We start from the raw sequence: 144,179 nt of genomic DNA, 5'->3' as shown, positions 1-144,179 counted from the left end.
AAGGATTTGCAACTGACACAATGGAGCTGAAGCCAGGGGCGGTTGGAGAAGAGAGTTGGAGAGGCTTCCGTGAAGGCCGATGGAGATCTCGTGGCTCTGGAAGAGGGGTGGATGCAATAAAAGCAAGATGAAGAGTCTGAAGGCAGCCTGCAGTCTGGTTATGCAGGAAATAAAAGCTCAGCCTGGCGAGCAATTTTTGAATGCTGGCTTTGTTGTGTCTTTAAGCTTTCTTTGCTTTGGAGTAATAGAGCTACCTGTTGGTGGAGTAGCATAGTTAGAAGAGTCACCTCAAGAGCTCTCAGAAGAGGCTAGGAAAGATGCGTTGATGGGGCAACAAAGGTTACATGAGCAGCTGGTTGCCCGCCTCAGTGAAGATGCCACAAGAGTAAAAGCAGTTGTGGGAAGTCGCCAAAGGAGTTGGCATTGATTGGTGTCTCTCCTCAGAGATCATGATGATGGGCTCATTGGGGAGACCATCAAGTCAGAGCTTGTTGTAGTAGGGCCCTTGATGTTTTGTAGTCACTCTTTGCTATGTTGTGTAGCCGCTCTTTGATGGTGCTTATGCTGTCGTCGTGTGCTTGTTTATTGCTTGCTCTGTAGTCGGCTACCTTAGCGTCAGGCTTATAGTTGCTTGCTTGAGGCTGAGTCAGCTACTATAGAGGCACCAAGAATAGCAGCTACTACTATTTAGTTAAGTGTCATATGTTGTGCAGAAGGATGCAGTGCAAGAAAGAATCATCAAGGAGTTGCATGATTGCATAGATAGAGCTAAGATGAAGGCCAGGAATCTACTGAAGCACCTTCGAAATGCTTGGGCCAACAAAGCATTACTCTCTTGCAACTCTATTCTCTCTTTCCAACACAAAATAAAGAAGAGTAGATGGAAATGAGACTAACGAAAATTTCTAATGGATGACATAAATTTCTCTAGGTAGAAGAGAACTCTCAATCAAAAATCTACATCTAATCTAGGAGAGCTAGGACCTAAGCTCTGATACCATGTGAAAGCACACAGACCGAGCTCTCCTATGGACCCTAATCTACTCTAATGACAATACTTATTTAAGGTGGATGAATCCTAAGAGTGATCATGATCTATAACTCAAGTCAATTAGGTTCCAAGATAGATTAGCTTGGACTCATAAAGAGAATCTTGAGATAGTGCAAAGTGCTTGATTGATATTACTTCAAATAAACCTCCCTTTTATAGGAGTGGGTACTTACATCCATATGCATGCTCACATGTGGGATATCTCCTCCATGCCATGTGGCAGCTTGCCCATTACTCATACGTATGCTCTACATGTGCTCATGGCACCACAACTCTCAGCAAAGGGGTATCTACTTTACCAAATCGAACAACAACATGATGAACATAAGCTGTGGCAAGTTGTGCTCAAGAAGAAGTCCAAGCACCATCAAAGAGAAGAACCCTGTAGATACTTTGAGAGTGCCTCTTGTAGTGTAAGCCTTTAAAAAAGGCTTTGGATGAACATCCTTTATCTAGAAAAGCCTTCTGTCTGGCCCATGTCTCCCATTTTGAAAGTTTTCTATTATCATTGCATTCCAAACAAAGTTCTTCACATCATTTTGAAAGTTTTCTATTCCATGTAGTGAGTGTACAACTTTATATCAATATATGTTCACACATATAAAAGAGCATTTATTCATGCAAAGGTTTGTGTATTGAAATTCTAACAAAGCTTCGGAGATGCTACTACATAGTCATAACATCATCAATAGTTCATAGTCATAACATCATCATCATACGAAATCATATCCGAGATATCCACTCTACTTAGGTGCCCATAGCCCCAATTGGTATTGGATACTAGATGATCATCTATTTCTCAACAATCTTCCTTGATCTAGCATCCATACTGTGCAGGGTGTGCTTTGACCATGGAGTCAATAAGAAGAAACTGCCCACTAGCTAAAGAGGTCAATTACACCACATGTTATATATTGCAAATTATGCTATGTCTTTGAAGTAAGCCTCAAAGCATTTATGCCAAGCTGATGTATATGCATCGAGTTAGATTCACACCTAGAACCATGCAGAGCACACACATGTACCCATGCCTTCACAAAGTTATTGATGACAAAAGTAATTCTATCTCACATGGAATATGTAAGGTCACCATAATATTTCTATGTCTGTGACCTTTTGTCAAAGTATTTTCTTCCAAGAGCCATTGAACCTTCACCAAGATGATGCTTGCTTCAAGTAAAAGAAATAGAGTTCAATACTCAATGAGTTCAACCACTAAGGTTAAACTTTAAACTTAGAACATAATCATCACCAATAGAAAATGTCCTTTGCCTCTTTAATTTTTCTTCACATAGAGACATACAATTGCTACAAATAAAATAGTCAAGAATCTCAAGGCATACCAGCTCCTTTCAAGTGAAGATAAAACCAAGCATTTGGCCAAATAATAAAGTCAATGCTCTAGTTTCTCAACTTTTTACAAATGTAAAAGTGCTAGAAAATCAAAGTAACACATGTCACTTAAAGAGGCCTTTTCTCTCACTTTGGAAAAACTTCCAAAGAACCTTCATTGAGATCTCTTCACGTCGCGATAGCTTTGGAAAATCTCCACATGTACTTTTCTCATAGAGACCAGGATTGCAAGTAGGAAGAAAGTGTTTTGGAACCTTATGAATCTAAAAGACCCACAAAAGCTAGCTCAGAGTGGAAAATACATCATGCAAGGCATGAACAATCACCCAAAATGGTTCAACAAAAAACCTCAGTACAAAATGGAAAGAGACCAGGGAAAAGGTCAAAAGTGCCACCTGAGCCTTGATATAGACTCTGAGAAGAATGGAGATCCCCTTTGTTCTCTAAGAAAAACATCCCTCCAAACCAAACATGAATTATGCAACCTTCCATCAGGAAAGAAGGCAATTGCAAACAAATGGGTTTACAAAGTGAAGTACAATCTAGATGAAGGCATTCAAAGATACAAATCTAGAGTAGTTGCAAAAGGTTTCACACAGTAGTATGGTCAAGACTATAATGAGACTCATGCTCAAGAAGCAAAGATGGACTCCATAGGATTTTTTATATCACTAGTAGTGACACTTAGTAGTAGATGGAATGTGTACAAAAAAAAATGACTTTTTCAATGGTTACATAGATGACAAAGTCTACATGTAGAATCTAGTAGGCTATATTGAACCAGGGGAACAACATCAGGTTTTCCATCTCAAGAAAATCTCTACTACTTAAAGGAAACACACAAAAGTTGGTATAGTAGAATTGATAGTGGAAGTGAGAGATGGAGAGAGAGAGACGAGTCCACACGATATAGCTACATGTACACTAAGTTGTATTGAACATGAACATGAAGATATACATGTGAACCCCTTAGGGTTAGGGTTAGGGTTTGCCCCTAATTCCCTAGAGGTATGGTGCAATTTGCACCATCTCATTTGGTGCATATGCTAGCATCCAAAACTAAAAAGAATTCAGACTAGTGTGTGCATATGTTAGCACAGTGACTATGTAGCAGAAGCATGTACAATGAGTACAACTTATGATCATGTACATGACGTGGATTTACTCCTCTTAAGTTATGGGTCATTCTTTGCCTTTGGGAATAAAACCCAAAAAATAGGCCAAAGGGACGAGGAAGGAAATCCAAAAAGTAAGATGCCCACCTAGATCGAAGACTGGTTGATCAAAAGATGACCGCATGTTCTCTGGAACAAGGCTAGTTTTTCTTTCAGCCTTTTTCTTGTTTTTCTCCATACTCAGCACCTTTGGGGCTGCTATTTTGTATGAAGTTTTTCAAGCATTAATAGAAGATTCCTTTCTTTGAAAAAAAATAATAAAGATGACCGCATGAACAATGGTGTGTATGGCTGCATGTTGAACATGTCAAAGTTGAACATATCATGAGGTGCCATGGACTGTGCAGCTACTCTAAAGAAGAGGCTTCCGGATGTGAAGCTAGTTAATGTAGCTACTGTGAAGACGTGAACTGATAGTTGTGACATTTGAGGGTGTCACCAACCCAGAAGAACTAACAACAATGGAGGAGGCATGCTACAATAGAGTAATCTCTGTCGTATGATGCAGGGTCAAAGAAGACCACATAGTCAATGTGGACAGAGTGATCTAGGGGCTAAAAATATGGGGCCAAAGGTGCAGGTATAATATGATACTCTACTAAAGAAGAGGCCCATAAAATTGACAAGGTACGGGGACATATCAAAGCTGTATGCTCAATTGTCATGAGCTAAAGGTCATCTGATATGTGCACAGCTAAACATCCATCGTCATGGGATGTAGCATCTATCCTAGGCTCATCAAGAAGGAGCTAACAGTGTAAAGGCCTAGAATCCTAAAATACAATTGTGAAAACATAAGATGTCCTTGAGGCATATGAGTGTCAAATGATGATGTAGGGGTCAATCTATAGTCATGGATCCAACCATTGACTTGCATCAAGTATGGACAATAAACGATAGCCATAAGTGCATGATGAAATACTAAGTCTCCCCAAGTTACACTATGGCTGAACTTGATGATGTCGACTGCACTACTGGGACAAGACTGCACTGATTCATAAGTATCCTCATGTTGAGGAATGATCTGCTAATCGAAAGAGGTGGTAGTGATTACTAGATCCAAGGGTAGTGCAATGCGGCATAACTGAGCCGATGCTAGAATGTCTTGTGGACTGATTTGTTGATCTGTACTACTGAAGGGAACTATGTCTAAGCTATACTCCATGCCAGAGGTGAATGCATAGGTGATAGATACTAGAATGGAATCACCCGAGAAGTTGAATGCATTGTGGCATATATCTATGCATGTGGTAGAATATGTGAGTGCCTGAGGACTTACCTGTTGAATAACTGCATGATCATAATTGAACTCCTACTAAGTATCTGCATTTGAAGTGATAGTAAATGGAGTTGGATCCATGCATGAATGTGATGGTTGCACATCACAAAATTAGACTGTGTTGATGTAGATGGGACTGCCTCATGCTGAGGACTTACCGTCAACGAGTATGCCTCATGCTAAGGGCTTATCAAGAAGTGTGCATTATGAGAAACTATGGGCTGATCCATGCTAACATCTGAAGCATGTGCGTCCAATCGCTCAAGACCAATGAGGCTTGAGTTTGACTGGTACATACCCTATGGCAATAAATGGTCGAAGTAGGTTCTCTTTCCACTCACGGATCTTGTCTGGAGTCATGAGACTAGTGTATCATCAGCTGTATGATGTGGATAACTCCATGCTGGAGGCAGTCTGGTGCTCTGTCCAAGAGGCCTACCCATGTACCAGTGAGAGTGTCTACCCATGAGAACACTATGTGTGAGCTACCACTGGGGGGCTTACGCTAAACTATCCAAACCAAGTCATGTGAGAACAACTGTATGCCAAGGATCAAGCTTGTAACATAATGATGAAAACTGTGTATCAAGAGTGCTAAGAGGTTGTACAAGGTTGATGTATGTGTTTGAGAACCAATGCCAAAAATAGTCAATAAATATGACTATACATGGTTGGCATATCTGCATGCAAGATGTGTACAAAAATTTTGAATCCCAAGAAGATCATTCTGCCAAGTGTCACATTGAGGTGTTGAACTGCCAAATGCTAAGAGAACTGAACTGGTGTTAGGTGTGTGAGTGTGTATGCCAATGATATATCTGATGGGACTGACGATGACGACGGTGGGAGCTAATCAGGTAATGTAGCAATGGCTGGTTTGTCTTGGTGCAGTTGGGATCTCCTCTATAGTGGTGCTAGTAGTCTATCACTAGACGACACATTGATGCTTAAAATGCAGCAAATGAGTTTTATCTTGATTCATTTTATGTACAGGGTACGCTGTAGTGGATCAGGAGGTGGTTCTGATGATGAGGATTTGATGATGCTATCCTGTGGATATATTAGATGTGAGATCTAATGTAATAGTTACATAGAGCGTGATATGGTGAGCAATTTTGTTTGTCGGCAAATTCCCTCTGGATCAAAAGATATGGCTCCTAGAAGGATAGGCCAAACTTTGATCCCAAGAAGGCCAAAAAATGATGATGTGGCCTGTAGGGTGATGTCGCACTGTGGATCACATGCTGTGTGAAAAGGTATGCTTGTATGGCACTTTGTGCTTAGTAGGCACTATGCTTAGGTGGCATTCTACCACATTGGAAGTGTTGATTGGGCATGCTGATTGTGATCATGCTGACTGTGATGTTGACTGGGTAGTTGAGGTGTCATTGCTTAGGTAGTAAGGGACACATGGCCAATGACATGGCACTAGAGTATGCTGATGATGTGTCTTCCAACTATATAGATGATGTGGCAAGATATCATGATGACATGGCACATAGACTTATTGTGATGTGGCAGTCCACATGGCTTGCTGATGTGTACATTGACATAGCAGATGATGCGCTTGATGGCATGGCATAGCTAGATTGGTGCTAACATGGCATTAAGGCCTACGTGGCATTGTGGTGTCAGCTGAAATGGCATGTAAATAAGGTGATGTGGCCAGCTCCCATCTGACAGATAAGAGGGCCACATGGCACATCCTTTACCACACCTTCGTGTGTGGTACCGGAGGAGACAGAATCTCAATAGATTTCGAACAAAGATTCCATTACATTTAATAGTTGTGTAGATAGAATGGATCGAGCTTTTTGTTGGCGACATCGATTGGTGATCAAAGTCTGTGGAGTTGATGCTCCCATGTGGGAGGTTGGAGATGGAGATCAAGCCACGCTGGAGTCAAGGCATCCTCAAGCTGTTGTGGTGGCCATGTGCATTGGAGGAGGCCTTGTCGATTGGTTCATGTTAGAGTCACGGAGCTTGGCATTGTGGCTATACGTGAAGAAGTGGCTAGGTGGAACTTTGAAGATTGGAGGCTCACTGGTCCACTATAGCCATTGGGAGGTGGAGAGCGTGCATGGGTGCTTGGGAGGCACTCGTCTTTGGCACTATTAGTCCCAGTGGGGAGTCGTGGAGATAGCCAAGTGGAGTCATGTTTCTAGGAGATGGCGGAGAAGCATGTTGAAGATGTGCACTACTGCTTGCTATCTATCCAGGGCATAGAAGGTCTAAGTTACATGGTCTAGGAGCCGTTTGCTTCACTGCTAGTGAGGAAGCTTGCTAGGAAGGCATGCCTCAGCATAGAGGCTGGAGATGCAACAAAGGACGTAAGGCTGGTGGAGTAGTTTGGTCCTAGTTTGGTGGTAGCTCATTGAAGGAGAGGCATGGAGACTGTGAGTTGGGGAGTCATCGGTGATCCACTTGCTAGCTACTAATGGCATTGCCTAGCTATTGATCCTATTGAAAAAGTTGTGCATGAGCATTGTTTGAAAGTAGTCGTTGAAGGCACAAGTAGTGGCTCAGTTGCTCGTTGGCTGAATGCATCCTAGCTCCAAGCTATGTACTTGAATGGCTTGCTTGCACTTAGGGTCCTTGTGGAGAAGCTTGCTAGTTAGAGCTTTGTTGAAGAGTTTGCTAGTTGTTGCTATGCCAAAGTCCTCGCCCGAAAGGAAAGGGCACTCCGTCTTTCTCTAAATCCCAATTAGACTTTCTTTCTGACAGACTGAAATCTCTTACAAACTATATTGAAATCTCTCTTAAGAACTCAGAAATGAACAACAACACTCAAACAAACATATCTCACTCTCAATAGCTCAAAATGGCAAGCTTTTTGATGCAAATCAAAGAGGTGAATGAGCTCTACAAGATAAGATTGAGAAGATGATGAAGGTGCCTCAAGGAGAGGGTTGTGCCTTGATGAAGAAAGGGCTTGCACCTTGATGAAGCAAGGTCATTCACTCTCTCTGATGGAAATCTCTATCAATGGAAGATGCCTCACGGAAGGAGGGATTGACACTCATGAAAGGAGTGAGAGCACATCGGCCCTAATACCATGATAGCAGAAGTGAGAGAGGAGAGAGAGAGAGAGAGAGAGAGAGAGAGAGAGAGAGAGAGAGAGAGAGAGAGAGAGAGGAGTGCACATGGTATTACTACTTGTACACTAAGTTGTATTGAACATGAACATGAAGATATATATGTGAACCCCTTAGGGTTAGGGTTTGCCCCTAATGCCCTAGAGGTATGGTGCAATTTACACCATCCTCAACAAGAATCAACAAGGTTTTTGCTAATCTAGGATACATAAAGTCTAGTGCAAATCATACTCCCTGCTACAAAGTTCAAGAGGAAGACATTACTATTGCACGTTTGTATGTAGATGATGTGATTGTGGCAGGAAGCAATGACAACTTCATCAACAAGCCAAAACAAGACTTATCTGCAAAATTCAACATGAAAGATCTTGGACTTATGCACTATTGTCTTGGAATTGAGTTCTAGAGAGACTTAGATAGAATCTTCATGAGCCAACATAACTATATGGATAGACTCATGAAGAAGTTTGATATGGCAGATTGCAAGATTGTAGCTAGCAAAGCTTGAAACTTACAAAGATCCCAAAAAATCCTATATTCGATTATAAGTACCATCGGCAGCTCATCAGATCTTTAATATGTTTAACTATCACAAGGCTAGATATTTGTTTTGCCCTAAGTTCACTTGCACAATTTATGGCAAATCCAAAATAGCCTCACTTGAATGCAGCTAAAAGAGATATAGTTTGAAATAGAATATAGAGAAATTCATCCAAGGTTGCATGGATATTGTGGCAATACTATGCAGGAGATCATGAGACCAAGAGATCTACAAAAGGATATGCACTTTTCCTTTGTAAAGGTGCTATATCACATGGTTGTCAAAGAAGTGGCCAACTAATTCTTTGTCTTCAACAAAAGCAAAATATAGGGCACTTACAACAGGTGCATGTGAGGCTATATGGCTGAGAAGACTATTGTCAGAAACAAATCACTTTAATGAGACAAAGCCAATACCCTTTCCGATCCTCTTATTTCTGTAGATGAGCCCAACATCTACAATCAAGAGCCCATAGATGAAGAAGTTGAGGAGCAGGAAGCTGCATTGGCCCTAGAAGTGCTCCCGCGACCTCCTAAACCCCATTCTACTTCTCACATTCCATCTACCTTGGGCACCACCTCTGTTGACCCTGCAACAATGATATGGTTTCTTGCTCCCCTTCTTGTTGATGGAGAACCACACCTCTTTCTCCATGACATAGAGGTTATGTTTGGTCTCCGGGAGGATGAAGCTCTTGGTATCCTGTGTGGATACGGGGTGGACACAACTATGCAAGAACTTGGGTTTTTGGGAGCAGATGATTTAATAGAAGAGGTTCTTGCTTTAACACTGGCCCAAATCAAAGATGCAGAGACATCAATCTACTCTGACCTACCTGATGTTCCAGAAGAAGCCTCCACATCTCACTCCAGACAGCAGGAGGCCTCTGGATCCATCCTCATTGACAAAGAGGAAGGGATTGAGCATGATGACTCCATAGTGGTAAGAAACTATGAGCTTTTAATTTCTTCTCTCTTGGTATACTTTTGCTTTAATGGAATTCTAGTGTAATCTTGGATTGTTGCAGGAGGCATTTGAGATCAACCTATTCTCATCTCGGCAATTCCTTGTTCGCAGTAGCTTCGGGCCAAGATCACTCACTGGCACATTACCTTGGCCGAGCAAAATGGCACTTTATGGTTATCCACAAAAAGTTTTCTCCACATAGCACTGATGACCTCCTGAAGTGCAAGGCCTTATCAAGAGTGATTGGTCATGCTGACAAGGTTCACCTTGGGGCATCTTCGCATATTTGGTTGCATAGCATATGCCCACATACATGATGATCATTGCAGGAAATTGGATGCGAAGTCACACAAATGCATCATGGTTGGCTGCAGTGAAGAAAGTAAAGCATACAAGTTGTATGATCTCGTTAGCCAAAAGTTTTATTATCTCCACGGACCACAAAAAAATCAAACTCATCTTGGAATTACCACCCCCCACCAATGCCAAGGGAGTACAACGATTTACTGGCCACATGGGCTACTATCAAAGGTTCATCTCATTTTATGTGAACATAGCCCGCCCATTATACAAACTGTTAGTATTATTTGAGTGGGACCAAGGAATGCCAGAAGTCCTTCAAAACCCTCAAACTAGCCCTGGCCACCGCACCGGTATTGAGAGCCCTGGATTGGAATCTAATATTCCACGTTCACATAGATGCCTCCAATTTTGCTATTAGGTGTGTGTTAGCCCAACCAGAGGAGCATAACTTGGACTACACAGGGTACTTTCTGAGTTGGCAAAACTGAATGAGGTCGAGGTCAACTACACAACAACAGAGAGGGAGGCAATATACCGTGATAATAAATTGGCTCAAGCATTAGGCAAGAATCTAGTCTATCACTCCAGGACACATTGATGTCACAAAGCACTTCTTTAGAGAAAGAGTGTTACTTGGTGATATCACATTGCAACATTATGATGGCAAAGAGAATGTTGAAGATATATTTACCAAACCACTTGGGAAAGATCTTTTCAAGAAGCACTGATAAGCTCTTGGTTTGACATAGAGGAAGGACATTCCCATTAAAGGGGTGTGATGGAATGTAGTGCTCATTGCTTCTTCCATTCCCCATAATCATCATCTTGAGGGAAGGCCTACTTCATGATGTTGACCTTGAGGTGAGGGAAGGTGTTGAGGATTCATCTCAGCATCATGTGTTATCATATTTGCATAGCACTAACACATACAATGCTAAAAAGCACAAGGGTTGGAAACCCTAACCCTAACCATAACCCTAAAGGGGTTTGTATATATTCTTTATTTTCAAACTAAATATAATGTACAATTAGTCATTTGTGGAGTGCTCTCTAGCAATGCCCTCTCTCCTCCACTCTTCTCCTCTCCTCTCTTCATATTTGTTCACGTGTAGCTTCTAATCATGTTCTCAATGGTGTCATAAAATTTGAGAGTCATGTCTTTGTAGAAAACTAGCAAATACACTATTCCATCAATTAAAATGCATCATGGGATGATGTAAAGAATTCAATGCCATTAGAGAAAGTCTAATATACACACTTGAAGTGGCAAATGTGGGACTTCTCAATGTACAAATTTTTAAGGACTAGAGAAAGAAAAGAGTAAAAGAGAAAAGATTTATCTCATAAATAGGTGGAAATAGGTAAGTTATGGACTATGGCAAAGAAAAACACAATAGAATTCATCACCCATGATTTATTTACAAATGACAAGTAGCTAATTCAAGGAGTGTTTGACAAATTTCCCACAAGATGTCATAGTGTTAGTCATTGAGTTTGTTGTAACTTACTCCTTCAAAGGGTAGAATGAGATCCAGTCAATGAATTGGCCTTGGTACATATCACCTATTACGGCAACCAAGTTGGCAACTTAGTGATAAAGGAGATGCACTTCCACATTTTTGATGATAAGAATCATGATACACTCTTTGTGCAACATTGTTTTCCAACTAATTTAAAATGGTTGGAACAAAGCCTTAAAGCACATAAAAGCAAAACAAAAAGCACATAAAAGTGCAAAGGCAAGCACATGAAATCACAAAAAAGCATAGAAGAAAGCACATAAAGGCACATAAAACAAAGCCTACAAAAGCACATAAAGCATATAAAAGCATATAAGAAAGCACAAAACAAAGCACTTAAAAGCACATACCAAAGCACTTAAAGGCATAGAAGAAAGCACATAAAGAATAGAATAAAGCACATAAAAGCATAGAAGGACATAAAGGCACATAAAAGCACATAAAGCACATAAAATCACAAAAGAAAGCACGTAAAAGCACAACAAAATGAAAATATATGCACATGAGGACTTATTGAGCACATGAAAGCCCAAGTGGAATAAGAAGGCACATGATCATACGAGAAATCCAAACTCATAGCGTATATAAGCCTATAAAGACACTTTGAGGCACATAATATCCTATAAGCACATACAAAACACAATAGAAAGTACATTAAAGCACATGAGGACTACTATCAAAGCACAATAGCAAGAATATATAAGCCTATATGAACTACTTCAAAGCACAATAGGGGGACATAAAAGCACATGTTGTACAAAGCACATAGGAATTATTTTAAAGTACAACAAAAAAGCATACGGAAACATATGACAAAGCACAATAAAGAGCTACATGTTGTACAAGAAAGCATGTTATAAACCATTAAAGCACATGTAAGCATAGGAAATATTTGACCAACCTCGAGATCAGCTTTCGAGTGTAGTGCACCGACTTTCCTCAGTAGCTCATTGTAGGCTATCGCACCTGATTTCTATATTTCTAGGATTGCTACTTCAATTACAGAGATATCATGTGCTTTGGAAGATAGAACCTTGCCTCAGTGTAGTTCCAATGAGCTCTTCTCTCATAAATTTTGTCCATCAAAAAGCAAGGTTTTGCTTTCTTCCATTCATTTTTGTACAACCTCAACCATCTAAATGAGCTCATGTAGCTCATCATCCCCTATAGGAGCATGTACAAAACCCATCCTTTAGATGGTAGTCATGGAGGAGAATCGATGGTTTGGATGCATTGGAATGGAGGTGATTGATTTCATAGCTGAGTCATCTCATGGTCCACCTTTCAATATCAATTCTTTGTCCTCCCATCTAGCAATCTTAGCATCCTAATCGCCCTGTTTCTCCACAAACTCCATAGCTTGCTTTGCAAAGTGTGTCCAATCGACTTTCACTAGGAAAGACTCATGATTTTAAATTGCAAACACTTTTTTTAAAAACTATGCGGCCTCTTTATTCTTTGGAGCATCTTGGTGTACTTTAAAATGAAGCAACATGAAATCTTCTAAAAAATGTAGTTTGACATCTATGGACTTCACCTTCTTACAAGGTGCTAGTTGCAAACACCTAAATACATGCCACCAATCATCTTTTGACAAATCTATTGAACCCAATTGCATATTGCAAGGGTCCAATCCCTTCATGCTCAGTTCATTCATAAAGTTGAATTTAACTAGAGTTTGTAGCCAGTATACAAAGATGTGGCACATGGTGTATACTATATAACACACTATTTTAGCTCTGTAACCCACTAAATCTTCTATATAGCACACGCTTTGAGTATACATAGATGGGGCACACTATGCATTCTATCCATATAACAAGTTATGCTTCTCATGTAGCATATTTAAGATTGCTATAGAACACATAGCCATAACTCATAGCAAAACAATACAAATAGAAATTGATCCTACCTAGGAGTCATCAAGGAAATGTATTGGGTGCTTTGCTTTTTGTTTTTTGCAATTCATCTTTGATAAATGTCCTTGTTTGGTGTCACCCTTGTTTATCCTCTCCAAAATTTGACAAGTTTCCTTACTTTAGAAGTCAATGTTGAGTATAAATTCCTAGGGTGTATGTTCAACACCCTCGAAGCTCTTGGAATAGAAATTTTGTCCTCATGTAATGATGCTACTACCATGGTTTGTATATGCTTCACTTCACAAGGATTTGTGTGTTTGATATGGGACTCTTTAGTTCTTGTAAGGAACTCTTTACTGCTGATAGAACTAAGACATTATCACGTGTTGGTTGCTAATAAATTTTAGAATACATTCATCATTTATCACTAATTGAATGGTCTTTGACCTATCTCTCCTATTAAAAGCACGTGATAACAATTGAAAAATACTATGCACTATAGGCAAGGATGGAAAATGCAAGTGGCATCGCGAGGCAGGGAGCGTAGGTTTTTTAATGTGTGAAACCATTAGTATTCGCATCAATAAGTAAAAGCCAAAGGCATCGCTATTACCATCAATATGGGTGTCGGCAAATATCAACACAACAGGGGATTTTGGGGTTTGGGGGTTCTATGGGTTTAGGGGTTGGGTGGGGGGGGGGAGGAGGGTTGAGGGATTTTTGGGTGGTTTAGGGGGTTTGGGGGGGTTTAAGGGTGTTTGAGGATGTCCTTGCACCCATTGTAGGTGCGAGATTCATCATTAGCACTGTATTTTCATGCACCATTTGCAAGTATATGGAGAGGTGCCATCAATAGAGGATATTGGTCATCATGCTAATGGATCATCGGTAATCCAATACTACTTGAGTAATTCATGAATATTTATATTGTGTGCATATTACACACACTAACCTTGTGCCATTATACAAGACGAGGAGAGCAGCAAGGGAGCACATGCACCACCACCACACTTTGAGATAGATGATTCTCAAGATGCTCCCCTGATGATCCTCTAGATGAGGACAAGGATATGGCAAACATGGTGGATTCTATTTTTGAAGGCATGATGGGAGATGGGGGCGAGATGTCTAAGTCAAAGAGTGATCTAAGATTTGGCATCAACACGCTTGTATGATGGTGCTAGGATGAGAAAACTACGAGCTTGCCTCTCGATCTTAAATTTGCAGGCAAAGTATGGTTGGTCAGACACGAGTGTCTCAGCCTTGATGAGGTTAGTGCAAATCATGTTTTGATATTAATTGTTCTAAATTTCCTCGCTCTTATTATCTCGTTCCTAATTGTTCTAATTAGTATCTCATTCTTAAGGATTATTGGATATGCAAGTTGTAATAGGTTGCTTCAGAATATGTTGCTTGCTCCAAATACCATGCCCAATTCCAAAGACAAAGCAAAGAAGATATTGACAATGATTGGTATGGATTATGACACTATCCACGCTTGCCCTAACGATTGAATATTTTTTCATCACATGAATATGGAGATTTGGTTAATTGTCTAGAGTATGGGGCACAACACTAGAGATAGTACTTGGTGGGTGAGAATATCCTAGTAAAGGCCTTGATACATTTTCCCATCATCACCAAGATACAGTATATGTTCAGATGCAAGTCCATTACATAGTTGACAACATGGCATGCTACACACCAGTTTACCGATGATGCTTTAAGGATCCCTGTAAATTGTGCTACTTGAAAGCACATACACAACATGTGGCCGGACTTTGTGAGGGACCAACATAATTTACATCTCGAGCTCACAGCGGATGGCATGAACTCTTTCGGTTTATGCTCATTATCTTGGTCAACCTGGCCCATAGATTTGGTGAGCTACAATATCCCTCCATGGCTAACAATAAAGAAGGGACACCTCATGCTTGCCCTACTTATGCTAGGATAGTACAAGGCCAAGAATATGGATGTGTACGTCACCCTTGATAAAGGAGCTCTATACCCTATGGAGGGGCGTACATGTCTTTGATGTTTCTAGAGCTCTGAGGTAGACTAAGAACATTTTCATAAGGGGAATTTAATGTGGACCATGCATGACTATCCAAGATATGGGGAGTGCATCGTTACAGCTTGTGCATACCTTTTGATAGTTTTATGCTTTGTGGTGTTATCTATGCATGTCGAATGCATCAATTTTATGAGCAAAAACGTATGAGCAGGTTTATCTAAGCTTGTTTTTCAAGAGATTTAAAAAAGTGTATTTCTTGAGGAAACATGGTTTTTATACTTTTTTTTTCACTAGAAGTAGATCCCTTTATCATAAAAATATACAGAATTGTCGCTCATTCAATTTTACATAACATAAAATTTCTTCTTCATAGACATCCTTTATAACCCTGTTATTACCTTAAAAAAGTGTTGAAAAATAATTCCTTTAAGAAACACCCCTCATAATCACTCTCAATGTAATAATATTTTACATATATAATTACTTATTAAACAAATTTATATCAATATGACAAGATCTTCTAGTGTTTTAATAGCATAAATAACAAGATATTTATGGATATGTTTCTAAAAAAGTTTAAATTACTATAAACAAGTATTAACTTGGGCTTATATATCACTCTCATTAAATATATGTAATATTTAATACTATATATGCAAGATTTTCCAAAATATAACCCCATAGATGTGCTCAAATGGGGTTTTCCAATCCATTTGAGTGGTTGAATGACTATATTTGGACATTGGATGTGAAAGTTATGCCACATTTAAAAGGGATGTGCACAGTTTCCGAGCAAAAACCTACGAGCAGAAAAGTTCGAGCGATAATTTTTGCCACCAACCATGCTTGTATATTTCTCAAAGGAATATACAATTCTTTCTTAATTTCTCATTTATGGAACCATATACTTACTTATTTTTTATTATAACCCTCATTTTAGAGAACATCATCTATATATGAACAAACAGTGAACACTTTAGAAACTCCTATAAATACCTCCCTACCATACTCTCTTTTGAGTATTATGGTAATTCAATCAATTTAAAAGAGTTTCCCTAATCTCTAGCAATCCCATATTTGAAGCTCTCATATAACAATGTATACCATATTCCTTGTTTGAGTAGGAAAAAGATATTGGAAACCTCGTACTTGAAGCCATTATAATTGATCATAAATTAATCTCTAATACATTATCCAATATGGGAAGGCAAGGGAGGGATTTTCAAAATATTCCCAATTCTCCAAACCTAAGTACTTTTAAGGAAATGTGGTCTCTATTGAACTCCTTCTTACCATAATATGAATTAGGGAGAAGTTGTAACTCTCATATACATCTTGAAATTTTTAATTTTTCTCTTTTATAACTATAAAAAGTGTAATTTTAAGCCTACCATTGCATAGATATGAGATTCTGAACATTTTTCTCTTTTATAGCTCCTCAATTTGAGCTAAGGAGCAAAAGTTATGACCCCTTCTACATAGGCTCTCCAAGGGTATTCCGCCGGTGTAATAGGGTTGGGGCAAGCTCTTCAAACCATATTTCTTTGGCAAAATACACTTAGAGGGTCTATTAAAAAGGTATTATATATTTTTCTTAGGTCATCCTGAGGAACTATAAAGAGGATATTTGCTTAAAATTTCATGATCCAACCAATGGTGAAAGAAAAAGAAAGGATTTTTTAAAGTCGTATATAAGTCACCACTTAGACATTATATATGTATATTATATAAAGGTATATTTATATCTATATCTATTTATCAATATTTCATATTTACTTACATATTCCTTGAAATAATTTGGATTTTTTTGCTCCCCAAAAATGACTTGATCCTATATATTTGGACCCTCCCACCTTTTGTCCGCTCGTCGCTCGAGGATTTTTGCTCGGAAAATGGAAACCCCCCATTTAAAAGTGTTGTCCATAGTAGTTTCACCAACGAAACTACCTTGGAAGACCTACTTCAAGGGGGTTTCGCTAGCAAAACCACCTTGACAGCTTACTTCAATGAGGTTTCTTTGGATAAACCCTCTCATGAGGATAGGAGAGGGTTTTCAATGTCACCCCCTATTAAGTAAAAGTTGTACAAAGAATCATAAGGGGATTTTCATAGAGAAGTCTACTCTACATGTGGGTTTCTTCAAAAGCCATCCCATTATGTTACTCACCATTCTCAAGATTCATGTAAAGATTTGTGTATAAAATAGGCATTGCTATAATACTTTGCATATTTTTAAGTGAAACTATGTTTTGTTCTAATCTATTTTTTCCATATTTTTACATAGTTGGAAGCTTTTTTTTCCATTCACTTGAACGCTCAGAAGATTTCGCTCGGAGAATGCTCATCCCCATGCATGTCTAATGACCATTTTGTGCATGCATGTAGGAATGTAAACACAAGGGTACCATGCTTGTCCTATTTGTGGTCCTAGTTTGAATGCATGACACCCCAAACATATGAGGAAGATGGTTTATGAAGGTCATGCTTAATACTTTCCACTTGACCATCTTGCACATGGAGGTCAACTTGATCTCTGTAGGAAGGCAAGTGACTAGATTTGGGCTTGGAGAGCTAATACTGAGCTGCCTCCTCCTGGTATGGAATGGCTATTGATCTTTCATGAGCTTCCATATTGGGGTGAGTTACAAATCAATCATCTCTTGGACATATCTTTAAGAATGTGGGGGCCTCTATTTAGGCACCCTTGGTTGGTGACAAAGACACAAGGGGATTGCAAGAAGACTTGCACGAGATGGATAGTGTGCCTCACATTTGGCCCCAAGAGCATGCTCGTAAAACCAAGAGCATGGTTCTATAACCCAAGAGGGTGGTTTAGGAAACCAAGAGCATCCTCCTAGAATTGTTCTCTCAAAGGCACCATGGATCCTTTCCAAGAGAGAGGAGGAAAGGGTCAAGGAGGACATTGCACTTTTTCAGACACCCATAGGACACATGCATTGCTTGAGGGGAGCATTTACAAAGGACAACAAGCTTAGTGGCCTCAAGTCCCATGATTAGCACAAGGTCTTATAGTTATTCTACATGCTAGCTTGAATGCTTACTAGAATTGAGATTGTGATGATTTCGTGTAACTATGATTAGGATACATTGTTATAACTCCTTTATTGCTTGGGTATTTTATCCTCCCAATTATAGTGAGAGGATACTTATCAGAAGATGTTAGAAAAGCTTTCTACAAATCAGTGGCATTGTCAGATATGTTTACAATCATATCATCTTGATTATCTTTCATATAATTTTAAATGATCAGATGAAAATATTGAATCTTATATGTGCACATGGAATAGGTGGATCTCGCAAAAAGAGACCCTTGTATTAAGCATCGAGAGGGCTAAAGTGGACTCCATCAAAGTTGTGTGCTTCCTTGAGAAGCACTTTCCGTTAATGATTATGACGACTCAGGTGCACTTCCTTGTACACATAGTTTATGAGGTCACCATTGTAGAACCATTCATAGTCATTGGATGTTTTTCCTTGAATGGTTTATGAAAACTTTGAAGGAATTAGTAAGGCAAAGAGCTAGACCCAAAGCAAGCATGGCATAGGGATGGCTTGTGAAGGAGTCATTAGTATACATCACAAAGTTTCTTGCATTAATGGATCCTGATATGCCACCTCGGGGGGGTCACTATGTATAAACCCTCTATATCACGTGCGTGCAAGGCCTATATTTAAAATCCCTTATCTGTAAATTTTTTCATCAATAAAATGTACCCCTTTTCTATACAAATCTATAAAAATTTTCGAAAACTATTTTAAATAGTCCCTTATGTATATTTATTTCTGTAAATTTTAAAAATAGAAAATATCCTTCTGTTGAACTCATGTGATAGGGTTACATATGATGAGTAACCCCCCCGAGTATGCCACATCCTTGGAACATCAAAGATGATGATCATGTCATTGCCAAGGTTCCCTAAGGTAAAGGGATTGAAAGAAAGATGGGCAAAGAGAAAAGGAAGAAATTCAACAAGTTGTGTATCCTCAATAGTCCCAAGTTGCAAAAATGGATGGAGAGATATGAAGAGGCCAAAGTAGAAATAATAAATGAGAGGGCAAGATTTAGAGTCATGCACAAGGAAAGGGTGTTAAATTACACGACGCAACGGAACAGAAATTGAACAAAGAATATAGAGTACACAGCAAACGAGAGAGGAATAAACTTTTCCTTCAATACTGATGTAGTACAGATGACAGCTCCATCCACCCGTGCGCTCCCACAATGGAGCTTAGATGGCAATCTAGACAGATACTACGTGAAGAGTGCTAGCTAGAAGATCTGATCTGATCTGAACTGATCTGATATAATGGACTGGAGAGGTCACCTCTTTATAGCTATGAGGGTGGTAGTCAGATCAACATAGTCGATGGAGTTGACCAGTCGACCTAGTCAGTGGAACCGACTAGTCATCCATGGAATATTCAAGGAATATTCCCTATACCATCGCCTCGGGGGCTCCCGCCCCCGAACCCCCACTAAGGGAGCCACTAGCCCCCTTGGGACCCTCTAGCTAGCCCCTAGGCCCAAGCAAGAATAAGGGGCTCCCACACAATCAACCTTTCTACCATCAACAATCTCATTGATAGACCTCATCTGACATGCAAGTCAAGATCCATCTAGTATCCTGAGCTCACACATGGCTTCTCGTCATATGGGGGCCTTACAACTTGAGCACCTTGGACCACTGGTGGTTACTAGGAGGGTGGAGCATTGAGCATATCTAACAAAGGGAACCATATCTAGCAGACCTTGCTCTTCTCCCCAAACACATGTCATGTGATTGGCTACAAGAAGCTCTTCTCGTAAAGCCGAAGATGATGGAGAGAATGTAACCAATCCAAAGTAGGAGCTTGTAGTCAACTGTATGCCACATGTAAGTTTCTTACCTTTCTACTTAATTTGGGTATTTATGGTTACAATTTCTGCAAAAAGCATCCTCATTGTTTTAATCATGTTATTTTGTAGTACAAAAAGTACATTGCATTATGGTCACATGGACGGCATTTTCATGTGTAACACGTCAATTCAAGGAGAGTCACCTATGATTGTGAATTCATGGCTAACTTCATATAAGATAGCCAAGCAAGTGCTTCTGATACCAATCTTCTCTCCTTGAAGTTAGATTATTGTGGGACCATACATGACATCTATGAAGTTGACTTGAGACGATTTATTATTTTCATTCTTGATGTCAAATGGTTTAGAACTATCTACAATGGTCCCAATGCTATAGTCAAGAGAGATAGGAGTGGTTTCTTTACCATTGACTCCACCAGACTGTGGACTGATGAAAGTGATACTTTTGTTCTTCCATAGCATTGTGAATAGGTACATACTAATGAATTGATTAAAAGCTAATATCTTCATTTTTAAACAATTATTAGTAGGTGTGCATATATATTTATATATTTATATTTATATACTTAATCATAAATCAATATAATTGATGGAATTTAATTTGCATCTTCAACATAGGTGGTCTTTTATCTGGATTGTTTCGATCCAAATTGTGGTAAAGTTGGTCCTTGAAGCAAAAATATTTTTAAAGATGGGGATGTGGATATGGAGATGCTTCCAATAGATCCAACTAATGATGCAAATGGATCTGAGGATGAGGATATGGGCCAAGAAGAAGGTGACAATAATGACACTGTAATGGAGGAAGGTGGAGATCATGACATTGGGGAAGAAGAGGGAGAATTAGAGGGTGAACTACAGGATCAAATCTTAGGTAGACACAATAGAGGATGATGATATAGGTGATCAATTGTATATAAAGCTAGAGATAGACTTATTTGCAAGACTTGGCCTAAGACAAAGTTGTTGATGTAAATACTACTTATTGATTGTTTTGACATCAATGACGCTTTCTATCTTTGGCCCTCTCATTTTTATTTTGCATTTGATACATCTATATGTTAAGTTGACCATCTGAAATATAAGAGTGTTTTAATCTCAATTTTGGTGTACATACTCTTATGTTTTTTATCTTTCAAATGACCAAACTTTGGTCAAAAATTATTTTGGGTCCCTTGGAAACAACATTATGTAGAAATGTCAATATGAAAAATTTAACACAAAGGCGATATCAATGATGGCAATAGATAAGTGCAGCCATCAGTATAGTAGTCGATATAGGCGTTGGTATATACCAACTACTATACCAATGCCTAAAATAACTAACATACCATCATTGCTACTGACACCTCCCCTCGCCTGCCATGAGCTGTATTGATGATTTTTATGCCCGTGCCCATGCCCATGAAGCATCGGTAAGCCCCCTACGTGTTGTAGTGTCCTTTGCTCCCTTCTCCTATCAGCTTCATACTTTTGTATAATCTATAATTCTAGCAAGATTTCTTCGACAAATCCCTGATTGTAATAAATTGTAAAGATCGTTGCCAAGTTCCATAAACCACGTTCAATGGTAGACATGAAGATGCACAAGCAAGAAAATTAGTAACTACACATCTCCTACACATATCTACATTTCTAGAGAGCTTTCATCAGCAAGTCCATTGTTTCAAGGAAGAATAGGTTAGAGGTTCCATATTGTGCTTGAGCATAGAGGAGGAAGAAGAGTTCATAGAATATTGATAGAGAGGTTCAGAGTGACAACAATAAAGATGGAACAAAAGATTGCTACAATTTCAAATCATCAAAAATAGAGTGGGAGAATGAGAGAAAAGTGGATGGTTCCCATTGAGCTTGATAAAGTTACAGTAGGAGACGCCCCCGTGCCCACGTTCTCATTTCTCAAAAAAATCTTCTACTTTGGTGCTTTCATAACCCATATCCAAGGCATAGTGACTTAGGACACCTTAGAAGGCTTCCACCCATCTCCATATTTATTGTAAGCCATAATCAAGTTGTTATAATCACAAATTTTGTTTATAAACTTGCAAAATAGTCAATTCATTGATTTGTATATTGGAAGCTAAGGCTATTGTGGCTTAGGAAAGATCATCATCTAGGCTATAACTGGGTTCTTCTATGTTGATTAAGCTTGTAGAACCTATGGTTTATAATAGGCTAGAATTAACATGTTTGGGGTTGCATGAGTGCTTAGTCACAAGTGACGGTTGTTGTTGATTTGAGAATCTTGAAGAGTCTCCAAAGATGGGAAAAGTTCCATTGTGTGGGAGATTCTTGTTGAGTGCTCCTCTCCCAAAATTGTATGCTGTAGGAAGGTCTCTCCATATTCTCCTATGTGGGTTTTGAGTGGTAGTATTCTTCAAAGAAAGAAGGATTTCCTTACCAAGAGTATTGGATCATCATCATGGATTGGGAGATAAATTCTTCCACAATGACATTTTCATCCATATGAGAAAAAGAATTGCTTTGTTCTTTTTATTTTGGACCATTCTCACATAGAGTACAGAAAAAATTTATGTCCCCTCAGAATATAATTGGTGTTTCATAAATTTAATGTCACCCTCTGGTGGAGCAATGGCATCACATGCCTCATATTATCATTTGGGAGCATTTGAGGTCAAAGGAGTCTTCCCCCTCATGAAATTATTTTTGAACAATATATTTGTAGAGCTAAGTGCTAAAGATTCATCATGATCTTCTTGGGTTGGTTCTCATCAAGAGATATGGCTTAAACTCCAATTAAATCAAGTATTGTGAATTGAGTTGAAACCTTGTGGTTTAGATCCCTCAAGATGTGACAATAATGGAAAATCCATGCTGTCCTTCCATTTATTAAGGAGACTTGAGATCCACTCATGATGGACATCATGTATCAACTCATTGGCCAAGAGACTAGGTTCAATCACGAAGCAAGAAGTGAGCCTTGATTTTCCCCTCCCTAGAAGGATCACCATTGTCAGATAAGCTACCCACCCCTAAGCAATGGAGCAACCTAGGGATAGGAAAACACTACATGTGACTATCTCTTTGAAGTTAATTGTTTTTTGATACCAAGAGATATTATGTAAGTTAGAGTGTTTGCTTGAATTTGGAGTAATTAAGTGTAATGAAAATTAAACATGCATTGTATGTTAATGTGGTATTGGTCGTGAAATATTACATTGCATTACATTCAAATATTCTATACCATTTCATGTAATTCTATCCAATTTGAATTGCCAATAATGCTAATAGACCAAGGAATAGTGAGTAAATGTGACAATAGTATTGTCCCATTTTTGTTTGCATTAGTCTCAAATGAAATGACATGCAAAGGGTGAAGTGTTAAGAGAACTCCCTCCATTTTCATGTAGGCCTTGTTGAAGGATTCATGGACTTTGTTTTTCACTCTAGAACCATTAATCCCATGATATCATTGCTAGTTCTTGGATGGTTTCTTATAATGGAGGCTCCCCAAGCTTGTTAGACCTTGAACTACTTATAATGGAGGTTTTCCATGCTTGTTAGGCCTTGAACTACATATAATTGAGGCTGCCCAAGTTGTTAGGTCTTGAACTACTTATAATGAAGGCTTCCCAAGCTTGTTAAGCCTTGCTCAAGGGTTGTTTATTCTTTTTTCTTATAGGTTTAGCCTTAGGTCTATTGGTTTCTAGGAGGGTTGCTTGGAATCTTATATGGAGGTTGCCCAAGCTTCTTAAGCCTAATTTAAGGGTTGTCTATTCTTTTTTCTTATAGGTTCAGCCTTAGGGCTAGATGTTGTTTTGGAGGATTTCTTGCTTTGGCTTATGTAACCTATGTTTGGTGCTAGATGAGTACGGTTTTTTGTGAGCCTCCATATGGATTTTAATTTCCTTTGAGATGATGTTGGTTATTGAAAAATTTAAGAGATTTAATTATACATACGATTGCCATTATATGTATATTGTTGCAAATTTCATGTGGTTCTTTGCCATTGGTACGAATTGTTGACTTTTATTGTGGTCATAGGGATGGGTAAGGAGAAGATTATTGCTCTAGGGTCAGTGCCAATTTGTTTTTGAAATGTTCTTAAGTCTCTTACAAGCCATTGATTATGTTGTTACATTCTTGTTGACATTGCCTGTGGGTTCATCAATATTGTGCTTGTAGACCTCCTTATACACCTTAAGGTGGCCTATGAAGCTATAGATTTCTTGCCTCATGGATGCTCTTGCCTCCCAAGTTGTTGGGGCTTGTGGATTGTGAGTGCACAACATCTCTCCATAGGAGAGGTGATTTCAAGCTACCTAGGATTATGCATCCTAAGGAGCCCTCATCTCTTCCTGGGAGGGATTTTCTCAAATTCTATGATGGTGGGGCTACCTGTGGGTTGTTAGCCCATAGATTTAAAACTCTCCAAGGAAGTACTACCATGAATGAGGCCCATGGCCTTTCCTTGTCTAGATACATGGGTGGAAAAAATGAATCACCATCTTTTGAAAGGGTTCACAATGTTTGGAGAGATGAAATGTGAATCCTAAGATCATGGGCACTTATATTCTTAGCATGTGGCAATGCTACATATGCAAATCCCTTTGCCCTCTTTTGGATTAAGGCGCCATTTCTTTCAAAGTCCATAAATTTTTTTAAATGCCATAACTTGGATTATGCCATGGAGTAAATGGAGAAATGTCATATTTGATAAGCTCTTCATAGCACTTTCTTTGATTTGGTCATGTCTTGTCTCAAGTGTTCATGTCCATCTCATGTACCTTTTCTTTGATGGAGTTGAGAGAAGCAAGTGTGGTGTCAACATTGTCAAGCAAGGCCCATGTCAGCAGCAGCAAGGCTTTCAAGCATTTAAGCAATAGAAAGAAGGAGGGACCTCCTTGTTAGTACCTTTTTAACAAAAAAAGGATGCCATATGTTAGCTAGATGTCTCTTCCAAAATAAAATAGGAGACAAACACTCTAACTCAGCTATATGGGCTAACACAAGAAGCTAAAGGATTCAAATAACTAGCTTTTGAGAGAAAACTCAAAATAGAAAATTATCTTATGGAAACTAGTAGCTCTCCTTTCAACCTATACCTATATGATGGTCAATACTACAATTGAGGTAGATGCTAATAGAAGAGACCATGGGATTTGATACCATGTTGGAGAAGGTAGGAGAGAGTGACAGGAGAGGAGTGCACACACATACTAAGTATACACTTTTAATAACGAACAAGATAATGAACTTATATAAATTTATGCCTTAGAGTAGAGTTAGAGTTAGGTTCTATCCCTATGCCCTTTGTAGTCCTCTCTAGAATATCAAAATTTACACTATTTCCCTTTATAGTCCTCTCTAGAACTCCTCTAGAATAGGGATAGAGTTACGTTCTATCCATATGCCCTTTATAGTCCTCTCTAGAATATTGAAATTTACACTAGTGCTAACAACTAGCAACCAAAAAGTTATTAGGAATTTCTCCATTCCAAGGGATTTACAATTATACTTTTCTTTTCTTTAGAAATCTATCGCCCGTAGTTGTGTACGGGGTGTCTGTGCGCAGGTGTGCATGCACGCTACTAAAAAGACAACTTCAACACACACAATCATAACAAGTTACAATATACAAATATACATAATAATAATATCTCTAATTTCAATTGAACAAAACTCTTATGGTTTCTCTACCTCCCTTTTATTCAAGGCTCACAACTCTAAGTGAGCATGAGTCAAACAAGCCATTGTTCCCATTGAGAACTGTGTACTACTATGAAAAGAAGCATGAAGGAATCTTTTAACCTTAATACAATAGATAATTAAAAAATAAATTTGATCATAAGCATACATCATGAAATCCAAGTTTAACATATAGATATGCAAATTTATTCATTATGCCAATTCTCGTTCCTAGAAGTGGCTTAATGAAATTGACAAAGGATAACAATACATATGGAAAATAGCCAAGGAGAAAACAAGGCATGTGCAAAAAGGTAAGTAATCATTCTTGGAAATGACATGCCTACTACTTGTATGTACACTATGTATTTAAGTATTCATGGTTTTCTTTTCAAAGGGTTACCTTGTAGGCACGTCCCATGCACAACATAGAAAGAGAATCCTCTTATAATGTCTGACAAGTGATATTAAGGTTTTTCTTATAAGGAGGTTGTGTTAAGGAATCTATTAGAAGGATTGTTTAAACTTTTCACATAGTGTGTTAAACATTAGTGCAAGCAAAGGATACTAAGAGTGAAGAGCCCTTCTATAAATGTTAAAGGCACAACGTGTAAGGCACAACATGTAAACTTTAAAGCCACAACGTGTAAACTTTAGTCGTCTTACATACAACACAAAAGAAAAATAGAAGTGTAAATAAAGGGCATACACAATAAATTAGTATAATTCTTTTCATAGGAGTGAACATGAAGAGCAACTTGAACATTCAAAACCATTGTATCTTGAATAAGTGAAAGTTGCAAGTCTTGAAGCGCAAAAGTTAGGCCTCGCATACGAGTTTCTTTCATTGGGAATACCTTCCTCATTGAGAGGGATTGATTAGAGAGAGAAACCATGGCCGTTGTGATGGGAACTGAAAGCAGCATAGCTTCGGAAATGACTCCCAAGTTGCCAAGTGGGTGCACAGACAACGAGGGGAAGGCTACGTCTTTGGCGCTTAGAAATCTCTTCGTTATGAGAGCTTATTGCGACGCTTGAATTAATGTGCACTGTTGTGCAGGAATCACGACTTCGATAAGATTGTGGAGGAAGCAGAAGATTAGTAATTTACTACTGTTGATTGTAAGATTGATCATATTTCGAGGAAAGAAAAGAGGCCATGACGAAAGGAGGAGCGTGCGAAGTGAGCGATTGGAAGCGATGGACGCAGCCAGAGGCACATCGCAGTACTTTAATGATCGGGCTGTAAGGAGTTGGAGGGAGCAAGAGAAAGGATACTAGCTCGCTGCAGGTTAATAACGTACAGCATTCTCGCAAAATGCAGCTCGTTGTGGTGGCGTTTAAGCTACGGATCACCTATGCGGTACGCATGGCTGGATCAGGCATAGAGATTAGCGTGGAAGGATTGCTTGATACAAAGGATAGAAGTTGGGTTGTAAGGGGCTGTAGGGATGGGGTGGCGTGAACTTTATTTAGCGCAGTAACGGCGGGCAATAACCGACAGTTACTTGCTTTCAAGCAAGAGAGGGGTTGCTACTAAGCACGCCTCTCGCTACCCTCTTTCAATTCTCTGCAATCCTCTGTTTTCTCCCCGGCCCGCCTTCGGAGGCCATGGCTATGGCTCCCACATCCTCAAGAAAATAAAGCCCCGCCCCTGAACGCACACAGCAAGATGTCTGTAGCCTTACCTAAGATAGGACTCTTTGTTTGCTTTTTCGTTCTCCTGTGGCTTCCCTTTCTGCACCATCATTCGATTCTAGCGGCGTTCAGTGCCCTTCGATTGGCCTCCATCGAACAGTCATGGGATGCTCTTTGTTTGGCGATTGCAGCTGCAACGATCTGTCTGGGCTTACTCAGTGGAAAACGGGAAACTAGTGAGAATCAGCCTTCTTGCCCTTTGATATTTGATCTCATGAATCACATGCAAGCGGTAGCAGCTGACGATCAATATATCGGGGTGACACAGAATGCCCTCCAAGCATTGGACTACCGGCAAAGTCCTGTAACAGAGAGCAGCGATTCAATTGGTGGTGTCTTTACAATTGCACAGTCGGATAAGAAGTGTCCGCAACCGATCAATTGCGAATTGCTGTGCGATCCATCCTCGATTGACAAAGAGGGTGCATTACAACAAGCTGGGAATCGCATGCGCATCGGTACTTCGGTGCGACGTGGTGATCAGAAAACGCTTCGACCAGCGAGTCTCGATAAAGGATCGTGCGCTTACGAAACAGGCTCCGCAGATAAATGCAAATCGATTCGTGGGACAGTGCCCATCACCAGGAAGCCAAGCGAAGCTTGCAAGGAGTTAGGACTTGTGTCTATGGATGAAGCATGTGCTCCTATGAGTTCTCCAACCCGCATGCTTCTGGCAGTTGATGAGCGGCGCCTCCACACCGACGATGATCAACGTCTTCGCGAGAACGAGGATGAGGCATATCTTCTTAACAGCAACGACAAGGAATACGTGCAAGAAGCAGCAGATCAATTAGACTACGATGCCGAGATCAACAGGAAAGCTGACAAATTCATAGCAAGGTTCCGCGAGCAGATGAGGCGTGAACTGCAGTGCGAGATGGTATGGCGGTTTTACACTCGTAGAGAAGAACTTCATCCTCTTTAGGTTCGAACATAATCTCGATCCTCGCTAGAAATTCTATAATCTCGATTCTGGCTAGGAACTTGTGAGCAAGCTAGCTGCATGCAATTGTCTAAATGCTTGGTAAGTAATGCTTCATCCTCTTTCGTTTCGAACATCATCTCGATCCTCGATAATCTCTATTCTTGCTTGTAACTTGTAAGCAAGCCAAGTGCATGCAATTATGTCAATGCTAGGTAAGTAAGCTTGGCAAAGCCCAATGACTATGGAGATGGCACACTCCCCTCCTAACTTTTTACCCTCTTGGAATATTTTCCAATTGCAAGCTTCCAATTGCAAAGCAGATGTAAGGATAAGCAACCGTTCATTTATGTGAAAGCAAATCAATCGAAATAATTAAGAAGAGGCTAAGTGCTAGAGCCCACTGCAACCTTGCCTCTTTACTCAACCAAACTCACATGCTATTGGGACTTGGAACTTGAACTAATATATAGTTGTGCTTTCCTATTTGCCCTCTATTTGTTATGTTTATACCACATAAGAAGAAAATAATGTTACAAGTCATTTGCCAAGCTTGATTCAAGTTCGTTCACTAAGGCGTTAGTTATTGTTGTTTTTCTTTACCAAAGTAGTCTTGGACACTAGTTAAATTACTCTCATATGGCTTGCCAATACTTTTTCATGCTTCTTTGAAGAGAGTCTTAGTACTATCAATTTGAGCACATTTCCATTCTTTAAACTATACTTTTTCTTCCTCCTTTGAAGAGGAGTCTTAGTACTATCAGTTTGAGCACATTTCCATCCTTTAAACGATACACATCTAAGTTTCCTAAAGAGGAACCATAGGCTCATTCAACCTACAAGTATAAAATCTCAAAAGCCAAGATTTGCAGGGGATTTAAATCATGTAATTTAAATCAACAATTTAAATAGATTTAAACATACAAAGGAAACATCAGTTGGCCTAAATGTGATTTAAAGCAGGGGCCAATGACAATCGATTACCGTGAGGTACTATTATGCCGTATTATTGCACAATATTTCTAGATTACCATGCCATACATTTTGACTATGTATATGCTCATTGTCATAGTCCTTGCGTAACAGCACTATATATATGCATAATATTTCTAGATTACCGCATGGCATATTTTAAGTATATATGTGTTTATTCTTTAGTCTATCACTTTCTCCGAAATTTTAGTGCTCTTTGATCGAGCTTTCTAGAGTCTCAAAATCAAGAAAAAGGATTTCAAAAGGATTAACAATATTTCTTCAAATTGAATTTGTGAGTTTTATTATATCCTTTCTAAAAGTATCATGTGTCGGTTGTGTAGCTCACCTTTGCTAGCTTGTATCAACCCACATATAGATATTAGTAGCCTCATTTTAATGTTTCTGGTTAGTTAACTATATTGTTTTATTTTTATTTTGATAACTCCATATGATGTTTTAATCTAAATTTATTTCATGGATGAGGGTATATTAAGATAGCTTGAAGATATTGAACCTTGATCTTTTATGTTTGATTAATAGTTGATAGTATTTAAAATTTTATAAATATTGAATAGTTTATAATAATAGAAATCCACCTAAAATAATAATTTAATAGTTTTTTAAAAAATGTGTATTGCTTGGGAGATTCACATATGTGTTGCTTGTGAGATTCACCTATGCCAACCCCCGGGGGGTCCACTAGGGTTTATCGTATGGTACCACGTGAGCGTAAGGCCGGAGCGGGGTTATATAGGGGAAGGAATGTACATTTTATAAGGTAAGGTCTCGTAAATAGGGGGTAGATAAGGGGAATTTTCATATATTTATTACACGCAGGTGACGTCTCCTTATTACTACTAGTGAATCCCCTATGTGCCAACCCACACATGGATGTAACATATATTTTGGTAATATAAGATATATATATATATTTATTTATTTGTCTTTGTACCAGTTGTGAGGCTCTCTTATCATGGCCGTTGCAGTCTAGCTATTGTGTGGCTTGCATATGCTAGCCTATATCAACCCATAAGTTATACGTGTTAGAAAACTTAATAGATGTACTGTGTGAGCATATATTACTTTATGAAATAGATGAAATATTACAAAATATAAATTATTTAACACTTCCACATAGGTTAGAGTATAACGCTATATAGATTGCATATACTATAGATGGGCTATAGACATGAAAAAAATAAGAATGTGTTTAGCCGGTTTCTTTACGTTTTTCACACATGTTACAAAATTCAAAATAAAATAATCAAAACTATATTCTAGTGTTTTGAAGATGAGAAAAAGATAGAGAAATGAAAAGAAGTTTTAATATATATCTTATGTAGTTTTACACAAGATGAATGGATGGTTTAGGATTCTCAAGGTCAATAATGACTTACATAAAATGTTGCAAGTGAACACTAAAAAGTTGTATATAGGGTGTAGAGTTTTTTAAATATAATTACTTTTAGCTACTATACAAGTGTGTGTGAAATGCCAACATTTGTCAATTGACCATCATGTTGTAAATTATCATAGTGCAAATAGATTCTTACCCAAGAAAGAGTGGGACATGGAAAAAGATGACATGCCATCCCATGCCTATTTTGTAGGTAGATTATCACATCTAGAATCATCCAATTATGTTAAGAGGAGACAAGATAAATGGGTGGTTTCTCTATCTTGAGGCCTAGTTAACTTATGTGACATGTTACAAAAGGGCCACCTGAGCCTAATACCAAGACAAGGTAGGCTTGGTATTAGGCTTGGTGAGGTAGGATAGGAGTATCACCGACCCTAGTGGCAAGCCTTTGGAGTGTGCATGCTGCCCATGTGGAAGGATGAGTCATCTATTTTTGCCTTGCCACCATGCCACGTTGTTACACCGCATGGTGCCATGTCATCAAGGAGATGCGACATCACTCCTTGCCATGTCACCTTAGATTGCCACACATGTTGCCACATCAACCACATGTGCCACCTCATCATTCCACATCATACGAACTCTTGGAGCCATGTCATCACACCTTGCCACCTTGGCATACCTCGTCAGCATTGCCACATCACCAATTCCTCCACCTCAATTTGCCATGTCAATCTACCACCTCATGAATGCCAACTCATCATGCCACATCACATTTCCACGTCATGGAAGAGAGTCATATATTCCACACCATATTGCCACATCATCACCATGCATGGTGACACATCAGCCACATGTATACACATCATGATGATGGTGAGCCACATCATCAACATGCATGGTAAGTTATACATGCATGTGATTTGAGTGCATGAGGCATAGAATACCACGATCGAGGTTTATGACCACGATCTGCATGTAAGTTATACATGCATGTGATTTGAGTGCATGAGGCATAGAATACCAGATCGAGGTTTATGACCATGATCGAGGTATTTGGAAGTGGCAAAATAATCAAATTGTCATGGTTCATGACCATGATCGAGGTATTTGGAGGTATCCAAAAGTGGCAAAATAATCAAATTGTCATGGTTTATGACCACGATCAAGGTACCCCCCCCAAATCTCATTGACAAGGAGTGCAAGGAGAAGGCTCGCGAGCGTAAGAGAGCCTCTAGAGCTAGAGCTCGTGCTGCCACCACTTATCCACCTCCACCTCTACATCCCACCTCCACCTCCACCCCCACCCCCACCCCCACCCCCACCTCCATTGTCCCCCTCTCCACATCCTCATCCGCTCCCCTACCTCCAGCCTCCGCCCTTCCCCTAGCCACCTACATTTTGCCCTCCACCTCTACCTCTTCCCCCTCCACCCTCCCCCCTCCCCCTCCCCCTCCCCCCCTTCCCCTTGGTGCGTCCCTTCCCCCCTCCACCCTACCATCTCCCATTGATCCCCTTGCCCCACCTTGCAGCAGCAGTGTTGCTTCACGATGTGACTTGCCAAAGTCCACTATCCGTTGTCATACTAGCAAGATTGTGCAGTCTTTTTTTAGTGACCTTACGCCATCTTCGCAGTCTGCTCTTCTCACATCCCTGATTGATCACCTTGACTTGGTAGAGTGTAGGAGGCTTGCTGGTCTTGGTGCACATAGAGATAGGGTTGTATGTAACGAGGTCCTTAGCAATGTTCGACATTCCTATGCTTCTATTAAGCATAGGAACTCCAATGATGCCTTGGCAACATGTCGTGCTATTGTGGCTGCCATTAGTAGACCTCATATGATAGGCCATGTGCGTACCGCTTCACGTCTTCTTCAAATTGCACCGCGCACATTGCGAGCAGGCATGATTAGAAGGCAGAGTCTAGAGGATAGTGAGCCTGATGCTCTTTGGATTTCGAGTGGTCGTGCACCTCACAGTGATCGATTGTTGGATGATTACACTAGGTCCTTCATACAACAGTTTTGGGAGGAGCATTGCAGAGCATCCCCAGTGTTCAAGAAGTGTTCAAGAAGGCACTGTGGAAGAGGGTGTCACGCGGTGTGTACATTGAGCATGGTGCATGTTTTTTGGAGTGTACCCAGACTGAGTTGTACACTCAGTTTGTAGAGGTGCACCCAGAGTTTAGGATTGGGCAAAGGTCATTTGAGCGATGCAGGCCATGGTTTGTGCAATGCTCTCAGGAGCGTGACACGTGATGTTGTCACGACCATGTGGATTTTGGATTGATGTATGACGTATTCCATTCCCTTGATGGTCATAGGGGAGTGGTTTCTACTAGCCCTCATGACTTCATTCATTCCATATTGTGTACACGAGATGGCGATGCCTTTTCCACTTGATTGTGTGGAAGACAGGTGTACTTTGTGTGGTGACTTTGCTGAGTGCCATGAGTTGCACTAGATACTTATGACATGTAGATGGTTCGTTGGCAGTAGTATGAGTACAGTACCCTAACATTAGATGGTGGTGCACAGTCGAGGAGGTTGCAGCTTGTGGGGAAGGAGACACCATGTGTTGTATTCATTGATAGTTTTTGAGGGAAGCTGTACCACTACATACACCACTCGCACACTGCGAACTGGGAGGATCGTCAATTCCGTGCATGTTTGAGGACATTTCCTATAGGGGTGGTTGTCTCAGTGGTGGACTTTGCGGAGAATTATACCTTTGCACCACAGCATGAGATCTAATCAGAGTATTATTTCTCCGAACAGTTGACGTGTGATTGAGTTATTGGTTTTTTTATGGCCTTATTATATTGAATTATTTCAATAGTCATATTTTTTTTCAATGCCATATTCGAGGTTGCTATATTTGTGCACATTAGCTATCATCATGCACAGGCTCATGTGGATGGCATTGATAGCACCATGGACTCACGCGTCATTGTGCGAGAGTATCATTTCTACATTAGTGATGATCGATCGCATGATGTCCATTTTGTGCAGCATTGCTTCACTTTGCATGATAGTTTCTTGAGGGATCAGAGAGGGATCATGGTGTCACATGGCAGCGGTGCTGGATCTAGTCAGACGGCTGTGGTGGTCAGTTGAAATCTGCTGAACAGTTTTATTGGTTCTGCAGATGGCACCATGAGACAGGCATTCCGATCACATGGAGCTACTTTGAGACAGGGCACGGTAAGGGAGAGCACGATGGTGTAGGTGCTTGTGTGAAGCGTGCTTTGCATCGATACCAATTGCGTCACAATGCCGATCACTTCAAGGATGCACATGATGTGGTGCGGTGGTGTAGCCAGCACTTATCCACTAGTGCTATCTCCTCGTTTCAATCACATGACGATAGGGTGGTGAGCCGGTATATTTGGTGCATGGACATTGGGAGTCTTGATCGGTCGGTCTAGGCCTTTTGATTATCGTTCAGTGTCTGGCACTCTTGATTTCCATTCCATCAGGAGCATAGGTGAGTCTCACCCCGCGATCTTTTCTCGACGGTTTGCATGTATCTGCTCCACATGCATTGATGATGATTGGGGAGGGTGCTCCATGATACCATGGGCCGATCATGGGCATGGCGAGTGCTTTCTCCCTTCCAGCCTTGGGAGGAGGTACATGATGATCAGGATGCAGGATTTGGTTCCTCTAGAGATTATGACCAGCTTACAAATATGTTGCGTATTGGTGATATCTTCGTGGTCATTGCTTCGGAGGGCAATGAGAGGGTGTGGACTATTACTTGTTGCGATGCTCTATGGCGAAGAGTGTGTTGAATGAGGATATAGTGGATGGGCATTCGATGCTCATAGCATGATCATAGGTGGCCACTATTTTCACCTCCACTCCATGATGGCGCCTTGCAGTGGAGGATCACGAGAGCATACTTGCAATTATTGGCATGAGAGCTAATCTTGAGGAGTAGCACATTACATATCATAGTTTTGGGATCATTAGTTGATTAGATAGATTTTTATTGGGTATTACTAGTTGATTACATATTTTTGTATTCGATATGTATAAGCTCATTGTGTGACCGTACCATTGTAATTTTCATAGACTCATATTTTGTATTTCACTATGATGGTTTTATACACATTCATACACATCATTGTATTAGATTCTATTTTATACATGATGTCCATTGTCTTCTCAATGGGATTTGTTGTTTCTGTAAAACAAAAAATTGTTTATTAGTAGTAATGTTGTAATTGTGTTTTGTGCTTTAGGACATTTTAAAAATGTGACTAAGAAAATTCGTGCATGTACTAACCAAATACACATGTGGACTTATCTGTCGGGGATGAAACTCTGCACAGCTCTTAGGCTACCCTAGACCTACATCCATGCAAGATTTGGTCTCCAAATGATTTGGTATGTGCCATATGGAAGGTATAATGCGTACATTTTTGCAAGCACTCCCTACTAGTGACTACGTATGGAAAATGGCACACATACTAACCAAATACGCATGTGGACTTATCTATTGGGGATGAAACTTTGCATAGCTCTTAGGCTACCCTATACCTACATCCATGCAAGATTCGGTCTCCAACTGATTTGGTATATGCCACGTGGAAGGTATAATGCGTACATTTTTACAAGCACTCCCTACTAGTGACTACGTATGGAAAATCAAAAATGCTAAACCACTCTATTGGTAGTCAATCCTCCACTATAGAGAGCACTTGAGCCACATATTGTCTAGGAACATATCCAGCACTCAGATAGGAACTTGCAGGTTATCTTTGAGCTTTCATCGCCTACCTTGCTAATTAAATAACCTTGCAAGGACGAGTAACTATTGCCCTCAAAGTAGGCAACACATCTCTTTGCAGTCATGCACTTGGTAGGGTTGATGCGTTGCTTCAGCCTAAAGGCCTTCTTGAGTAGCTCAGAACTGATTTGGACATGTGTATCATTGATGATGAGGCTATGATCCTCCTCATCGTAAGAGTCTAGGATCTCCTCCGCCAACTTTCATCCCACATTTTCTTTCATGGCAAGATGGCAAACTTATCAGTGGATGTGCCTATAGGATCCCTATAAGAACATCGCTAGAGAAGTCTTCAATTAGCTATTGAGGTGACATACGAGAGCTTTTCTTCCTCTTTGGGCGATTGGTGTGCTCTACTCTCTTCATGACTATTAAGACAAGTAGACGCTTAGGGAGGAAGGAGATGACTGGAAAAAAGGCTGGGTAGCAAAGGGGATAAACGAGCACAGTAAAAACAGATGTAGTAAAAAGGTTAATGAAAAGCTTGAGGCTATTGTAAGCAAGAACAAAGAGGGAGCTGTTGTAGTCAATGAAAATGATGATGAGGAGGTAAGTATGTAAGTGATGATGATAGCTATAGTTCCTAATCAAATTTAGTCAAACCAAACCTACAACTAGGCATCCCGTCAGATCAATGGTTACATGAGCCTCCCTTTCTTTAGCACGATGATTTTTCATTAATGTGCCTTCACCGTTAATACTGCCACATGGTGCAGTTCCACCACCGTGACCAAATAGCTAACTAGGATTTTGTATTCTGTGAAATTCACTAAGGCATTGTCAATCGAGTATTCCATGTTTGTCCAAAGAACTTGCTGCTCGGTATGGCTTGACTTTGCTTTCATTGTACAACTCGGAGAACACATGCCCTATTAATCTCTGAGCTACACTGTCCCATTGTCAAAGACTTCCACTAGCCAATAGGGTCCATTCTAACCCTAGCTTAGCATTGTAGAGTAACATGAGCATACCCTTCTTCAAATGCTTAGACATAATGTGCCTATCATGCCAGGCCTTCCTTTGGCACTATATCACCAATTGTGACAAACTCAAAGACATGAATCATCTGAGTGGCTTAGCTGATGCAATCACCCTTGATTGCTTTTGACTCACCTAAGTGATGGTCAGTAGCAATTGGAAGACTCAAAACAATGAATTCTAAGGGGATAATTGTCTCCAAGCCGAAGGCCATACAAAAGGGTGTAAGATTAGTAGTCGCCTTGTAAGCAGTTCTATAGGCCCACAAAGCAAAGTGCAATTTTGTATCCCATTTTCCCTTTAGCTGATTGTACTGTCTTAGTTAGAATGAGCTTAAGGGTCTTATTAGTTAACTCGGCTTCATCCTTCCCACAAGGATAGTAGATAGTGAAGACTATATGCATTCCTTCTTGAGAGACTGAATCATGTCATTGAGAAAATGTGTCCCTTGATCATTGACAAGCTGCAAAGGGCATCCATACCTACATATGGTGTTTTCAAAGATGAACTTAGGAGTACTCTGAGCCGAGTTGTCTCGGAGTGCCTTAGCTTCTACCCACTTAGTTGTATATTCAATGGCAACATTGATGTATTTATTCTAAGTGAACCTGGCTGGTTTGAAAGGACCAACAAAGTCCAAACCATACTAAGCAATAGGTTCCTGAATAATACAAAGCTCAGACATAGATCAATTGGTTGAGAATGCCTTGGTTGATCTTTGTGTAGCAGTACATATGCCAATAAGTTTTTTAGTGAGGGCATTAATTTGGACTGATCATACCCATGAACAAGGTGTTTTACTGCATCATGCAACCACTCAAGTGACAAGACATCCATCTTTAGCCTTTCTGTCTACACTTCATTGAGGTTCTTCATCATCTTTGTCATTTGCATTATTTTGTTCTCTTGATTGGTACATTGTTTCCATCAGTCTTATTCTTATCTCCCTCTCAAATTTCCTTATCCTTGCTTCCATCCCTTAGTGTACACCATTTGGGTGATCATCGAGGAGTGCAGAGAGCATGCCGTGTCTGATCGAAAAGACACATGACACCTTTGTGGGTCGTGCCCCCCCATCCCATTGCAAACCTCACAAATGACACCGTCAAAGGAATTCTCAGGTGCAACAAGATTTTGAAGCTTCTGTCTAAAGAATTCAAGAATGAGACCCTTGTAGAGGAAATCCTGGATTCCTGTGACAAGGAGGACCATAGTTTTACAGTCCGAGATGTACATGTGCATCTGTCTACATACATGTTGGATGAGGTCTTTCATATGAACATTTTGATAGCACCGGACCGTTGGTAGAAACTAAATGTTACGATGAATATTTTGATGAAGACAACTACTCCTCCTTCTAGGGATATTTAATCAACAAGGCACTGAATGAAGGTATTCGAGTCCTCTATAGATTTTTGTCAAAATTCATTGGCCTTATGAAAAGTGTGGGTTATGTGCCCCAACAGTACGTTGCAAGAATCATCACTGCCTTGGAGGATAGCATGGAGGTGGACTGGCTATCCACTTTTGACAAACCTTAAGGCTATGAGCAAGGGCTAGGCACATTGTAAACTCGTCCCTCATTTGTGCATGCTCTATTTTTTGCTCACATCTGGACAAGTGCCATGGCCAAATACCATTCTGGCACTTGGTAGTGGAACATGGCCATCCGGCACCAACAATGCTAAGGAGAGCGATGGCCAAGGGCCAGAGGATAAAGGCAGTGACAAAGCCTTTGAGGAACATAGTGAGTAGTAGCAGCAAGATAAAGTCCCAAGTGGGGATGACAAGGAGGAAGGGTCCTCTCACATTGAAAATTCACAGTCCAAAGAGAATGTCAATTCTAACTTGGGATGAATGGTCTGGAGGTGGACAAGTCCATGTCTGAGCAGCAAGTGTAGAAAGCTTCTAGTGAGCCCAAACAGCAAGACCAGGGAGCAGGTTCATAATCAGAGCCAAAGTCAAATGAAGTGGCTACCACCGGTTCTATCACAATACTTGCCCTCTCGATATGCTTCGAACTCTGCCCCCACCTGGTCCGTTCTCCCTTGATCCCATGCTACCTATTGGCTCTTTCCCATGGCTTCCATAGGAAGAGCAAGGTATTCTTAGTATGCAGGGTTATGTGTCTTTTCATCACCTATAGATATATCAGTGTTGTCATTTGTAGTATGTGTAGCTTAGGACTTCGACTCGTATTTCGGTGAGAGGCATAGGATTAAGTGTGGCAAGCAAACATAGTGCATGCATGTGTGAAAGGGACATGCATCATCATGGTTGGGGTAATGAAGGCTTTTGCCTTCATTAGAGTTAAAAAGTTTAGGAGGAGTTTAAGGGTTAGAGGGAGGTTTAGGGTTTAGAAGGAGGTTCCAAGGTTCAAAGAGAGGTTCCAGAGTTTAGAAGAGGTTCAGAGGATCCAAGGTTCAAGGTAGAGTACATGGTGGAGAACTCATCTCCCTCGTAGATCATGGAGGTTAAGGGTTGAGGAACTAAGGGTTTAGGGGGAGCATAGGAGTGGGAGAGGAAGAAGATGTAAGAGCATGGGGAAAAGGAGAGAGAGAAGAGAGGAGGAGGAGGGAGGAGGGAGGAGGAGGAGGAGGAGGAGGAGGGGGGGAGGAGGAGAGGGAGAGGATAGGTTGCAAGGTTGGAGGAGAGGGGAGGAGGAGTTGTAAGGTCAGGACATGCTTTTGGACGTGGAGTGCAAGGAAGCATGGACACTTGAGACAATTGCTTGGAATACCAAAGTAGAACTGAACACAATGCCCCAAAGAGTGTGGGCTTCATTCCATTATGGGGTATTTATACAAGTTGGAGAGCTTCTCTCTCTGCATGTAGGAATTGTAAGACATTCTCTCTCTACATGTAGAAATAGAAGTTGCATGTAGGAGTTGCAAGTTGCATGTAGGAGTTGCATGTAGAACTTGCATATTGCATGTAGGAGTTGTGTGTTGAACTTACATTTAGGAATCGTGTGTGGAACATGGATGTAGGAGTTGCAAGTAGGACACTTGCATGTAGAACATGCATGTAGGAGTTGCAAGTAGGAGTTGCATGTAGGAGTTACAAGTAGAACTTGCATGTTGAGGATTCCTAAGAGAGATTATTCCTAGCCTTATGCAAGTACAAGCAGAGCTTTGCCGCTACTCTACACACACATTCTGTACTACCTAAGTCCATGTTGACATAGAGACAACATACTCCTGGATCCATTGTATTACCCATCCTTGGGTTATGGCTTATTGTGACCATGGAGTTGGGATGCCATGCATGTAATCCAGTGGTTGTGGAGCTTGTGTCAGGCCAATCGATCCTACTGTAAAGCCTGGCACCATACAATTTTTGCTTAGTTTCCAGGTAGCTTGTATCCACCATTTGTTCAAACAGAGATACGTGCCGTGCTTCTAAGAAGATGACTCTTTGATAGAGTTGGCTTGTAATCTAAGCATCGATCAATTCATTGGGATTGAAATTGAGTGGAGGCAAATGGCGGTCGAGGTGGCTGGGGACCTCCAAAATGTATTCCAATGTTTTGTAGAAGATAGCACTTTGGCAAAGGAAGTGGTCAATGTTGCCGCGCATTATTTGCTCATGCTATTAAAGTACTCATATCATTGTGCCTTGGATATTCCATTCTACACCATAGTATGGTTCGATCATTGGCCAATTAATGGTATGATCTTCACCCAAAGTGTGTATGTTGGCTTCCCATCTGTGACATCGTGGAACTGCATAGAACTTGGGATGGGTTTTGAGACATGGAGGTGCATACAGGTACTCTTTCAAGAAGCTTACATCAAGAGCTTGGGATGGCACCAATCAGGTTGGGGATCCAACTTGTTATCCAATCTTCACTAATTTGACACTGACGAAGGTTGGTAGGGAAGTTGTCAAGGGTCCATCCACCTCAAGTTTTCATATCAGGAGATTTGCTCCAAAATTCCTTGATGGGGTTACTGGGAAGTGGTATTTCATCAAAATCATACCCATCATTGGTATTTGGCATGGGAGTCTGAATCAGATTATTCAAATCCTGATATTCAATATCAAATACTATGTCATTTTCTACTAATGGCAGCACAAGTAGTGTCGAAGGTGATGACGGAGTAGGGAGAGAATTTGGGGACATGGGGGTGAAACATGGAAAAGTGTTAGTTCTCCATAATAGGCATTTCTTCTATGGTATCTGCATTTGCCAATGTGATAGTAGAGAAGTTGGTGACGGCTCCCATACTAGTGAGAAGAGAATGTCCAACTCCTTAATAGTTTTCAATGACTTGGGCAAAGTCATTATAGCTCTTCATTGATCATTATAGCCAATAAGTGTGGAATGGGCACAATGTTCGATAGGGACAGCATATTACTTCACACCATCATTAACCCTCACCTCAAGGAAGTAGCACAATTCCTATCTACAATCCTGGGGGTTAAGTGCAGCAAGAATCGATCCCTTCCACTCCGCACATTCATTTTGCTAAGTGGGAAACTAAAGCAAGACTGGATCCAACACTTAGTCATCTTCTTCACAAAAAAACTAGATGGTTCATTAGGCCAAAAATGTAAAAGCCATCCACCCACCATCCATTCACCACCAACAATCCTATTACATCGAGAAAGACTTGGAGAGTGTTAAGGTTCAGAAACAATGCCGCCACTAAAGAGGATGTGCAGAAAGAGCCCACTGCCTCAACCGCGAGACACCCTCCAGAGTTCACAGACATCTACCTCCTCAACCATAGTGACCACTAACTCACCATGTGAGGATGGGAGTAGGGTGGTGGTCGATGGACAGGGAGGAGTGTCTTGCATAGGGCTTGGAATGGGGAAGAGGATGGAGGCTAGATGTGAAAGAAGAAGAATGAGGAGGTGGAGTGGATTTTTTTAGGAATGGGTGTAGGGTTAGGGTCAAACCTTAAACTCTTTTCGGGCCATAACTTTTCATGGTTAGCTCAGATCGCTCCTCTAAAAAAAGGTGAAATGATCAAAATTGCAAGCTCTACATATTTGTGTCCATTACCTAGCCTGATTTGTTTTTCAAGTGGCTTCTTTTTAAGAAATAAAGAAAATTTATTATGAAAGTAACCCAAGGTTGATTCTTGGGGTTGATATGTTTGGCTAGAGTTGGAAAAAAATTGCCCTTGACTCTTATGTTCATGAAAGTTCATAGTAGTTTGTTTTTTACACATACCTGCGTATGTTTACTCATTACTTGAGATGCTAGTCTTCCTGACAGCAGCGCCAAATGTTGGCTCTTTCTCATGGCTTCCTTAGGAAGAGTAGGGTATTCTCAATATGCAAGGTTACGAGGCTTTTTGTCACCTACAGATATATCGGTGTTGTCGTTTGTAGTATAAGTGTGGCTTAGGACCTCGAGAGATGTAGGCTTAAGTGTGGCAAGCAAACATAGTGCATGCATGTGTGAAAGGGACATGCATCATCATGATTGGGTAAATGAAGGCTTTTGCCTTCATTAGGGGTTGAAGATTTTAGTAGTTTAAGGGTTAGAGGGAGGTTCAGGGGGTTTAGAAGGAGGTTCCAAGGTTCAAAGAGAGGTTCCAGAGTTTACAAGAGGTTCAAGGTTTAGAAGGAGGATCCAAGGTTCAGGGTAGAGTACATGGTGGAGAACTCATCTCCCTCATAGATCATGGAGGTTAAGGGTTTAGGGGGAGCATAGGAGTGGGAGAGGAAGAAGATGTAAGAGCATGGGGGAAAGGAGAGAGAGAAGAGGGGAGGAGGAGGGGGGGGGAGGAGGAGGAGGAGGAGGGGGAGGAGAGGGAGAGGATAGGTTGCAAGGTTGGAGGAGAGGGGAGGAAGAGTTGCAAGGTTAGGACATGCTTTTGAACGTGGAGTGCAAGGAAGCATGAACACTTGAGACAATTGCTTGGAATACTAAAGTAGAACTCAACATAATGCCCCAAAGAGTGTGGGCTTCATTCCATTATGGGGCATTTATACAAGTTGGAGAGCTTCTCTCTCTGCATGTAGGAATTGTAATACATTCTCTCTCTACATGTGGAACTTGCATATAGAAGTTGCATGTAGGAGTTGCAAGTTGCATGTTGCATGTAGTAGTTGCATGTAGAACTTGCATGTAGGAGTTGCATGTTGAATTCGCATGTAGGAATCGCATGTAGGACTTGCATGTAGAACATGCATGTAGGAGTTGCAAGTAGGATTTGCATGTAGAACATGCATGTAGAACATGCAAGTAGGAGTTCCAAATAGAACATGCATGTAGAACATGCATGTAGGAGTTCCAAGTAGAACTTGCATGTTGAGGATTCCTAAGAGAGATTATTCCTAGCCTTATGCAAGTACAAGCGGAGCTTTGCCGCTACTCTACACACACATTCTATACTACCTAAGTCCATGTTGGCACAGAGACAACACTACCCCACGACGACCATCAGGATAGGTAAGGCATTTAAATCCAATGGCATTGCCTAAGGGAGAACGTGATCATAGTATAGCCCAGGTGTTGGATTTCCTAGCAAATCACTGGCTTTCTCCCCAGGTACTTGACCACAATTTATATCTTCAGAAAATAATACTTGGAGAAAATGTTAAATTTTTTTTGGGGCAACACGACCACACCCAGGTAGCACAATAGAATGCCTTGACTGTAGAATATTAGGACAGCCTCCAAGAAAAGTTGGAGAGTAGAAAGAATGTGTATGATGAACTACTGCAAAACCATAGAGAGTTTCAATGCATTCACATGGAGCTATAGAGAGATCACAATAATGTGAAGTTGAGAAGCTGCACAATGCAAACTCCAGACTGTGGGCATCCCAGGTTGCAATGGTAGCCAAGGTGACATGACTATAAATAGCACTCGAGAAGGCACAAAAAGCCCGATCCGACCAACAAACCCTAGAGGATAAGGAGCCAAATGATGATGACTCAAGGGTGGATCAAACCAAACCTTCCCACCTCTCCCAAGCTATTACAAAGACCCATCCCATCGTTCAAAAGGCCACATCTAGTCGAAGAAGCATAGCAATTGGGTCAGGGAAACCCAAGGCAGTAGAGAATGACACAACATAGGCACTGCTACTGTTGGATCCCAATGGATAAGGCACAATCAATTCCTGAGTAGAAGTGGGGACTCATACTCCCACAACCATTTTTGCTAACACTAGTCTCCTTGTGTCTATTTTGACTGAAGCTTTCGAAGGGGCTATGCAAACACTTCCAGAGTGAAGCCGAGCCAATTTTGAAAAGACAAGATGTCATTCTTGTGGCTGTCACAGTGCCCAATGCTCTACGACATGTACTCAGACATGACCGCTTTCCTATTTGATATCGGGCCTGGCAGATTGACATAGTAGCTCCAAATCCTCCTGAGTATTGTGTCATATAGTAGCTAGGAGTAGGCCAGTCGATCCTTGAGGTATATGTTTACAATTGCGCCATCAAAAATTTTGACCTTTTTGTCTTGAACCAATAGCATGCTAGCACAACATCCACAAGGCTGAATGTCACCTCATTGCTGCTCGGATCAGCAAGTTACCCCTACCTACTATGCCTCAACTTCCGCACTACTATGCAAAGCTACTAAGGTAGCTTGAGAAGTTACATGGTAGTCATATTCTAGAGGCTACCTCCATGTGGAATGACATATGGGACTTATGTAAAGACCTACACACCAAGTGGCAGGAAGGAGTCACCCTAACTCCATGGTCCATGACCCATTTTGCCAATGTCCTTAGTATATCTAATCCCGCCAAGGATCCCCTATCTGAGATTTGGTCAGTGGATTGGAGGTGGATTGGTTGATGGCAAACTAGCCTCCAATTGATATTAGTAGTCTTTACAACTAGCCTACTCCCTGGATCAACAGTGAAGGTTTAATCCTTTTGATCCTCCACCACCCCGACCATCTTCCACCTAATTTCCTCCTAGTGACACCCCAGGATCCTACTCTACTATTGCTCTTCAACAAAGACATAATCTTACGCGATGCCCTTGAGGATTCGACCCTCACGCTTCGGCATTTGAACAACGCTTGGTTCCAACAATCCCTCAAGCATGAGGGCCCAGTCATTAGATAAAGCCGAGGCAAAATGTCGGCCCTCAGGTTAGGCCAACATGCAGACTTACTGACATAGGTGTAGGAGTGGGTGGGACCCATGATTGCCGAGCGATGCATCTCTCTTTGGTTAACTTTTGAATGGTGGGTCACAACAAAGCGGTGAGAATTCGTTAACTTCAAAATGGTGAGCACCAATGATTGGAAGCGATGACCCTACGTTTGAAGCAGGGGCACCCAAAAACTAAGTTCTGTAGACCAATGGCAAGTAACGATTCTGTGAATTGAGTGCAAAAGTTTTCGAAGTCAGTTTTACAATAGTCATAGAAAAACCATTGTAACATGAACTAGAGAGAAGAGAGTGACATGGTGTAGTTCACACACACACACTCTCTCTCTCCCACCTGGCTTGCTAGAATAGGAATTTGCTCCTGAGTGAATAGTTCCAGCTGAGGTGGCTTGGTTGTAATAGGCTTTCCTTTAATATAGGTGTGGCTTTTACCCACATTGTCTATTGTGCTTTGTTCTACATGTTAATTAATAAAAACTTGAGTCACTCATCATCACATGGTTTCTCCTTTAGGAACAACCCCAACCTTTAAGTTATTTTGTTGGCACTTGTGTTTGACACAACCAAGCACACATGTACATAGTTTCCTAAGGATTGCAAGAGCATGCATCTTCATCTGAGCATTGCGCAAGTGGGTTACTGTTCACAAGAAACATGCACCGAGCACTTGTGAGTTAACTATCATGAGTGAGAAAAACATAGGGTCAACAACTTCACCATTTATACTTTTTGAAGGAGGAGAAAGGGTGCCTAAAGGGATAAGTGTATAGGCAACCTTTGCCATGCATGGTAGTACTAGAGCATATAAATCATCAATGGACTCCCCCCATTTGAAAGATGCATTCCATTGCATATGGGGAGAAGAGCCATATGGTCTCTTGTCATTTCTTCTTCTAAGGGAATTTCCAAGTGATTCATTTTTACGAGGCACCATATCTTGAACATTTGGCTCTTCCATCTCAATGTCATATTTCTCTTAGAGTTGCACATGCAATGGAGTATGGCACTCTAAGTGGTAATTCCCTTTTTTATTGAAACCATGGCAAGCTATCCTTAACTTATCATGAAAAGATCTTGTTGTCTTAGTCTTCAAATCTATCATCTCTAGTTGAATCTCACTTATCTCTAGTCAAATCTCTCTGATCACCTTTTCAAGATCTTGGAGTAAAGTGTCAATGACAAGGGGGGATAGAAATGTGTTGCAAGGTAGGAATAGACTAGGGAAAAAGAGAATATACCATAGAATTAAACAACACTATGCTAGCTTCCAATACTAGACTACGAATAAACTAGGGAAAAAGAAAATATGCCATGATAGAATCAAACAACACTATGCTAGCTTCCAATACGTAAGGGGAAGGGAGAAGATGCTTGAATGCCAGACCTGCAACACTTGTTACTTGTTTCATGGTGTGGTGGGTGCCTTCCGCTCCAACTTAAGCTAGAACTCATCATTGGCTCCATTGATCATTTGACTCAGCACATACTGAGCCATCTTAGAGGCAAAACCTTTGTTAACAATCGCATTCCTTTGACGCTTTCCAAAATAATAGCCTCTCAATCCACATATCAACACACTATCTCTCTTTTCTCTTGCCTCAATTTAGGCTAGTTATAGATACACACACGTGAGGTCTTCCTTCCAACCAAAATGCTCCACAAATGTTATATTCGTTAATGACCAACTTTGTTTAACCTCCTCAGATTGCTTCTCAAACCAAATGTTGGCAAAACCCTCCAAAAACTACCCTTAATCCACTTATCCTCTGTCAAAAAATTCAAGGACTCACAAGAAATATTTGTTCAAGCTTCTCTAGTCTCCAAATTATTTCTTGCAATGGTGTTTACTCTAGCATTTGGCTTATACCAACACCAAGATACAAACATCCTAGGTCTCTCAGTAATCGAAATTTTAAAAAATCAAAGGATGGGGACAAGCTAGCATTTCTATCAATCCAACAAATCAAAATAGACTCACCATACTTTGTTGGTGATTTACTTTTCTTCCAAATATAATGATGAGATGCAACTCATAGTGCGGTACAAATGGTTGATTTTGAGGTAACGAAAGATGTGGATGTGGATACTTATGGATGAGACATAGAGTATAGAAGACAATTGCTTTAAAAGTTACCAATATTTGGATTCACGACATTGGAGATCCAAAACATCAATTTATTGACCTTTTTGTTGCATTAGCATCAGACATCCCAGCAAAAAGTTATGGCATCTTGAACAAATCACAATTATACTTTGAAATTTTAAAAGGGGAGCCTTAAAATGCCATGTGTTTCCACCAAGTTGGCTGCCATGTGGACCTTCTTGGGTAAATCTTCAATCTTGCAATGCAAGGGTGAATTTACTTGCAATGCAAGGGTGAATTTATTTTCCCTTCTTTGTTTTGATGCCATTGTTGTCACCATCATGGAGGCAGCATGCCTTCAAGGTCGCAAGGAATATTTAAATCACGAGGGAAGTATGGGACTCGAGGAACAAGGGGGGAGAGCCCTTGAGTGTGGGAACTAGGGGTGGGTGAGAGCCAGTGAGAGAAGTGTGTGTAAGAGAAAGGGGTTTTGAGGGTTTGAGACACAATGGGACAGGAGAGTGTGGAGTCAAGAGGAATCCTTCTAGATTTGCTATGTGGAATAAGGAGGATGTGGACATTTGGAAAAGAGAGGGTCCCTATGGGCTCCATAAAGGGAGACTGTTGAATTATTTTAAGAGTATTGAGTATCTTTTGATGAGACACATGTCAAGAGTGGCCACAAAGGACATGGATGGTGACATACGGTCTTGGGGAAAGGAATCGACAAGCATCAATTGTAAATGGGTGATGGAGGGTGACAAAATCTCTATAACAGGAGCTCTCCTCTCCCTTATTCAACATCTCTTCCACCATTGAGCCTCATGCTACTGTAGCTCTAGTCTCCTCAAGCCTCCATGAGTCCCTCTTGTAGATATCCTCTTATGTAGATTCTTGAGTCCATATCTCTCTAGTTCACATTCTCTTTCTATGAGTAGTGTTGGAGCTCTCACTCCCTCTTGTATGTATGAAACCTCTTCTTCTCCCTTGTGTTTGTAGTGTTTTGAGCTACATTTGAGTGGAGTCTCACTCTATTGGTAATGAAGGTCACTTCAGGTACTCTTTCTTGAGTTTCTCTCCCCTTTTTCCATTGCTCTCTCTTCCAAAGTCTTCAAAAGTGTTGTCTATTTGCCTGCTCATTGCGCATACATGGTTTATCCATTTCTCGAGCCATGAAGGTAGCTCTTCCTTCCCTCCTAGGCAACCTCTATGGGACTTAGATCGTTCATGAAGTTTGACCATGGAGGGTGTATTCTCCCAGGTCGGCATCAGTAGAAGGAGTACGTGTTTTTTAATGATTTTTTGACTCCCTGTCAGTATTTTGCTCATAACTTTCTATTCAATGCTCCAATTTTGACGAAACTTATATCACCACGAAGCTCTCTTCAAGACACATTACCCTATGTTTTCACTTTCTATAGCAGACGTGAAATCCAAAAGCTATGAGTCTTTGTGTGGGACTATTTATTTTTTAGATAGTTTTTACCCCCTTTCAGTAAAAGGTCCATAACTTTTCAACGGCTTCTCTATTTCTTACGAAAATTATATCATAGTGAAGCCCATTTCAAGGCTCATATCAAGATGTGTTTGAATATTTGATATCATGTATCTGCTACAAGTTATAGGCCTCTATATCTGATGATAGTTTGCAAAGTGTTTTAAGTTACTTGTAGAAGTATCGATGAAGAAGGTGCAATGTTTCCCCGGAACCTACCCATCCAAGCCAATCAGCCCCTTCAAACTCCTTGATATATATCAGTTCATGTCATATTAACCTTCTGTAAGATCTTCTTTCAACAAAGTATCACTCTTCTCTTTGTCGTGCAGCCCCTGGCTTGGGGAGATTATGGCCTCCACTGATCTTTTCCTTCTCCCTATGCTAGAGTACAGCATCACTTGCGATGTTACCATCTTCATTCTCATCTAAGGGAGGAAAGTATGGTATGGTCTCTTGGCACAAAAGCCTCTTTTTAATTTACCTTTGCTAGTGATAAAGATCTCTATCACTAAGTTTGGAAGCAGTGCAACTTCAGGTCACAATATCTTCCATGTGAGCATCTTTGCCTAATACCTCTCAAGGGGTTCTGACAACCCTAAGCCTCATTTTTCCACATAAGTCAAGATCCCATCCCCTAAGTTAAGAGTGGATAACTCACCTCTTGGAACCCTTAATATGCACACAAAGGACAAGTTCAAGGTTTGCAAAAATATTCTTGCCACCTATAATATTTTATATGCTTGGACTATGCACAACCACCCTATTTAATGCACACATGGGGCCGTCCACATGGAGAAATTGGTAAATTAGTAAGCTTGCCATCCACATGGAAGGGTTGGCACATGAGTAATCTTGCCACCTCAACCATGGGTCCCTAGCCCTCTTATTTTATATTATGCATATCACTTCATATTACACCCGTTGATAGTAAAATCAATCACATTGGTCTTTTTTTAACTTTCACATACAAAATCTAATTCTACAATGATCACAAATTTTGGTTTGGGCTACTCAAGTAAATTCTTAAAGCATATTTCAAAAAGGCCATGCACGAAATGTACCATGGATTTCATACAATAAAAGTGTCAATATAAGTCTACATAAGAAAGTTGAAAAATGATAAGGTACTTCATAGCAATGACTGCATATTCTAATGCTCTTCCTTGGGCATTACTATCTAGCTAAATCTCTTTATTAAGATTTTCCCATTTTTTAGGTTTGTTATTAGTATAAAGTATTATCATCAGGACACATTAATTCTTTTATTTAGTTCCATTCACAGTCATCGTTGTGAAGTTATCCTTCAGACATGTAGAGAAAAGACATGTAGAGAAAAGACTTCATTTCTTAGTCAAATAGTTAAGAATGTATTATTGGGAAAGACATGTAGAGAAAAGACTTCATTTCTTAGTCAAATAGTTAAGAATGTAAATAAAAAATAATTTGTACATAGTGATTGTATTGTGTGTATTAGATAACCATTTGCATCATGGTTACTTGCAATAGATAGAACATAGACCCACAATATGCTTCCTTGTTCAAATGAATTCTCAAATACATGATGGTGGTATCACACGTTCCAAGAAGTAAAGTCAAGGCCAAAATCTAGATCACAAACCCCACTTTCTTTGAATGGTGGGATACTTTGTTAGCAATAAAAAATATTTTCTTTTTTTGGGGGGGAAGGTATGTATATTATGAGCTATAAATAAATAAAAATTACTAATATGCTTCTTTCACCACTATCATGCATCTGTTTTTGTCACATCATGTGGATAAACATTGAAGTTATGTGAATTATGTTCGTGTAGTACTACATTGTGTATTGTCAAAAGGTAAAGGTGGATATATGCTTGTGACTTGAATAATGAACAAGATGGATAAGCATCATTCTTTTGATATTTTAGTTCTCCATGTTGCTACTATTAACTTGTCATTATCAATAATTTTTAATTAAAAAGACCGCAATAGACAAGGCAATGTCAAACTAGAGAGCCAAAAAGTATCCCTTTTATCATGGATGCTCATAGGACAATTGTGAAGCATAAAACTCAATCAAGCATTGAAGCACAATAACACATCAATGGACATGTTACATGATTTGCATGATAGTAATCAAACATTCAAGAACAATGACACATGAATGGACATGCTACACGTTTTGCATGATAATACAAAGTGAAAAGACTTTAAAATGTATGTAGTTTACTTTGAAAATGAACTTACAGTTTCCTTAAAGGAGTGCGTGCTTCAAGTGGACCATTAGTACACGAATAAAGTGATTTCGACTCTATGAAATACAATGCATGCTTCTTTTTCTCTCTCTTATGACGTGAGAACTTGTGGGATGGTTTCACAAGGGGTTCAGATGGGAAGGGAATGAAGCTTGTGGTGTTTTATCATAAACTTTTTAGAAAGGCATGTAGTGATGCCTACTTGCATTGATTCAATCAATATCATTGATCTCTTTTGTACTCTTAAGCCCAACTTACCACTACCCATACATTTACTTACTTACATGGGTATGGGCCCTTGAGTGCTCATTGATATACTTGAAGAAATAGAAATATGATACTCAAATAGGAGACTTTGGTAGCTAGCCTCTCTCCACACATTTTCCAAGATAAAGCCAACATGTTCTCAAAGCTCAATGATTTTATTTTCCCAAATATTTGGTGAAAAACTTCATGATGAAGGTGAGCACATGTGAAGCCATATGCGATATTAAGAACTTCATTATACTAAAACAAGGGGGTTGGGGGTTGGGTTATGCTTTTCTACACTCTCATGAAAGGTTTAGCTTCCCTTTCCATGATGTAAATGCATGCATTGGCAATGAAGTTCTCCAAATGGCATATGGCTTCACATTTGCTCACATACCTCACTAAGTTTTCACCAAATATTCAAGGAAATAAAATCATTCCGCTTTAAGAACATGTTGGATTCCCCTCTTGCTTTAATAACATGTTTTAGGTTCAAAATCACTTTATTCGCCTACTAATAGTCCACTTGAAGCATGCACACCTTTAAGGAAACCAGAAGTTGCCACATGCATTTTCAAATACTTTCATATTATCATGCAAATCCTATAGCATGTCGATTCGCATGTCGTTGTGCTTGAATGCTGGATTGAGTTTTATGCTAATAGTTTTCTCTTTTATGAACATCCATTGATAAAAGGGATGCCTTTTGTCTTTCTCAACTTTGATATTGCCTTGTCCAATGAGCCTTTTTAGTATAAAATCAATTATAACGACAAGTCAATAGCAATATGACAAACTAAAATCTTGAAACAAGGATGCTTGTCAAAATTGCTCATTATTCAAATCACAAGCATCTATCAACCTTTACTTTTTGAGAATCCATAATGTTCTACCCCAAAAAAAAAAGAATCCATAATGTAGTGCCACACAAAAATAATAAACTAAAGGCTGTAGGCATTCATAGTCTCTAACACAACCACAAGTACAAAAAAGATTTGGATGATCAAATTGGTATAAAGCTCTAAGGACATGCTGTTAGCTTTGTTAACTCTCGCATTGAAAGGAATACTTTTCGAGGGAAAAAGCATCATTGTACGCTATATTCTAGAGATGAAAATGCACCTTGTCTTTACAAGTGTGAGATATGATCTTTGAGCAATTTCTAGTGGAGATGCATAGTGCTAGATTAATATTATTGATCTAGCAAGGCATATTTCTCATGCAACCTACCCCCAATTGCACCTTGAAAGTTTTGTAATCCTTCATGGATTCTAGTGACCACGAAAATTTAGGTGCTTTTCAAGGTTTTATAGGTGACTATGTTGCTAACCAAATAAAAGCCTAAGAATTTAATTCATCACTTGAGAAAATTCATCTAAGTTGTACTCAATTGTGGGACTCTAATATTATCTTTAGAATAGCTAAAGCACCTTCACTATTAACAAGCGCTCTTACCAAATGATATTAAAGAAAAAAAGCCCTTGGAGTGGTCCAATGTTGAGTGTTTTTGCTCCTTAGAAGCTACAAGTCTATATCCTGAATGGTGATGAAGTGTCATGCCCTTACTAGAAAAGAGGTTTTTAAAAGAGTATTGGCCAGTTTTTTCATTTCTCCGGTTTTCAAAGTTTTATATGTCAAAACAAGAGGACATTTGGGGATGTTAGGTGACTTTTTGCAAGGATCACGATTGAATCTTTTTGGGAGACAACAATTCGAGATGGCAATTGTAATTGGCCCATGTTAAGGGTGTGTTAAAGTTGGAGCGGGTGTGAGATGGTCATCACTCTAAGACTTGGTAGTGATAATCATAGTTGAGCCTAACAATCCAATCATTATTGGGGGACCAAATGTCTAATTAGGTATTTGGCTCATCAAGGATGTCTAACATTTGATCAAGGTGGTCTCTTTTGGTAGTAATCATGCAAATTGGTCTAATTGCTTAGAATACCTAATTGGGTATTCAACCTGCCAAGTGAATAAGGTTACGTTACTAGTTAGACTTCAATGGATAGTTTGAACTATAGGTTAACGTAATTGGACTTGGTAGAGGTGATTGTTTTTGTTTGGGCCCTGTGAACCATTCAGTACAATAAGTAAACACGTTTTGTTACCATGGTTATGGGTTAGGACTTGTGGATATGCTCTCATGGGAATGGGGATCTCTAGTTCATTGCACGTTGTTCCTCATGAAAGGGTTGTTAGGCTCACACAACTAGGGGCTAATGTTACTCACCTTAACTTCTTGTCTCAAAAGCCTATATCATCGGGCCCCTTCATTTACTTAAGAGTATTGACTCAAATGGGTGGATATGCTTCGATTGGTGATGGCGGATGTTGCACAAAATTTCATCTAACAATATCCTAATATGCCATTATGATCTTAATGGTAACTTCATAAATTTTTTAGAGGGTTGAGATCTGAGTTACATTGACCCATGTGCATGAAGGCTAGGCTTGTTGAGTTTAGATGCCTCTAACAATATCCTAATAAGCCATTGTGATGTTAACAATAGCTTCATAAATTTCTTAGAGGGTTGAGATCTTAGTTACATCGACCCATGTGCATGAAGGTCAGGGTCCGCTAAAATAAAATCCTAACCCACACAAACATGGTCTTTCTTTTTCCTAATCAACTTCACTTTAACTTGCTTGTCACCATTGCTTGAGTTTAGATGCCTCTAACAATATCCTAATAAGCCATTGTGATCTTAATAGTAACTTCATAAATTTCTTAGAGGGTTGAGATCTTAGTTACATCGACCCATGTGCATGAAGGATAGGGTCCACTAAAATAAATCTTGACCCATACAAACATGGTCTTTCTTTTTCCAAATCAAATTCACTTCAACTTGCTTGTCACCATTGCATTTGCAAGCCTTGGCTATTGATGACAATTTTCCACAACCTAGCTGCATGCGTGGGATGTCAAAGTCATGCCCTCCTAATTGACCTCGACAATCATGAAAGGATATTGGTCAGATCTTCTCGTAAACCCATCATCACCTTAGGGGCTTATGTCATGGAGGAGAAAAAGAGAGGAAATCATGATGGCTATTTTGGAAAATTTTCAATTGGAAGAGCATAATTTGGACGTTTTCCCTTGGTGAATGAAATAACGATCCAAGGGAAACTGAGAGAGAGGGCTATAAAGAAATGTCACATCAACAGTAGAGAATTGTCACACCAATGGTTCCCAAGGGTGTGTGAAATAGCACTCTAATGTCTCCCATGGTCCCCCCCTTATTTCCCACCTATTTCCCATCTATTTCCCACCTATTTCCCGTCTATTTCCCATGGTGCATTTTGCACAACATAACAAAACAGTTATTTCCCCTTTTGTACCCTCCATGACATAAGACCCTATGGTTTAGCTTTTGATTTTTTCATTATGACCACCCGCCCGCTAGCTAGATGATTGTAAGCAAGGTCCATCCCTTAAGGAAGTTCATGAAGGGGAAGGACCTCCCAAGATCTTTTCCTTACAAGTGTCACGTGGATGGTGACAAGATTGAAAAAACCAAAGCTAAACACGGCTAAGGGTCCTGTGTCATGGAGGGGCAAAAGAGGAGAAATAAGGATGGATTTTTTGGATGTTTTTTCCTTGGAAGAGCATATTTTGGACGTTTTCCCTTGGTACATGACATAAAGGTCAAAGGAATGTCACATCAATAGTACAAGAAGTGTCATCTCAATGTCATCTCAATGGTTCTCCAAGGGTGTGAGCATAGAGTGCTATTTTTTGTCATCCTCCCTTCTTTCCATATTTCCCCTCTATTTCCTATGGTGCCTTTTGCATAGCATAATGGTACTTACTAGGAATACCTATTTCCCTCTTTTTCCCCTCCATGAAATAAGGCCTTATGTCACATGGAGGGGAAAAAGGGGAGAATAAGGATGTTTTTCCCTTGGAAGAGCATATTTTGGATGTTTTTCCTACGGTGCATCACATATGGATCCAATGGAAAATGAGTGAGGGCTATAAAGAAACATCACATCAATAGTAGAGAATTGTCACGTCTATGGTTCTCAAAGGTGTCACCTCTTTCCCATGATCCCCTATTTCGGACGTATTTCCCCTTTATTTCCCATGGTGAATTTTTGCATAGCATAACGAAATAGCTCTTTACCTTCTTTTCCCCCTCCATAACATGAGACCCATAGAATCATAAGGTGATGATGGCAATGTAGAAAGGAAGAAGGAATAAAAAGATGTGTGTGAAAGGTCGACTTCAAGCCTTTCACCGTTGTCAATGGTCGAGGGAGGACCATATTCACCTATTAGAAGTCGCCAAAGGGCCGACTTTGGGCATTTTCAGCATCGTCGGGCATCATCCCTTGAATAGAAAGAATTTGCACTTTAGTTGCTACCAATCTGTGCATACGGATCTGTAGATTCTTCTCTTGGTCCTTTCCCTAGCAATGTAGGGAAAGCAGGGGAGGACACGTATCCCCCTCATAAATATGGACAAATGTCTGCACATCCTTCGTACGTTGTAGCCTTGGGGCACTATTTGTTGCTGCACACAGTGTGGACATTGTGTAATGAGAGATAGGGTAAAGGTAATGGCCCACTTTTTCAGGTGTCTACGCCTTGGGCGGCCTGGATTGGGCAGACGATCGATCGAATTCTCTGGTGGACAACAAAAACTTTTTGGAAGGCCTATGAAAGACGGCATGCCACGTGGAAGGACGCTCCAATTGGAGAGCTCTCGTGTGAGAGTCGGGCTTGTCAAAGCACAAAACATTCCTATTAGAGATCCAAGGGTAGAGATGGGGTCCTTGCACATGGGGGGTTAGGGGGAGGACCCATTAAAATTTGCCAACTTTTAGAATTGCGGTGCCACATGGGATGAGGGCAGCCATTGACGGACTAAAGTGCCGGCAGAAGGTCCGTCAAGGATTCCGTCGAGTTCCGGCAGAGGGTGTAATCCCTAAGAAACTTCTGTCGTCTCTCTCGCAGCAGTTGCTCTCGCCACATTCTTGCGAAGCTCTGGCTATGGCGGAATTTGGAGCTTCACAGCCTCAGCCTCCTCCCTCTCCTTCTCCTCCTCCTCGTCATCCTGCTTCCGACCATGATTTTTCCACCACTTTCCACCCCGAAAACGGTGCCTCCAAAATGCCCCCCGAATTCTGTTGCCCTCGCGGTTTCAATTGTGCTGCTCTTATGGAAGACATCAAGCCCGGTTCCGGTCGCGCCAACATTTCCTCCGTCATCCCCGGATGGTTTTCCGAAATCAGTCCAATGTGGCCTGGTACTACCTCCTCTCCTTCTCCTCACAATCAATTCCTTCTTTTCTGTTCTTCATTCCCTGCTCCTTCTCCGTCGTCGACCGCGTTGTTGGATGTTGCAAACTCCAGCTTTGGCTTCCAACTTCGAATCACGTTTTGGCCCCTGTGCCGCAGTTCAAAATCGAATTTTTGCTCACAAATATTTGCTGCTTTGTCGTTGCCATTTCATATCGTAGCACTGCTGGGAGTTCTAACAAATCTCTAAGCTTCGATCACTGGAAGTTCCTTCTTTTGAAACGCGGTTGTTGCTACTCTGGCCAGCACAGGAGCTTGTTGCTTCATCTTGCAAGTTGTGTTTTCTGAACGTCTCAGTTCTAAGATTTCATTGCGGTATTGAACCTTGTAAGGGATACCCACCTGTCGCAGTGGTTAGCATTCCGTAGTTACGTACGTACTGCTTATCATTCCTGCTCTCATCGACGCGGGAATTTACTCCTGCTTGTTTCCGAACATGTCTATGAAGTATCTAGCGGTTGCCATTCCCTAGCAGTGATTTCTCAGCTGGAAATAGGACACGCCAATATGCACAGCTCTCTGTTTTCTACTGGTTAAGCGTGTCGAGGGTAGTGGAAGGCTAGAGAAGCAAGTACGGCAACTCAGAGTAGTGGAAGGCTAGATAAGCAGGGTAGTGGAAGGCTAGAGAAGCAAGTACGGCAACTTAGAGAAGAAGACGGAGTTCCGTCCTCCCAACATACTTTGGGGTGGTCTCCAATATTCGGACGTGCAAAGACAGACGCACTTCCACATCTTGGCGCTTGCTGTCAAGCGCCAGGAAGTATCATGGAGCTCCCATACAATGCCGGGGGTCTGCTTGGCTAGGAATGTTTGGACTGTATTTCCACAGTGGTGCTATAATCTTCGTCCAACTGATTCGGCTTACTTCTAGGATGTTCAAACGCCATTATGTTGTTTCTGATTGGCAAAAAGTGTCTAGGAATTGCCTCGACAGCCTCTCAGTGCTCTGAAGAGTCCAGTGTTTAGTTTATCCTCGACTGAGACATAGTCGCTGTGTCCACAAGAACTGACGGCCTTCATTTTTAGGTGATAAATCTCTGTTGCCGCTACAATTGGTTTTGGGAAACAGTTGAACATGTTGTATGTCGTGCTTTTTCTTAACCTATGCTTCACGTTCGTTTGCTTATATATATCAATGGGATATTTAGTAAATGCAACGAGGAGTGCAGAAGCTAGTGCCCGGAAAGCCAGGGAGTGAGAAGGCAAAACTGGAGCAAAAAGGGATTGTCGAGCTTCTTTCAAAACGATCGTTTTACTATGTGGATAGATATCTGTCCAGCACCCCAGAGTTAGAGCAGAGACTCAAGATTCCACGATTAGCCTAACTATAAATGGGTTTAACGAAGTTCTATTTGGTCAGTTGCCTCAACTGAACTGATGTGGCCAAGTAGGACTTAAACGAAAGTCTATAATGGGACCCTAGCTGACTATGCACTGCGTCTGTTCTATTGATGGGGATAGTGTATGAGCGACCTCATGCTTTATAATGCACCAAGGGGACTGTTCTCCTTTGCTTCCAAAGTTTGCTAAGAGTGCATTCCCGAGTGTGTGAGAGGTTTTGCTGAAAATCAGGCCTGCTTTACGCAGCTCTTGTTGGGTGTTATGTTCCCATGTGTGTCTGGTCTCCCTCCATCCGCGTTTTGGGTACTTTGTGTCAGGCAAATGATCAATCGGGAGCAATTGAAGACTTCCTACGATTCAGGTTCTGACACGACCCCGCAGGATCTGACCTATTACTGACCTAGAATCTCGTCCTCGATACAACCAGAATCATAGCGCAGGTGCCTCGATCCTCCCGACCACCCCCAAGCACGTGGGCTACAGCTCAACTCATCCAGAGGCCCGTATCTAACCCAGGCGTCCCATACCACCTGAGCCCGTCCAGAGGACCTTCGATACACCACCTATGATCCGCATGTAGATGGCGAGAGTCTCGGCCTGGGTCCAAGCCCCATCCATCAGTTGAGGAGCGCTCAACTGATCTACACAATAGCACTGGCCCTCCCTCTATATAGAAGGAAACCCGCTATAGATAGCATAATGCTATGAATAGCTCCCTCCATATAAAGCGAGCACTATATATGAGTCAATCTATATATATAGCAATCTCGGCTAAAAATAGCCATCCAGCCCAATGCTATCCCGTAACCCATGTTCACCTGATATCCAACCCTAGGTACACCATGCACATGACATACTCCCCTTCCTCTAAGAACTCACTCCTGAGTTCACCAGAAAGCCCGAAAACTCTCTGTGAAGATGAGTCCATGCCAATAACTATACTCTGACTATCAGTTTGAGTGTGCTATACTTTCCATGAGATTCAAATCAAAGAAAATCTAAGGCCAAAGCCACAATCTTTGATAACTAACCCAAGGAAAGTAAATCTCTCAATCTAAACAAGGTTACATATCGTCGAGTAATCTTCTCGAGAAATCAAGTAACGCCTGAATCCACAGAGTTAGTTCCGTTGACATCTCCGTACACTAGCATGGTAAAATCCGTACCTGAAGGTAAATGATTCTATCAACCTTATCTATTGAGTATCCTTGAACTCAAAATCTTAGGTTGAGATCGAGGAATCATTGTTCGAACAACCCCATCAATTGAACCCCTTGAGGCTAATTTTTGGGTTGCAATTTTCTATCAACCCTAATTCTTGAATTACTTAGTATTCAGAAAATCCCTCAACAGAATACTGTTGTAATTCAAATTCTTGGGTTGAAATACATGACAGACTTTGCATCGCAGGAACAATTAGGTATCCGTTCATAACTCATGATGGAAGAATCTTCATGGAAGTATCAATGGGCAAAATCTTGACCAAAGATATGGTCCCCCTGATCTATCCTCGAAATGCCCCTACATGAGAATAATCAATAAAATTCAGTTGGCTATATCTAGTCAATGGTACTGTTCTAGACATGAATATAGTCAACCATCATAGGAATAGCATCCTATGTGATCCAAAGACTACGGAAATATACAATCTGAAATCTCTAAAAATAAGATCCACTACCGAATATCCTGTATAAACTTGTGCACAATAAACCGCTCCGATCATAGGATCATCCAATTCTTAGGATCTCTTATCTAGGAACATCAAGTTCCAAACAAGGCACTGACATACCATCATCAGAAGATATGCGGTAACCCTCCCTGAGATTGAGTCTAGACTATATGCGGTAACCCTCCCTGAGATTGAGTCTAGACTATGGAGCTCCAGGGTTGAACCCAAAAAGTACATGGCTTCTCTTAGGGTAAAGAATCTTAGTCAGCCCTCGTAAAAAATCTAATCAGGTTGCCCCCACTTGTACTTCACCCTAGAGGTCCTTGGGTATTGTTTCACGCTGGATTATACCACCACATCAGAGAATCTTAAATGTAACATACCTTAGTGTCCCATACCACCAAAGTATACTGCAAATAAAAAAACTCAGTGGACAATATGAGTAAATCAGGTAGCCAATCCCTCTTCAACTCAGATGATCCCAGATTGAGTCAGGGTGGCAAATCCGTTCTCAATCCTTTTCTTAATGTGATTATATCACCCCCTTGTGTTACAATACCCCAACCAATACGTCAAAGAAGAAAACCAGTAGGTAGCATCCCTAACAACTCTTGAATCTGGACTATCCATGACCTCGGCTAAAAGAGTGAGAATCAGAATGACCCCGCCTTTGGACATGATTCAAAGAAGGTATCCAACAAGACTCATCCTGGTCTAATCAATAAGAGCCTTCATATGTCCAAACGGTAACTCGAAGAAACGTCATAACTCACAATCACACCGAGATCAAAACTTCAAATAGAAACCAAACATGAATCTACGCACCAAGATTTGAGAAAGGGAAATCCAATTGTCTTAGTTAAGTCCAGTTTAAGATGTAACAAAGTCTCAGGCATCCTCAATGTATCATATACCTTCAAGATATATGGAACAAAAGTACACGTTATATAATTTGAAAAAACCAATCAAATTATAAATGCCACTTAGTTGTAATCAAAACCAAATTAACCAAAACCTGGTCAATTTAACAACAAGACAGTTTATAATTCATACAAAATTGGGGAGCTTCTTGAACCAAGAGTGGTTCAAAAGATCCAGTCGAGCAAAAAATAATTAGGTGTCGGTCAAAACTGAGGATTTCAACTTCTTCATCGCTTCTCAATAACTCGGAAGCGGTATAAAGACTCTAAAACAAGCTGTCTACATTTAGAACATCATGAGCCTTCTTCAATATATTTTTGGTACTGAGGGGTTTTACAGTAGTGAAGAGCTGCCCAGAGTTCATCCATCAAGGAATCCATCTCTCGTAGCAGGTCATGAGGTCTACGAGGATTAATCTCCGATGTAGCCTCATCCTCCATCTCAATAAAACAGTAATCCAACGTAGGTGTCTCATTACTTTGATGTCCTTCCATGGCTGGAAAATATCTCGCACGGGAGAGCGAATAGAAGAAAAACAACTGCGTCCAAACGCGTGCTCTTCACACTAACAAAAAGAGAATCTGGGGCTGCGTGGAATCAAGGAAGAAGGCGAGTAGAGGACAGCAAGAAAGATGGTGGAATCTGATAGGCTGATCTCAGACGGAAAGAGGGTGGGAAATTCGCCTTCATGCGCTGAAGTGCTGAAGTGAGTAAGAGAGAGAAATCCCGGGTATATAAATAGCCAGGAAGGGCCAGCAAAAGCTAGGCGAATTTAGGGTGGGTGCTTGATTTAGAGCAAGTGCTTTCCTTGCTAGAGAAAAACAAAAAAGCAAACTGCTTTTTTAAAAAAACCAAAAAACAGTCTCGCTTTTAATAGATCTGGTCCCGCTTTTCTCCAGCCAGCCAAAAATAGCCAAAATGCGCTAGATTTAGAGCAAGTGCTTTCCTTGCTAGAGAAAAACAAAAAAGCAACCTGCTTTTCAACCAAAAAAACAGTCTCGCTTTTAATAGATCCTGTCCCACTTTTCTCCAGCCAGCCAAAAATAGCCAAAACGCGCTAAAATCAGGCCATACGCTCCTTCCCAAAGCCAAGCACCTGCCCCAATCATATCGCCCCTATCTCTGATGCCCGAATTTCCTAGACAAGCCGTTTTCTAGGCTTATGAACGCTCTCTCTTTCCTCCTACTTCTCGACTGCAGCAAATCTAGGTCTCTAGGGTAGGAATCCCATCCTTGAGAACCTAGAGCGAATTCATTCCCTAACCAGCCCACTCTCACGCGTCCCCACACAGCCAATCACATCAACAACCCAAGCGTGGGAAGTTATAGGTCAGAAACGATCCATCCTCATATCTCTTGCTGAAAGCATCAAGTCTTCTCATTGCCTACCCTTCTCAGGGAATCACAATTTCCAAACACGTAGCAACCGAGAGAGCACACAGCCTGTGGACTTCTATTTTTTCCACAACTCTCCCAATCATGAGCGCACATCATCAGCCAACGATTCAGCCCATACATGAGCGGAAATTCAGATTCGCAAGAGCAATCTTAAAAAGCGTACCTGGAAGACATCTTTTCTGCATACCTTGCGTTGAATTCGATCGTGATAGGACGGCTCTGATACCAGATGACACGACCCCGAAGGATCTGATCCTATCACTAACCTAGAATCTCATCCTCGATACAACCAGAATCATAGCGCAGGTGCCTCGATCCTCCCGACCACCCCCGAGCATGTGGGCTATAGCTCGACTCATCCATAGGCCCGTATCTAACACAGGTGTCCCATACCACCCGAGCCTGTCCAGAGGACCTTCGATACACCACCTATGATCTGCCATGTAGATGGCGAGAGTCTTGGCCTGGGTCCAAGCCCTATCCATCAGTTGAGGAGCGCTCAACTGATCTACACAATAGCACTGGCCCTCCCTCTATATAGAAGGAAACCCGCTATAGATAGCATAATGCTATGAATAGCTCCCTCCATATAAAGCGAGCACTATATATGAGTCAATCTATATATATAGCAATCTCGGCTAAAAATAGCCATCCAGCCCAATGCTATCCCGTAACCCATGTTCACCTGATATCCAACCCTAGGTACACCATGCACATGACAGGTTCCCTACAAATATGCTTAACGTCGAGGAAAATACCGACTTTAGTGGAGCTTCTCTTACCTCCGAATTCTCTGCCAAGATTCATGGCCAAGTGTGTGAGAACATTAGAGTTTTGTCCTCCTTGAGAAATAGCAGCGGACTTTGGGATGCGTGGGAATGCCCTCTCAACCTTAAGCCACCTACCCTATTGTAAAACCATAATTACAGTGGGCTGGCAGGCCCTTATATAGGGCTGGGCCTGGCCTGGGGCAGCTGACCAGCAGGTCAGCCAGGCCCTACAGCCTGGGTCGACCAGATACAGGCCCCCAGGTCGGTGGTCTAACTGCCCTATTTATAGGGCCAGCCTCCTCCCTTTTCTGGCATTACTGGAGTATTTCCTCACTTGTATCATTGGGTGTTTCCCTTGCTATATACACAGTTATCATTGCCTCTCTCTCTCTCTCTCTCTCTCTCTCTCTCTCTCCCCTGCATGCTTCCGCACATTTCATCTCTCATGGAGGTTGGGCTGAAGCTGAGTCCTCAGGGTACATATCAGCTGATAGATGCCAGCATGTATCAGAGGTTGGTAGGCAGCTTGCTTTATCTGACCAGTACTAGGCCAGACATTTCTTATTCTGTTGGTATGCTCTATCAGTTTTCTTTGAAACTTAGGGAGAATCACCGGAAGGCAAGATTCCCTGTGCTGTTGTACTTGAAGGGTCCAAGCATTTATGGTATCACTATAGCAGAGGTTTGGAGTTGGGTGGTTTCTGTGATTCAGATTGGGCAGGTGACTGGGATACTCGGCGTTGACTTTAGCCTATTGTTTCATTCTTGCTTTAGGGGTCATTTCATGGCTAAGCAAGAAACAGCCAACAGTTGCCCTTTCTTCTACAGAGATGGAGTACAAGGCTGCTTGTATTGCAGCATGTGAGATGCGGTCGTTGAGATGGATTCTGGAAGATATGGACGTGCTTCAGTAGGATACGAAGGTGAGCATGTGCAACAAGCAGAGTTGCGCATTCCCATTGCAAAGAACCAAGTGTTCCATGCACATACAAACTCTGAACACTGCTACCGCACCAGATTTGACATACCCAGTAAAATGACATGCAGCAAGTAATCCAGCTTACCGTGAAACTTTCAACCTCATTACATGTTTTCTGACAAAATAGAGTTTTGCCTTAGGTGAGAGAGTGACTAATTTCATCCAAATCTGCCGTAAAACCTGTCTCCCACAAAAAGTACAGATAAAGCCACAATGTGCTTATCAATCATGGTTCCATTCTCACATGGCTGTGAAACTGTTCATGTATATAGTTGTGAAGCTTTCTACCGTAACACTCATGGATTCTTTAGTGGTGAGTGGGAGTCGAATGGATTTTCCATGAGAATTATTGAGATCAAGATCGATTGCAGATCAATCGCGGGTTGTCCTATCAGTCCAGACTGTATTCCAGGATCCAGCTTTTAGGTTGGGGAGTGACTCTGACTGGGGAGGAGACTCCGACACTCGCCATTCCACCACTGGGTATTGTTTCACTCTCGGCTCGGCCGCCATCACTTGGAGCAGTAAGAGGCAACCGACAGTCGCTCTCTCTTCTACCGAGGCAGAGTATCTTGCTGCATGTTCCGCTACTTGTGAGGCAGTTTGGCTCTGACGCCTGCTTGGAGAGATTGGGTTCCCACAGACATCCCCGAGAGTCATCCACAGTGACAACCAGAGTTGTATTGCTCTTGCAAGGAATCCTGTGTTTCATGCTCGCGCCAAGCATATTGAGATCGAGTATCACTATGTCTGGGAGTAGGATCTTGATGATGTGATCGAGTTGATGTATTGCAAGACAGAGGACAACAAGGCGGACCTCTTCACCCAGCCCTTGGCGTAGCAGCTTCTTAGCGATAATTCCAGCTCCCTCCGGATGATTCATGATCTAGGAGCTGAGAGGGGGTGTTAGAGTTCATCTCCTGTCCCCTTGAGTGAGGGCCTTGGTTGTGGGTTTGCCTGCCCATGTAAGGGAGTGTCAGGGCCACCTAACCCCCCTCAGTCGGTTGTTTAAGGCAGGGGGTGACCCTATAAATAGGGCCGCCTCCGTCCCTTGTTTCTTATCTCAGCTGACACTTGGACAGCCACCAGTGGAGGGTTTTTCATTAAGTATGAATAAAAGCCGCAAGAGCAAGCTCAAATGCGGGAGTACATCATGTCATGCATGAAAGAAAAAACAGCTCAAAAAGAGCTAACAAAAATCCAAGGTGGAGGCTGAAAATTCCACCTCAATCCTTAAGCAAGCTCAGAGAAGAATGGAGATCCTCTACAAACTCTAGAAAGAATCTCTCCCCTGGCTGTAGCTGCTCTGGAGGATCCCTGCATGCTCGCCTAGATGGCTATCAATGTGTGTATAGTATCAGTCCATATACTGGCCATAGACTGGGAAGGGTGAATCTGTGAACCCTCCATCACCTCCGTACATCTAGCCCTCCAAATATACCAAGCTGCAATGCTAGCAAGAATCTCCCAAGCTGTGTCTACTGAGGCATGAGTAGCTCTTAAAGGAGTGAAATGAACATCTTGGAGAGAGCATGACTCCACCGACTGTCGTCGTCAAATGAAGGATGAGTCTGGACTCTGAGTCATGTCCCTCGAAAAACACCTGAGGGCTTGTAAGAGAGAACCATGCCACTGAACCCTAGGTCATGAAGAAGTGTGTTTTATGAAATATGCAAAGAATTTTGGCAACACCCTTCCAAATCGTCCTCGCCTGTCTGCACTCCCAAAGGCAATGCTGAATTGACTCAACTGCTGCATGGCATCGAGGACAAGTAGGGTCAGCCCCGAACTTGGATCTCCACAGGTTCACTACAATACCTCCATGAATAGAAAGCCAAAAGAAGAGAGTGATCTTTCTATTTCTGAGGGATTGCCAGAGCCTCCTCTAAAAGTTTTTTTGCACCTCTGCAGAAATATAAAAACTATCCCAATGAGGAGCTCTGGAGGGCCTCCAACCTCTACTGCTAAGCTGAAATCTCTTGGCATTTCTGATTGTGTAATGAAAGAAGGGGATGCTCTTCTCTCGGTGCTCTTCATCAATCCAGTCCCACTTCCCTGGGTCCCACTGCAAGAACCTGAAGGGAGAACCACCATATAACCAGAGTCTCCAAGACCCAATTTCCAGGAGAACAGGGTTAGGATCAAGATACCAGTGTGAGTCCGTGCCTCACTCCATGTAACCTTTAATCCTAATAGGCTGGAAGACAACCTCCAAAAAAATATCATCTGAAGATCTGAGAAGTTTGCCTCCCGACTGAACATCAAAGACAAGGGTCTCCTCATGTGCATTCCGCAAGGCAATGACCTGTAAGGGAACACCCATCCTCGTAAAAGCTCCCAACCAAGTGGACTATGAGATCGGCAAGTCATCTGTATCTATCCACTCTGCTGGTATGGCTGCATCTATCTGCTGCATCCTGATTGCACTCCCTTTGAGGTGGCCAACTGATAAGAGTCTCTGATCCTCTGGAAGTTTTCTAAAAGCCTTCCAGGCACCTACAGTGGAAGTAGGTCCCCTCTCCCATCTAGACCATTGCATATAATGTGACACTCCTAGTGATCTGCCATGCTCATCCAATATGGATTCATTCCACATAACTGGATGCCTATCTATTTATTCGCGAGAGGAGGGTGCAACTCTCCGAAGAGTGTCTCTGAAGCTGCCCCAAGCTTTCAGAATGGAAGCCATGAGAGGGGAGGAGGGAGATTTAAGATGGGTTGAAGTAAAAATCCATCTCGAGGTGTCCATCCAATCTCCCCCGTGAGCGTCATGACAAGAGAAATCACTAATCCATGATTAGTAGACGTTAAAACATTATTATATATATTATACGCCAATGGTGTAACATGTATTTGTATTTATGATGGACACCGACCGATTTGTTATGGTGGTGGATCATCTCAGTAGGACTATTCGAGCGAGAGTCATTGCTTCAGACGGCATTGAATTTAGACATGTTACACTTATTGTATCAATAAAAATGTGCACACACGTGTCTAGGTCCTAGGGGCAATAGGAAGGGAAGGGTGCATTAAGGTGCATTGAATGGTAGATGCATGGGTCATAGGCTAAGGGTAGGTGTAAATGGGAAGATGGAACTTGAGTGATCTCAAGGGACATTAATGAAAGGGTATCACCCTTTCATTGTGAATCTCACGTAGCATTCTCTCTACCACATTGCATTCATTCGCCATCCCTCTTCCACATTGCATGTAGGTGGAAAATAGAAACAAGTACTCTCACGAGGGCGCTCTTCCCCATTGGAGGGCCAATCGGCATTCGAATTCTGCATGCATTGCACACATTTGCATTTTTGAGAAGGCTGGTTCTTCACATGTGGTATCAGAGCAGCGACAATCCACGACTAGGACAGCAAGAGGGTGAGAGCGCATGAGAAGACTGTGTGGAAGAGAGTTGCGGAAGGAAGGCTGCACGGAAGGCACAAGAAGAGCGCTACGTGCAAAGGCTGCGCGCGAGCGGGGAGGCATGCAAAAGCAACGGCGCGGGACAACGAATGGCGGTTTGCAGATGTCTGTGTGCAGCAATGCCTTGGTTGGCGCGTGTGCAAACTGAAGCCTGCTGCAGCGGGCTAGAATAAGTTTGCCAATAACGCAAAGGTGCGAATTTTGGAGGAAGATATTTCGGATCGTTGCAAATCTTGGATTTTGGAGGTCCTGAGGCAAGGGATTTCTCTGAATTTTCTAGTCTTTGGACGGGGAATGGGGTGTCCTAACGGGGTGAGTCCCCCGCCCCCGCCGTGCAAATAGACCCTTAAAACCCTTAAACCGTGAGGAAAAGAGACCCCCCCGTTCTCCCTAACGGAAAGTCGGATCGGAACAAGGTTTTAAGGGGGCGATCCATCCACCAAGTACCCCCTATAACGGTATCTAGAGCTCCAATCCACTCAAAATAAGTAGCCCAAATGGAGTGCACCAGTTTACAGCAGAAATACAAGAAGAAAAACCTAAAAGAGAAGGAAGAAGATGTCATTTGAAGTGGTTTTTTGACACAAGCAAAGCGGGAGACAGATAAGTACCACGAACTCTACAATACTTGGCTTGAAGAGACCCCCCCTGTTCTCCCCAATGGAAAGTCGGATCGGACAAGGTTTTAAGGGGGCGATCCACCCACCAAGTACCCCCTATAATGGTATCTAGAGCTCCAATTCACTCAAAATAAGTAGCCCAAACGGAGTGCACCAGTTTACAGCAGAAATACAAGAAGAAAAGCTTAAAAGAGAAGGAAGAAGATGTCATTTGAAGTGGTTTTTCGACACAAGCAAAGCGGGAGTCAGATAAGTACCACGAACTCTACAATACTTGGCTTTTGCTGTAAAATAGACCGCTTTTCTGAAATTACAGCAAGTCATTTTCTCTCTTGTATTACTAAAAGGAAAGAATGGAAGGAGAAGGGATATTTAATAATGAACTTGTCCTTTTTGCTCCACTACCAGAAGGACATAGGGAGAGAACACCATCACCTCCTCCTGAAGAGGATAATGTAGATGAGAGTTACACACATATTGAGTATGATAACCCACGTATAGAATAACCTTCATCTCTCCTTCAAGAATCTCTTGATAGGGAGTTTTCCTTTAGAAACGAAGGGAGAAACGAGTCCATCCAAGAGCAAGGCATTGAGTTTACGCCTTTAACTCAAAATCCCGTACACATGGATTATAATCCAAGTGCAAGAGAGAGAGAGGAGTCGCCCGTTGATGGTTTCTCAGCTTAGCCATATGATTGAAACAAAATTAGGGACTAAGAGAGTGCTGAATTTTGGGGATGACGATTTAAGTACCCCCTCAAAGAGAGCTAAATTCCAACCGCGAGAGAGAACAGAATTCCCAAAGTATGATGGAGCAAGAGAGGCGGATAAAATCCTCAATTGGATTCGCCATTTTGAGCTATATTTTGCCCATCAAGATAAGACCGACCACGAGAAGCTTGCTCTTGCCATACTACATCTATAGAAGGATGCTTTGATGTGGTCGTCCTTATCACAAATGGGAAAAGAGCATATTCTTCAATGGTTTAATTTGCAGAGCAGCTTAAGGCCACTTTCATGTCTCCGAGGCATGAAGAAGAATTGACCTTCCGTTGGGAAAGGTTTAGGCAATTCGAAAACGAGAGTAACGCTGAATTTACAGCTAGGTTCTGGAAACTCTCTTTAGAGTTACCTGAGAAGAGTGAGGATGATAGAAGGATTCTAGTATTTAGCAGCCCTAACCCCGAAAGTGAGGTATGAGGTTGAAATGTTCAACCCAACCACCTTGAAAGACCTCACTAAATTGGTTGATATTGCTGAGAGGAAATTGAATCCTTGAAAATCTTTCAACAAAGGAAAAGAGAGAGCTATTGTACAAAATATTAACAACCAATCACATCCTGGATGGATACCCTTTCTTTCCATGATTGACAATGAGAAGAAAAAGCTAATTAAGGAGGGTAAATGTTTTGGATGTAAGAAACATAAACCAGGGCATCCATGGCATAAATGTCCTACTCTATTAGCCAAAATTGTCATGACCAATTTTGTAAAAGGGAAAGGCAAAGCATCCAAGCAAGAGGGTGAGGCTTCTACCTCCTCATCCCAAGACTCTACGGTGAACATAGAACCAAGAGTAAATTCTATCCATTCAGCCAACACTGGTGTATGGATGTGTGAAGTGACTAGAGAGTAGGCATATTCATTGTAGAGTATGAACATAGAATAAATAATTTTATCCTCCGTGTAGAGTGTCTGATAGGATGAATAGGGCTGAAATAGAAGAGTCGGAAAAAGAGAGTGATGATCTATAGTCTCTATAGATTAAGAAGCTCTTCATCACAAAATCATCTATAGCCAAGGTCCACCTAGTTCAATGAAACATTTGGGTGAGAGAATTATTTTAATACTGACCAGTTTGTTGAGAATATGTTTCAGCTTATTGAGCAGGTTACTATGAAGGGATTTCAGCAGCTTCGTATTTAGAAGAGGATTCCGAGCATGAAGAGATACTGAAGAGGCACTGCAGTGGTACTTTTGTGTTTGAATATTGAGGGAACCGGAACTTGAAGATGGGATTTAAGTCTTGCTTCAGAAGAGATCGTGTACTACTAGGAGAAGACTATTTGCAGATTATGAAGAGGAGATACAAATGCAGGAGAAAGAGACAAGAGAGGATCCAGAAGAGGACTTCTGTCCATTCAAGCAGGAGGGAGTGTCATGATAAGAGAAATCACTAATCCATGATTAGTAGACAAAACATTATTATATATTATACGCCAATGGTGTAACATGTATTTGTATTTATGATGGACACCGACCAATTTGTTATAGTGGTGGATCATCTTAGTAGGACTAGTCGAGCTAGACCCACTGCTTCAGACGGCATCGAATTTGGACATGTGACACTTATTGTATTAATAAAAATGTGCACACACGTGTCTAGGTCCTAAGGAAAGGGTGCATTAAGGTGCATTGAATGGTAGATGCATAAGTCATAGGCTAAGGGTAGGTGTAAATGGGAAGATGCAACTTGAGTGATCTCAAGGGACATTAATGAAAGCGTATCACCCTTTCATTGTGAATCTGACGTAGCATTCTCTCTACCACATTGCATTCATCCGCCATCTCTCTTCCACCTTGCTTGTAGGTGGAAAATAGAAACAAGTACTCTCACGAGGGCGCTCTTCCCCATTGGAGGGCCAATCAGCATTCAAATTTTGCATGCATTGCACACATTTGCATTCTTGAGAAGATCAATCCTCTCACTACAAATTTGCAGAGCAAGGCCATACACTATAGATTGGGATCAATAATGTTGAGACCTCCTTCCCCAATGGGGAGAATGAGGGTCTGCCAAGCCAGCTTGGCTACAACATTTGAGGTGCCATCTAACCCACTCCAAAGAAAGTTCCTGACCGGTCTCATGAGCTGAGATATACAACCTCTAGATCTGCACCACCAAGCGCAAATGAATCAAGCAGTAGCCAATAATACGTGGTTCACAACCACTACTTTGGATGCAAGGTCGAGTCTGGCAGAACTTCCAAAAATGAGTTTCCTCCTGATGCTCTCCAACACGGGAGCAAACTGCTGTGCTGGAGAGATGCCCACCCCAACCGGGCATCCTAAGTACCTGATGGAAACACCCCTCTGAATCCAAGTGAATCCTATGTCAATCCCCCAATCTGGAGTGTCCTCATCACTAATCCTAAAGCCATTGGATTTGTTCCAATTAATATGGGCCTTTGCTGCAGTGCAAAACAAATCCAAGGCTGTCCTGAACGAGGTGAGTGTCGGCAGTGTGGCATGGAAGAAAACAGCCGTATCATCTGCCAACTCACTATCCAAAAGCTCATCCTCCTACCTCAACTGAAGACTCAGGCCTATAATATCAGCTTGAGCTCTAAGATAGTAGCTCATAGCTTCGGCCACAAATAAAAAGAGAAAGGGGGCTAAAGGGCATCCCTGACGGACTGATCTGGTAATCTGAAATGTGTCTCCCCTGACTCCACCAATGAGAACCTAGCTGTGGGCTGATCTGTAGAGAGTTGACACCCCTCTGATCCATGCATCCATGAATTCAAAGTGAGCGAGGGTACTCTCGAGAAAACCCCAGTCTCTACTTTATCATAAGCTTTCTCAAAGTCCAGGAGTAGAATGGCAAGCCTATGGCCATTATGCATGGCCCATTCAGAAGCCTCTCAAAATGAGATATATTATCGAGAATATGAATGAAGAGGGCTGCTGAGCTCCCCGTCCTGCCTCTCCCTACTGCCCTCTGTCCTGCACCCCTCTCCCCTCCCTCCCAACCCTTCCCTTCCCCTCCCTCCTCTCCCTGCCAGCCCCTCCTCCCGGGCTGCTGCCCCCTCCTCTCACTGATGTCCCCCCTCGCTTCCTCTCCTCTCCCGCTACCCTCCCTCCGTCTCTCCCTCCCTACCCCCGCTACCTCCTCTCCCTACCCCCGCTACCTTTCCCTCCCTACCCCGCTCCCTCTCTCCCTACCCCGCTAGCTCCCCCTCCCCTTTCCACTGCCTCTCCCTCCCTACCCTGCTTCCTCTCTCCCTACTGCGAAGAGCTGAGAACTTAAGAGCTGAGAAGCTGCTACTCCTTCTGCACCCCCTCAGCCTTCTCTCCCTGCGTCCCCCCTGCGCTCCCCCTGCGCTACCCCCTGCTCTCTTCCTGCACCACCCCTTGCTCTCTCCCTGCACTACCCCCTGCTCTCTCTCTCCCGCTACCCCCTGCTCTCTCTGCTACCCCCTCGCAACCCCCTCCGCTACCCTCCGTACCCCCTCGCTACCTCCTCCGCTACCCCTCGCTACCCCCTGCGCTACCCCCTGCTCTCTCTCTCCCACTACCCCCTGCTCTCTCTGCTACCCTCGCTACCCCCTCCGCTACCCCTCCGTACCCCCTCGCTACCCCCTCTACTACCCCGCCACTACCCCCTCTGCTACCCCCTTCGTACCCCCTCGCTACCCCCTCGCTACCCCTCCCTCTCCCCTGCTATCCCCTCGCTACCCCCCCACTACCTCTCTGCTACCCCCTCCGCTACCTTCGCTATCCCCCCTGCTACCCCCTCTGCTGCTCCGCTACCCCCCCGCTACCCCCTCGCTACCCCTCGCTCAGCCCCCCCCCCCTCTCGTTTTTATTTTTAAAAAAAAAAGGGTTGGAGCTGCGAGTGGGGGTTCTCCAACAGCTCCGACCTACTGCAATCCCTTCTTTGCCCGCTGCTGCCTCCCCCATAATGAAGGGAACAGGGGGATGAGGATAGGAAACTAAGCGGGAGACCCTTCGGTCCAAATTCATATGCGTGGAGATGGGGAAGGGGAACGGTGACAAGGCGAAAACACAAAAGCAACTCAATCTGGAGGACTTCAACAAACGCAGCAGACGGAGCGGTTTGACAGTAGACAACACCACGGCCCAGAAGAAAGGGGCCCACCCAAAGCCCATGCCGCTCACCACATCCTCGACCTCTATGGTTACCACCACTATTTCACCACCATCATCCGCCTCATCATCTATGCCACCTCTCTCCTCCCCCTCTCCTGCATCATCATCACAGGTCTCCTCTCCAGTAGCCTCACCACTGGCCCCACCGGCCATGGCTTCACAATACTTTCCCCTCGTATCACCTCTACCTCTCAGTCAGCCACCCTTCATCACCTCGTCCGGCCTCACTACTTCTACATACCACTCCCCCGCCCAGATCATGCTGTCCCTACCCTCAGACAACCTCAGCAGCCCACCTTCATTCCAACCCCTCCGATATCTAGTTCCCACTTGGACCAGGACATCTTAGGCCCCCACCAGATGCTTGGGACTCCCTAGTGGCTGAGATACACAACATCCGGGCCCGTCAGGTAGAGTTGACACATTACACCCAAGAGCAGGCCCGATACACCCAGGAGCAGGCCCACATTATACACGAGCAGGGCACCCTTATCCAGGGACTTAGGCACGACATCACACAGCTTTGAGAGGAGCTCAGGACCCTCAAAGCAGTGCCTAGAGGGGCCCCAGTCACAGAGATGAAGGCACAGATAGCCACGATATAGTCGGCTATAGCAAAGACGACTAGATGGATGGACGTGGTGAAACAGGAGCCCGCAAAAGCAACCATTTCAGCCGCCATACAGGAGCAGCAGTAGAGGGCTTCGAGGGCCCTCAACATCTGAATACGAGGGATCACGCGAGACAGCACTAGCACCACTATGACGCCCATGGAGGAGGCGATCACCTTTGTGACCACCACCATGGGGGTCCCCAACCATGGCAAAGAGGGAGCATGGCGTGTTGGGAGAGATCCCAACCGAGAGCAGCCCCTAGTCATTCACTTTAGAGATTCACATGCTCGACTAGCGACACTCCGACGTCGAGCTTGTAAACAACTTTATCTCTCTAGCCTGATTTTCTGTTTCTACATTAGCTCAGCTCACGGGCGATGGCATTATTGTTGTTCCACCCAACCAAACTCTCGGGGATAGCAGATCATTTTATACCTACGTTCCTTCATGATTTTCATGCTTATCCATGAGACCCTCAATTCCCTAGATAGTTCTCCTTGCCAAATGTCATCATTTTAGCCTCTCCACTTGGTGCACCTTTTTACCCCTCTCTTGGGGCACATTAAAACCCACTTGCCCCTTGGCATTATTGCACATTTAGGTGCACCTAGGCCTTAGCACTCAGAACTACCTAGTCAATGCCATTCCACCCTCACCTAGGACCTTGGCAGTTACTTCTCTTGACCCTTTCAATTACGCACATTAACATTACAAAAGTTGGTCATCTAAGAGAAAATGCCCACCGATCTATCCGAGGTCATGCTATCTCGGCTAGAGCATAACATTCCTTCCCTCTTCAAGCATCAGCGTCCTCGATGATGAAATCTGGGAACGCTCTCCGTAACTGGTATACGGATTCCCAGGTAGCTTCCGATAGAGGCTGACCATGCCATGCAACCAACACCGTGGGTATCTTCCGATTTCGTATCTGCATTGTTCCTCGGTCCAGGATTCTTGTTGGCTTGCGCCTTGCAATATCCTCTATCTCCTGAAACAAAACCACACCTTCGATTAGTGAGTCACATGTATGCAAAAATTTCTTTAAGCGCGAAACATGAAAAACCGGGTGCACCTTACACCCCTGTGGCAAGTCTAATTTATAGGATACACTGCCTATTCTCTTTAGAATTAACCACGGCCCACAGTATCGAGGTGATAACTTAGCACACTCTCCTGAAGTCAACGACTTCGAGTGCGAAGGAACTCTGAGAAAAACTTTTTCTCCTTCTTTAAATACTCTTATAGACCGATTTTCATCCGCATATACCTTGGCCCTATCCATAGCCTAACGGATATTAGCTCTCGCAAGTGCTAGCATCTCCCGCATCTGAACTACAAAGTTCGCGGCACTAGGCACTTTCTGAGGTACTCCAACTATAGTTGGATTGGCTGGTCTATAACCATAGTTCAGTTCAAATGGACTGAACCCGGTAGATGAATGTTTCCTATCATTGTAGGCAAACTCCAACAATGGTAACCACTTGTCCCACGTATGTTGCCTCAATGACACATATGCTCTCAGCATATCCTCTAAAGTCTGGTTGACTCTCTCCGTCTGACCATCCGTCTCAGGATGATCCCCACTACTCATTCCCAACTCAGTCCTTAGTGTCTCAAATACCGCTGTCTAAAAATGACCGGTAAATCTGACAACTCTGTCTGACACTATGGATCTAGGCAATCCATGCAGACGAAATATATGTCTAATGAACAAATCCGCCACTTGCGGGGCACTAACAGACTCTCTAGTCGGAATGAAGTGAGCCATCTTGGTTAGACGATCAACCACCACAAGGATAGAATTATATCCTCCTTGTGTCGCAGGTAGCCCTACAATAAAGTCCATGGAAATGCTCTCCTACTTACTTAGTGGTATTTCCAAGGGCTGTAAAAGTCCGGGTGGCTTCACCCGCTCGGCCTTACTTACCTGACACGAGAAACACCGTGTCACATATTCATGAATATGTTTTTTCATCTTTGGCCAAAAGAAATCTCGCTTCACGAGATCATATGTCTTCTCGACACCTGGATGTCCCGCACACGGGCTATCATGGCATTGTCGAATGACTCTTTGCCTGAGATCATTCTGACCAGGTACTACAACCTTGCCATTTCTAACTAGCATACCATCCCTTATGGTATATCTTGCATAAGTTTGGCCTTTTCTGGATGCCAGGTCATCCTTTTCACTTTCCCCGGGTTTTAACACATGAGCCTTAGGCCATAAGCTCTGGACAAACTCGTCCACCTTTTGAGTTTCTTTGATCTCGGTCATTAGAGCACTCTCTAATACCGTGAAACTCAGGTTGTGCATAATGCGAGACAACGCATCAGCCACCTTATTATCTTTTCCTCTTCGGTACCGAATCGTCAAATTAAACTCCTGCATGAGCTCTGCCCACCTAGCTTGGCGGCCCCTCAAGTCAGGCTGTTTACAAAAATGTTTCAGAGTATCATGATCTACATCCACATAAAACTCTGAACCATACAGATAATGTCTCCATGTTTTCAAAGCATGGATAACAGCATACAACTCCAATTCATGAGTTGGCCAATTCCTTTGAGAGGGAGAAAGCTTCTTGCTTTCAAAGGCTACTGGCCTTCCCTCTTGAAGGAGAACTGCTCCTACCGCAATGCCACTTGCATCGGTTTCTAGGAACAACGGTTTCTGGGGATCAACTATTTTTAACACCGGTCCTGAGACCACAGCTTGTTTTATGGTGTTAAAACTTTCTTGTTGATTCTGTCCCCAAATAAAAGGTACTTTATCTGAGGTCAGATCAGTCAATGGCGATACTATTCCGGAATATCCTTTGATATGCCTTTTATAAAACTGGACAAATCCCAAGAATGATCGCAAACGCGGTCAGACTCTGAGGGATTGGCCAAGTTAGTATCGCAGCCACTTTCTTCGGATCCATTTCTACCCCCTGTGGAGTAATTATGAGCCCTAAATATTCAAGCCTAACCATACACAGTATAGTTTTCTTTTTATTCACATAAAGACTGGCTTTCCTCAAAGTACTGAACACTATCCTTAAGTGTTCACGATGCTCAGTAACACTTTTACTGAATATCAAGATATCGTCAATAAAATGTACTACGAACTTTCCGATATACGGACGTAGTAAATCGTTCATAAGCATGACGAAGGTCGCTGGAGCATTGGTAAGTCCAAAGGGCATTACCAAAAACTCATAATGACCAAACCTGCTTCTGAAAGCGGTTTTATGCACATCCTCGACTCTAATCCGGATTTGATGGTAGCCGCACTTAAGATCTATCTTGCTGAAAATCACGGCTCCATGTAATGCATCTAGCAAATCATCAATCCGAGCCTTCGGATACCTGTGCTTAACAGTGATATTATTCAATGCTCTGTAATCTATACAGAGGCGAAACGTATCATCCTTTTTCTTCTTTAATATCACTGGCGAAGCAAAAGGTGAGAAACTTGGTTGAATCTGCCCCAACTTGAGGTATTCTTCCAGTTGTCTACGCACCTCCGCCTCTTCAGTAAAACTCATTCTATAGGGAGGTCTATTTACAGGTTCTGCCCCCGGGATCAGTTCAATCTTATGCTGAACTTTCCGCTCTGGAGGTAACCCATAAGGTAGTTCATCCCTAAAACATTCAGAGAACTCCTCTGTTATAAGATTAGCCAGCTTGGCCATCTCACCACTTTGCGTAACATCAGTGCTAGCCGAAGAATCATCCACCAGCTCTACCGATGCTGTGCAAAGGAATAAAAACTCTACTTGAGGCTTTCTGATTTCCATCACGGAAACCAACGGTCCCTGAGGTATATCTTTTTCACCTCGCAAGACATAAAGCACATCATTCATCTTGAATTGATATACGTGCTTTTTCCAATCAATGGCTAGATTTGTCCTAGAATGCCACGCCATTCCCAGGGCTATATCTGCATGAGCAAGCTTGGTCATTTCGAAATCAAGCTTCTCAGCATAGTCCTGAATCCGAAGCTCCAACTGGGTAACCCTTTGGTCCCATACTTCAGTTGAACTTCATCTGCCATCCTGACTGTATACGCATAGTCAGATGGACTTGTCTTTAATTTCAGCCTCTTCACGAGCTTGGAGTTAATCACATTGTGAGTTGACGCCGAGTCAAACAACACAATGACATCATGATTGGCCACTTGCCCTTTCATTTTAATTAACTCCGTATCATTAAAGGCCGTATACCCCGTTGCTGCGGGCTTAGATAGGATGTTATCAGGTGCACTCGTCACTAACTTAGCAACAGATACACATAACAAACAAGGTACTAACCTTTGAGAAGGTCCCGCCAATTGCATCTGCATATGTTCCGCATTGGGACTCTCCTGCATTTCCACGTCGCATTCAGATATTATCATATTAGCCGTGCGACGGTCTTTATTCAGTGGACAATCCTTCCACTGATGTCGCTGAAGGCAGCCGAAGCACAATCCTTCTTTTCTAGCTTTCTCTTTTTGTTCAGGGGTCAACGAGGACTTTGACCAAGCCCGGGCTGCCATTGGAGTTATTTTCCTTTTCACCCCAACGGTGGTACTTGTTTTTACTGGTCCCTCAACCGGCTTCACCTGCTTGGTTTGGCCACTTGGCTGCGAGACACTTGTCTTTGAAACCCATTTCCTCGGAAATCCCCCTTTTTTCGGGTACTCATACTGAGTCCTTGCCTGCACAAATCCACCAGATCTGCCCCTGGCATCCTCATAGTTCAGGGCTACTGCTATAGATTCATCTAATGTAGTCACATATTTAGCCCGAACTTCCATTTTGATCTTGTCGTTCAGTCCATAGATATAGTCTTTTAACTGAACTGACATAGGGAGAGGGTCTGTTATTTTCATGACACATTCCCTGAATTTGTCAGTGTACTCTGCCACTGACAGACTCCTCTGACGAAGATTTCTATAAGCATCCCAAGCTCGGGATTCTTCATCAGGTGGAAGAAAGTGTTTCTTGAATTCAGCTTTAAACCCTTCCCAGGTGGTTGGAGCAACTTGATCCTTCTGTTGCTTTATCCACCATCTGTCCGCTGCCTCAATAAACAGGTGTGTGGCCTCGCAGATTTTCTTTAGATCGGATCTAATTTCACAAATGGCGAAGGCTTCTTCCCACTTGTGTAACCAAACCTCGATCACATCAGAGCTGCGCTTGGTCATCCGACCAGCGTACTTCTCCGGTCTATAATTAGCGATATTGGGCACTTTGACCCTTGCGCGCTCTAATGAATGTATACTGGGCTCTGGCTCTGCTGGAGCTTTGCCCTTATCAGTTCTAGACGGTCTAGCCGACAAGGCTTGCACCATCTCCCTGATCTCATTTTGACCAGCATTCACTTGAAGCTGCTGGTTCATAATCTGTTGTAAAGGATCCTCTAATATCGAAATCCTACCAATCAAAGTAGGCGCTGCATGATGTGACATCTGTTGTGTAGACTATACTCTAGACTCACTAGGATTCACCCTTGAATTCTGCCCTTCTGCCTCCATAGGTTCACAATGGATTTTTTTTTTTTTTCTGTCTTTTCTAGAACCCAAATAAAAGATATATATATACACTTCTTTTCTGTTCTGCTTTCCTGATTTATTTTCTTCTTTCTCCTGCCCACAAAACTCCCAAAATATACAATACTTTGAACGTTCCTTTTCACAGCGCAGGAATAACAGAACTATATATAAAACTGTATCGAAAGAGGTGCTCCCTGATTTCTCCTCGAAACGTCGATTGATCTCCCTTGTTAAAGATACCAAGCGCCCGATATAGCTCCGACGTTATATCCAAACAAAGCCCCACCAATGGCTGGAAAGAAATAGCGATAAAATTGTGAAAGTCCACTCAATGACTCAGCATCGTCGCTACCACCGATGGACAGCCTGTCGTCACTCGCCTGTGACTTTCTGGAACTATAACGTCAATTAGACACGAAGACTTGGCAGACAATGGCGACGGCGACTCTTCCTACGTTGGCCCTTGTTGCACCGTCAATCGACAAGAATATCTAATCTATTCTTCGTTGACGGTAATTGAACGTAAGGTTCCCGTCACCACCACGCCACCTCGTCACGTACAGATAATTCAATTAACCACCTCTGGGCTCAATTTGCAATTGTGTTCCGCATAATCTGTGAAGATCACGATGATCATCATAGAGTCCGTCGACCCCAGCCGCTGATATCTCCGCCGCCTGCTGTCCGTCCACTTGGTCCCTTCACGCACAGCCTTCGTAGGCCACGGTAGCCATTTTCCCATTCAGCACGTCAACAGGCGACTCGTCAGCGATGGCTTTACCAACTTCCGTCGATCTCTTCGTCAACGCCTCACGGGCTTCCATCGATTTGCTTGTATAGACCCGCGTCAATCAGTTTGACGCTCACGTCCCTACCCTTACCTTAGGCTCTGATACCAACTGTAAACAACTTTATCTCTCTAGCCTGATTTTCTGTTTCTACATTAGCTCAGCTCACGGGCGATGGCATTATTGTTGTTCCACCCAGCCAAACTCTCGGGGATAGCAGATCATTTTACACCTACGTTCCTTCGTGATTTTCATGCTTATCCATGAGACCCTCAATTCCCTAGATAGTTCTCCTTGCCAAATGTCATCATTTTAGCCTCTCCACTTGGTGCACCTTTTTACCCCTCTCTTGGGGCACATTAAAACCCACTTGCCCCTTGGCATTATTGCACATTTAGGTGCACCTAGGCCTTAGCACTCAGAACCACCTAGTCAATGCCATTCCACCCTCACCTAGGACCTTGGCAGTTACTTCTCTTGACCCTTTCAATTACGCACATTAACATTACAAAAGTTGGTCATCTAAGAGAAAATGCCCACCGATCTATCCGAGGTCATGCTATCTCGGCTAGAGCATAACAGAGCTGCTCTACGAGAGCATCCCACCCTGTCCATGGATGAGAATTTGACACCACTACAGATTGAGGAGCGACGAGCTCTTCGGCAATAGCGGGATGTTGCCCGCAAGGAGGGAAAATGGGCTGTGGTCCCCGAGATGGTAGGTTATTGACCGGCACCCGTCGGTCTCCCACCCGTATCCCCTAGGGGGACGGGGCCTATGAGACTCAGGTTTCCGAGACCCTAGATTGCACCATTTGGAACTGTAATGGTACCTTATGGTTAGACTTAGGGAACTTCTCAGAGTCTTATACAGGACGAGACATAGTCTTTTATACGGAGACACACCAGAGCCCAGAGCATCCACTACTGATAGTCAGCGGCTACACACACCAACTTCACCGTAGCACCACTCACTCTAGGAGCTGATCACACATACCTATTCTTTACTATTGCCACCCCACACTTAGCCACACCACACACACCACATAGGAAGCACGACACCTACCACGACATACACTTTGATCAGAGCCTCTCATCGGCCTACTTTGGACGCCTAAACAGACTCCTAACCTACATCGATCACATACCACTCATAGAGGACCGTGCTGCCCTGATTAGTCGCACACTCCATGAGGCTGCCCTCCAAATCTTTCCCCACACCACACGGTCCACTAGACCACCACCTCTTGGTTCTGTACCCTGCAACAATTAGTACGATGCGGAGTGCAAGGCTTATTGCCGACAGCTCCGACTTGAAACCAAATGTCACCTCCCGAACACACCAGACACGGTACGCAAGTACCGACGTCTTGTACGTCGGAAGAAGCAAGCATTTCTTCGTTGAAATGAGGAGGAGCTGCTGCACATCTTATACAGCAACCACACCATCTTTATGATGTCCCACACCAGCCCACTCCAGATCTCACACACACGTCGCCCCACCACTTGCATGTTGTTCACCAGAGGGAGAGTCAAGGACGCGACATTGAAACTGCACAATGGCTGAGCTAAGGATCATGAGGGGCTATGCACTGAGTTTATCGCATATGGGATCGACATGTTAGCCCCGATCCTATCAAAGCTATTCAATGATGCTGTTTGCCTTGGCTTCCCCCGCACCTGGACACTCAACACCATCACCCCCATCCACAAGGTAGGGGATCCCATGGACCCGAGTAACTACAGGACTATCATGATTGGACATGTGATGTCTAAGATCTATGCAGCTGTATTGGATGCGTCGGTCAGCCTGTTCGCAGAGATGAGAGGGCTCAGAGCAGAGGGTTAGGCCGGTTTCAGGCGAGACCATGTGGCATGGGACTATGGATCACATACTCACACTCAGGAGTGTCATTGAGGAGGCCAGATCACAGAAGGAGAGGGTATATTGCTGCTTTGTGGATTTCCGCAAAGCCTTTGACACAGTACCTCGAGCTCGTCTCATCATACGTCTACAGACACTGGGATTTGATTAGGAGATCATCTGGGCAGTCATGGCATTGTATGAGAGAGTCTCAGGCCGAGTTCGGACATGCACAAGTTGGACAGATGAGATCTTGAGTACCATAGGAGTCAAACAGGGTTGTCCCTTATCACCGACCGTGTTTGGCCTCTACATCGATGAGCTTGAGACTTTCATGGGGGCGTTTGGAGGGACCGGTTACTCACTTGCCGAGATCATCATCTTTATGCAGATGACGTGGCACTCTTGTCGTCCACACCCGAGGGTCTCCAGCGACACCTGGATGCACTGCAGGCTTTTTGTTTATCCCATGATTTGGAGGTCAACCTTGGCAAGACCAAGGTCATGATCTTTAACACCTCTCGAGCAAACATGCAATGGAAGCAGTTTACTTTTACTTTCGGTGGGTCACCAGTTGAGATCGTATCCTCATACACTTACTTGGGGGTCATCTTCTCCGGCCCGATCTTCATGATGAGACCAGCGATGCAGGCCAGACTGAGCAGGGGATACGCCTCACTGGCTCGGCTAGAGAGACAATGCTTCCACTCCCACTTCCAGGACCCTCGGACCAAGGCTCTTCTCTTCGACTCCTTGGTCCGACCAGCCGGTATGTATGGCAGCCCTTGTTGGGGGCCTGACATGTTAGAGATAGAGTGGACACGGGTGGAGTGCCTGCAGATCCTCATGCTCTCACGGATGATCCGGGGGAAACCGTCTGTACCACATCCCATCATTCAGGCCGAGTTTGGTGCTTCTCCACTCCAGCTAGATGCAGCCTTTCAGACCATTATATTGTTGGTAAACTGAAAGGAAAGGAAAGAGTGGACACAAACTCAGAATACTTGCATTATGGAATGAAGAAGAGTGAGTTCCTTAAGTAGGCACCTCATACATGCTCACTGACATCACTGATGACTTCAGAGCTCCACAATCATCTCCTCAATCTGCTCCTAGATTCTCTCAATCATCCTATGTGGCTCTCCACCACCTAACTGTGCTTGTGGGCACCTAACTGTGCCTCTAGCACTCACACATAGAAACCAAGGTGTGCCCGAGGCATACACCTTGAGATATCCCATCAAACCCCCCCTCAAGGGAATGCCTCAAGCTATGTCAAGGATACATCTAGTCTCATAGTTTCTCATGCCATCTCATGGTGGTCAAGGATAAATCTATGGCTAGGTTCTCATGCTAGCAAGGGTTCCCATGAGTGTAAGGTAAACAAAAGGGATACAAAAAGACCTTCCAATGGTTATCTCCCCTGCATGTACATACACACAATGTCTGCAGGAGGTACCATGGAGCAAAACATACACATGGCCTACATCATAAGGTGACCAGAGGTGTTTACAAACACATAAAAAACTCAATAGTTTATTTCATTCATTTTGGAGGACTATCCAGGCTGAGTACCTTGACATAAAAAGAGAGATCTGGAGCATACATAGAGATGATTTAAAATGCATAATCTTCAAAGGATGCCTCATCTTGTGGAGGCTCATCAACTGAAAGTAGATTTGCATTTTCAGTCTTTGCTTTGGCTCTGCAAAACTTCTCATGATGGTTGTTCTTGCCACAGTGTTTGCATGGGTTAATTTTGAAGCAGTCCTTTGAAAGGTGATTTGTCTTTCCACAGTGATTGCAAGGGGTATACTTGCCCTTCTGGACTTTTACAGCATAAACAGTGTCATTGCCTTTCCTGAGCTCCATATGCCTTTCTTCTTCTTGGAGAGCAGAGATAATACCTTCAAGATTAGGATTAGGAAGATTTTTCAAAGTGGTAACTATGTGATCATAATCTTCAGGCATACTCTTAAGTAACACTGCCATAGCATCATCTGGAGTAATAGGAGAGTTGATAGAAGCTAATTGAGTCATAAGACTCCGCATATAGTTGACATGAGCTGCTAAAGTAGTACCACTAACCATCTTCAATTCAAAGAAAGAGATTTTAAGTGATAATTTAGAGATGTGAGAGCTAGCATCAAAAATCATGTCAAGCTTCTGCCAAGCTTTTGAAGGAGACTCTAAGTCAGAGATGTGGTGAATATAATCATCTCCTAAAGCAAGAGCAATGATACCATATGCTTTTTCCTCTCTAGCGGGATCCCTTGCCGGTCGTGTCGGAGTTGAGGATTCTCTAGCATTGGAGGCTGTAGAAGAAGCGGTTGGAGTCGGTTTGACAAGTCCCCAGAGGTTCTCCCTCATCAATGCAAATTTCACCTTCATCTGCCATGTGTGGAAGCCCTTTCCATTGAACTTCTCTAGATTCAATAGGGTAGCCATGAGAGGGTCTAACTCAGATATTGGGCAGTTTCTTTCTCTCTTACAAGGCAAAAAATAACTGAAAGACTTCCAAAATATAAGCACTTGATGTAGCAAAGACTAGTGACCAATATTCAATCAATGATGCTTCTTCTTACATGCTTCATAGAGGTGGCTAAAATGAATGCTTTCCAATCAAAACCAGGTCTAACATTTCAAAGAAAAACTGAAGCCACACTTGTACTGATGCTATTGAAAACTTCAAAAACTCAGAAGTGCTAAAGTAGCATTTTATGTAGCATCATCTTCAAAAACTTGTCCAAAACTGTCAAAACCAAAAGGCTGAACTTGGAGGGCTTGTAGCTCACTCTTCAAAGCAAGGAAAAGAGGGCTTTCTAAAGCAAAAGAAAGCTCATATACCAGAGAGGATCCAGCACAGAGGTTGGACGAAATGGCGCGCGCTATTGCCCGGGGCAGTTGCTACAGGCTGAACCTGAGTTTTGACGATTTCTCCTTCGTTACTGAACCAAATGAGCTGAAAAATGACTCAAAATCTTCGTCTTGAGGTCGCCCATCTACTCCTAAGAGGGCTCAAGCAATGGCGGAGCAGGTAGGGGGTATTGTGCAATAGAAGAATGGCGAAAAAATGCGCTGTTTGGAGAATGGCAGCCAACAGAGACGTTTTTTTTTCAATTGCTTGCAGGTGGAAGTTCGCCCATACTAGAGGAGTTTACAGCTCAGAGGGTTTGGGCAATGGTCGTTTGTAGGCAGAGAACCAAGCTCTCAAAGATTTTGGGAAGAAGGAGGAAAATGGGGAAGAAGAAGATGAAGAAGAAGATGATGATGTGGCAGAAATGGGCTCAAGGGGGATCAAAGGGCTCTGATACCATGTTGGTAAACTGAAAGGAAAGGAAAGAGTGGACAGAAACTCAGAATACTTGCATTATGGAATGAAGAAGAGTGAGGTCCTTAAGTAGGCACCTTATACATGCTCACTGACATCACTGATGACTTCAGAGCTCCACAATCATCTCCTCAATCTGCTCCTAGATTCTCTCAATCATCCTATGTGGCTCTCCACCACCTAATTGTGCTTGTGGGCACCTAACTGTGCCTCTAGCACTCACACATAGAAACCAAGGTGTGCCTGAGGCATACACGTTGAGATATCCCATCATATATATCTACAGCGGGTTAGATCATATGGGGACTGCACATCAGGGAGACAGAGGTTGCCATGGTTGGCTCTCGATTCCTCCATGAGGTTGGCAGCAGAGGGAGACAAGCGATGCTGGTATGCACAGACTCACAGATGGTTTGTGAGACTAGGGTTCCACATTGATAGGATACCTCCTTTTTAGTACAGTTTAGATGCCCCTCCGGTACTCCCACCCACCATCCCGATCGGGCCACACACCAACCAGGTCATTCGTGAGGATCTCCTATAGCTACACACCTTTAGGACCTGGTTGGAGCCGAGGGAGCTTCCAGTGAAGCTGGGTTTTCACAGAGACTACTGTCTTCGTATTTCGGAGGAGGGATTCATCACACCACCGGGGTACACTGAGCTTCATATGCCTCACTCACTACGGATCTCCATCGGACAGTTTCGGGTATCATCACACCGCCTCCGCATAGAGAGCGGCATAGTAGAGGGGATTCCTAGGGAGCATCGCTTATGCATATTGTGCGACTTTCAGGAGGTCGAGTCAGAGGAGCATTTTATTTTTAGGTGCCCAGTGTACTACGAGATCCGAGGTCGCTACCACTGCCTCTTCAGAGACAGCTCCGGGCTCCTTTCTAGATTCCTCGCCTACCCAGATCAGAGATGCCTCGCGGCCTTCATTCACGAGGGGGTCCGACACAGAGACTACTTACTCAGGCAACGGGGCTTGGCCACATCATCAGACACCTCTCAGAGCAGGATCATAGAGTTCTTCCCATCGAGTGACATTGATCGTCGAGTGTCTAGCCACAGACGTGACAGAGACCCCGACCCGATGACCGCAGCACGACACACGAGACATCGAGGGGACACAGATCACTTTGGGGGACCTCCCGTCATTGTTTAGACCCTGGATATGTCCCACGGGAGTCACAGTGGCTCTGGTCTTGCGTCGAGCCTCGTCCAGGAGACCGAGACGTACAACACCCCTTGACGGGCACCAGCATCCCATCACCGGTTATGCACCAGCTAGGGCGACATAACATACAGAGGATTCGGCTCCGCTCCAGTCCTTTTCTTTTCATTGTTACATCCAGATGTATTTGATTTGATTATGTATGATGATGCTCGTTTCAATAGCTCCACCCTTTCTGTGATTTGTATCAGGTTTTCTTTCAGTCTCATAGACCCATCGGTCTTCCGAAGACTCTAATAAAATTTATTTCTTTCTTTCTACCCTGCTAGCTCCCCCTCCTTCCCCGCTACCACTCCCTCCCTACCCTGCTTCTTTCCTCTCCCTTGCTGCTCACCCCGCCTCTCCCTACCCCCCCTGCTGTCCTTCCCTCCTTACCCCTTGCTCCCCCTACCCGCCTCTACCTCCTACCCCGCTGCCCTCTCCCCTCCTCTCCCTACCCCCCCGCTGCCCTCTCTCCTCCTCTCCCTACCCCCCCACTCCCCCTCCTTCCTCTCCCCCTTCTCCCTCTACTCCCCGCCTCCCTTCCCCTCCCCCGCCCCTTCCTTCTGCCCCTGCCTCTGCTTCACCTCCTCCGTCCCTCCCTCTCCTTCTCCCTCTACTCCTTGCTCCTCCTACCCCGCCTCCCTTCCCCTACCCCGCCCCTTCCTTCTACCTCTGCGGCTGCTTCACCTCCTCCGTCCCTCCCTCTCCCCCCTCTTCATCCCCTGACGGAACAAGAGAGAGATTTTCTCTCTCTGGCAGCAGGTTGTTGGATGGACAGAGCATCCTCGTGTTCATGTTGGCCCTTCCACCTTGATTGACGAATGGGTTTCCATTCAGCCAATCCTCGACCGCTTCCACCGGCTGCAAAAATAGTTACCTTTTCCAAAGACGAGCTTCAGCAGCTCAAGACAGACTCAGAGCAGGAGTATGCCACCTCACTCTTTGCTCGCATCCACGGTTCCCACCCCTCCAGGCTACTGGCTAGGGATTGGATGCTTTCGGCTTTACCTGGAGACCTCGCAGGGCACCTCACCGATGTTCGTTTGCTCGGACAAGGGTTCTTCTAGGTGGCATTTGATTTTCCAGAGGCAGCAGGTTTAGTACTCAGAGCTAGTCCTTTGGCATTGAGCTCCACGAGGATCTTTTTGACACCCTTCACTTTGGGTTTCGATCCAGTAGAGGAAGATAGCCAGGTTACCTCACTTTTCATGAGGTTCCCCGACCTTCCTCAAGTCTACCATTGACTCTTACTGTCCATAGGAGCTACTTTTGGGTTGGTCACAGAGATCCCCCCCTCCCTGGCATGCCCTCTTCAGGGACAGAGGCTATCAAATCGGATGGGGTGCCACGAGTTAGGGTCATCGTTCTGACCCTGATATTGCAGATGATCACATTATGCTTCAGCGACCAGATGGTTTCTTTTTTCGACAGGTAAACCAGGTACTATTGGCTACAGCTTGGTTTGTTTGCTCTTGTTGGTGCCGATCTACAAGCAGTATCACTCAGCTCAAGAGATTTTTTGTGGAGTGGATTAGACGGCACTTTAGATGTGATAGCTAGGGTGGCTTGGGAGACTCTTATTCTACCCACTGAGGAAGGGGGCCTCAATATTATTGATCTAGACTTGCAGTAAAGAGCCTTGCTCTGCAAGATGTGGTCAGAGGTTTGATGCCTGGTCAGGAGCCTTGGAAGGATTTTTTCTTACATAGTATACAGACATGTACACCTTCTCAGGGAGGAGATTGGATGGACAGCCCTAGATGGATCTTTACGTCAGCCCGTCTTAGATCTCCTACTTCCCCTCTCATGGCTGCCATTGGGACAGCTTCAGAAGTACTCTTCGGAGAGTTCCACCCTCCTCTCGTGAAGAAGTTGACAAGCAGCCCATCATGTGGAATGATTGCATACTAGATAAGCATGGCAGATCAGTGGGCATGCCACATTATATGCAGTGGTCTAGATGGGAGTTGGACCTACATCCACGGTCGGTGCTTGGAAAGCTTTCAGGGTGCTTCCAGAGGATCAGAGAGCTCATTCAATTAGTCACCTCAGAGGAAGTGCAGCCAGGATGCGACAGGTAGATGCAGCCATACCAGTGGAGTGAATGGATACAGACCATTTGCCTATTTCTGAGTCCACCTGGTTGGGGGCTTTTTTGAGGACAGGTATCCCTCTGCAGGTTGTAGCCTTGCGGGATGCACATGAGGATACCCTTGTCTTTCAGGTTTATGCAGGAGGCAGACTCCTTAGACCTTCAGAGGACATTCTTTAGGACATTCTTTTGGAGGCTCCTTTTCAGCCTGTCAGGATTGCAGGATACATGGAGATGGGTAGAGACTCACAGTGGTATCTTGATCCAGACCCCGTTCTCCTGGCTATTGGATCTTGGAGGCTTTGGTTGTATGGAGGTTCCCCTATTAGATCCTTGCAGTGGGATCTAGGGGAATGGGAGTGGATAGTTGCAGGGCACCGAGAGAAGAGCATCCCCTTCTTTCGTTACACGGTCAGAAATGCCAAGAGATTCTAGCTCAGTTGTAGGGGTTGGAGGCCCTCTAGAGCTCCTCATTGGGATACTCTTCAGATTTCTGTAGAGATGCAGAAAAGCTTTTGGAGGAGGCTTTGGAAATCTCTCAGGAATAGGAAAATCATGTTATTCATCTGGCTTACTATTTATGGAGGGATTGCAGTGAACCTGTGGAGATCCAGGCTCGGGGTTGAGCCTACATGTCCTCGATGCCACTCAACAGTTGAGTCAGTGTAGCATTGCCTTTGGGAGTGCACTCAGGCGAGGACGGTTTGGAAGGGTGTTGCTAGGAAACTTTGCACTTTTCAGAGAGCACCCTTCTTCATGACTTGGGGATCAGTTGCTTGGTTGTCACTCATTGGTCCATAGGCTTTCTTTGAGGGACATGACACGGACATAGCTTTCTTTGTTCGACGACATCTTGTGGAGTCATGCTCCCTCCGGGATGTTCCGTTTACTCCATTCAGAGCTCCCCACGCTTCTGTAGACACATCTTGGGAGATTCTAGCTAGTATCACAGCATGGCATATTTGGAGAGCCAGATGTACAGAGGCTTTGGAGGACTCCCAGGTTTACCCTTCTCAGACTATGGCCGGTATCTGGGTAGATACTATACACACTTTGATGGCCATTTGGGCGAACATACAGGGAACCTCCAGCACTACTACTGCTAGGAGGGTTGCTTTTCTCAGAGTCTGGAAGGATTGTCCTTTCTTCTCTAACTCTCCTTCAAGGATGAGGTGGCATTTTCAGCTGCCACCCGGGATTTTTGTTTGCTCATTCTGAGCTGTTTTTTCTCATGCTTGACATGATACACTACCGCACTTGAGCTTGCTTTGTGGTTTTTATTCATACTTAATGAAGTACTTTTCTTGAAAAAAGAAAAGAAAATATCATCGAAGATGCTCATGCCATGCACAACTCGCATCTACGTATGATGTATAAGATCTGGAAGAGAGGGCTGCAGACATAGGCTGATTGCTTTTGCTAGGATTTGTACAAAGTGCCCAACAAAGTGATCGGTCTCCACTGAGACACTAAATTCCTGCAACCCCCTTTTGGGATAAGATGAATGAGGCCCTCAGTAAGTGAGTCTGGCATCCCACCCGAGTCCCAAATGCCCTGTAGGGCTGAGGTAATGTGATCCCCAATCTGATCCCAAAATGAAATAAAGAAAGAGAGTGTAAGCGCATCTGAACCAGGGCACTTGCCCTTGTGAAGGGCAGAGAGAGCAGTCCTGAACTCTATGTTGGTGAAAGGTGCATCAAGTGAGACTATCATATCTCCGGTCACCAACATAGGTAAATGCTGCCAAATAACAACTCGAGCATCATCTCTTGCCTGAGTGTCAGGATCTTGAAGCATCGAAGAAGAAACCGAAATACAAGAAACTCCCTTGGTGCCCAAGGCGGGTGACAAAAAAGTATGCCTTGTGAGAAGCTTAGGTGACTGGGAACAATCCCTGACATCTAGTTCGTTTTGTTGAATCTTGAGAATATCAATGGGGTCCCCAGTAACATCTTGATGAAGTTGGTTACGAATTAGTTGCCTACGGCGGCGTTGAGGTACACCCCCGAGGCCCTGAACGTTCCAACTAACAGTCCTCATCGGCAAGAGGAAGAGGTCGGATGAAAAACCCTAAACGACCTGGTAGCGGAGATATCCCTCTCTTGGGAAAGAATTTTCCTTCAAGAGGAGGGAAGTCAACTAGAGAAAGCACTCCCACACCTGTAGAAGGGGAAGCTCTATCCACAGTGATATGAACAAGGTGCTCCCAAGAGTAGAGGTACAAACTTCTCTTCTAACTCAAAACTCTACCATGTCTGACAGAATTGCAAAAGAATTCCTAAATGAGGCAACTGGCGGAGGTGTGTAGAGGATCCCTGCGGATGAAGGAGTAGAAGCTATAATCCCCTTGCCCTATCAAGAAGTAAAGAAGGTGAACCAAACGGGAAAGGGGGCTCATGACGGGCCTCGGCCAAATAAATATCACTGGAATGGATGATGGCCCGGGTTTCGACAATGAGTTGCTCTAAAGATGGAAGCTCCTTCACAGGAGCGTTTGAGGGGACAGGAGCAACCTCATCTGCACAAGGAACTAGGATAGGCATATCTCCTGCTTGTAAGGGAGGATCCATGGTGCTGTGAGAAGCCTCCTGAGGTGGAACTGGCTCCGCAACTTTGACTGGCGCCCAACGGGGGACGACCAAAATAGGACGTGCTGATGGTTCTATTCGCGCTGTAGAAGCAAGTCTAGGACGAGATGTTGATGGTCGTGGACACGAGGTGGAAGGTCCAGCAGCGCGAGAAGTGGTAGGACGTGCAGTGGATCGTGAAGTAGGTCCAGCTGAGGTGGTGCTAAGAGGTGCAACACCCGTGGACCTTTTAGGCCGTTTCTTTTTTCTCTTCCTTGGGCAATCTCTGGCAAAATGCCCAGGGGTCTTGCAATCCTACATTGATCATGTGTCCCAACGATCTTGACTCTCTGCCTAAAGAATGAGCCATCTGGACGTTGGAGCATGATGTGGTTGTCCGTAATGTTAGGGTCAGAGAAACGACCCTAACGCGTGGTACCCCGTCCGTCCTGACTACCTCTGCTGTCGAAGAAGGCATCCTAGGAAGGGGGGGGGGGATTTCGGTGATCATCTTGAAAGTGTTTCCAATAGACGATAAGAGTAGATGGTACACCTGAGGGAGGCTGGGGAATTTGAGGTACAGTGAAAACGTCCGGCCATCTTCCTTCACAGGGTCCAAAACCCAACGAGAAGGATGTAAAGAAAATCCTCTTGGAGCTTAGTGCCAAAGGACTGGCTTGGAGCACTGTACTTGCTGCATCTAAAGAATAAAAAACAACCTGAAAGAAACCTCGACCAAGCAAACAAACATCTGTGAGGTGCCCTGCGAGATCTTCAGGTAGAGCGACGAGCATCCAGTCTCTGTAACCTGGAAGGGTGGGACCCATGGATGCGAGCAAAGAGCAATGTCGAGCTCTCCTGCTCTGTATCTTTTTTGAGTTGTTGCAACTCGTCGTTTGAGAAAGTGATGGTTTTTGCAGCCGGTGAAAGCTGGGGAATACAATGTTTACTAAAGCGACAAACAATAGTAAGACATTGAGTGTTATGCGTACTTGCGGATGCTAGAAGTGGTCCCACGAAGTCCCTGCTTATGTCTTGGAAAGGACCGTCTGGGATTGGCAATGGCATAAGTAAGCCAGCCGCCTTCTTGTGGGAAGCCTTGACCTTTTGGCATATTTGACAATTCTGAACATAGCCATATACGTCCTTCCTCATCTTTGGCCAATAGAAATAGTGTTCTAACTTCTCCAAAGTACTATTGATACCTCGATGACCACTGGTGAGGGCATCATGGGCATCATGAAGAAGTAATGGGCCTGGAGCAAGAGTCGTGGCTAACTAGAACTGTGTGCCAAACTCTGTTGAATCTGCGTACTGTGCCTGCATACTATCAAGATCCTTTCCCTGGATTCGAGCATAGTGGCCTTCTCAATGGTTTGGATTGAACCTTTCCAACTTAGAGCATCTGCAACGGGGTTGTTTTTGCCAGAGACATACTCAATCATTCTCCCAAACTGCTAGAAAATTTGGCTCCACCGTTGCTGCCGATCACTCCATTGTGAACTAGGTATTGTCTGAAGCCACTCAAGGGCTTGGTGATCTGTCTTGACCGTGAAAGTACGTCCGTAGAGGAAAGGCTTTCAATGTTTTAATGCATGAATGACACCGAGTAGCTCTCTATCATAAATTGAACAATTCTTTTCAGCATCGTTGAGCTTTTTGCTGTAATATGCCACGGGACTATCCTCTTGCTGTAAAAGTGACTCGATGGCGATATTGCTTGCGTCTATGATTACCAAAAATGGATCATCCCAAGAGGCGATCTTCATGACTGGTGCTGTTGTGGCCAACCTTTGCAAATCATGGATGGCTTGCAAAGCTTTGCCGGTAACTTGAATCTTTCTGTCTGCGTGTCTTTACCCCCTTTAATAAATTTGTAAGAGGGGCTGCGTATGTTGAGAACCCATCTATATGCAAGCTGTAGCTTGATACAAACCCACAAAGGACCAGATCTCTTGAGCCGTCATGGGGACAGCCAAACTGGTGATAGCTTGAATCTTCTTTGAATCTAATCGAATACCTTGAGCACTAATGATGTCTCCCAGATACTGGATCTCCATCAGCCCAAACTCACTTTTCTTTGCGTTGAGGTATATCTGATTATCGGGAAATAACTATAGGGCACAATGCACATCCTTAATATGCTGCTCTGCTATAGTGGAAAAGATAAGGATATCATCCAGAAAAATGAACAGGCACTTTCCAATAAAGTTTGCAAATACCTAAGACATCATCTTGTTGAACGTGGGTGGCATGATGAAATGGCATTCTTCAGACCAAATGGCATGACAACGAACTCGTAATGAGCTCGCTCTATCTGGAAAGCCATCTTTGGGATGTCGGCTTTAAAAATCAGGGCTTAGTGGTAGTCACTCTTGAGATTGATTTTTGAGAAAAACTTTGCACCATTGAGTCTTTCCAAGATATACTCGGTTCGGGGCATAGGGAACTTGTCACTTACTGTAAGTTTGTTGAGTGATCTTTAGTCCACACATAATCGTGTGGACTTATTCTTCTTTGCCACAAGAAGAATAGGTGCAATGAATGGCAAAGATGACGGATTTATAAACCGTGCGCACAGTGACTGAGACAAGTGCTGCTCTAACTCCCCCCTCCACCGACTTAGAAAGTCGGTAAGGAAACTTACTTGGAGGTGTGGAGTTCGGAATCAAATCGATGCGATGGTCTTCCGGTCTGTGCACAGTGACTGAGACAACTGCTGCTCTAACTCCCCCTCCACCGACTTGGAAAGTCGTTAAGGAAACTTACTTGGAGGTGTGGAGTCCGGAATTAAATCGATGTGATGGTCTTCCGATCTGTGTGGAGGTAGTTGGGGTGGCAGATCATCCTGGAGCATAATGTCTCGGAACTCCTAGAGTAGATCCACCATTGCTTTGCCCCATCTGAGGCGCCATAAACAAGTGCACACATCACACCCTTGCGGATGGCACGACCTGCTTGGATATGAGATAGTAACAGGATCCCTGGTATGCTCTGATCACCGTGTATTACAGCGGGCTCAAGTAAACCTTTCACAATCGTGAAGGTGTCCTGCTGCCAATTAGGCATCAGTACATGCTCATGGAACCACGGAATCCCAAGGATCATGTCGCACCCCATCAAAGGTGTCAGTATAAAATCCCGAGTAAAAATGGCCTTCTGAAGTGAAAAAGTAAAATTGATGGCGCTATGTGTGATGTGTGTGCACAAGCCGGGTGTGAACCCATCCACTGCAAGCTCGTGAGGCACCAAGGTGTACTCCATTGTCTTGGCAAGCTGATGACTGATGGCATCTTTTGAACTCCCCATGCCAAACAAGACAATGAACTGATGCCCGTTAGCTGTGTCATATGCTCGAATAGCCTTCTTTTGGTCTGAGAGGTCGCCCTCCTTATCATCTTGAAAGACCACCGAGGGAACGGCATTCAAAGAGCGGAAGACAGCATTTGTAGCTGAGGCTGGTGGCGGGGCTGGAAGAGCCAATACATTGGCGATGGAAGAAGTAGGTGCTTTCACAGCCTTTTCGGCAAGCCACTGAGGACAATCCTTCTTGCCTTGCCCAGCGATGTGGTGGCAATGAAAGCAACGATGTTCTTTGTGGTACCGCTTTTGCTTGTCGGGCTATAGATAGCCTCTCGTAATGCCCGCTTTAGCCTTCTCATCTGGAGTCATCTTGGGCTTGGACTCTTGCTGCTAACCAGAAGCCTGGCCATCTTTCGTTTGGTACTAGTTGTCCTTCTGATGATTCTTACCTGCTGTGTTGGTTGACTATTGCAGGGCTTTTGGAATCCTTTTGGACCTGCTTGGGCTTTCCCCCATTTAGCATCATTTCTTGATTCTGGGTGAGAGTTAGTGCCCACTCGTAATCGGGCGGGTCGAAGCTTTGGACGGGAAAACGAATGTTAGTGTCCAATCCCCGAATGAATTGCTTCATCTTATCACTTTCAGACGCGCCCAACTGTTGCGCTAGTGTGATGACCTTGTTATTGTAAGACAACACAGGCAACCCGTTTTAGGACAGAAGACTCATTCTCCAGGTTAAGCATATACTGTGGCAGTAGAAAACGGGCTTTGAGATCGGTAACAAACGTTGCACAAACGAAATTCGTCTTAAAAGTTGTTGGGTCAGTATGCTTACTAGCCTAATGTTGGAACCAGGTAACCGCCTCACTGGTTAGATGAGGGACTGCTAGTTAGGTGGACTTTGTCATCTTGAATTCATGCTAATGGAAAATGAACGACGAATTGATGAATAAGCTGAAGAATATCTAAATGATCACACTTACCAGCATACTTAACCAATTTTGGTGTGGACCGGGTGAGTGGTGTTACCTTTGTCGATGACAAAGCTGTGGAGATGATTGTTACCGTGTTCAAACTAGCTTGCATAGTGGCTAACATTTGTTTGTGTTGGAGAAGCATCGCCTCTCGGTCTAGTTTTTGTTGCCTCTCCGCCTGGGTGGCTCTGTGCGTCGCAGTGCCTCTTCATTTTTGTGTTCCTCATGCATCAACAAGAGCATTTTTTCAAAATCTATGGTTCCTCTTTCTTCCAGTGGCTTTTCTCCTTCTTTTTCTTCAAGACGTTGTTTTGTCAGGTCTAGCTGGCTTCTGCTTTCTTCTAGTTGTGTTGCTGAGGCACATTCGGCAATAAGCCCTTAGCACGAGGCATATTTGACGATAAGTCCTCAGTATGAGGCAGTCCCATCTACATTAGCGCATATTGATTCTAGTGATGTACACCCATCACATTCATGCATGGATCCAACTCCATTTACTGTCACATCAGATGCAGATGCTCAGCAGGTAAGTCCTCAGTACGAGTCACTCACATCTCTAGTGGCATTCACCTGTGATCATGCAGTTATTCAGCAGGTAAGTCCTCAGTACGAGGCACTCACATCTCTAGTGGCATGTAGAGATATGTGCCACAGTGCATCTAGCTCTTCAAGTGATTCCATTCTAGCATCCATCACTAGTGCTTTCACCTTTGACATAGAGCATACCTTAGGCTCAGTTACCTTTAGCAGTTCAGATCGACACATCAGTCATCAAGATATTCCAGCATCGGCTCAGTCATGCCGCATTGCACCACCCTTGGATCTAGTTATCACCACCACCTCTTTCGATCAGCAGATCATTCCTCAGCATGAGGATACCTATGCATCAGTGCGGTCCTGCCCCAATGCAGTGGACATCATCAGGTTCAGCCATAGCGCAACATGGGGAGACTCAGTGTTTCAGCATGCACTCATGGATGTAGTATACAGTCCTTACATGATGCAGATTAGTGGTTGGATCCACGACTTCAGATTGTTCCTTTCATTAGCATTCGGCACCTCATACGCCTTAGGGACTTCTTATGTTTTCATAGTTTTATTTCAGGCTTTTAGGCCTTTATACTGTTAGCTCCTTCTTGACAAGCCTTTGATAGATGCTACATCCCATGCCGATGGATGTTTAGCCATGCACACATCAGACGACCTCCAACTCATGACAGTTGAGCATACAGGTTTGATAGGTTGCCATACCTTGTCATTTGTACGGGCCTCTTCATTAGGAGAGCAGCGTATCATACCTACACCTTCGGGCCCAGATTTTCAGCCCGTGGATCACTCTGTCCACATCGACTATGCGGTCTTCTTCGACCCCGCATCATTTGACAGAGATTATAGTTCTACTGCAGCATACCTCACACATTACTATCAGTTCTTTTGGGTTGGTGACACTCTTGTATGCCACAACCTACCATATCACATCCCCATAGCTACATTGACTAGCTTCACATCCGGATGCCTCTTCCATAGAGCAGCTGCAGAGTCCATGGTGACTCATGACATGTTCAGCATTGACATGTTCAGCACACAGCCATACACGCAGTCATCTTTCGATCGACCAGTCTTTGATTCAGGAGGACTTTACTTTCTGCATATTTCGTTCCTCTTCCCTTCGGCCTATTTTCTGGGTTTTGTTCCCAAAGGCGAAGGATGATCCACAACCTTAGAGGGGGAAATGCTTGTACAGGACCACATAAGTTGTACTCATTGTACATGCTTTTGCTACGTAGTCATTGTGCTCACATACGCACATACTACTCTGATTTCTTTTCAATTTTCGTGATTATGGGGAAGGTAACATCAATTGGTCTAACTTTAAGGCTTTATTAGTTTAGCACTGATTATACAAATAATAACATAAGAATTCTTAATAAACTAAGACGTCTTAGAAACAGGCATCTGAAGATTCCAGTTTCTATTAGTCCTTCCTCCCCCCCCTCCAAAGAAAAGAACCTTGTATTAATGCTTGAAAGACTCCATACAAAACAACAGCCCCAAAGGTGCTGAGTATGGAAAAAACCGGAAAAGGCTGAAAGAAAAGCCGGCCTGTTCCAGAGAAACCCAGCTCACTGCCTAGGGGATCTCTGGTAGTGGGGCTAAAAGCCAGGTGGGGGGACTATACAACCAACGAATCCCTCACTGAGTGAATATGTAAAAAGCTCCTGCAGGCCAAGCCTTGCAAAATTGAGCGCGCCTCGCGATAGTCGCCCTAGAGCGTGGGGTCCCACGCTCCTAGGTGGAGCGGAGGGTATAGATGATATCCTGCCAGATGGCGACCAAGGTAGCCGAGGGTGGAACCAGATGCTCACCCATCACCAGGCTACTATGACGAAACCAAATGTTCCACGCCATGATACTGGCTACTACCTCCCATACGCTGCCCTCCGGAGGAGAATGAGGAACGAGGCTATCAAGAGGAACCGCCTCAAGGAGCTCTACCTTTTGAATGTTGAGCTTACCAAAGTGAAGGATGCACACAAAGATGGAAAATGGGCAGTATATAGGGATGGACAAGCCTTGATCCGTGATTTCAAATCTAAACCCAAAGACTCTCAGTCTTAAATTGATGTTGCTCAAGCCATTTTTTTCTAAGATAAAATAAGTGGCTAGTTATGCATCTAAATAAACTAGTCTCTAACTAATGTTGATATTTTTGGGGTGTGTTTTTTTGTCCCATAGACCCGCGAGGTCTCCTGTGGATGCTAATATATCTTTCTTTCTTTCTGACCTTGTATTCAGTAAGCTGGGGAGACCTCATCAATCTGAAATGCATGTCCTCCCTCAGTCAACCAGGCCACCATCCCCCATATGTAGTCCCTTTGAAGGCTTTGCATATGGGTCATAATCTTGAGGGCTCCCATCCAAATCCTTGGTGCGCTACGACAACTCGAGAGGCAGTGAGGATCATCTCTAGAAAACGAGTAGAGCAGCAATGGCACTGCCCCTTCACCCGCATTTGCTCCAACTACGGGCCGATGGGCAAGCCTCCGTGGGCAGTCAGCTAGAATAAGTAGATCTTCCTTGATCGCAAGTTGGACCATAATCGCGTCCAAAGCCTGGAACGGACCTCCTGGGGCACTCTGTGGGCCACCCAATGCCTCTCCCTCGAAGGGGTCCAAGTTGAAGAGTCCATTTGAAGCCTCTTGCCAATCCGTGTGATGTAGGAGAAGAAAGGTACCTTGTCCATCTGCTCAGCAAGGCCGCCCCTAGAGGGACAAAACCACTCTCTCGGATCCCACTGGACCTCCCTCAAGGGCCTACCCTCCCAAAGCCAGAGGCGCCATGTGGGGGCATTCTGCTCTGGGATACTGGGAGGATCAATGTGCCACTCCTTCCCCAAACGTCCCACTACTGTGATCATCTGCCAATGAATCCCATCAAGACTCCCATCCATCTCTGGGTCTCTCTCAGTGAGTGCCAGGAGTAGGCCTCTAGGTACTACTCGAAGAAAACTGGGCTGCGTGCTGCCTTGCTGCATCATCATCCTCAAGGGGATCCTAGTCCGATAAAACTGACCCAACCATCTGCTGTCTATCCACACATGAAGTCCCTCCCACCAGGTTTCAGGGATGTCTAGGTCAATCTCTCTCATCCGTTGCCCTGTGTCTCGCAATTGCGCTATGGCACCAAGCCTCGCCTCTGCCTCCATGGGTAATCTGCTCCATCTGCCAAAGGAGCTGGCCAATCCTCTACCCCATTGTGCCCAACCAATGTGAGTTCGTTGCTCGAGCATGCGCCCATCTTGATCCTGGATCTTCGGGTGCGAAACAAGGGGCTGACGCTCGAATTCCTCTCTGCAACGGGGCTGAGCACGAATGAGGCCCCCTGCTAATCTTTGCCAGACCCTATGGAGGCTCCTCATCAAGGGGGAACCCTTCCCCGTAAGGGGGGTCTCTGAGAAGATCCATTTGTGTGAATGCTGCCACTGCCCCCAGCATGTGGGGTGTTCCTGAGAAGCCCTCACTGTAAGAGGAGCTTCCAAGGCTTTGTAGCTGGGGTGGGGCCACGCACAACCAACTTGCCTAAGAGGGCTTTGCTTTACATCTCCGGATCTATGATACCCAAGCCTCCCAATGCCTGCGGCATGATCTGTTGGGGTAAAGGCACATTGCCACCCTTTAAATGTTACGACTGCTATGACTGTCCTAAGACAGTCATAGGGTGAATACCTAATCCTAATAAAACCTTTGAGTTTGTGGTGTGGCTCAAGGCATTCTTTACACACCCACACTCCTTGTGTCTCTGTCTCCTAATGTTCCACCCTCCTCTTTCCCTCACAAGTGGTATCAGAGCCTACCTCCTCCCTCTCTCACTCCGGTCTACCCCTCCCTCTCCCCTCGGGCCTCGTGCCCTCTGTCAGCAGGCAGCACGCGGTGTGCTTCAGGGTGGCAGTAGCAAGCAGGGCGAGCTCTTTCAGCTCGCAATTGCTGCTCAAAGCAGCAGCAGCCGTGCGCAGCAGGTGCGCGACCAGCCATAGCTGCAGCAGCAGCTAGCTGCTACCAGCAACCGGCAGCCGCAGCCAGGGGCTGCAGCCAGCCGACCGGCTGCAAGGCAGCAGCCGACCAGCCAGTCGCGACAGGCAGCCGGCCGTGCAGCTGTTAGCTGCCGGGTCGTGTGACCAGCAGCAGCCGGCTGCACATAGGCAGCCGACCTCCATCAGCGGGCTTTGAACAATAGCGTCCTCGGGACGCGTGCACGTACAGGTACAGCCGTACCGGCTGTACCCTCAGCCAAGGGAATTTCGATATTTTTTTTTGGGGATCCGTGCCCTCGTAGGTACAGAAGGTACAACTGCACAGGCACAAACAGACTTTGTTTGGGGAAGAAGGAAAAAGTGAGAGCACTCTGCTCTTTTGCGTGGTACTTGCAAGTACACGCAGGTACAGAAGTACAACGAGGTCTTTTTCTTGATGCATTCCCGGAATTTTTCAGTTCTAAAACTGTGTGTTTGAGGTCTAGCAAGTACACTCGTGTCCCTCGTGCTTGAGGTGACTAGTGCCACAGTGTGTGGTGGTTGCACAGTTATTTTTTGGGAAGGTCAGATGTCTTGATTTGCAGAGGGCTTTTATGCTTACACTGAGTGCAAATCTCAGTTTTCGGGTGACTATTACAAAGGGCTTTTGCCTGGAAGTGTATGCAGTGTATGCCTTGAGGTAGTGTGGCGCCAGGGTGCCCACATTGGTCTTGTTTCCGCAGTGTACTCAGTGACATTTCTTGCAAGTCACATTCTGTGTACGACACTTTGAAAATCTCAGTTGAGCCACGCTTGGCCAGGGCGCATCGAGTTTACTCGGTCTCTAACTGTCCATCGTTGACAGTGCTCAAAAGATTTTTTTTTCGGTGTTTGTACGTTGGGATCTGTGTTGCTACCGTGCACACAGGCAGTTTATGCATTACATTGTCAGGTGAAAGTGCCAGGAGAGTGCTGAATTTTGTATGCTACCTCATTGTTGAGGGTGTTTTTCACTTGGTACAGGTATTGATCAAGGGGCTTTTGCCCAGATTGTGCTTGAGAGCACTTTGGTCACTGTGTAGAGACTTCAGATGTCTTTTATCCCCTTGACATAAGGGTGATTTGTTGGGATTTGTCCCGTGCTTTGTTGCAGGTTTGTGACAGGCTGAGGTGTTTGGAGCATTTTTCAGTGGTCAGTATAGTGTATGCCAGGAAATTGATGCATGTTTAATCAGTGCAATACCTCATCTGAGGTGGGAGAAGTGATCAGGACATCAGTGTTTTGTGTTTCGTCAGATGATGATGCACTTGTAAAGCACTTGTGGAACAGCTGCAGCATTCTGTAGTTACTGTTTTATGCCTTTTTGAGCACGGTACAGTGTGTCAGAAGGTACAGTGACTGGAGGGAAAATTTTCTGTTTTGCTGCAGGTTTTTTTACAGTTTATTAAAAAAAAAAAAACAGCACTATTTTGAGTGCTCCTGGCTCTTGATAGAGCAGGTTTTCTGAGAAATCAGAATTTTATTTAGTCATTTTTTGACTTACAGGGAGTCAGGCACTTTCCTTGTCTGATATGGCATCAGGGGGAAGTGAATCCTCAATACTGAACATAAAGAAATTGGAAGGGGCACACAATTATGCATCATGGGCAGAACAGTGTTTGAATGTACTTCTGCTAAAGAAGATTTCTAAGCCCATAAGGTTGAAGGGTGTCAAGCCATCTGGGATGGCAGATGATGAGTGGGAGGAGCTTGATTTGTCCGCAAGGGCGGCTATCATGCTTACTCTCACTGATTCTCTTGTGTTCAATGTTCAGGCAGAAAAGACCTCTTATGGCCTATGGCAGAGGCTAGAAGAGTTGTATGCCCAAAAGAGTTCAGCCAGTAAGGTTTATTGGTTGAAGAAGCTTGCCGACCTTTGCATGAAGGAAGGTACAGCTATGACCTCACACTTGAGTGAGTTCAATGCCATCTTTACTCAGCTTATTGCACAGGGTTTGAACTTGGACGAGGAGTTCAAGGCTGCATTTTTGCTGTGTACCCTCCCTGAGAGTTGGGACACTTTTAAGACAACCCTGTCTAATTCAAATGTCACTCTTATGTATGCTGATGTGGAGAGCTCTCTTCTCATGGAGGAGATGAGCAGGAAGAATAATGCGGGCAGCAAGTCTTCCAATGCTTTGCAGGTACAGGAAAGAGGTAGGACTCAGCAGAAGGGGAGATCTGCTGGCAAGTCCAAATCCCGCAGTCATTCCCGTGGCAAAAAGGATATTGAATGCTTTTAATGTGGCAAGAAGGGACACGTGATGTCTAAGTGCTTCAAGTTTATACGGGATCAGAAATCCAAGAAGGCTGAGGCAAAGGATGCAGGCAGTGGAAGCAAAGGCAAAGGCAAGGCCAAGGGAGATGACACTGATGCAGTGAATGTTGCAGCAGAGGACAGTGACAGTGACAGACATGATGTATTATGTTCTTCTGCTGTAATTGCACATACATTGGTTATTGATGGCCATGACATGCACACCTGGCTCTTGGATTCAGGTGCTTCTTTTCATGTTACGCCTCATAGGGAGTGGTTTACTTCCTACACAGGTACTCATGGAGTTGTTCACCTTGGGAACAACTATGCATGTCAGATTGCAGGGATTGGCAGTATACAGATAGTATTCCCTGACGGACGCATATTTATGCTTGATGGTGTTCGCCATGTGCCGCAAATCAAGAAAAATCTGATTAGCACTGGCTTGTTGGATGACAGTGGTTACCACACCACATTTGGGGATTCCAAATGGGTGATTACTGATGGCCAGGTTGTAGTGGCTGAGGGTTATAAGAGTGATACCTTGTACCCTCTTTATGTTTCCAGTGTAGGTAATCATGTTGTTGCCATAACCGAGCTGCCGAAGGTTTCATTGTGGCATAGCCGGTTGGGACACATGTCCGTTAAAGGAATGCAAGAACTGTCACGTTTGGGTTATCTGCCGTCTCTTTCATTTTCAGATTTGCCTACTTGTGATCATTGCATTTTTGGAAAGCATTCTATGACTCCTCATAAGAGGAGAACTCCCCAGAATAGAGCACCGCTTGATCTAGTGCACACTGATTCGTGTGAGATGCCACAGCTATCACTAGGGGGTGCAAAGTATTTCATTACTTTTATTGATGATGCCACACGCAAAGTGTGGGTCTATTTCTTGAAGCATAAGAGCGATGCCTTAGATGCTTTCAAGAAGTTTGTCGCTCAGGTTGAGAATCGGACAGGATGCAGGCTGAAATGCCTCAGATCCGATAATGGGGGTGAGTATGTGTCACATGCTTTTGTACAGTTATGCGAAGCTAAGGGCATTAAACAGGAACTCACAGCCCCTCATAATCCATCTCAAAATGGTGTGAGTGAGCGGATGAATCGAACTATTCAGGAGAAAGTTCGATGTATGTTGTCTTATGCTGCATTGCCCCATGGCTTTTGGGCAGAAGCCGTGCAAACAGCAGTTCACCTAATTAACAGGTCGCCGAACAAGGCTTTGGAGCTGAAAGTGCCAGAGGAGGTGTGGTCTGGCAAGCCACCTTCATACAAGCACTTACGTGTGTTCGGCTGCGAGTGCTTTGCTCATGTACGCAAAGAACTGCGCACCAAACTGGAGCCAAAGTCTTTCAGATGCATCTTCATGGGTTACGGTGACGAAGGTGAAATGGGGTACAGGTTATGGGATTCTGTTAAACGGAAGATTATACGCAGCAATGACGTCATCTTTAAAGAGGATAGTGTACACAAAGAACCCGTGCAACCTGTGGAATACAGGAGGGTTGTTTATGATGATGTCGGACAGCAAAGAATGCCCATTAATATGCAGCAGCAGGCTGCTGTAAATAACCCTGTTCAAGAGGGTATACAGGCTGAAAATCAGCCAGACAATTTTGCCAATGATGCACCACTGGATATCCCAGCAAATGGCGCTGTAGGACAGCCAAATATGGTGGTACAGCCACCCGTCATGCATGACGAACAGGCTAGACAGCAGCCTAATACGGAGCATTTTGTTAGGAGGAGCACCCGTGTACAATGGCCTCCTGACAGGTTTATTCCAGGAGCCAATAATGTGGCTGATTTTATCATGCTGACAGATTGTGGTGAGCCTTCCAGCTACAGGGAAGCTATGGGAAGAACAGAGAAAAGGAAGTGGGAGAAAGCCATGCAATCAGAAATGGACTCCCTACTTCAAAATGATACATGGGACTTGGTGCAGCTACCTGCAGGCAGAAAGGTTTTGCCATGCAAGTGGGTTTACAAAGTCAAAGTGGATTCAAATGCTTTACCGAGGTATAAGGCCAGATTGGTTGCTAAGGGATTTAAGCAGGAGAAGGGCATTGACTTTGATGAGATCTTTTCCCCTGTAGTCAAGATGACTACTTTGAGAGCAGTGTTAGCTCTTGTTGCTCATGAGGACATGGATTTATGTCAGATGGATGTGAAGACTGCTTTTCTTCACGGAGATCTCCATGATGAGATCTACATGAGTCAGCCAGAGGGATATGCTGTTAAAGGGAAAGAGCAGCTTGTGTGTAAGCTCAAGAGGAGCTTGTATGGACTCAAGCAGGCGCCAAGAGAATGGTACAAGAAGTTTGATGCCTTCATGCAGTCCCAAGGGTATCATAGGTGTGAGACCGATCACTGCTTGTACACCAAACGGGCAAAGGATGGCAGTTTGATGCTACTCATTCTATATGTGGATGACATGCTGATTGCCAGCAAATCTCAGCAGGAGATTATTGCTTTGAAGAAGCAACTACATAAGTCTTTTGACATGAAAGACTTGGGTGATGCAAATCACATACTGGATATGCGGATTACTCGTGACAGGTCTAAGGGACTTTTGTTTCTGTCACAGGAAGAGTACATTGGCAAAGTACTGCAGAGGTTTAAAATGGAGGGGGGGAAGTCTATTAGTACCCCGTTGCCTCCACATTTAAAACTCAGCCGTAAGGACAGCCCCAGATCAGATGATGATAAGGCTGAGATGGCCAAGGTTCCGTATGCATCTGCAGTTGGTTCTTTGATGTATGCCATGGTTGCCACTCGTCCGGATATTGCTTTTGCAGTGGGAGTCATCAGCAGGTATATGGCAAATCCAGGCAAGCGGCACTGGGAAGCAGTGAAAGGTGTCTTGAGGTATCTCAAGGGTACCAAAGACTTGTGCATATGCTATGGTAGGCAGGATGCATTGGTGCATGGTTTTACAGATTCAGACTATGCAGGAAATGCAGATAACCGGAAGTCTACTACCGGTTATATTTTCACATTTGCAGGAGGTCCTATATCATGGGTGTCTCGGTTGCAGAAATGCATTGCACTGTCAACCACTGAAGCTGAATATATTGCAGCCACTGAGGCTTGCAAGGAAGCAATATGGCTTACTCGGCTGGTGGGAGATTTGGGCATTACAGGAGATATGCCAGTTTTGCATTGTGATAGTCAGAGTGCTATCATGTTGGCAAAAAATCCGGTCTTTCATCAGAAGACCAAGCACATAGATGTGAAATACCATTTCATCAGGGAGGTACTGGAAGACAAGCGGCTTGAGCTTGTGAAGGTGCATACTGATGATAATCCTGCAGATTTGCTCACTAAGAGCTTGCCTACAGAGCGGTTTGCACATTGTCGCCGCATCATGGGATTAGGATGAGACCATTCTTATTTTATGGTCTTGTATACAGTAACTGTATATTGCTGTAATTTTTATTCTTTTCTCCCCTTTAGGCACATTGGCCTTTAGGTGGGAGGTTGTTGGGGTAAAGGCACATTGCCACCCTTTAAATGTTACGACTGCTATGACTGTCCTAAGACAGTCATAGGGTGAATACCTAATCCTAATAAAACCTTTGAGTTTGTGGTGTGGCTCAAGGCATTCTTTACACACCCACACTCCTTGTGTCTCTGTCTCCTAACGTTCCACCCCCCTCTTTCCCTCACATGATCACCATTTGCCAAGCGACCTGGGCTCTAGTATTCCGCGTGCCGTCTGAACCTACCCAAAGGAAGCTCCGAACCATCTGTCGGAGCTGCCAAATGCACCCTCTGTGAAAACACCAGCAAGAGGGGGTTTGGAGGGCGAGTATTCTGTGTCTGTACGTCGGCATTCTAAGGTGGACACGGGCTCATCATTAAGGAAACTTCCACCTCGAACAACTCCGTACACTTATGGAGTGGCCAGTAGTATGCCTGATCAATCTTTGCCTCAAGCGGCAATCTGATAACTCCTATCGCCAAACCACACATTGCGTGAAGCACAGCTGAAAATTCACCTCAGCACCATGGGTGTGCCAAAGGTCCAGTCCGTGTGGCCCCATCCACTCATCCATCATGCGTGAAATCTGATCTCCCAGTACAACATCAAACACCAGTGGGGACCACTTCTCCAACCCTGTGGAGGTGAACTGGAATCTCCACTGGGTGTGTCTTGGAGCCATTACGTTGTTGATCAAACCCCCTTTTCGGGGCTGCAAGATCACAAGCGTTACCTCCAGGGATAGAGGGTAAGAGTCCAAGATCTCTAGATAGTTCCAGGGTCCCAATGTCTATTAGTCCTGTGGTAAGGGACGCCTAGGCTGGAAATTGGGAGCTGTTGACCGAGAGGATGAGCCCCTTCCCTCTGACTCCCCCCCCGAATGGAGAGGAGGGATGGAATGCTACGATGAGGAAGCGGAAGGGGGCGCTGTCTTACCCTTGCTCGCAGGAAGGGGAGTCGAGGCATGGGAGGGGGGGGGAGGCTGAAGAACCTGCTAGGGAGGTGGAGGGGGAGGCGGACGAAGGGGGATGGGTGGTGGGGATGACCATAGCAGGAGAGGCAGGGGGGGGGGGAACCCAAGAGGAAGGGGAGGGGTCTAGGAGGGGAAGGGGGCGGGGGGAGTAGGATCAACCTCAAGCCCCCCCTATTGGTCAGGCTCGTCGGGCTCTGAATCCGCTCCGCCTCAACCGTTGCCAGGCTAGCGTCCATAGTTTCCCCCATCGTAGCATCAGAAGCTCTCGGGGCTCGTTGCTGATACGAGGGTGAATGCAGCCTCTGGACCTCCAACAGTGGAGGAGCTCCTGGCTCAGGAGTGGCCCATTTCGCAGGGGGGGTGGGTCGCCACGAATGGGCTCTTGTTGCTGTTGCTCCTCCTCAGGCTGTGTGTGTGTGTGTGTGTGTGTGTGTGTGTGCGCGTCTAGCCCTCTGCCTGCGGCGTTTTCGAGCCTGTTTGCTTGGTTTCTTTTTCTTTTTATTTTGGGTCGAGTCCCCTTCTGAAGGGGTCATCCAAGGGGTCTGAGACTCCTGCTGCTCTTGTCTAGGGGGGTGTTGGGCTTTGGTTTGCTGCCTCTGCTTGCTCTGCGGGGTTGGGGGGGGGGAGGAGCTTGGCCTTTGCCACGGAGGCAATCTCTGGCTAGGTGACCATCTGTCTGTAACAAAGACATTGGACCAGTAACCTAGAAATCTCCACTCGTTGGCGAAATGTACCCCCTTCAAGCGTCTCTAGGAGGATTAACTCTTGGAGGGACTCTGGGCTCTCAACCACCAGTCTGATCATGGGGACCCTGTCATCTGCTACCACTGATGCGGCCGAATCTGGCGGAGACTCCAGCACAGTGCCAAATGCTTGACCAATGGAGGGGAGAATGGCTTTATATTCCTTTGGGAGCCTCGAGAAGCAGAGCCGAACCGAAAAACGGGGAACATGGTGTGTCATGTCCATGCCCTCCACTATAAAGCCATGGTACCAAGGAAAGGGGTACACCAAATGTGGGCCAATGAGGATGGGACTCTGCTCCACAAGTGCCAAGGCGGTAATGGGGGAGCTCAGCTGGATGATGAAGATGCCTCTTTCGTAGATGGTGACCTCCTGAATGTGGTCGTCATCTACCTAGTGCCAAGCTCGCCTGGACCCACTCGCGCACCTGTCTCCTTATGGGTGTGAGGTCCACAATTCTGCCCACGAGCGCCTTGTCCTGGAGGGATTGAATTGCTTGCTGTACCTGCTGCTTGTCGGTTGGAGAGAGAAGGACCTTAATGGCGGTGGGATTCGAGGGTGCTGCCATAGAGCCCCTCTAGCCAGACCAAAGGTCACCACCAAGATCTTCCTCTTCCGAACAAATACAAATGCTCCCGCTACAAAAGAAGAAGAGGGAGAACCGGAAGAAGGTGAAGAAGGGGGTGGGATGAGGCGAAGAGGAGGAGAAAAGGCGAAGGGGGGAGGGAGAAGGCGGGGAGGAGGAGGCAGAGATGGGAGGAGGGAGAGAACTGGGGCAGCGGGAGGAGGTGGATGCGGAGAAAGCAGTCAGGGGGGCCGGATTGGCAGCGGGGGGGGCGGGAGGAGTAGCGGCGGCAGAGGGAGAGGCGGGGGCAGCGAGGGAAGAGGAGGAGGCTGAAGGAAGGATGGACAACGGGGGGGGCAGCACGGGCGCAGGCGGGATAGTGAGGGCGGCGAGGAGGGACGCGGGCGGAGGGGAGAAATGGTGGAGAAGAGGCGGGAGAGGAGGGGCAGCGGAGGCGGGTGAGGGGGTGGAGGAGGAGAGGCGAAGGAAAGGGCAGGAGGAGATGGCGGGAGGGAGGCAGGGTGGGCTGCGAGGAGGAGAGGGCTGAGGGGGGGCAGTGGGAGCATCCAAACGGGAGTAGCAGCATCCGATTGCAATCACACCCACATCCTTGGGAAGTGTGTTCCTACGAATGCTACGTGTTTCTATTAGTCCTATTGATGCCAAACGAGTAATGTATGTTGTGTATAACATACATAGTAGTAATATGCTTTATGTAGGACAAACCTATAGGACGGCTTTTATTCGTCTTCAAGAACATGTTAGGGAGCTAGAAAAGTTCATAGAAAGAATTCCTTAATTGAGAATTCAAAACCCTTATATGTGGCAATGGCAAAGTCTAGTTTCGAATCTTTTCGTTGCTTTCTTATTGAGCATATAGAGGGCCATGTTAATAATGCCAAGGATTTTTACAGGGCTACTCGACCTCGTGAATTGTTTTGGATGAGAACTTTACACACTTTCTTCCCAAGAGGTTTTAATTTGGAAGGAAAATCAACTCATCGTAAGAACAAAAGAAACTCTAAAAATAACCCTTTGATGTGGAGAACTCATATCAAACCCTTTAACATTCCTCTTTACCAACATAGTCATATTCCTACCCTTGTATGGAAAGCTAAAGTTATGTTACAGGGTTGTCCTAACTCTCCTGCAATCTCACATGTTGATCGTGAGTTGCCTCCCTCACTTCTTGTTCCTTCTCCTTCAGTTCCTTTAACTTCCTCAGTTCCAAGAGTTTTTGCTTCTCGAGACTATACAAGAAGACTTCTTGACCTAGATAGACTAATGTCGCTAGGGACTTTTTTCAATAAAAGTTTTTGAAAAATATAATATCAAAGTTCTTTTCAAACTTCAATACATCTTGGAAAACTTCTCTTTTGAGGATTTGAATCTAAATAAGCGCCATTATATACAACTTAAAAGTTCATTGGATTGCTTCTTAAAAGTAAAAGCTTCCTTTCAAAGCAAAGTATTCTATCTAGGAACTCTTGATTTCTTTTTTTAGTATTTACTTCTCCCTCTCTTGACAAGGTAGGCTTGAACTCAATTTTGAAGTCTCCAGAAGTAATGCATTCTCTTCCTCATTTTAGCTGAGTTGGGGTGAGCTCCTCCGCTATCCATATTTTAGTGCCTTTCAGCTTATTGCTTGCAAAGTGAACCTTTTGCCTGCACAAATGACCTCTTTCCTCCTTCTCTTCCTATTTTAATGACCTTTTTCTCTTCTTCTTTTAGTGGTTTTGCATTGGCAAACAAATCTAAAACATGCAGTGTCACAATTCGAGACATATGACAAAACACATATTACCTTTGCAGTAAAACTCCAATCATAAGTAATGTTGAAACATGATTGCGAACTTCAATGCCATTGTAACATGTTGTAAGTGTCATGTACACATATTGCACTTGGAGTTATGATCATTTATACTACTTTGAAAAGAACATTTTGTGTACTATCAACTGCAAGGAATGCTCATGCATACACACATGTGCTTATGCACGCATTATATGCTTAGATGAAACACTTCCTTCAGAGCATGTATGAGTGCAATGCGGAGTGGTCCTGATTCAGTAGTAGCATGTATTAGGTATAAACATCTTTCTGTATCAAATGAATGGTAGTTTAACATAAACAAAGTTTAGTCGAGATATCTATTACAGTGTATATCTTATATGGACTACCTTTTCAGGGGAGGCACACTCGTTAAAGGTGGATAAAATTTTGTTTGAAGGGAAATCCGACTATCAAGATGTTCTCGTTTTCCAGGTTTGTTTTTTGAGGTGACATTTGTAGATTTGCTTTGTCATTTGTTTGAATTTAATGTGTGACCCTTTCTGTAGTACATACAATTGCAACCCTTACATTGTCTTGTAAATTCATACAACTCGAGGCAGCTTGTGATGTTTGTGGTGCGACTACAACGCACAATATCAATTCAGTTATTGGCATAGCAGCCACATTGTTAATGTGGCTTGTTACAAAATTGTTTGCATTGATCTGCAACATTGAAGTAACAACTGTGATTTTGATTTGTGATGACAGTCTGCAACCTATGGAAAAGTGCTAGTCTTGGATGGAGTAATTCAATTAACTGAACGTGATGAATGTGCTTACCAAGAAATGATCACTCATCTTCCACTATGCTCAATCCCTAATCCTAAAAAGGTTTGTGTCCTTAAAATTGCACCGTGTTGGTGTTTTTGTTTTTTCCATTCATTTTTCGTAAGTTACTGTAGTATCTCTATGTGTAGCCTTTCACAGATGCAATATTTTCATGTATTGTCGAAAACTAGTGGTTCTAGGCAAGAAATTCATTTGATCATAAATGTTGTGGCAACATGCTAAAAATCAGCCCAACAATTATTGGTGCTTGGAGGTCTCATCGAGGTTTAGTGAGTGGCTTTTTCCTGACAAATTATTCTCTGTTCATTGATGTTGATGTAACATTTTATTGTGTAATAGTACTTTTCTCGATGCTTTTTCACAGGTTATGCATGTAGTATAGTAGCATTAACAAAAAGACGTCAGCAAGGTCTTTATTGGTTATTTGCTTATTTGCATTTGCATCTCTGTAGTAATGTATGCTCATTGAGTCTGCTGTGTGTGTCATAGCATAGCATATTTTGATTTTACCATTGTCGGCTATCAATGAAACTATTATGGATGCTAAAGTTAGCTCTCCTTGCTTTGCATGATTTTGTTGAGCCCCCCTCCCCTTTGGAAAGGGGGACCACTTATATTATGCTATAAAAAATCCATACAATGATCAGCTATAAACACGAATGTTGACAAAAGGGAAGGACTGGGTGAGGGTGGTTGAGGGGGGAGGACCGGGTGACAAGGGAGGGGGCCGGCGGAGGAGGAAGGGTGGAGGGGGAGCAAGAGTAGGGCCTCAGACTCAGGGGGAGAGGGACAAATAGTCTGGCTGTTTGCAGCCTCTGTCTTAGGGCTGAAACGTAGTGCCTATGGTATGAGGCATGAACAACCAGAGTGTGGACTACACAATGAATGTAGATAGGACCTTGTAAATGTGAATATACCTGTAGCTCAGGCCTTATAAATGCATGCACTGCTCCGAGATCATGGAAAATCACAAAAGGATGGCCAATATCACAGCTTGGCATATTTGGCTTGCAAAATGCAGCCTATAGATGGGGGAGCTTCAGACTCAACCTACAGCCACCCTAGTAAATGTCTAGTAGGATAACACTTACACCCTGAAATTGTTGAGATGCAAAGATATGAAGATTCTACAAGAATCTCTAATTTATATGTTCCCTTGAGGCATTCACTCCCTCTTAGAATACTCCGCAAGACCCTGCCATCTATGAGTCTTGCATTCAACCATATTAAAATCTCCCATGACAATTGCTATGTCTTTAAAAGGACATGCATCCCATAATAGTTTATTTGTCCCTCACTGAGTTAGGGGCATAGATGGAAGATATCTCAACAATGCCCTACAGTTTAATTACAATACAACTATGAAGCTACATATCGTGGCTCTTGAAAATTTAATGAGGCAGTCAAAGATCCTTTCTAAAACCCAAAGTACTCTGGCAGTCTTGCGAGAGGCCTACGGTGAAGTTGCTAAAGAAATTAAAGAGGTCAACTACAGCTGGAAGATTCAGATAGAGATGTTTGTCATTAGCGAGAACCAAGTATGTCTGGAACGCCATTCTGGACAAAGGGCTGACACGGGAATGTCTGGAATGTCCCCCCGGAACATTCTCAAACAGGGAGTTACCAGGGCATGGCATTCCAGAACGTGTTTTGGACCTAAATTTGGGGTTCCAGACCTAAATCTGACATTCTAGACCTAACCTAGACCTAAATTTGACATTCCAGATCCTAAATCTGATGTTCCTATAGCATTTCGGACCTAAATCTGTCATTCCTAAAGCTGAAATGGAAAGTTTAGAGCTGCTAAACGTGGTTTTCTTTTCATATTTTGGTATATTTCCATGCGATTTGATGATGTCATATGACGTGGCATCCCCGTTCCCCCTTCTTGATATGTTCCCGTTCCAGCATCCGACGTTCCCGAAACGCTCCCGTTCCATGGTAACTATGATGGGGATTGAAATGACCCGAGTCACCTCCTGGCACCCATCGAGTAGATTTGGGAGATTTCTTTGCCTTAAACTTGAAAGCCTACACTGCCTCTGAGCTGCAGTCGTGAGATAGTCCTGATTGTCCATCTCGTGTCTTGGGCCATTGTATAAGTAGTGCTTGATCGCTCGTCTTTGAATTTTTGGTATGCAACAATGACAAGTGCCATCTCTCCCCATCTCCTTTACCCATGGGCTGATGGTGAGGTCTCCATGCATGGAGCTGATAGTTTAAATGATTGTGGCTGGTTTTCATGAGGCTCAAAGTTCCACTTGTCTTTTTCATTCATTTGTAGTCTAGGCTAGGCATGACAAAAATATGATTGAAGCTTTTTGATGGCTTGTCTTTAAGTTTATACTAATGTCGCACAACATTTGTTTCCAAGTTGCTATATGCCTTTTAATCTTTGCAATGTTGTTTGCAAATGATTCACAACCTGGTCATGCATGTTGCTTTGGGCCTAGGCAATTTATTTGAGCCCGATCTCACAATGACTAGCCATGAATATCTGCTAGAGTTTTGTGCATTGATCCCCCAACTGGAACCTCTTACTAGGTTAGTTCGTTGGCCAACCCCTTCTGGCCGTCCTTCCTTTACTGGGCTATACCTTTGCCCCAGCCTTGGCCTACATATGCCACACCTGCTGGTATTTTATAGCAGTCCATGTCATTGAATGTTTTGATTCCACCCTCTCCATCGCAGATCCGCCAGCTCTATTTGTTCCGTTTGCTGCCCATGTGGCAGTCTATCTTCTGCTGCATGGAACATGTTGAAAGCGTGACCATCATCAGGTACAAACTGCTGCATTTCAGGTCTTGCTTCATATCATCCTCAAACAATTGGGACCAACTTGCTGAGTATCGGTACAATCACAGCATTAAGTGATAGTGGAATTGCCAATCCATGTCATGTGCCTGCTAGAGCCTTGAAGGTGCCCAAGCACATCGATAGGTTCATCCAGTCACCCCCTTGAAAAGTTGGGAATAGATAACTGCTCCACATGCAACACAATCCGCAACATAAATCCATGAAACTGATATAATGAAATCTCTGTGGTTGCTTTAGATAGACTTCCACTTTGGAAGCCTTCCTAGCTGTTTACAGGATCAAGCTCACCTTGAGATCCACTCTTTTGTTTACTTCACTTTTGGGAAGCTTGTAGACACCAAGAAAAGGCTTTGGGATAAGTTCTTGGAAGAAGTTTTATGGGATTACAAAGCCACACACAATATATCTATTGGCATTACACCATTCCAATTAGTATATTGGGATTGAATTGGAAATATATAGTCTTTGCAGCACTGCTATTGCATGGACAATGGAACAAAAAGATGCCTCTGTTCAATGTTAGAAGCCTTGGATGAATGCTGATTGCACAATTTATAGAACTTGGAATACTCTCACAATGATGAAAGGCTAAGTTTGATACCAAAATACTCCAGAAGTGAGGTACTACAAAAGTGATAAGAAGTGAGGTACTACAAAAGGGATTTGGTCATGAGATTTGATAGCCGCTTAGATAAGCAGTTAGAAAAAGTTTTATTGGTTGATGGGAGGGACAATATCATGTCATGAAGAAGTTCACCAATGGTATCTCTCTACTTGATGTTGACAGCACTGTAATACCAGGATGAACCAATGAGTGTTTCCTTAATTTCTTCTATGCTTGACCACTTTAAGGGCTAGCATACCCTCTCTATCACAAGAAAGTATCCTTCTTGGTGTAGACAGCCTTGTTGTCAACACAATCTAAACAACCTTCACTATCCTCCTTTATCTTCACTATCTTTAGATGGCTTCTCAATATCGGACATAATCAATATAACCCCTTGACCAAGTATCTTGTCTTGGGGCATTGGGTGTGGCGGATTACAACTTTCCTTGTCTCCTTCCCTACTTTGGCTTGCATCTCCTTGACCTTATAAAAAGCAAGAGAATTCTTAGCTAGGGAGAAAACCCAGATCTTGCTGAATGAAAGTCAGAAGGTAGCAATAACCTACGCATATGTAGGAGTGTACCAACTGTAGCAGAGTTTTGGCCTCCTTTTGGAATGGTTTCCGACATAACATGCCCTCCAAGCAAGCCTCGCAAACTCTTGTGCCTGCTATCGGTGGCAGTCCATCCACCATCCTCCCCTTTTGTATCTCTGACAAGGTCCTATAATTGATGTGACCAAATCTCTCATGCCACAATCGGGAGCTATCTTTTCCACCATGAACCACCAATGCATTAACCTGGTGCAATCTGTCTTCCTCTACTCCTCAAGCCACTATCTCTTGCTATTCTTTGATCTGACCAAAACTTCTTGATCGGCGAACTCTACCTTAATTCTCTTTCTTGTCATCTAACTCATAGAAAGTAAATTTTTACAAAAATAAAGATCAACAATATGTTGGAGAGTGCTTCTCTGTTCCTGAGTCTGTGATGAATGGAATACTTCCTATACCCTTTACCGAGCATGTCCGGTTGTCTCCCCACAGCCACCTTTGTGTTTGGATGTGCTTGCTCCATGGCTTTGAACCAACCTTTTCTTGCTCAACATGTGTCGTGATGCCCCATTGTCAGCATACCAACATTTTGTGCTTTTAATCACGGGATGGGCAGAGCAATGCTCAATGACCATAAACAACTCACTCTTTGTCACACTGACCGATTCGGACTTTGTTTCTTCCTTGGCTTGCCCTCCTCTTCCTCTTCTGATCTGCCTTCTCTTTCTTGCAATCTTTTGCGAATTGGCTTGGTTTCTTGCAGTAGAAACAGTTCTTTTTCTTCTTCTTGTCTACATCTTTCGACCTGTCCCCTTTGATTCTTCTTTGGGCTTACCCTTGCTAGTGTTGCCCTTGTCTTTTACTAGAAATGCTTTGTCGTTGTTGTTCTCGTACACAGTCTCTCCCGAGCTACTTCGTGTAGCAGCACCAAGGGTCCAAGTTCTTCGAATGTCGAGGTCTGGTCCTTACTTCTGCCATCACCGGTAGTAACAAAGCTCTTGAAATTCGTTGGAAGCATCACAAGGACTAGCAATGCTAGCTGGCTTGAGTCCACTTTGTGGCTGACTACCGCTAGTTGATCCTTCAGGATTCACCACCTTCACCTTCGTAAGATGGTCATGTACTTGATTTGCTTACTGCATGTGCATGTTGAACAACTGATTCTAGAGGGATAGAATTCTAGACATGTTAATTCATTTCGTACAAGTATTTAAGAACCGTCCACACGTGGTAGACGTATCATCATTTTTAATGTTGGAATGATAGAATCCGTTGTCGCCTCTATGATCATTGCAAGGGCTTGGGCGTATTTGTCCTCCCACGCTTCAACATCGTCTGGATCTACAGCCACAGTTACCTGTCTTAAAGCATGATGTCCACGGGCTTTAGATGTGCTCCCACTGCTATCTTCCAGAGTTTAATAGCCACAAGGTGGCTCTAGACCTTGAGCTCTTCTAGATGGGATAGTTTGACCCATCAAGCTTCCCCGCATCTCGGAAATTTGCAATCGGACTAGGATTGGTCATAGATTCTGAAATTACAGAGAATAGAAAATAAACCAAACAAGCTCTTACACCTAACGGTATTCGGGGGAGGAGAAGAAGGAGCATACATTGGATTATGTTTGCTCTTGACTTAGTATGTGGGATGCACGTTTTACCATAAAGCAACTATGTTGACATATTCGGGCTACCATATGAGATATATCTCTGAGGGAAATTCTTTTCATGGTGGTAGGATCTTAAATAAGAGCCCTTCGCACCACCAATGACTTGAGATTAATTTGTTATGCTTTCATAGAAGAGTTCCTTCTAGAGCTGAATGAATTTGAGAATTTCTGCAAGTTGCAAATCCTGAACAAGGGTGGCAAGCCTTTTGGATTTTGTTTTTCAAGAGTTTAGGGAGATATGGCTAAAGTCTCAGCGTTTAGTATGTATATTCTCTATCTTTTCCTCATTAGTTATGCTAGTGAAGAATTTCAAAGAAGCCTCACCCTGATTCTCCAGTGCAGGCTGATGTTGGGGTTTGAAAGACTTTGCTTTAAATGCAACAAGCCTTGTAACTTGTCGAACATGTGCCCTTTAAACCGCGGTAGGGCAAATCGGTTAGCCACTGAGGCAGAGTACATTTTGCTGGCATGGCAGTATGTGAAGCCACATGGTTGAGGCTTCTATTGAGAGAAATTGGATGCCATAGATTGATTGTACTGTGTATTGTGATAACAAAAGCCAAAAATCCTATGTTTCATGCAAGGACTAAGCACATTGAGGTGTAGTTTCATTTTCATCAAAGAGAAACGTGCATCACAATAGGTGTTTCTCATATTTTGTGCCAATAATCAGCATATAGCTGGTATTTTTACAATGCCACTAGGTGGTAGGAAGTTTAAATAGTGCACAAGGACATGGTTGGGCTGCACAATGCATACATCAAATTGAGCATTAGGGAGAGTGTTGAGACGACACTATTTATTGTGTTTTTACAGGATGAGTTTGTGCATGTTCTTGGATCCATCTAGATAAATGTTCCCACTATATTGGTGGACATGCTAATTTCACCTTGTGAAGTTTTTGTCCATGCTGCGGCTTGCTGGTATTGCAATAAATTCTTTCCATCTTAAGTGGTGCGTTGGCCTAAGAGCTAAATTGTCCAAGCATTTGGGAGAGACTAAGATGAAATCGTATAGTCTTTGTAGCTTGAATGAACTACTTTTTTGATTAGCCTTCTCTGTTAGTGCTTGTCACGGTTAAGTCTTCCCTTTACCTTTGGATTGCTCGAGTATGTGTGTGTGTGGATTTGTATGTGAGAGCATATGTTTATGCTATGGTCTACACCCACGGTTGGGCACTAATGACATCGGTGGGGATGTCATAGTAGCTGTGATGGAGTTATGATTTTCAATATTGTGAGTGACTATCACGAGATTGAAACTGCACCATGTGTTATGTTTTTAGAGGATGAGTTTGGGTATGTCCCTGAATTCATCAAAATATATATATCAATTATGCTTACCAGGGCAGCTTATCATTACATTAGGCCATGAAATTCTTTTGGCCTACCCAATGGCACTGCTACGTCATCATGGGGTCTAGAGACACTAGTCTTTAACTACATCAGTTTGAGATGTCTAGTCGTTGTGTTTACTTCTCACACATGTTTTTGTATGCCGTCCCTCTCTGATTGTGGGAGATTGTCAAAACAAGCTCGCTGTTGTCTCATTCCTTTTCCTCAACAAGGAGGCTGGCATCCAAGTGCAAGGGAGTGTTGTGATTTTGGAGCCTACTGTACAAATCTGGGCATTGGAATGATTCCCTCAAGATGTAAAGGGAGAGCAATACAATCACCCAAGAGTTGGCCCTCTTTTGATGGCAGGCTCTCTCCGAGAAGGAATGAGCATTCCCGCATGACGTAGGCTCCACAGAGATGTTGGAATAGGGTTGGTCACCTCCCCACCTGTGAGTCTTCGCATATGAGCACATCACCGGGGGGCGGGGGGGCGGTGGACCGTAGATTAATAGTAGGCATGGGGCTGCCACATGGTGGAGAGGACAAGAATGCACAGGGAAACCTTAGTATGGACCGGTTGGAGGCTTTCCAAGATCTGGAACAGGGATGAATGGAGGAGGATCTGTTGCAGATAGAAAAGACAGCAATCATGGATGTTATGGAGGGCCAAAGGGCTTGGGAATTCTTAGAAATCGACCAACAGAGGGTATGCACAGTGGAAGACTGATAGAATAGCCCAGGAGCTCACACAGTGTGTGTGGGGTGAGGAATTATAAACTTCTTAACTTACTGTGCATTACATAGATGTGCAGACACGTCAATAGACAATGAACCAGCCAGATATAGAAGCTACCAAAATAATATATTTCTATCCAAAGCTATGGACACAATATAGAAGAGATAGATCCAGAGTCCCACCAATGGTGTGGTCCTCTGATCTTACCACAAGGTACTTTTACTATCTGTCGGATATCTCTAGACTTGAGCCCACGTGCTCCACCTCAAGCGTTTGTAGACTTTCTGTCCAGAGTGATCTTCTCCACCTTACTGCTTGGGTACAGCCTAGGTGGGCAGCCTCCTGTAAGCTAGGTCTGCAGGACAAGGTACTTCTCTCTCCTCCTGACTATAGGCCCAAAGATAGCCCTGCTGCTGCTCCTGCTGCTGGTGGACTGGCTGCTCCAGATGACAATGAATGAGGGCCTGGAGGCCCTCCTTTTATAGGCCCCCAAGGGGCTGGCAAAAAACGACCAGGCAGACCTAATCTAGCCGACCAGACTAGCCGACCTGGTCTGCCATAAATATTGTAGGGCCTTTGGCCCAACCTTCTAGGGCTTTAGTCCTCCTTTCAAGGCAGGGTCCCAGCGCCCCCTTTGTCTGCCTATATAAGCACCTCCTTGTGGCCGACAATCCTGCTGGTTCCCCTCGCCATTAATGCGCCATGTGCTGGCCCTCTGTCCCACCACCTGTGTGCCTCTTTTAGGGGCCTGTTCCAGCCCGTACACGCACACTTGCTGCGCCCCTTCCAGGTTGTGCTGCTGCCCACATGGCAGCCCATGTGCTGCCCATGTGGCAGCCCTTTTAGCCATCTTTTCTTTGCTGTGAGGCATTGCCCAAGTGGCAACCGCCTCTCTAGATTTTCAAGGTATACTTTTGGGTATGGGTGGGTTTCTCAAGCCTTTATTCCAAATGGATGAAAACAAGTTGCTTTTATTTTTGTGTACACAAGGCTAAGGCTTGATGCAAGGTCGAGAGTACTCACTGGTTTATGCTCTCTGATGGTTGCTGCATGTGTCTATGATAGGTCTATTTTGGCTGCAGCGCTTGTTTAACAGTCAATAATATTTTCTTTCTTGGCTTAAAGGACTCATCTCTTCACCTTTATTTGCTGCAGGTTCTTGTGGTGGGTGGAGGAGATGGTGGTGTTCTGAGAGAGGTCTCTCGACACAAATCAGTAGAACAGATTGATTTATGCGAAATTGATAAGATGGTGGTGGATGTGAGTGACCCGATGGCCACATTTGTTTTTCCTCATCTTGATCTGATAAGACCATTTGAAATGCTCTACTTTTACTGATGTCTGTCTTAATAAGCACATTTAATATGCATGCAAAGATGGTTTTGAAAGAATCCGTCCACTGACGGGAAATTATTATGGTTTTACTCTAATAGCCAGCTTATTTGTGGCACTGCTTAGTTGCATACTGACATGTACGGAACGTACTGACCCGACAAAGCTGTATACCAGGTTCTAATTAAAAAACCTAAGAATTGTGCCATGCCATTTGATGCATTTTCTTCCATGACACTTCCGATGCAAATGCCCTTTAAGCTCTCTTGTTTATCCTCCTCAGCAGCCTGACTTACTGCTCAGCTCTCCTCTCCCAGGCAGCTTGCTCCTCTATGTGGCTCCCTCTTGTGGATGTCCTCTCCTTCACTTGTACATGCTCTTTCCAAGATGCCCTCTCCTAGAACCTGTGTTCTAGCTTGTCTCCTCCCCCCCTCCTTTTCCAACACAAGTTCTAGACATGGTGGGTGTTCCGATCAGAACACATTTATGAAATACTCTTTCCGTACATATGTTCCTAATGTTCTGAATGACACTGATTTTGCATGTATTGTATGAGAGAGCTTCTCATCAGATCACAGAGACAGGGACGGGGGTCTTTATCAGACACATCTTAGAGTGTGATCACCGAGTTCTTCGAGCCAGAGCATACTGCCCCCCTGATCACGGATAGCAGGTGAGACAGAGACCTCGAGACCAAGATGAGGCAAGCTGACATATCATCCATGTTCACACCCAGGGCACGACCGACAGGGGTCACTGTGGCGCTTGTCAGACGTAGAGCCGTCACCAGGGGGTTACGCGATAGAATACACTTACAGACAGCAGACAGCGATCTATCACGAGCTTCTTGATTGCATAGCCTAGCCCGTCACCGAGTCTACTTTGACGTCTCATGCCCCGTGTGTGCTGTATTGTATTGGGTTAGGCTATATCTGCTAGGATGATGATGATGGTAGTGAGGACTATGACTATGGTGATATTGATGATGATGGTAGTGAGGACTATGACTATGGTGATATTGATGATGATACATTGACTATGTCCTACACAGTTCTCTGGCATGGGTTAGGATGCTCATTTAGTAGCTCCATCCTTTTTGCTTATTGTATCAGGTCTTCTATCATTCTCATAGACCCATCGGTCTTCCGTAGACTTTAATAAGCTTTCTTTCTTTCTTTCTTTCTTTCTCTAGTTCTCTCTTCTCTCTCACTTCTCTTCCAACATGAAATAAGAGCTCTAGGATTCTCTCCCACTCCAATTCCTCTTGCCATTTCGTAGCTCTCCTTGTTTAGCTTTCCTTCAGCTTGCTGCCCTTCATCTTGTCACCAAGCTTCGCCAAGTATTCTTAAACAAGGTGAATTACATTCAATGGGCCTGCCTGGTTGAAATGGAACGTATTTTGTGTTTCAATGTGGTTGATGGTTGTAACAAGAGATTCGGGATGCTGAAAGAAATCAAAATGCTGACAGGACAAATGCTGTCAATGGAAGAAGAGATGAAGGCACTGGCAAAGAGGAATGGGGAACTGCAAGCAGCCAGGCAACTTTGTGCTAGATTGTGAACAAGCTATTAATAGCAGAGGATCAATTGGAATCCCTGCAAGGAACCCCCATCATCTACAACAAATTGCTTTGGCGTCTCTATGTGCAGCTCCTCCAGCTCGTAAAAACATACATTGTTTCCACATCCTCAAATATCCTGCAAAGTGAAGCCTGATCCCTTATGTGACCAACTTCCTCAACTTCCCACATCATCGCACTTTTGCAGTCATTGCCTTTTCCCACCATGCACCAAAAACACATCTGCAGTCTGACGCCGATAAGGACATGACTTGGCTATCCACTCCAGGAATTTTGAGTTCATGTGGCAACGTAGGAGTTGGAGCTCCTGTAACTTCTTATTATAAGCTGGATATGAGCTACTGAATCTCAAGTCTGCGGTTGTTAAAGAAATGCTGATGAAATGTTTGCAGCCCTACAAAAGTGCCCAGAGCCCTCATCTGCCTTGTAGGAAGGTTTTACTGGACTCCCAAACCAAGCAAACCAGCAGCCAACTCCATCATCTCCTCTTATCCCAAGTCCTCAAGTCCTCAAAACATGACTCTTTTTCCATAAGCAATGCTGAGATGAGTGAGGGATGAAAATGACTGTAGCAAAGCAAGTAGTGAATTGATATACAGGCAGCAAGTGAAGGGTGAGCTTCCTCAAACTGAATGCTTCGGCATCATTCTCTAAGGCCTCTAGGTCTGGACAGCTCTGACACAAAATCTTTGCGCTTTCCTTTGTGATAGTAGCCTCTGCTGATCAGATTTCAAAAACAAGCTTTTGAAGCAAAGCCACAGAAAAGGAGCTCGTGCAATCCATTGAGCACATTCACAGTATCCTCAATCCGAATAAAAGCCTTACTTTCACACCTAGTCTCTCAAGCATGGGCAGTGCTTCCGCGATGGCGTTCAAATGGCAAGCATCTTCTGCATCGTCGAAGAGCTGATACATGGAGTGTGACACGGGCGTAAAGATCACGTCAAGATCAGAAAGATGACCTGGGCAGCATTAAGGTACACCCAAGAGAGCATAGAGCGAGTAGTACAACCCCAATAAAAAATTCTGTATTGCTATTTTTCCCTTTCCCAAGAGGCGAAGCCTTTACTAAAGCCTCATAGGGCAGGCCAAAAAGCAGACTCGGTTGGCTGGAATACTTGTCTTGTTGCTTGGGAATGTTTCGGCTGCAACAAATGTTTTAATCCAACGTTGAGTCACATTCCAGTCCATTATTTGATGATGTATCAAGCTGTCAAGACAATTTAATTCCTAAACTTGTAGAATCATAGTGGTCTCTTTGTACAACAAAGGTTCAGGTACTCCCATTGCGTTGAGCGACGCAAGATTCTTGGAGGATGCTCCAAAATGTTAACAGGCTTTATCTCTTTCGTCTTTTACAATTGTATGCGCTTCAGACTGCGCAATTCAACACCTAGGCTATATATCTGTTGTTTTGGCTACCGAAAGGCGTCTGCTTCTCAGAAGGGCCTCTGACCTGGGCTGTACATGCTCTAACGTTGTACTTGACTTCGTTTTACCAGAGTATCTCTCTGTTGCTGCAGTTAAGGAAACTCTTGCACATGTTGTGCAGCGCCGAATATCTGGCTTCTAGCCCTAAGCACAATGTTTACCAGTGATTTGATGCTGGAGAGCTTTCTACTCACAGCAAGATACTCTAATTGCTGAATCGTGGCACCGCTTTCAGAAGTGCATGCTTCATCTACAGGAGTATCGGCATTATTCTCTGATGATGTGTATGCGTTGTAGTTCTCAAGCCAGTAGAGAGCTTCCAAACCCCTCTAAGGTGTGGTGTGGTGTGATGTGGATCCTCTGATTTCTCTTTTTGGCCTGACTGGTGTGTGTTCCATGAAAGCCAAAATTCAGAGATTTCTTCTTATAAAGTCTAAATTTATTCAGAGATTTCTTTTTATGAAAGTCTAAATTTTATGATTAGTCCACCTCCCCACTTTCTATTTCTTTCCCTTGGAATCCTCCACCTATTTCTCCACTTTTTATTTCTTTCCCCCACCTTTTTCTCTACTCTCTCTCTCTCCCCCCCCCCCTCTCTCTCTCTCTCTCTTGGAGTCTTCCTACATACCATCTTCAGTGTATTCTTTTTTATCTTGGGCAGGCCTTATGAATGATTAAATATCATTCACCTTGTTTCAAAGTCATTTCGATAAGGCTTCATAAACTTTTAATTTTCGGACACATGGCAATACATTCTCTTTCCATGGTTTAGTTGACTCGTCAAACTTATCTTTGACTAAGCTTCCAAAGGTCTTGCTGACCACTATAAAAGGAGTTTCTTTCTGCCTTTGACTGCGTTTTTCATTTCTTTTTCACCGCACAAGGAGGTCCTTCACAAAGCTCTTTCATTTATAATCAACCCTAGGAAATCTCAAAATTTGAGAAATTTAAAGGAGATGGATTCCATTCTTGACAAACAAAAGTCAAATACTTGCTCATGTTTGAAGGTTTGTGCAAAAGGACTCCAAATCTGACAAAGGCTGATGAGGTTGAGGATGATTAGAGAGCGCAAGTAATCATCATGCTTACCATTGATAAGCGTCCCATCCATCATAGATTGCAATTGCTAAATTGAAATAGGATGAATTGGAAAAACTAGATGGTACTAAAGGAAATAATTCTAAACTTTAAAAATTGAGCTCTTTAGCCTTGAGTTTACTCAAGGTGATCTTGGCACTTTGATTTCATGCATGAGCGGGCTTATGGCCCAATTAGCATCAGTAAAAGCTCCAATTGATAAGGAGGATGCAATTGCAGTGCTTCTCAAGGCCCTGACCAACAAATCATACTATGTTTGGTCACAACCTTGAAGAATGTGCGGAATCCAACGGGAATCTCTTCTCTTCTTGATGAGGAGAAGCGGAGCAAATTCACTTGGGCATCTCTAGATTTCAACAAAACTACTTGCATGGCACATTGGGTGCAACAATCTCTAATGAAGCAATAATATGGCCTCTTTTAAATGCTCTCATTGTAAAAAGAAAGGCATACTGAAGTGAAATGCTTCAAGAAGCACCCTATGCGTAAGAAATGTGGGAAATGTGACAAGCAAGGCAACTTTAGTAGAGAGTGTACCACCAAAAGGACGAAGGGAATTTTACCTCCTCTTCTCTGCCAGATACACTTCTCTAGATCTTTGTTTACCATGTCTCCTTGATTCTCCAAAACCTTGTAATAAGCCAGTAACGGATAAGGCTTTTTCTCCTCTATATCATCTGCTGATTGTGCAATAGTCTACCCATTTTGTATAGAGGAGAAGTGTTGAGATTTGTACATCAAGGTGATTAGAGTGGTCTAAGTCTACATCAAACATGATTGGTGGATGTGGATCATGGATAGGATTTGGATTGGGTGATGGATACTTGGAGCCTATAACATAGTACCTTGTGTTATTAGTGTGGAGCACAAGGAGCCTTGCTCATTGTAAGGCTAAGGAGCCTTGATCATTGTAAGGCTGATAACTACGGTAATCCCCTATGCTTCAACTTATCCTTGTTTGAGTTAGTCTCCTCCATGGTTCCTCATCCCATCTTCCTCTATAGCTCTCTCACCTCTCTCACCTCTCTTCCAACACTCTGTTATGCATAAGCGCTTTGCATTAGGTTATTGCTTCACCATGATCTCTCATGTGTAGACCTCTGAGCCCAGTTGTTTAAGCTAAGGAGATTTTGGGGGTGAAAAAGCTTGCAAACTTTGAAAGGGGGAGTTCTATGTCAGTTCTACTAGAGTTGCTGGTAGATACTATTTTTGTGACTGTTTTAATTATCTCAAAGATTCTAAGGGGTCTCCAATGTACATTACAAGAGCATTTCATCTCAATTGCCTTGCATTTTATTTGTCAAAATCGTTTTTGAGTAAGTAAATTTCAGTAATTTTATCTCAAATTACTTGAGTTATCTAATCAAGTGAGGTAAGGGTCAACTTACTAACCCTCTTAGATCTGGAACCAAAAGAGATTATATATCCCCTCACATGTGGTCAACTAAAAGAGCCAACATGCAATTCCCAAGTCAATAACTATGCATGCAGCCTGAGTAGCTTGAAGGTTGTTGGGCATTGCACAAGGTAACCTAAGCATAGTTCACCTACGTAATTTCTGATATGCATTACCACACAATTAGTCTAAGAGGCCGCTGTCCAACCCATGAAATCTATGATGTATGTAAGGAAATACTTTAAAAAGACAAAAGCCAGTGTCTTGACAAGTCAACTCTAGCTTTAGAGACATTCACACAGATAATAAAAAATGCAAGAAGCCAACCAATGAAAGGTCCGTAGGAGCAGATAAGCAGTTAGAATTGACACATAATGGCAAACATAGATAACGAAGATCTAGAGACTGAAAAAGTGGGTATGAGAGAAGTTTGGAAAGGGGCCCATAGTCGTCTCTAAAGAGGCAGTGGTATCATCCGCAGATCTCGTAGTAGACTGGGCAACGGAAGGCGAAGTGCTCCTCTGACTCGATCTCATGTCGGTCACATAGTGTGCAGGTACATGATTCTCCCTCAGCTCATCCACTCTCGATACAGAGTTGGTGTGATGAAACATGGAACTGCCCAAATTGCAATCCTAAGCGAGTGTGGTAGGTGGATATGAGTGTACCGTGGCTGGTCAATGAAACTCTCCTCGAAGATGCGCAAGCAGTTGAACTTCACAGGGAGCTCTCTCGGTGCCAACCAAGTCCTGAATGTGTGTAGCTGTAAAAGATCCTCTTGGATGATTGGGTTGAACTCGTTGCCCCGAAACAGGACAAATGAGGTGTCAGTGCTATACTGGAAGGGTGGCAGCCTATCTATGTGGAATCCCAGTCTCTCGAACTATCTGCATGTGTGTGCATACCGGCATCTCTGATCACCCTCTGCTACTAATGCCATGGAAGAGGACAGTGCCAACTAAGGTAGTTTGCATCGCCTTGCAGTACAGGAGCCATAGTCTCGCACATGGCATAGGTAAGTGATAGTCTGGAATGCCACATCTAACTGCAATGAAGATGCCCCGAACTCAGGTTGAATGATCTAATGGGGAACCGATGGATTATTGCGGATCATATGTAATAGCCAGAGATCTTGTAATTGCTCCACGCGAGTCCACTCTGTATCTGAGAGGCCTGCTCCCTAGCAAGGGCTGCCATACATGCCTGTATGGACCAAGGAGTCGAAGAGGAGAACCTTGGTCCGTGGGAAGCACTGTCTCTCCAGTTAGGCAAGAGAGGTGTATCCTCTATTCAAGCGGGCCTGCATCGCCGGTCTTATCATAAAGATAGGGCTAGATAATAAAACCCCCAGGTATGTGTACCCTGTATGATGAGATAATCTCAACCAGTGATCTGTCAAAAGTAAACTCCTCTCTGTGCATAGCTGCTTGGGAGGTGTTGAAGATCATGACCTTGGTTTTACCTAGGTTGACCTTCAAGTCATGGGACTCGCAAAAAGCCAGTAGTGCATCTAGGTGTCTCTGAAGCCGCTCAACGAAGGAAGATAAAAGCACCACATCATCAGTGTATAATTGAATCTGGAGCAAGGAGCCGTCGAGAGAGCATCCAGCTCCCTAGGTCCCCAATCTGTCATTTTTAATTACTCACCAATCAATTTCATAATTAATTAGTAAATTACTAATATATTTAATGCTGTAAATTTATTTAATGAATAGTAATATGTTTAACAACGTCAATATGATAATTCAAGAGTTGTCGATATCAACATAGAGGTGAACTCTATTGCGGATGAATAGAGAACATTGCGTTGGTTCTTTAAAAAATCAAAATATTAAGGTTATTGCCTTCTTTTTAAAAGTACTCTATTTTTCCAGAGGTCTATCTCCAAAAAGAATTGATTCTACAAAAGACCACAATCTTCAAAGGTGAATGCACAAACAATCCAAAAGAATCCACATGCTGTGACTTATATTGCACCAACAAAATACACAGTTCTAAACTGCTACAGGCAGGTTGCATTTGACTTGCTACGACTTGACCATAGCAGTTTAGAACTGGAAAGAGTGGATGGTTTGGAGTGCCTAAGAATACTGTTTTGATTCTCTGATTTGGACTGCAAAAGTACAAAATAGTCTACTCCAAATGATGCTAGAAAGACTGACCGTATGAACTTTGTGTACCGGAGAAAGAATAATGTGCTTCTTCAACATCTTAAATTTAAGCTTTTTTAATATTTGGTTCAATCATGTACATTGTCAACTTGTTGCTTCTTTTCTAATCCTCTTTTCTTTTCCTTGATCTTGATTTGGGCTGTCTGTGTTTTATGTGTAAGTTGGCTCCAGAGCCCGTTTATTTTATAGCCAGTATTCCTTTTGGTGGAAGTGAAGTCACAATTATTACTCATAAATTCAGGCGCTGAGAAGCTGTATTGGGGTACAGATATCTGATAGATGCATGACTGGCGTCATGACGTAGTGATTTTCAGCAGAGAGGAGATCTTATGTCAGTTTCTTTGTTATGAAATCAGAATAATAGTTCTTGAAATGCATATTGGATATCATCCTTAAATTTGTTCTCTGTGTTCATGTTTTCTATCCTGTGGTGATTTGAAAAGGTTGCCAAGGATTTTTTCCCTGACATTGCGGTTGGGTATGAAGATCCTAGAGTCAAGCTCTTCATCGGTGATGGTATGTCTTCACCCAATATCAATGGCTGATCATCGCACAAGCTCTCTTCTTGATTCTTATTCTGAGTCGTTTGATAGATATTCACACATGTGCGTACCTGGCTCTGCAATTATTCCAGGAGCTGCATTCCTTAAAGATGTGCCTGAAGGCTTTTATGATGCTGTAATTGTGGACTCTTCTGATCCCATAGGTGAATTTTGTACCTTTTATATTTCCTATATGCATTACTGCACTTGAATCTCTTTTTCTACCTCTGTTACCATCTGCCCACTGTCTTCAGGTGCCCTCATTGATTATCTTGCAGACTGTAGTTTCTTGTCTCTGGGCAAATATATTGAAGTCAAAATTCTCCCTTCTTGCTCTTCTGTTCATTGTAGTCAAGTGATAGAAAAATGTATTAAACGTTCAGAGTCCTTTATCTCTGAGCAAATATTGGAACTCAACTCTTCTTTCTGATTCGATGAAACCTTAGATCACTGTTAATACTTGGTTTCTAAAGGTTTTCCTTTGGCAGCTGCCTCACGCTCAACAAAGCATAAATGCAAGGCCAAGACTGATTCCAGGAAGACTTGAGCTGTTCTCACTTTTGTGATGGGATGAAATATATAACATGGAATGATGGAATTTGGTTCTGAATGTAATGATAGCTAGAATCAATGTTGAATCGAGTTGGGTTTTTGCACTATATCTAGAGAAGCATAGTTTGGTAACAACTAGTACATAGAGAGAGAGAGAGAGAGAGAGAGAGAGAGCATGAAATGTCTTTGCTGGTGAAGCATAACCTCCCTTTTCTTTACGTGGATTGTTATGTTGGCTTTTGTGTTATGTTTCATGTCTCTTTTATTTTCCCATGAGGGACCATCGTAACTACTGGAATCATTTAAATGTGTGGAATGGAGAGGAATACACATAAGGGCAACGGGTGTGCATTCTCCAGATAAAAATTGTAGCAGAAACTAGAAAAGAATAGTTGCAGAAAGTCCACCCCAGAAGATTGGACTGGACTCCCTCCATTAGGTGCATCTCTGGTGCCCTTCTTTCCTGTCTTTACTTCCCTCTCCAATCTGTGCGCCCCCAGCTCACACATGTACACTTTATATGGATAGAAGAAATATAGGAAAACATGCAGTCTTCTTCTACTATCTAGTGTCTTTATTTGGGTCAGCTTGTGGTACTGAACTTAAGAGGCGAGAACTTGCTAAACAAACTACTTGAGAATGTTTAATTGTATTCTACTAAATGCACCTTGTTGAATAGCAGTCTCGATTTGAGTTGATATAGTTTTTTCAAGACTTATCTTCTTTGCTGTTTTCATTTTCATACTTTGATATCCATAGTTGCATACTCTTGATTCATGATATTCATGTATTCTCATTTTATCTTTCCAAAAGAGATGTGAGCTCCTTTTTCACAGTGTGAGATGTAGTAGATACTTGGTTGCTATTAGGGTACTTTTCAAAGCTATCATAGGAAGTTTTCTTTGTTTGCTCCCTTCTCTATAACTCAGCTCAGCACAAGTTTTCTATCTTTGTATATGCTTATGGTGTTGCATTTTCTAAGTCCTCTTAAAGGGTATGTTTTGAGACGTGTCAATGATCTTATATGGGGATTCTTAATTCTGCAAATGAGTCGAGATTTCCTACAATCACTTAAGTGAGGTAAAACGCCTTTCCAAGCGCAGGAGATGCCAATTTTGTTTTACCTTTCTTCCAATCATCGTTCTCTCCTCTTGATTGCTGGCCTACCAACTCAGCAATTCACTCTATCACATATGCCCTTCAATCTTTTTCAATGCTTGTTATTTTTTATCATTGCATCTTAAATTATTTTGAAGTGATGGGAAACGCTCCCTTTAGTATGACTATTGCAATCCTTTAGACACATAACTACTGTTACAAGCCTTCAATCTACGAGAACAACTTTTAGTTGATGTGCTATTTAGTAACCACATTTATTTTGTGAAGGGGGTTTGTGTGCTGGTTTAGTGCAGCTTGATAGCCATCAATGATACTTTTTGGCTAGAAACGCTTGTTTGGGAGGGACGCAAATGCAATACTTCTTGTCGTCATCACAGGCAGTTGAAACTTGGATGTGAAATCAGCTTAGTTGCTGTTTAGAATGCTAACCACTTGAGGGAATGGAATCCATTGAGAATAAGTATGATACAATCTGTGGTAGAGGGGAGGAAGAGTTTGTTGCCTCGTAGACCTTATGAAATTGAATAGAACTTGCCAGTGTGTTCATGTTGATATAGGCCTTGTGAATCTAATTTGTTCAGGTACCTTGTTAGATGTACTTTTAAAATATGCGTGCTGTCTTATTATTTCTTCTAAAAGGTGAAGTGATGAAAGAAGGTGCTTCTTATGGATGTTGAGTCAACCTGGATGACCTTTCGTTTAAAAAAAATTGGGTTTTCCAATGGTAGCTAAAATACTGTGCATGTGGAGGGTGTGTCTTTTTCTGCTAGAAGGCGATACTTCTTATACTCATTGCTTGTGATTGTTGATTGATGTATGAAGAAAATTCTTGATTGGTGGGGCTGGCAAAATTATCTAGAATCCTTTGAAAAGAAGTACTATATAGTCTATTGTAGAGGGGAGGGAGAGTTTGTTGCCTTGCAGACCTTGTGAAAATTTTTAGCATTTGCGCTACTTATCATGTTGATATAGTCTGTGTGATGTAGTTAAGAATATTCTTCACAATCATGCCGTTCTTGCGAAATAAAAGAATGTGTGTGCTACCTCAATGTTTCTTCTTAAAAGGTCAAGTGATGAAAGAAGGTGCTCCCATAGATTTTGAGCCAACCTGGGCGACCCTTAAAAAAGTTGGGTTTTCTAATGGTAGCTAAAAGAACGAGTCTGTGGAGGGCATGGCTATTTTAAGTCCCTGTTCGCAAGCATGTTCTTCAGAACTTATTTAATTAAAACAAGAAATTCATAACCATTCAGTGAAATATTAAACCATAATACATTGATTCACACGTAGTCTTAAACTTAAATAGTTGAGAAAGCACCTAGGATATTTCTGCACAAAGAACTAAAAGTAAGAGAGAATCGTAATGCTTCAACAAGTAGGACAATGATTATAAAAGGAATCTGTGTAGCCAACGTGTGGAGAGGACTGTGGAATCTCTGTCAAGTGCCGAAAACTCAGCTGATGGAACAGGCTGAAAGCGACATGCTTCCTTCATCCTGCTTACGCTAGATGTGTAAGAAACTTAATCCTTCAATTGGACACTGGTGGAAAATTTCCAATTTCTTAACAGAAACTGATCCGAAAAACTCAGCAATGGAATCATCAATAAAAAAGATGCCAGATGATGCCTAAGTCCAAAACCATCAACGCAATAGTGACCAAGAGATGTTCTAGCATGAAATTGTCAATCATAGAGCAGAAAAACTGTCTCGGGTCGAAACAGTTGAAATATGCCAAAATATATCCAAACCACTGGAAAGGGCTCTTCATCTAATCGCAATCTGTTTCTGACAATTGCAATCTGCTTGGGTCCAATATCTGGTCTTAAAATAGGTGCAAGGTGTTAAAAAAACTGATGAAATTGGCCTGTCTTCACGTGCCATGGGAAAATTGGAACGAATTTGATTCTAGTAATAACAGGAGACCAAAATTGGACGCATTAGATTTCTAGAAGATGAGTTGCCAGAGTCTTGTAAGAAAGAATTCACACAAAACACTCACATGTGTGATCAGTATGTGCACGATAAATAAATAAACATCAGATGAAACCTAAGGAATATAGTCATAATGTCCATGTAAAATGTGTAGGCATGCTACACCTATTGTATATCTGGGGGGAAGGGCAAAAGTGAGCTAAAAAGGTGGATCCTTCAATGTCGGGAAATCACTGGTGCTGCTTGTAACCATTTGGGCATTCCTACAAAATATGGCTTTGTTCAAAGTATTGAACCGCATATTTCCATGCAGGTCCTGCCCAGCAACTTTTTGAGAAGCCCTTTTTTGAATCACTGGCAAGGGCCTTGCGCCCAGGAGGGGTTGTATGCACGCAGGCTGAAAGTTTGTGGTTGCATATGCACATTATCCAGGACATCATTTCAGCTTGCCGGCAAACATTCAAAGGATCTGTCAAGTATGCATGGACCAGCGTCCCCACGTATCCAAGGTACAAATAGAGATCTTTCGCCATCCTCTGCCCTCTACACTCTAACATCCGCTTTGCTCAGCCCCCTCATCCTTTTCTAAATGTCATTTGAATATTTCTTTGTCCTTCCCCCTTTTTTCCAACTTCAAAAAATCTAATTTTTAAGAAGCTCGCACATTTCAATCCTAACACGCCTGAAACGCTGACCTGTACAGATGTGACACATATACATCTTTACCTATTAAAGGTTAACATCTGAGGCACTGTACTCACAGCATCGCAGGGTTATGCAGTCTCACATCAACCCTGGTATGCCACATGGAGCAGAGGAAAATTTTAGGTATGTTTGAGAGATACCAGGTTTTCTGTTGGGACCCTAGCCAGGCTCTCCTGCTGCTCAGATCTCTCATGACAGATTGGAGTAGGACACACCTGCCTGATGTAGACTCACAGGCCTCATGACTGTACTATCTACTCCAGAGCCTACTTCCAGCAGTTCCAGCATTTTTCCTGTTAGATAACATCTTCTGTATAGGGGTGTGTTAGACAGCTCTAGCTCCACTACATGGAGTTTCATGATCATGATATATTACACATGATTTCATAGACGTTAATAACCCCCCCTCCTGGGACTGGCGTACATGCGTGTGCCCGCCCCCTCCCCCCCCCCCCCACACACACAAACACACTTTTTTAGTGAAATCTTTGAGTGCTTTATATTACAAGATAGCTAGCCAGAAAAAACTGGCAAGCAGAAATAGTACATCAAGCGAAAATGTCCATGTAGGACAAATATACTTCCTGATCTATGCAGTGAGTTTGCAAACAATCGAAGAGCGATTGCTGCAAGGAACGACGGAAAAAGATAAAGGTAGAAAAGACTGGATCACCACACACCTTTTTTTTGTTGGTGAAACTGGATCACCACACACACACACACACATGCACACCTGGGTGTTGCGTGAGTGTGAGTTTCTGTCCAAATGGATTCTTGAAAGAATTTGTCATCTGACAATGTCTTTGTTACTCAGTGGAGTGATAGGGTTTATGCTGTGCTCCAAGGAAGGACCAGAGGTCGATTTCCAGAAACCTGTCAATCCAATTGAGAATCAGGAACCTGCATCAAGTGCATCCGATGGCACAGAAGCTGGGAAAAAGTCTCAACCACTGAAATTCTATAATTCTGAGGTTTTTTTACATATTTTTAAATTGAATTCATTGTTCCTCAGGATCTAAGATTTTCACCCTTTCAAATTGTGTTTCAGTGTGGAAGCAGAACTGAAATCTCTCTCTCTCTCTCTCTCTCTCTCTCTCTCTTCTCCTGTCTGTTCTTTGTATGTATGTGTGTGCATGTGTGTGTACATATATACATATGTATGTATGTATGTAGTCGATAACCAAATTGGAGCTGTAATCTTGCTTCTGCAACACTTCATGGCTGATTAATGCTTGGATGTTTCCTGCAGATGCACACGGCGGCCTTCTGTCTCCCACAGTTTGTTCGCAAAGCTTTGGATCCACTGTTTGTTCCAACCAAGTAGATGCTTTTGATTGCAATGCACAGGCATGGCACACAAGTTTTGTACTGGTTGTATCGTATATGCAAGATGTTTCCATACTGCATTTTTCTGCACTAAGGTACCTGAAAATCACATTATATGAAATAGTATGTTCGTCATTGTCAGCTTTTCTAATTCACATTTTCTTGTTACAGTTCCCACTGAAGAATCATATATTCATCCATTTTTCAGGTGTGCAACTTATTTGAATAGTGCTTTCCTTGCAAGAACATATACGAGGGATCACTTTTGGATGTAGCTGCATGTGCACATTGCATTCCTTTGCATTAAATTTTGAAACTGTATACAAATTTTGATTGTGCAGTAGAAGTGGTCTGGTGGTGCTAAAAGTTGTAGCATTTGCAGTACAATCTTGCAATGACGTTTACTTGTGCCTTCTTTTCAGAAGTGCAGAGCATGCATTCCTGTGGTGCAAAAGGACTTGCCAATGCGAGGAGAGGTAGCCTCAAAGCACGTGTAAAATGTTTGTGAGCATGTTTGGAAAAGTAAGCTATTTGACCTGCTGGGGGAATCACAGCAATATGTGAAGAATTACATCTTTGTCATAATTTCTGCTACAAGGTTTAGTAAATGCCTTTTGAGGCAGTATGCATGCTTTTCCTGAAAAAATAATTTGTACAGCCAGTTTGAATTGTTTGAAGGGAGCGTAGAAGGAGCGTAGAAGATGAGGATTAACAAATATGGGATGATATCATAAGCTTTTTTGGCTTAGCTTTTTTTGATTGAAGACTTGAGTCTCGCTTTGGGCTTGCCTGTTCTATTCTTTTAATCTCTTAGTTGATTTCTCAAATCGTTGATGCATCCCGTGTTTAGGAAAGCCCCATTACTTATTAAATCAAAGCATGGCAAACATGTGGCGTATACTCAGAACTCTGTGCATGCATGCAAGCAGGGCGCATTCCCCCTTGTCCATCTCCTCTCTCTCTTTGCTTCCCACATGGCAGCCCATGTCTAGCCCCATGCCTACTCCTATCAATCTATGGTCCACCCCCCTGATGCACTCCTCATATGGGGGTCACAGGTGGGGAGGCAAGCCAGGTTGCCAAAATTGCGTATATGTTTGGGAGAAATATATTTATTTCCATTTCTTGAGTTGCTGCACATTCTGAGAGCCACTACCTTAACTTCTTTTATGTCTAATGCTTGCGTGATTGTCCTCCTTGCTTTCGTATTGTACTTATCTCGTGGATTAAGTGGCTGTAATTTGGGCTGCCTTGTATGAAATAATGCATGCATGCAGGATCTTTTATGTCGTTTACATCTCATGCGAAATTCAAGCTAGTCTGATCATACTTTTGAGTTCTTTATTTGTGGAATTTCAGACTCCTATTGTCATGTAGTACATCATATTTTGGATGGATGCCAGAGTAGATGAGGTTAGTCACAAGGTGCATCCTTGGTGTTGCCAAGGAATTAGGTGATATGGGTCATGCCTTCATTGAAATGGCTACACGAGTCCTGTTGTTGTACTATACATCTAAGTGCGGCTGGATTCATAAAAAAATAGAGTGACTTCCCACAATTAAGGATGCAAATGTAAGCTACTTGAGAAGATGAGTAGAATAAGAGTTGATTCTAGATGATGTTGCTGGTAGTGCCTCGGAAGGAACATATTACTTTATTTGTAAGGAGGATGGTAGATTGAGGAGACAGTGAAGTGAGAACATTGTATGACCGTATACCACATAAATGAGGATGTCAAGTCTCATCAATGATTGTCGCATAGCCTCTAGTCTTGGAGGACCATAGCTGCAACTGCATGCTTAGAGGTGATGGAGAGAACATGTCTACAACTGTAGATCATGTTGCTGGTATTGTCTCGGGAGGAACATATCACTTGATTTGTGAGGAGGATGGCTATGCCCTCTAGACATTGAAATAAGGATGTCGCATGACCCTGTACCAAATATACTGAATTGCTTAAGGATCTCAAGCCCCACCAGTGATTGTTGCAAAGCTGTCTGCTGCCTTTAGTCTTGGAGGAACATAGCTGCAACTGCATCCTCTAGAGGTGACGGATATGCAACACTTTCAATTGCACCTTCTTCATGGCTGAACTTGCATCTTTTTAAATTTTTGTTTCGATGGTGGCACCATGCACATGTTCTTTTATACACATTATTTCATTTTCAGCTATTTCACATTGTGATTGAACTAAAAAATTGAGACTCGTGATGAAATCTAAAATACACCATTTACTGAGTCTATACTCTCATAGAGTGCAGCCATAATAACATGTTTGCCTTGATCACGCTATTCTAAGGGCATTACACAGTCCCATGAAATTCATTGCTTATAGATGTCATCCATTGCTCATATCTTTTCTCGCATGCATGGTAATGTAATTGAGGCTTGACACGTTTGATGTTATTATTTGCTTGCGGTAGCTATGGTTCAGGTGTTAGCCAATGCACAGTTGCATATACACGTATGCGTGCATGCGTCATGGTATACACTGAGCACTCTCTTGCATGGGCATTTACTATTGGGAAAGGAAGGCATGCATGTATACATTCATGCATACATTATGTGTTTGTGAGCATGTATGTACACATGTATGTATTTGCATGTCTACATCTTCAAATAAATGTGTGTGAGAGAGAGAGAGAGAGAGAGAGAGAGAGTTTATGAAAGTATTCGAAAGACCGAAGGGTCTATGTAGCTGAAAAAATCAGATACAATGAGTTGAATGGGTGGAGCCAAGTAGCAGGCATTTGCACCCAAGAGAAATGCAAATAGGAGTACTAGTACAAAGTATCTGAGCCCATGGAGAAGATGGGAACTGAGGTGTTGAATCACTATGGTGATCCATTCCGTCCGAGGAACCAAGTCCACCAGGCGGCTAAGAAAGGATAAGAGGGTCTCCATAGAGATAGGCTCTGGTGGTGGTTGGTGTTTGGGACGGCATGAAGCTCGTGGGAGAGTGCTGATGTTTGTTAGTTTGCACGGCGGTCCTCTGTGATGTCCTAATGTGTGTTGTGTGTGTGTGTGTTTGGCTTTTCTAGGCGTTCTTTGTAGCAATCTTTCTTTGATTGCTTGCAGACCCGCTACATAGATCAGGAGGTCTTTTTGGCATATATTGAAATTTTCAGTTAATGTAATTGTAGCACCTTGTTTTGAGGTTGCTACTCATATAATATAATCAATCAAAGATTTCACCAAAAAAAAAAGTGTGTGTGTGTGGTGTGTGTGAGTGAGAGAAAGAGAGTAAAAAGAAAGCCATTAACGTCCGTTGGAGACCTCACGGGTCTATGGAAAAAGGACAAAATGTCAAAAAGACTTACAACCTCTGGACAAACCAGAGGGTCGAGGAGTACACATGGCATCTCAGCTCGATTATTATATCACACCAACACATACTAGGACTATAAAACTAATATAAGTGGCCTTCATAACATTAGTTTAAGACTGAGAGTCTTTAGGTCAAGATTTGAAATCTGTAATTAGTGTTGTTCCATCTTGATACACATCCCATTTTCTAGCTTTACGTGCATCCTTCATTTTGGTGAGCTCGACACTCCTCTGCTTGTGTTGAGTTAAGGGGAGAGAGAGAGAGAGAGAGAGAGAGAGAGAGAGAGAGAGAGGATTACGCTGTCTACTTGTCTTATAATGAAAATTTTTGATCTTGTATTTGTCGATGTCCACTTTGGGGACAGCCTCTTATAATATAAGAATATATGGATTGCACGCAAAGAGAGAGAGAGAGAGAGAGAGAGAGAGAGAGAGAGAGAGTTTATTAAAGTCTTTGGAAGACCGATGGGTCTATGAGACTGTGAGAAACCTGATACAAGCAAGCTAAAAGGGTAGAGCTATTGACCGAGCATCAACATCTATAAAAGCTAAATGCTACATAGTTATATTATAATAATCCTCTACATGATTACCATCATCCTGATCATTTGATCATCAGCCATCGGAGCACAATATCACCATCATCCTGATCATTTGATCATCAGTCATCGGAGCACAAAGTGAGATAAGTTCCCTCAAACTCCCCTCGCTAAGGATGAGGGAGTGGGAGCATGAAGTCAGAGATGGAATGCTACTGGCTTGTGGGTGCGGTCCTGCAGTGTCTCCTGGTTATGGCTCTACATCTAACAAGGGCTATAGTGACCCCTGTCAGTTGTGCTCCAACTTTGTGCTCCAACTCTGAACAATACCCCCAAGTGTAATTCGTGCGTCAACCCTCTGTCTATGCCGTCTTGTCATTGGTTCTGGGTCGTGGTTGTGGCGAAGGCTTATGGAGTGAGAGTCTGTATGGTTGGGTTGGAACAACTCAGTGATCATGCTTTGAGAAGAGTCTACTAGGGCACATTGCTCTTGTCTTTGCAATTGAAGTAGGCGCTCACGGTATTTGATTGCCTCGTGAATGAAGATATATAGGCAATGATCTCTGTAGAAGTTGAGCTTCACTAGGAGAGCTCGTTTGGTTCCAACCAGGTTTGGAATGTATGTAGTTGCAAAAGATCCTCGTGCATGACGTGGTTGACCTCATGATATCGGAGTGGGGAGAACGGTGCAGCAATGCTGTACTTGAAGGGAGAAATTCTATCCATGTGGAGCTCTAGTCACTTAAACCACCTCTGTGCGTGTGCAAACCAGTATCGTTGGTCACCTGCAATTGATAGTGCCATAGAAGAGAACAATGCTAACCATGGTAATCTGTTGCGTCCAGAGGTGCAATCCTAGTATCCCCTAACTCGGTATAGGTAGGTGATGGCCTGAAATGCTGCATCGAGCTGACCCAAACTTAGCCTGGACAATCTTGTGAGAAACTGACAGCTTACTGCGAGTCATCCGTGATAACATGAGGGCTTGTTGGTGCTCCACAGCAGCCCACTCTGTATTTTGATCCAAAAATATGACTTTGGATCTATAGTCTTGGGAAACAAAATAGTACAAATGGTAGATCTAATAGAAATACCTTGGTCTAAGCCGTTTTACCTTGGATTGAACGTATTTTACTATGGATTTTCTTGAAAATTATGGAGTGCAAATTGGGGCAAGATTATGAAGAGGAGACAAGGTGAGCTCGACACTTCACTATTGAGCCTATACCGACATGCTATTGGAATCTTACTTGCTCTCTCGACTTTAACATGCTTTGCTAATTCTCATTAGATTTCTTCAAGTCTTCCAACTCAGCATAGCTAGGGTAGTCCAAAGAGCTCCCCATCATTGTTTTCCCTCAGTTGCTCATGGGATTCGATGGTATTCTACAAGGGAGCAACATGAATCTCCTGCTTAAGTTTGAGTATTCGCTTGTTCAAATTGTTCATGTTAGCTAGATAGCATGTCTCTATGTCAGCAGTACAAAGGAAATCAATCGAAAAGGACCCTTTTACCTAGACATGAGCTTGTTTATTGTATGCATGTTGGGAATCACCAAGAATGGAGTTTCCATGAACAATTTTGACAAGGTGATGCACAAGGCTTTAACTTAAGCTTTAATTGAACACATGTATCCCATTCTTAATATAGACGATGTGGGCGGGATGGTCTAATAGCAAGGGGATTGGAAGTTAAATGAGCTTACGGTAATAGGTATGTTTTGACGTTAACTAATTATTTTCATTCGCCACAGAGTGTTAAGGTGAAAAAGTATGACATACGTAAGAGTGAAGACCATTGAAGATGCATTAGCAGTAGAATAAGGAAGAATGGAAGTGCACATGCCAATGGAGATAATGTGTCACAAGATTAAATGCAGCATGCATGAGGAAGGCCCAAAACAGAGGGATGATTTCTGTGTTTACTACCATTTGCATAGGGTCTTGCTTGTTTCGGCAATCAAAATGTGGAACTCATTACCATTCAGTTGCAAAAGTGAAGCAAATGGATTGCTAGTCTGCCAATGCAATGTTGGTGATCGAGAGAAGGAACATTACTAGTCTGATAGAAGAATTTATAAAAGGCAAAGAGTGCTCAATCTCCTCTTGAGGCATAATTAAATTCAAATTGATACGAAAGGAATTTAAAATAGAGGGATTGAAACAACTACTATAATAACTTCTACCCATTTTGAGTGCCACATCTTTTGGTACAATTGTATATCATTCTAGCATTATTTCATTTTCATGAAATTTCAATCGACATATTGACAAGGCTTCCTATGGTGTTTGAGGAAACACCCCTTGTGTGCAAGTGAACAAGTGGATAAGCTAGACTAGTCATAGTTCTACACACACATTGTATAATTTTGATAGGATAAGAAAAGTGAGTATTGTTCTTTTGAATTCATATAGGAGTTCAAAGCAAGGTGCTGCGAGATGCAAGGACAAGAAGAGGAATTATTGTCTCCTCTAATGCAAGGCAAAGAACATTGCCAATACAATTAGGCCAAGTAGTTCACAAATTTACTTAAAAGGAGTAGGAGGAGGTTTTCTTAGAGATCTTCTTCTACTACTATGCAAAAGCACAATCATGGTGAGCAAGAAGTTTCTGTTGTGGGACACGTTTCAAGGCACCAGGGATTTTCAGCGGGATTAAAACGCTCATTTTAGAACGATGTATTAAAAATTTTGAATGCTTTTTAATGCGTTACCCAAGGGTGTTTAAAAACCGAACTACAGTGAATTTTTACCAAGACTGGCTACAGAGGGTTACTGCACGACGTAGTGTTGGCATAGCGCACAACACTTGTATTTATCGTGCGGTGTCATATATATCATACGGTGTGTCTATTTACCACATGCTGATTAGGCATTATACCGTGCAACGCTTATCACTTATATAAATTGACTACTGCATTCATACTATTCACGTTATCGAACTTCCTAGTATTCTGTGAAGTCTTAGGAAAAACAAGAAACATAAAAAATAAGGATAGACAAAGCTACAAAATAAATTTGTAAGTTTTGTTGATCCTTCTAAAATGTATCTGGTGCCGGTGGTGGGCTCGCGCTTGCTAGTCAGAATCCACTAGCACTTAGATACTAATTGGATAGTTAGCACTTAGATACTAATTGGATAGTTAGCACTTAGATACTAATAGGAATAGCTGCATGAAACTATTTGGGTGGAAAGACTTAGGATTTTAATTTTAGTTGCATGACATATTTTAGGTGTCTTTGGAGGGACTTAGGATTTTAATTTATTAGTTACATAAAATACTTTACTTTGGAAAGACTTAGGATTTTAATTTTAGTCACATGAAATATTTAAGGTGTCTTTGGAAAGACCTAGGATTTGTATTTGTTAGTTGCATCAAACACTTTACTTTGGAAAGACGTAGGATTTTGATTTTATGCGTCTTTTTTAGCATATTTCATGCTCACACCTCAAGGATATCAAGCTAGTCAATTTGTCGCTATAGATGGTTGTTCGCAAAATGTGGTACCTCACAGTAGTGGCATGGGTTCGATGACATAGATGGCAAGTTGCTCCATGATGTATATGGAGAGTGGACCAGGTAGCACCGTGGGGCATTCAAAATCATGTGCACATCCACAACAAAGGTCATTGGAAGAGTAATTCAAAAAACAACATATAGATTAAGCACATCAAGACATATTCGAGCTCATTTGTCACACCGGATACCTGATAAGCAAGGTGCAAACCCCGCATTGGAAAAGAGCCATGGCATTCATAGCAAGGGCCAGTCCAGGTTTTATAATGCCGAGTTATAATTCTGTCTGCAACAACTACTTGGATGCATATTATGAGAGGATGAAATAGGAAATGGAACAAGTAGTATACGATGGTATCGAGAGAGCAGGCAATACCATTGTCAGATGGATGGACAAACATCACCAAGAGACCTATGATCAATCATGGTCATAATATTTAAGGGAGAGGCCTTTCGTGAATCCATCGACACAAGTAGCCATGCCAATAGGTGAACACATCAAAAAACAGTTGGAGAGAGTAATTCTATATGTTGGGCATTATAAGGTGGTTCAAATAATCACCAATAATGCAAAGAACTGTCAGAAAGATAAAATAATTATAAATAGAAAATATCTGACTATTTGGGCATTGCCATGCTCTTGCCATTGGCTTGAAGATTGGTATAAATTAGCGGAGACCCATTGGTTCAAAGCAGCAGTGGATGAATGTAGAAGAATGGTATTTTACTTTGTTAACCACAAGAGCCTTTGTTGGGCATATTAAAAAGTCACCAACCTGTTGATAAGACACTTGAGTTTTTGAAACCTGGCGAAACATGTTTCGAGACAAACTATACAATACTGAGCACTTGTTCAAGCTACAAGGAGTTGTCACAGAGACATTGTTTAGTGTAGAAACTATCGAGTGAATAGCTGAGTCAAATTCACAAACACCCATGCCAATTCCACTAGGATGAAGCATCTCAATCAAAATGCTAACTTCTAGGAGAAAATAGCTGATGTGGTTGATGCAATGAGACCGATGTGGTTTGCCATCCTAAGACTAGATGTGTAAGGTCCAAGTTTGGACAACGCCTACATGGCTTGGTGGACTGGCGAGTGGAACTTGTTGAAGGAAAATACAAGAGTAGGAGACAGTGGCTACAATGCTAGTTGTCTCACAATTCTGCATAACAGCTTTTGAAAGTGATGGAATCATGCCCACAATGATCTTCACTATGCTAGCCATATTTTAATGATGGAGTTCTAGCAAAGGGGGTACATTGTGATCTCCTAGGTCCATTGCATGATCCTCCCATTGTTGGGCAAGTGCAAGCCAAAGGAAGCTCTAGCAACAATAGGATGAAGAGACTATGTGATGTATAATGTCATGCCGCTTAGATTAGTATTGACACTCCTGTTTGTGGTTGCATTATTACCCATGAGAAATTGTGCCATTTAAAATTTGGCAATTAATGTCATATCAATATGACCCATGAAAATTTCTGCCATTTAATTTTTACAATCGGAAACTATGTTTCCATATTGGAAAGAATTGAAATGGCCTGCAGCCTATAAGTTTTTGTGTAATGCTAGCTATTGCACTGTGTGTGTGCATAATGTTGCAAATGATCATGGTGCAGATAGATGCTTACTAGAGAGAGAGAGAGAGAGAGAGAGAGAGAGAGAGAGAGAGAGAGAGAGAGAGAGAGAGAGAGAGAGAGAGAGAGGGAGGGACATGGGAAAAGGTGATATGCCATCCCACGCCTATTTTAATAGGTAGATTACCACGTTATAATCATCCAATTACATCAGGAGGAGGCACGACAATTGGATGATTTCTCTCTCTTGAGGTCTAGCAAGCTTACAAGTACTACTTATATGTCACAAGCCAAACATTATATGCTATAAGGGAGTTTAGAAGCTCTAAAATCGTCTCAAAGATTATGAAATATGTTTAAGCAATTGTTTTTTCGACCCCCCTACTTTGACAATACACCATGGCCCCAGAGAGGACCCAAGATGCAAGAGCAACACACAACTATGTTACGATGCTAGTTGGTAATTGTTGGAGATGCGACCTCTACCATGAAGAATATAGAGGCTCATCTGCAAGCCCTTTGCAAGACTATTATGGCACTTCTTGGGTGACCCCAATAGAGAAGGTCCATTGTGTAGACGGCACGGTGCCGAGAGAGTGACCATCATCTTGCAAGGAGTCGGTAACAATGATGTGGACACAATAGCACAGCCTACAGCACCGGTTGAAGCTATTGCAAGTTTGGACGATTATGTTACGATGCTAGCCGACATGCAGCAGAGATGTAACATCTATCATCAAGAATACAGTGGAATTAGCAAAAGAATAAGGTTGCATTTTTTGGGTGATGTGCAAAAAGGCATTGCAAAATGCAAGGGACTATAAGCTGAGGCTGTTGTTGCAACCATTTTGTGCTCTACATACTAGAAATAGTGTTTCAAGGCATTGTAGATTCTCTTTTAACTTGCCAAAGTTTATGTCGCCATCCTTATTTTAATATAGTAGTCCGAATCTTGCATTTCCTAGTAAATTATCAATTCGTAGTGCTGGCATTGTTTCAACAACTAGAACTACATTACTTCAACATCTACATAATTGTTGCAAATTTTCACATAATAACAATTTCACGATAATGGAGTGTTGCAATATTCATTTGTGTTGTGTGCTAGCCGTTAATGAAGTTATAAATCTTGCCCATCACACTTTTTCCGATAGTCGACGGCACAAGATGACGATGAAATGAGGATTACAAAGAAGATTACGACCTCATGAAAGTGTAAGGGAAAGATCTATGACTTCATGAAAGGCCAATTTGATGTGTTACGTGTGCATGGAAATCCTACAACTACTCAAAGAATTTGTAAATGTAGCAAGCCTAAACCATCAACAAATTGTAATTTTAGTAACTATAGAACAATTTACATTACTCAACAATTGACATACAATAAGCATAAGTATTAAGGAAACATGGCCGAAGCTTATTGTTATATTGTATATGGGTAAAGTATACATGGAGAGCCACATTGGCATATGGGCAAAGTACATTGGGAACCCATTTAGCAAAAATTATGAGTACATAAGACGTGGGCAAATACATGGGGTCATGCATGCCCATTTAGCAAAAATTATGAGTACATTGTAAGTTGCCAAAAAATATATGGGGTGCCCATTTAGATAAAATAATGAGAACACTCATTGTGGCGAAAAAACAAATGGTAATCCCATTTGGAGTTGAAGAACAAAAAATTGTTGTCCCACTCACATGTTGATTCTCGGTCCGTAGGAACAATTGCACTGTGTGCTATTGTGCAACAAAACAGTGAAAATCTTGCACATTAGAATGATCACAATGAGGGTAACCATGATTGAAATCATTATGATGAGCATCTTGATGGTTGTAGCAAGTCTAAAAGGCACCTATTTACAAAACTCAATGATTAGAATAGTATGTACCACGTTCCTAAAACATGTAACATTTAAAGTGTGAAAGAAAAATGAACTAGCAAAATGCAGATATATCATTGTAATATTTCAATATGTCAGTGCTTGACATTGTTGGTAGGCTACTAAAACAAATATTAAACTTAATGAGAATTGATGCAATACTCCATTGCAAAGATAATCGATTAAATACACCATTGAAATAAACTTTCAACACAATTGATTCAAACATTCATACATGTACAAAGTATTTTATACAATAGTAGAAACAAACACAAGATTGTTTTATAAAATAGTTGGAAATTGCAATGATCATATCTAAATTCTACGCAGCCTTAGATCAGGTGAGTTGGTTGCTCTGGTGCCAAGGATGTCATACAATTTGTGAAGATATTGGGAGAGAGGGAAGGAGTCTCACTTGCGGCTTTCTCACATACACAATGGGGGAATACACACAAAGGTGGAGGCTGAAAACAGTTTTCCTCTTCTTAGTTGTGAAAGCCAAAAGAACTCTAGTACCAAGAAATAGAAGAACCCTATATGTGGGTCTCAAACCAAACTCAACTAACTAAGGTGGCATACTAACATAGCCACGAACTAGAGTAGATAAGGATAGCTATCATCTAGCTATTATTCGTGGGTGGTGTACCAACCGCATCTGCAGCTAACAAGTCAGTGACATAATTGCACAACGGTCACCCTGGCATATCGTGAGTGGAGCTCAATATCTCAACACTCCCCCTCGAGCTCAATCCCAATTCTTGCACACCAAGCAGGTCTCTGAACTTGCGCAGAGCTTCTCTACGCCCAATGCCTTTGTGAATATGTCAGCTACCTGATCCTCTATGCTGACATAAACTAGATCAATGAGACCTAGTAAAACCTTCTCCCGCACATAGTGATAATGCGTTTCTTGCTGCTCCAGGTGACTGCAGCACTCCCAAAAGAGAACACATATCCACTGGTAGAGCGTCTATCAGAAATACTACCAGCCCAATCAGCATCAGTGTATCCATACAACTGTATCTGAACCCCAGCCTCATAAAATAGTCCATACTGCAATG

At 43.1% G+C, this 144,179-nt stretch overlaps 1 protein-coding gene across 1 annotated transcript; it reads left to right on the top strand.

Annotated features, from left to right (window-relative positions):
• The first annotated feature begins 55,422 nt into the window (after positions 1-55,422).
• Positions 55,423-132,953, top strand: LOC147897084 (spermidine synthase 2-like). Its single transcript, XM_087381265.1, has 11 exons — positions 55,423-55,829; positions 108,933-109,009; positions 109,286-109,408; positions 118,241-118,345; positions 126,537-126,609; positions 126,728-126,799; positions 130,552-130,747; positions 131,758-131,914; positions 132,193-132,290; positions 132,441-132,477; positions 132,692-132,953. Exons 1-9 carry the CDS (start codon positions 55,427-55,429, stop codon positions 132,265-132,267), a joined length of 1,281 nt encoding a protein of 426 aa, XP_087237391.1. The 5' UTR covers positions 55,423-55,426; the 3' UTR covers positions 132,268-132,290; positions 132,441-132,477; positions 132,692-132,953.
• The last annotated feature ends 11,226 nt before the right edge of the window (positions 132,954-144,179 follow it).

Source organism: Dipteris shenzhenensis, chromosome 11 (assembly GCF_047967505.1).
Source record: "Dipteris shenzhenensis isolate YYH24624 ecotype China chromosome 11, Dip_SZ_1.0, whole genome shotgun sequence".
Lineage (NCBI taxonomy): Eukaryota > Viridiplantae > Streptophyta > Polypodiopsida > Gleicheniales > Dipteridaceae > Dipteris > Dipteris shenzhenensis.
The sequence above is the reverse complement of the archived record's forward strand: the minus strand, read 5'-3'. Positions and strand labels throughout refer to the sequence as shown.

What these genes read in the sequence shown, in the direction of transcription:
- LOC147897084 (XM_087381265.1), top strand. Translation starts at nt 55,427, where the DNA reads ATGAGGGCAGCCATTGACGGACTAAAGTGCCGGCAGAAGGTCCGTCAA. An exon ending in CAAGCTCTTCATCGGTGATG is followed by an intron (nt 126,610 to 126,727) that starts GTATGTCTTCAC and finishes CAATTATTCCAG; the next exon opens with GAGCTGCATTCCTTAAAGAT. An exon ending in TGAAATTCTATAATTCTGAG is followed by an intron (nt 131,915 to 132,192) that starts GTTTTTTTACAT and finishes TGTTTCCTGCAG; the next exon opens with ATGCACACGGCGGCCTTCTG.